Source organism: Eleginops maclovinus, chromosome 2 (genome assembly GCF_036324505.1).
Source record: "Eleginops maclovinus isolate JMC-PN-2008 ecotype Puerto Natales chromosome 2, JC_Emac_rtc_rv5, whole genome shotgun sequence".
In the NCBI taxonomy this organism is placed as follows: Eukaryota; Metazoa; Chordata; class Actinopteri; order Perciformes; family Eleginopidae; genus Eleginops; species Eleginops maclovinus.
In genome coordinates this window covers 25,147,638-25,291,816 of record NC_086350.1, presented here as the reverse complement: position 1 = coordinate 25,291,816, position 144,179 = coordinate 25,147,638, and the positions used below count along the sequence as shown (strand labels likewise).

The following is a 144,179-nucleotide window of genomic DNA, read 5'->3' as shown; positions in this document are numbered from 1 at the left end:
AGTATTTGAGTAATGTACCTGGTTACTTTGCACCACTGGTTATTCCATTATTCCACACATTTGGCAAACATTGAGATGTACTTTATTCCAACAAAATGTACATATTTAGCCTTGGTTTACAGCCATTACGGTTGCTAGCTAATTTAATGACCGCAGGCTGCTTGTGTATAACCAGTGTTGGGAGAATACTGGAGAGATCTTTTACTGTTGTAAAAGTACAAATACTATGGTCTTGAAAAACGTTAGAAAAAAAGTAAAAAATTAATAGCATCAAAATGTACAAAAAGTTCTCATTCTGCACAATGACTCATTTCACGATAATATAAAGTACAGAAATATTATCGGCTAAATGTACTTCAAGTGTCAAAGATACTGTCAGAATGGGTCTTTTAACCGTATTATATTATTCTGGTTATTATTTGATCCTGTTTTTAGATCTAAGAGAATTTCAATATTGTAGACCAATTTTAGATAGAAGAAATACTGTGTAGATTAGTAGTAAAGTACTGCATTATCAGCATAGCATGTGTTTATATAGTACAAAGTAACCGTGAGTGTTAAAATAAATGTATTGGAGTAAAAGTCCAATAGTTGCCTCTGAAATGTAGTGGAGTAGAATAGTAGAGTACCATTCAATGGAAATAATCAAGTAAAGTACAAATATGTCAAAAAAGTACAATACTTGAGTAAATGTACCCAGTTACTTTCCACCCATGTGTATAACTGGGTGTGTGCTGCATTGAATAATGAACGTGTTAAGTCTTGCTGTGCTGTGTAGACGAATGGTCTCAAATATGAAACACTTAGGGGCATAAAAAGAAGATATGTTGGAGCCCCAGGGCTGACATACTCACAGGGACAGACATCTTGCTGCTGCTGTCACTCTCTGGCTTTTAAAAGCACGGTGGTCCTTTTCCCAGATGCTACTTTTCCACAAGAACGAAGGTTTCTTCAAATGTCAGTCCTGCTTCAGCCAGTCCATAATGCACCCTGAAGACAAGCATCCAGCTGTAGGGCGGTGTGTGGTTCTTTGAGTTCAGAGAGCTAGCATATGTGTGAGCAGCAGCAGCAGCAGGTTTTGCGGCAGCGGCAGCAGCAGTGCGGCCGCCTGAACGTGCAGCAGAGCCGGCTGTCTCTCCTCCGTCTCCCGCCTTCCCTCTCCCTCCGCTGCTCTTCGCTTCGAACACGATTCCTTCACAAAACCCTTCAGAAATGCTTCAAGAAAAAGCTGGTAAACGACGAGTCTAGGGGTCACTCGACTTCCACCGTTGTGTTGACAGCCGGTCTGCACCGTGAGTGAGGTTGGAGAGAACCGCCTCTGTGCCGCGGTGTGCTGCCGCCCGTGCCCCCACAGGGATGATCCAATCCAGCCTTAAAGAGACCGCCTGCTTCACTCACAGCTACACGCATACACTCCACATCCTGCACTCTAAAACCCACTGCACGGTTCCCCTTTAAAGGAACATACCAATGGGTTGCATGCTCATCTATTACAATTGATTTATGTAAGCTTGCAGACAACTATTTTGCTGAATTTAGGAGATGTGTGTCAAAAGTACAATATTTATTATAGATATATGCACAGAACTACATTACTCTACACATAATAGAGGACACTGGGGACGGTTGAAACTTTTTCCTTTCTCTCAATTAATCTGAGACTATTCGGTCTGGTATAATGAAACTATGTCTGCTTATTTCCAATACCATTTATAGAGGATTACATATCATTGACAATATCCATTTGAAAGGAAGACGACAGTTGCTACATGTTTAAAAGGCATTACTACTTGATTCATTATTTCTCTATAACATTACATTTATTTAAACGATAATATTAAAGATGTTTTTATGTGTTGCTTACCATGCCAACAGGTCACAGAAGTCAACAAAACTATGATTCTTACTGAGTAAGTTAGGATAAATTCATACAACATTTCAGAACAGTATCACAAAAATCCAGTTCAGGGGGGAAAAATGGTTCTGTAGCGTAAAAACAACTTTATATCAGCAGTCATTACTCTGGCATGTTTCTGGTTGGAGGAATAAGACTATAATAAAGATGAACAAGTTCGCAAACAATCTAAAAATTGAAATATTAAATAATATACCATAGGCTAAAAAAGGGGTGAGATCGAAAACTTTAATAAAAGTAGATTTTTTACAACGACAGTTAGTGGTTTCATTGTAGCCTAATTTGAAAATCTATGTGCAAACTCTGGACAATTGACTCAAAGTTATTCCACCACAGTGTTTAAAATGGTTAGCTGTGATGTTAATTTGCGTTACTTACAGTGTCTGACATTTTTGCAGTATGATGAACTACGTGTAATTATTTTCTATCTATCACAACGTTTCTGCTTTTGACAATGTGTCATTGATTTACACTGACAAAAATCATAATGGGTTATTCATAAACCGGCCTCTGATAACATACAGGTGTGTGAAATCAGTAAGTCATTATAATGATTGGATTAGATGGAATGGGATGGTTGTCAGAATGCGGTATGAATAGTAGAGCCCTGACTGCTTTCTGACTGAGTGTGCGGGCGTGTGTGTCTGTGTGACACAAGGTTGCCTGATGAGGGAAAATAAAGGCAGCTATTTTCACTTCTATGTGCCCAGTAACACCAGTAGCTATGCACATTATTACTGGAGTCTATAGTGCACAAAAAACACATATCAATTTGTAGGAAATTAGCAGAGACAACACTTGTCCTCTATTAATATGAAAGTATCACCAATACTTTTCAAAGAAGTGCAGTGAAGACGTATTTTTGTTGACCAACCCAAAAGTTAGCATGGCACAGGGTCTTTCGACAAAAATCGATTGGATTTCGGAATATTGCAGAAAAACACACAGTTGTGATTTGTTAACTTCACTTCGTGTAAATGCAATCACCAGTAAAAAGCTAAAGTTAGACCATAGACAATTACATCCCGGTCGCATTGCTACGCGATACCACCGCTAAAATAAAGGTGGCTAACATCTGGTGTGAGTCAATTAGCAGTCTCATTAGCCACTTGAAGCAACCACCCTTTTTGGTGATACGAAGAAACTTAGGTATTCGTATACGAGTTAAGTATTTATTGGCCTATTTTATGTCGTAGAACAAAATTTGAAAATCTCAACTTGCTATCACCTCAGGCTTTATTTCAGGCACCACCAAGGAAACAAGAAGTCTTAAAATGCTAGGACTCATTCCTGCACCACTCTAGTGACTTGATAGAATTCAAGATTATCACCATGTTTGGGGTTCCTTGATTGAGCGGTGTATAGCCTACCTTTGGGTGATTTCATAAATGATCAATTGCAATTTTAGATTTCATACGTCAAGGAATTAGAACGGTCCAGTGTAAAAAAAAAAGCCCTCTTGGTCTGTATGAAACCCAAATCCACCACTACTGCACTGGAACACACAAAGAGATTTAGTGAAGCTATCCTGTCTCTATAAATAGTTACAGCTTCATGTTAAAATCATCATCCCTCTGGCTATCACGTAAATAAAATAAAACATGAGGCAGAGGTCGCAACATCAGTTTGCTGATGTAGTGCTCATGTCCTTTAGTAAATCCTAATCTGCACCTTGTTGATTGTTTCCATTATTATAAAAGATTATCTCCAGCAGTTGTTTATAGGAAGCCATTACAGTGAATGACCTCTGCTGAGATATTTTGATTGGAGTGGACTTTTAGTGTCCCAGGATGATGTAAATGCTGTTCAGAATAAAATGATGACACAATAGACGCCTACTACTACAGATGCGTGGGAACAAATGTGAGGATAATCTCCTGTCAGCCGTATAATCCTGTGTGTGTACGTGAGGAAGGAACAGTTAGGAATCAAAAGCCTTTTTTAATTTTACCACCCTCTTCAGGCACCAGAAGAAAAAAAAATGTAGTTACTTTGGTTATTCTAAATGAAAGTTAAGGACACCTTAAAACAAAAAGGCTGTGTAACATACTGATGTAATTATGGAATATTGAAGAGTTTTGGTTCCTTTATACATCTTACACAACTAATTTTTATAATGACTCATTTCCTTATGCCTTATAATTCATTATTGATCACTTTGGGGTTCCATATGTGAAGTCAGCAGTTTAAATACAACAGAGGCTCTTCACTTCCTGCAAGCAGTTTGGCAACTCAGGAAAAAAAAAAGTCAACTGGCAAACTTAAAACGTGTTTATTGAATATCTAATATTTACATGAAGAAACAACGAGACGTCCTCCTCTCAACACTCTCTGTCCTTGTGTGTTCCTAAAGGACAGATCAGCCCCTGAGGGACAGGAGTCATTGTGGCCCTCTCATCTGATGGAAAACAGGCAGTTTGATTGATCACACCTCCATGGTGCTATTGATCAGAAATACAGTGCTCTAGACAGTGTCCCCAGAAAGTCTTCACCTGTATGCATGAATCCATGTGGTCATACTGTCAGTGGAGCAGGCAGATTCAGTGTCCCATGATGGTTTGAAAGGTATGAAAATAACACCATAAATTAGACCAAACACATGATCTTCTATTGAGTCCATACATTCCAAATATACAGATCAAAAAAAAGAAAAGAAAAGCTACCATCATCAAAAGGTAATAATATGCACAATTCCACCAAACAGGTCAAATAAAACAGCTCTTTTATAATCTTCACGTGTGGCATTGACCTGTAGACTGCGTTTATTTGTGAAACTTTTGTGATGCTTTGATAGTTTGTGTATAACTAAATTGAAAGCTGATGGAATGAGAAAAACTACTTGTGTTTTCATCTTATCCTCCCAGCCTCCAGCAAGGCCTCAAATTTCAACAAGAGGAGAACGGTCGGCAGCTTCAGGAGTCGGACCTAAAGTGAGCGACTGCAACTCAAATGTACAACTCTGGGAGTCACGGCAGGCTGGTGGAGCGATGGGTCCAAACTGTGTATCGTCAGCTACAGACAGTTTGCTTATCCGGCAATCTGGGAGTAAAACCCTGCTAACTCAACGTCCATCTGCTAATTGCCTGCTTCCCTGCTGGGGTAATAGCTTCCTGCCAACATTGAGGACCAGATGAAGATGCAATGTCGTTTTGTTTGTTTTTTACCACTTTAGATATCTAAAAGCGCACAGTCCAAGGACGTATGTTTGGAAAACCCTTGGTCCAGCTGTACTTCTTCTCTGATGTTGGTCTGAGGTCCGACTGGCACAACTCATTATTATTATTATTCCTAAAGGAACAATAGCGATTACAGGCAGGATGGGCAGGAGCAAACTGTAGGTGACTACAAAGTGGTGCAGGAATCAGTCAAAAAATGTAAAATCTATTTAGTTTTTGTCAAAGGAAACTTTGCGATTATAACTTCCTGGTTCAATTAGAGAGCCTAGAACTCTGTGGCGAATGAGCTAATGGAGGGGTCAAGTTAGCAGCTGGGGTGTGGATCTGGAGTCTGGTTTATCAGTTCTAACTTGGAGTCTTTTGCAAAGTAAAAAACAATCCATCATTATGGTTCATCTTCTGTGTTAACAAACATGGAATTCATCCTTTCGACCCCGTTTCCACCTGGTGATAACATCTGATTTGCATCTGTATAGCACAATCTGGTCCCAGGTCTTTTCCTCCACACCTGGTATCAACACATTTTATGCCCTCATTGTGATTAGATCTCAGTTTGCTGCAACAACATGTACTCTTTGCTAGCCCGGCTAACTAGGATCATGGTACTTGTTGTTACAAGGTAGCCAGTTTAGAAGCACTAGTGCTAGTTTGGCTACCCCCGTCAGTCCCACGGCAGTTGTCATTTAAAAGTTTCCAGAAGCTGTACAGATCTACTTTTTCCTTTGCAGTGGAAGAAACAGCTTTTTGAAGAGAAACTTGAATTAGCTATAGGATGTGTCACACTACCCTAGTTGAGATCTGATACATTCTGACTGCAATGGTTGCACATGATTTTACACCGGTAATGTTTTCTCTGATCCAGGTAATCCAGATATAGCCCACAAGTTATTTCAAAGTGGAAAAGGGGCATAGAAGTAAAGTTTCAAATGAACATCTACAACAAAAAAAAAACGTAGCCACAAATCCAATCACTTTAGTCAGCCCTCAAGTTCAGTTCCTACTTAAGTCGTAGACTTATAGCATGTTTCTTGACCTCAGATTTCTTTTTAATGATGTCACTTTGACCCAAGACCTCAGCAGTTAATGTGGTGAGTAGAAACAGAAAAATAAATTCAACCGGAATTATTTTTTAACCCCAACAATAAGTCGTAGTTGTAAAACAGCACTGTGTGTATGTAGGACAGGAAAGAGTGACGACTTCCAGAGTGAAGATTTGAAGCTCTGATTGGTTCTCACAGAGATGCAAGTACAAGAACTCAGCACCCCATCATCCCACAAACTCAGCCTAATAATATCCGTCCTAAAATAGAGCGGAGTCACAGCACCGGTTTGAGCTCACTTTACCCGGGAAGAGCAAGTCTGTTATTAGAGAGAGAGAGAGAGGGGAACATCTGCTCTGCTCCGAGGGACTGTGTCATTGTTTCAAGTTGCTCTGTCGCACTGCTTTCTCTCTCTCGAACTGCCGGTGATCGACGCGCTCCAAGAAGCTCTTCCGTTCCACATACCTTCACACACACACACACACACACACACGCACACACACCCACACAGAACATTAGACCTACTTTTGTCAGAAAAAAGCACAAACTGGAAATACATTGTGTGTGTGTGTGTGTGTGTGTGTGTGTGTGTGTGTGTGTGTGTGTGTGTGTGTGTGTGTGTGTGTGTGTGTGTGTGTGTGTGTGTGTGTGTGTGATAGAGAGGCACGGAAAGGCAATGATCTTTTTTACTCTAAATTTCAAACTACTGTACAAAATGTTTTCATGGGCATAGTACACTATGTTTACATGTTCTGTAGATTGGTACATTAGAGTGTATTCTAATTTATTTTGTATAATTTATAATGTTTGGATACTTTTCACTGAGAATATATATACAATTGTTTTTTAACATTTGAATTGGAATGTTTATCTTTATTTTATTTGTATTTTATTTAAAAAAATAAGTAATGTTGTCATTTTTGTAGATATGGTAATCCTTGGAGATGGACTAGTGGTATATATATATATATATATATACAGCCCGGAAAGAGTTAAGAGACCACTTTATTATCAGCATTATCAGTTTTTCTGGTTTTTATTATTTGAGTTTAAAATGTTTTTATTGTATTATTGTATTCTAGAAACTACTGACAACATTTGTCAGTGTTGGAATTCAACAGACACTGGAATGGCTGCCATACATGTAGAGATAAAGATTCAAGAAACATTTGGAGTGGTCTCTGGGGCTGTATATGTATATCATGTTATTTATTGTATCCCTCCATCGAGACTGAAACATGCTTCCCGCTCATGTAGTACAATGTTTTCCTCTTCCTTCCACTTTGCACTGACTACTTCAAATAGAAAAAGCTTTCCAGCGTAAATGGAAAGCACAGTTTTTAATATCAAATCTGAAAGTTTTGAATTATTGAAAAGCTGCAAGGGAGGGTTGACATTTCAGTGTAAATAAGTAGGGCATATGAAAAAGTTCTTTGTAATGTGTAAGTAGCTACAATGTTAAAATAAAGAGGCTAAATAGGTGTTTACCAATCAGAGGGTCAGCTGTTCGACCCCGGCCCCCTGCAGTCAACATTTCAAGTGTCTTTGAACAAGATCCTTGACCACAAATGACCCACAGGCATGTTTACAGTGTGTATGCAAGTCTTTCATGCAAATAAAGCCCCTTTGAATTGAATTTGTAAGTTACTGTGGATAAAAGCGCCACCGAAATGACATTTTCTTGACTACTAATACATAAAATGATCAGATCAGCATTAGGCCATAATGACAATGACATTTTAAAACAAATGCCTTGATACCATGAATACGAATCCAATGTAGGGATCTCTATAGTACACACAAATTAGCCTCAAATACATTTGCATTTTGGTGCGTGTGTAGACTGAGCGGAAAGGATCCATAGACAGAATCTTAGATTGGTTTCCTACGTTTGTGTTTTTACACGATTTTAAATGAAGCTTTGATTGTGAAAGAGCAGCTTCATGATGTTATTTAGCCTTTCTGGGACTACTGCTTCATGTGTGTTTACCAGCCCCATGAGGTACTTCAATCTAAGATGATACCAGTAAATAGATACTCTACTGAGAAAAAAGGTTTTAATATAGGTCTACGTTTTATTTTCATTGTTTATAGTTATTCCTAAGCCTTCAATCATTAAAGGTTGCGTTGTTGATTTGTCATATCTGCCTGTTTTGACCAACAGGTTTTGTTTTGTGCAGTGACGGTCTCTTACCCCTCTTTGCCCCGGTTGTGGATGGCCAGCTCCTCGGTGATGCCTTCCTCCGATTTAAAAGCGTCCCAGTCCATCTTAGACTTCTCCAGCGTGCTCATCTTCAGTTTCTTTCCTCCGAGACGATTCATGATGCTGGACATGCCTGCTGGCCGCTTGGCACTGCACACACAAGGGGGGGGGGGGACTTTAGACATTCTGCTACACATGTTCAAAATCATGCAATGAGATAAACAGGGATCAGAGGAAATAAGAACCCTGTAACACTTGACAAGGTATTTTGTTTTGATCAGTTTTAATGCATGTTTTTCATATTGTCAACACAAATCCACACTGCCATTTGTAAATATACAGTATTACAATAATATACAGATGTTCTGTTAAACCATCATTATGAGGTTTTTATGACTGTAGACCAAAACGATGTCAAAAGTCAAAAATTGTGTTATGAAGAACTCGGTCAAATAAAAATGATTAAAGACATGCAGAGATACAAACCAAACTGGCCCAGCATCCAAACATCTACGGAAGTTTAATGATAGATTATGTTTTTTATTTGCAAATCTTGTTTAATTTACTTGTAAGAGGTGATTTTTATTTTTAAAGCACACTGTGTTTGTGAGTGACTCATAGGGCATTTGTAAAACATGTTTAGTTTGTTTGTGGAGTTATGAGCTCCATAGAAATGACTTAGTTAGCTCTTTTTTTTTAACATGCTTTTGGGTAGATGCCTTAAATACGGACTGTGGTTAACACATGCTGAAGAGATTCTTATTTTTGGGTTCCACAACATTAAATACTCCACTGGTGAATATCTGAAATGTCTTTTTGTCATAAAAACAAGTGACTACTCAATGGCATCAGAGTGAACATTAGCTACCTTTAGCTTATCGGTGGTGAAATGAAGTCATGCGACCTTGATGGAGTTCATTTATAGCCGTTAGCTTTTTACTTCTGGCTATTGCATGAACTTTAAAAAACATTAAATGGTTTAAATATGTGGAAATGGGGAATAGCGACTCCCTATCTTTTTTCTTAGTTTTTTCCTTTTCTTTTTTGTATTATTGTCTTTATAATTTGTATTCAGTGTATTCTGCGAGCACAAGAAAATAATACAAAATTGGTCACAAAAAAATATCTAATTTTCTGCAATATCCCAAAATCAAATAGTAAAATGCAATGTTTTTGTTGAAGGAGCCCTTTCGATGCCTACTTCCTGGTGGGCATTTTATGCCCTTAAACCTTACCATCACAACTTAACACCATCTCCACTCAACTGCCTCAAAAAACCCTTAACCTAACCCTTAACCTAACCCAACTATAAGCTGCATCTTAACCTTTTGCAGGGCTGTGAAGTAGTGAGAACCGGCCAAAAGGTCCTCAAAGGTCCCCCCCCCCCCTAATCAATCCATCCATCCATCCAGGACAAGAATGAATGCAATCAGTCAGGTGGGCTAATTGAAAGACTCACTGCCCTTTCATTTACTGGATTGATTTAATGAGATGGGCTTTAAATGTCACAACAAAATGGAACGGGTCTGTTAAGCACTTAAGCCAGCTTCTTTTAACAAAATGTTATTAGATTACAGAAGTTTACTTAATAAAAATCTATTCTGCTGCTCAGAAAATATTAGTCTTTAATTGCTTGAGGTTGCCTCTCTCACTGTGTCATTGCTGGTGGCTAACGCCACCAGTCTTATGATGGCACACACTCTGTCCTCCATTGATGCGATTTATACAGTATCAGAGGAGTCTCTAGCAAAAAAAGAAGAAGCTATTAATCATGTTATGAAAGCATAATGATGTTTCCCTGGAGACCACAGCAGACTGGGCTTTTCATTTACTGCTGCATGACTGGACACAGACGTCGTTAATTACTGTGAGCCGTTTAAACACCGCTCATTTCGGTATTCCACAATTACAGACAGCCGCTCAGAGTAACGTGCTGGAGCTGCAGTGTGAAGCTCCAGACTTGACTTGACTGATTTCCCCCGTAAAATGTTTGTGATAAAACAATATATCTGTTGGTCCCAAAAAATATAATGACTCCAGAAATATGAAGATGGTGTCAAATGTCTCGTCAGACGGCAGAGACAGCTGATTTTACGCAGGCTTACACTGAAACTGATTTCTGAATTAGTTTATTTTACTCTCCTTTTTTCAGTAGAGGAAGTAAAGAAACTCTGGATTTATTTGTTGTTTGGAGGTGCAATATATGACTCTGCAGCTTTAAGACATGAAGAAACTATTATTTTCAGCTTCGATCTAATGCAGGATTTTCACCGTAATTTTGTCCGGAAGTTACGTTAGCGCCCTGATACTATATTTTTCTAGAAAAAACCCCTGCTTTGTGCACTCTGAGATGGGTAATGACCATCTCTTCCCCTGGGCCCCTTTTCTGTCTTTTTCTCACGCCTACACTATTCTGAATGATGTGGAGATGTCTCGCTGGCCAAGTTTTGTGCATATAGTCTTTTCTCAGTTATCTTTCGTTTGAGTGATTGTTCAGACAGTTTGTCTACCTCCTCATCTCCCACAGGAAGGAGATTTCAAATCCCTTACAGTGTGATCCGAGCAGCACATGCACCTTTCCATACACAATATCTTTCCTGCGTGACATTCTTTTTGTTCAATAAAACATACAGACATCCCTCAGTGGCCAATAGCCGACGTGTTTGCTGTTTTCTACAGAACAACTGATCCAAAAAACTTGGCATCTGGTAAGAAGAGTCTCTCAGATCCTCAGCAGAACACACGGCAAAATTCAAGTGTAGGCGAGATAATTAAAAACTCAGATATGCAGGTAAGCAAAATGAACAAGTCCAATATTTGTAGTTAAATCTTGTGTAACATCCTGTCATAGATGTCATTCTAGAAAACAATTAATGTGTGTTTAGTGGTAGACCCTTCTGTATCTCAGTACTGGTCCATAATTCCAAAGAATCATTTTGTATTTATGCTCAAATTGTTTTTTTCAAAGAATGTTTTTATATAATGTTTAAAAAGGCCTTTATCCTGCTTTGGAGCAGCTGAGATGTGATGTGAATGTGTCAGAGCTAAACATTATACTAAAGGAGGAGTTCACTTTCCAGTTTGAGAATGAGATGAAATGTTGATGGATATCTTGTTCTTGTCCGTGTGTTGAGTTAGGAGGCGGAGCTAGGACGTGGTTAGCCTAGCTTACCATAAAGACTACAAGTAGGGGGAAACAGATGTATTTTTTTATTTTGAACAAAGCCATGCTAGCTATCCCTCTTTTCCAGTCTTTATGCTAGATAGGCTTTACTTCAGCTCTTTGCTTCAGCTCCATACTGACATGATATACATATCCCTTAAAAATAATGTTTGAAGTCACATATTTACAAAATTGCATTGATCATTTTAGAGTGTTGTATCATTAAAAGAAAATCCACTCAATACTTTCTGATTGAGTTTAAATACTGCAACGTTACACAACAGCATCATCTCAATCTGCAACAAACAAACACTCAGTTGACAAGATCTATCCGTGTGTGTGTGTGTGTGTGTGTGTGTGTGTGTGTGTGTGTGTGTGTGTGTGTGTGTGTGTGTGTGTGTGTGTGTGTGTGTGTGTGTGTGTGTGTGTGTGTGTGTGTGTGTGTGTGTGTGTGTGTGTGATGAGGGAGGGGTGCTGATGGCTCTATCCTATTTTACAGCTGAGATAAACAGGAAATAGCTTTTGGACACACTGTACTTCCTGTCTGTTGGAAGATGATTTCCTGTTTCCTGTCTAGGGTTTTGGAGGGAAGATGTGCCCTTTCCCAAATGATTTGAATTGCCATGGCAACGAAAGGTCATAACTGAGGCAGAGAAACTTCAATAACACAATACTAAGTCTTATTCAAGCAGAGCTGGAGCTCTTTTGGGCATCATTCCCAACGATAGCCGACGTTTGATTCACATCCTGACGTCAGTGTGTGGGGGGTTGCGATATGTAAAGATGTGTGCGTACCTGGGGCCAGGCAGAGAGGGCTGGTTGCAGCTTAAGGTCTCCTCCTCGTCTTCTTCATCCTTCTTCTGGCTCTGCAGATAAATCTGAGCTTCTTTGGAGTCCGCTGATACCACTTTATTCACCCTGACAGAGGGAGACACACACAACATGCTCAACTGTTTGCACATTAATAGAAGTAATACAGTATGTCTCTGGAGCAATTTGAAACAGCCAGTATATGATGGTGATACTAGCCTTACAGCCAGGAAACACACTGAAAACTCATTTCTAAACAAGTCAAATAGAGTGCTGCAGGGATGAAATATATTTGTAGGCCGACCCGGAAGTAAGCTGCATGGGTTCCCTCGACAAAAAAGCAATGTGATTTCTCCATAGGGTTTTGGAATATTGGAAAAAATAAGATCTGTGGAAAACAAACCTGTTTGATAAATGCACGATTTGTTCAGCCGGATAATCTCCACATTTCTACCCTACTTTTATCATTTTCACTGCTGATGTATTTAATGTCGTAGAACAAAACGTGATCCGTCTCTTAAATGTGTGTCAACCACAGACCTTATTTGGAGCTATTTTCCAAAATCCTATGGAGAAATCCCACTGAGACGAGGGAACCGGAAGTGGTAAAATGCTAACTCACTTCAGGGTTTTAGGACTCGTTCCTGCACCACTTTAGTGGGGACATTTTGAAGAAAGCCACAACTTAATTCAGCCAGCTATGCGAAACAACAGCTTATTATCTACGGACTTCATGTCGTTTTTACTTTAGTGTTGTTATTCGGGCTGTCAACGTTAACACTCTGGATTCATCTGGAAACCTTCATATGTAAAATGTTCAACCTCAACTTCCTCCCGTTATTGAAATGAGGAATTTAACCATTCATTGCAGGGCAGTGAAAAGGCAAAGAAAGCAGAAGATGAAGAATGGTGACTGCACTTGTTCGCTGGAAAACGGAGTAAAGTAACTTTTTATCAACCATGCCCGAGGTTCTTGAAGTGCACAGGAGTGTGAGACAGTGGCAGTACAGATAATATGATTGGTGTAGCTCACATTATACAGAGGGGGAAATGTCTCCATGCTTTAACTAAGTGTCTGATTTGTCTTAACATTTTGTCATGCATTTCCTTATTACACACCAAACTTTTTGATTTAGACACATGATTAATCACTAATACGATTATTTTTAATTGATTAACATCTGTAGTTATTTTTATGCTTGATATCTGACACCCATTTTTCTTCACACATGGCATACAGACCAATTCCACAGTCAGACACTAGGTATCATTTCTCTGGTTTTACTATGTTTATTTATTCGTATGCTTGCTCAAGGTTTTGGTAAGCCCTCACTTTTTGTACAGCACTTGGTTCCATTTTTAAAAAATAGACAAAACAGGAAAAGGTCCTCTTAATTTAAATTATAGTAACTGTTTGAATGTATGTATGTAAGGGCAACAATTCAGAATCTATTGAGCATTAGATTCCTCACAGTTGAGGGGAAAAGGTTGGCTTTAAAGTTTGTCATTGTGCTCCAAATTATGAGCAATGACAGGAAATCTGCTCAGGGATGCAGAAAACATTTTTAATTTAGCAAGTAAACTAGTTTATATATAACCTTTTTGATAGATTTGGTACATCTACATTCAAATGTGGATTAATGTAACCTTTTAAACAAATGAATACATAGAAATGGCATATTTTTGCTATCATAACTAATCTGCACAGCTGCGGAGCCCATTCTGCATCTAAATCCTACATGCTGTACCACACACACTCGCAAGCAGAGAAAAACATGTGTGTGTCTCACTGTGGGGTTAGATAGGGAGGCTATATGAGGAACAACCGCTGCATCCTCTGGGAACATCAGCGCTGCAAAGACTACACCACCACTTGCATCCATCATGGCGGCACTAAAAGGCTTTCCCTGTTATATATGCTAATTACATGCAGCCATAATTACACAGGGTACACAGTGAGTCTCGTCTCGGGGAGGGAACAGAAAGCCTACGGGAGTCCCAGAGAGAACTGAAAGGACAGGAGGACGACCACAGTCGGGATACTCTTTGAAATATTTCAGTTTTTGCAGACGATAGCCACATTTATTTGATAAAGAATCGATGTTCAGACAAAGTCTGTACAACGTTCGCTTCAGCAGCATTTATTGTGGCTCTGGGGAGGGTTTAAAGAGCAATCTGTTTCAGTAATTACAGAGCACGAAGCTTCATGCATAATCATCCTTATGAATTATTATACCCAGAGTTATATCTGGTTTCTGAATAAAGGCTGCTCGATGTAAACATTGAGGACGGGATATTACATGCTCCACATTCAGGCTGCAGGGGCGTGGCTGTCTGTGGGATGTACAGTTTGGTTATGTTACACAGAAATAATTAAACTGTTTTTAATGGGAAACACTGAAGACATATCATGAACTGTTATGTTTACTTGTGCTTGGTTCAAGATGATTGCAAACTGAGTCTGTTCCAGGACCTTATTTAACTGTTCACATTAGAAGCGACATATAATCAGAGATATTAGTGCTTGCATTGTAAAGTCTGTTAACAGCATGTGCTAATGTCTTAGAACAAAACGTGATCCGTCTCTTAAATTTGTGTCAACCACAGACCTTATTTCGAGCTATTTTCCAAAATCCTACGGAAAAATCCCACGGACTCTGAGACGAGGGTACCGGAAGTGGTAAAATGCTAACTCACTTCCGGGTTTTAGGACTCGTTCCCACACCACTCTTTATACATAGAACCAATTGAAACACACTGATTCAGTGTCACATCTACATTATAAAATGGACACTGAAGAAAAGGAGGCTGAAGATGGAGAAACATAAACGTGCCGAGGAGAGGAGCTGTGTCTGTCTTGTGTTACATTAAAACCTTACACATTTACACACAGATGCTCCAATAATGTGAAGACAATCCTCCATAACACACCCAGTGTTTTGTGTGGAATATCTAAAAATGAACAGACTGAAGAGAATGGTTTGTAAAGGTAATTGCGATGGAGCCCTGTCCAGTTTGTTTTTGTATATTATGATAGTATTAACTCTATTGGAAACAAAGCACTCTCTTATGTGATGATTTTATAATATGTGTAAATGATGGAGATTGGTTAGATGTTCTTTCTATGATAATACATTTCAACATAGTCATTCTTGGATGGTTATGATCCATTTTAATCATCATAAATTAGCTGAATGTTTTAAATGTCTAAATGACTGTTAAAAGAAAACCTTTGTAAGGAGACACATACTGTGGTACTGCTTTCAGAGTTTACTCATTCAGCTCTGTGTGTGTTTGGCACCGCCTACTGGTCAGTTAATGGTTAAGCCAGACAATTAATCTAATTCTTCTTTTCAAAATACACTACCCAAGCTTGCTTCATCTGTAAGCTTTAAAGCAATCATTTACTTTTTAAAAGGGTACAACAATAACTGAGAGCTCTTCGGTTTATTAGAAGAGATTTTTTGTCACTGTTAATGAGTGTTCAGAGGCATACCTTACTTCCTCTCCAGCGAAGTCAAACACTTTGGTGATGGTGACTTTAGCCGGCTCTGAAGCTTTGGTGTCTTTAATCGAGGGAGCAACCTTCAGTACCGACGGATCATCCTGAGGAGAAATACTAAACAATCAGTATATGGGAGGGAGAGGCTGACACACATAAGCAATGCTTTACATGATATATTGTTATGCAACTTAATATTTTTAAGACCTATCTAAAGTCAGCGGTCGGAGGAAAGTGGCTCCAACAAGGAAAACACTCCATTTATCCAGGTTTATAACCACTTTAAACATGTTATGTTACCTTATATGATGGATGTTGCTAACTTATAACTTAACTTATGAGGCAATATACCTCACCTCTAGTGAGGGGCCCAGCCCTTTGTATGTTTTTCTGTTTGTGGCCCTGGCTGAAAAGAGTTCGGACACCCCTGCTCTATAGTGGGTACTGTGTGTTTGACTGCGTTTAGAATAGCTAATGCTAATGGCAATTCTTATAAAGACAAGATAAGACAAAGCACCATGTGTAAGTTCGGATATGAATTTGGTTTTAGTTTTAGCGTTTTTACAAAGGTACTTTCTTGGTTGGGTATAGGATATATTTACCTTCTGTTTGGAACTTGACTGAGCCGCCGGTTCGGAGTCTTTGGGTCTGGATCCAACGTCAGACAGGAAGCTGGCCCACAGGTCGTCAGATTTTTTCTTCAGTTTTTCCTCAGCAATCGGCCGTACATCGGTGAGCTGTTCTTCCTTTTCCTGTGGAGGCTGCTCTGCTTCCTCGCCATCCCCCTCTTCATTATCTATTTTCAGGACTCCTTTTTTTCTCTTTCTTTAAAAACACAGAAGGTGAATAAAGGTTGTCATTATCATTGACATCATCTTTTTATGAGCAAATAGGGTATTTATTCAATGATTTAAGACAAAACACAAGTCTGCTGAGAAGGACTAAATGGTGTAAGTTGAATAAAAATGGCGGACATTACTGCTGAAGAATTGTAGTTGCTATTTACATGGCTGCTGATAAAATGCTCTCTCAAGACGTTGGGAGCTGTGATGTGGAAAATGCCGTGAAGAAAATAGATCCTAAAAACCAGTTGATCTGCTAATTGACCCTTTTTGGTTCTTTTTTAAAGATGGAGATGTAAAGTCAAGCCCTTTATCTGATATCATTCCATCTTCATTTCCAAATGTTTTTAATGTATTTTTAATTTTAGGTTTTCTCACCTCACACTGATGTCCTTTTTCTTCCTCTTCTTGCTATCGGTGCCAGCATGTGGCACAGTGTCACTCTCGTTCAGAGGGTCTTCCTTCTCACACTCATTAAGGTCATCCTCACTCAGGTTATCCTCTGAGGACAGAACAGGAAGCAGACATGTGAAGAAAAGAACACACAGATCAATAATGTAGTTTAGAAAAAATAGCAAAATCATATTGCTATGGTATGATTTAATCATGTTATCATGTACCCTTTATTAAAGCTTACACAAATAGATCATTGACACAGTTAATGTTTGACATATATTTTCATTTCCTCAGATTTTGCATTCATTAACCATGCTTCATATTAATATTTCGGTTTTAATTCAATTTTATATTTTTGCATTAAGGTCATTGTGTGTGATGTAATGGACTGTGTTTTATATTATGTTAAAATATTCAGCCATTTCATGTTTGTAAAGATGGAAAACAGAAAAGTAGAAACACCTCTCAATAATGCAGTCGAGCATATTAACTAGATGTAACTGTTATATGTGGCTGGCACAGAACTCTCTGTTCCATAGTTTCTCTTTATTAACTGGACTATAACATTCACACTGTACATTTATGTTTCATTTAATATTCCATTATGTGTTATGTATAAAATATCCTGCTTTACATTGTGTTAACTTCAATAGTGTGTATTTGTCAGATTCTTTATCTTCATTGTCAACTGTATATTTTCTCTAATTCCGGTTTATTTTTATTTCTATTTTGAGATGTTTATATTTTAGAATTGTTTATTTCTACTTTTTAATTTATAATTATGTGCAATGCTTTGTTTTGTTTGATGCTGCTGCAACAAAACATTTTCCCAGTTTGGGATTAATAAAGTAATTCTTATCTTGTATAATTTTTGGACCATAATACCAAAAGCAAATTCCTTGTATGTGGAAACCTACTTGGCAATAACCTGATTCTGATTCTAACTCAAATTCATCTGGTCAGTGATCAGCCTACACCCCAAACATTATATGAATGTGAAAAATCCACTTGCACGTTTACCACAAATGATAGATAAACAGACTAATGAAGGAAGTGTTCGTGTTAATGGGGTATGACAATTTGTTACAAAGATAAATCAATGTGAAAGTTAGTCTAATAACATGATAAGCAGTCATAGGACATGCTCACAAAAGGCTTTTATTTTTAGGATTCTGTACAATTACTAAAGTAATGTAATTAAGTTCAAATGAAAGATACTTCATTTGAGTATATTAAATATACTACATGATATTTCTTCTCAAATGTTGTCCTTTTACCTATACTTCATTTTATACAGCTTTAGTTACTTTGCATTTTGATGTTATTAATACAAAAGAATCTAAATCAACTAATAAATTAAGATGTTTGTTTGTTTATATACCCAGCAATACAAATAAATGCCACCTTAACCATGTGCTTCATTGAGGTGATGATCACATTGTGATACAATAGTATAATATATACAGTTCTTAAATGGGAGATACTACATAATAAGTACTTCTGACAACTAGTACTTAAAGGACATGTTGATGCTGATACTTGTGAATGTTTACCTACATATGATTTTGAATGCAGGGCTTTTGCTTGTATTAAGTATGTTTTGATTCAAATGTAGCTACTTTTATTGAAGTTAAATATCTGAGGACTTATGTTACCTCTGGCTTTTTTAATGTAATGTAATTTAGTGTAGTATAATGTTATGTCTTTATCATGTGGGGTTCTAGGTCATCAGGAAAGGCTGTACGTGGACCCCCCTGTGGCCCCCCTCCAAAAGAAGAATCTGTGAAAATAATGTTTTAAATTCTATAATTAAATTACATTTTAACTAAGTAACTACTGCAAATTCTGTACCTGAAACGAATACCAATCATGTTTGGTTTTTTTATGTGCGATATGAAAACAAACCCTGACATCTTGAACACTGTCTTCGCTGTAACTGGCCCCAGCATGGAAAATTGTTCTAGAACCGCCACTGTTCTTAAGACTAGGTGTACATCTTCTGAGATGCAATTCAGCAATAAATGTCCTTTTTCTTAATGTACTTTAGCTCACTGATCTACACTGCAATGTTATCGTTTTCAAAGCGTAACTTTAGCTCATTATAGTTAATAGAGCTAATGGTATCTTATATGAACAGTCAATTCATTAGCTACAGCAACTAAAACCACAACAGTCCTCCTCCATGCGGTGCGTCCTTCTATGTACTACGCTACTGTTAAAGCGCTGAATTCAACAACACAGTGTGTTTAACGCCCTTACCTGAAGGGACGTAGTCTGCATCTTCATTAGACGAGTATCCGTCAGAGTCGTAGTCAGAGTAGTTCATCATTTTGGAGAAGCTTCAGACTAACAGTCAAGTCAATAAAAAAGGGCTACTAGCGCCAGTGGGTTTGCTACTAGCTTGCTTCCAGGGGTACCACACGTAACCCGAACTGGGTTCAAATTCGTCCTTTTTAGCAGAATTACCGTTTTTAATGTTGCCCTTTCAGCTTTAATATATTTAAATACATTTAGTGCACGATATGTAGGAAACTGGCTACTCCAGTTTGCCTTTCTGGAGATGAGGAATTGAATGTGAAGACAACGGAAGCTCAAAGGCTCAAAGTGTTCCGCGGCTGCTTTCCTCTGTTGTAAGCGTCCAAGCCCGTGTGGATGCATTAGCGCCACCTATAGGAGTGGAGGGCAAATGAGGGTATCATTACACAGCGCCAATCCATCAGCCATGATAAGCATTTCAATAGGCCAACGATATACAGTGGTATGCAAAAGTTTGGGCACCCCTCTGAGATTTCATGACAATTTGCTTTTCCTTTATAATAGAAGATCACAGCAACAACATTTGTTTTCCTACAAAGATGTAGACGTTTTAGTGTTTTCCAGACCAAAATTCTTAGGGTAGCATTACATAGTTTTATTATAATAAAATAAAATGCAAAAAATGGGATGTGCAAAAGTTTGGGCACCCTTATAAATAGCATTCATTTCAACAGCTGTACGGATTTATAGCTGACAGGTTGCTGCACAAAATTGCTTTGATTAGCTCATTAGACCTTCAATTACAAAGACAGGTGGAACCAATCATGAAAAAGGCTATTTAACATAGGTAATAGCTGGCTGTGCCTGGCCTAGGTTCTTTCTTAGGGAGTGGCAAGATGGGGACCTCAAAACAACTCTCCACTGACCTGAAAGCTAAGATAATCCAACATTATAAATTAGGAGAAGGGTACAAAAAATTATCTGACAGGTTTAAACTGTCTGTCTCCACAGTCAGAAACGTAGTTGTGAAATGGAAGGCCACAGGAACAGTCCGTGTGAAGGAAAGATGTGGTAGGCCGACAAAAATAGGGGAAAGGCACAGGCGAAGGATGGTGAAAATGGTCACAGAGAAGCCACAGACCACCTCCAGAGAACTACAACAACATCTGGCTGCTGATGGTGTAGTTGTTCACCGTTCCACAATCCAGCGTACTTTGCACCAGGAAGAGCTCATTGGAAGGGTGATGTGCAAAAAGCCTTTCCTGAGTGTTAATCACAAGAAGAGTCGCATGAGGTATGCAAAAGCACATCTGGACAAGCCAGAAGCATTTTGGAACAAAATACTGTGGTCAGATGAGACCAAGATTGAGTTATTTGGTCATAACATGAACAGGTATGCATGGCGAAAAAAACACACTGCATTCAATGAAAAGAACTTGTTGCCCACTGTAAAATTTGGTGGAGGATCTATCATGTTATGGGGCTGTGTGGCTAGCACAGGTACTGGAAAACTTGTTAAAGTTGAGGGCCACATGAATTCCTTACAGTACCAGGAGATTCTTGACAAGAATGTTCTAGAGTCAGTCACAAAGTTGAAGCTACGCCGGGGTTGGATTTTTCAGCAGGACAATGATCCTAAGCACCGATCAAAATCCACCAAGGAATTCATGCAGAAGCACAGGTACAATGTTCTGGAATGGCCATCCCAGTCCCCAGACCTTAACATCATTGAAAATGTATGGATTTATTTGAAGAAGGCTGTCCATGCACGGAGGCCAAGAAACCTGACTGAACTGGAGACGTTTTGTGTGGAAGAATGGGCCAAAATACCACCTGCCAGGCTTAAGGGACTTGTCTGTGGCTACAGGAGGCGTCTACAGGCCGTTATTGCAGCAAAAGGAGGCAATACTAAATATTAATGGAATTATTTCTTAGGGGTGCCCAAATTTATGCACATGCCTATTTTTGTTTGAATGCACATAAACATGTTTCTGTTTGACCAATAAAAGTTATTTCACTACTGAGATGTTTCTGTTACCATAAGGTATAACATATGTTAAAATGAAGTTGCTGCTTCAAAAGCTCAGCAAGTGACAAACTGATGCAGTGGTTTTCCTAAGGGGTGCCCAAACTTTTGCATACCACTGTATATAATACATGACAATGATAATGGTAATGATCTTTTATTAAACTATCATTTTAAATACCTTCTTATTTCCTTCCTCTTTTCTTTATAGTATTTATAAAGCAAGAATGTCAAACCGTAAACAGGGAGAAATTGGATTAGATTTGATTTGATAAAATGATATTAGATTAAACGTACTTCCAATCTGAAAATGAGAAATTGTTTTGTTACAGCAGCATGTTAACATGGAATTGCACATAAGTAAAAAATAGAACATATAGATACTCTACAAATGCACAATACAAAATAAACAGAATAAGTCCGAATACACTATAAAAGACCTACCCACAACTAAAAACAATAAAAGCTTAGGATAGCATATACATTATGCAAGTGCGCAAAGTAATTGCAGTTATTTAAATTACAATGTTTTTGAGGAGTTTGAGTACAATATGTACAAACTGTTTAAGGTTATTGAAAATAAAAACATTTCTGGGTAAAATACAAAAAAAATTGAAAAACTAAGGATTGTTGTTTGTGTCCTCTGTTTTGCAGCGGTTGATGGAAAAAGCCTTCTTAATCAGTTGTGTCCCCATCTCCAATATGTGTTACAACCAGCAGAGGACGCTACCTGGTTAAATGATCTCTAATAAACTGGAGTGAGACAACACACAGACACATGTACAATCTACATATCCGTGTTCATGGATATTATCTCCTTTTATGGTGCAGAAAGCATTATTTTCATAATCCATTAATTTGCTGACTATTTTTCAATCGCGTGACATTAGAAAACAGTGAACAGTATACTACTGTAATGTTAAGACATCCAAAAGCAAAACATTTCCCTTTTGAAAAGCTTAAACAAGTAAATGGTTAGATTCCTTATTTGTTATTAACTTAACACACGCACACACACACACACACACACACACACACACACACACACACACACACACACACACACACACACACACACACACACACACACACACACACACACACACACACACTCACAGATAAGGATTTTAAAAAATTGATTTGATCTAGTAAAAGTTAACAATGTAAATATATCTTTGAAAGTGTATGAAGGCACCAGACTGGCAGAAAAAAAGTTGCTCTGGGGATAGATGCAAGCAACAGAAGCAAGACTTTTAAAAACAAAAGGATAGAAGGTTATTGGGATAAATGAGGGGATAATGTGACTGACCGTATACAGTAGACACCCTCATTTGACGGTGTTTCTGTGTGTCTGAGTGTGTATGTGAATATGAGTCACATAATACTGTTGTTGGTTGTAACACAGGAATAAATAGTTGGTCGTGACTGATGATCAGTCCAGGATGAAAAGTGGCCAACGATGACGAGACACAAGATAAACTTAAAACTCCAAATATCTCAAAATAATGGTTCAAGAGTAGATACTGTAAGTAGAAATGTAGTGGTGGGTGTGTAACTAAGTTTGTGTTATTCACAGTTGGCGATTATCATAAAGGTAGGACACAGAAAGTGAGTAAAGATCATAAAAAGCAAAGAGAGATGTTCCCGTAAAGAGCGACGGCCATTATACTTTCTGTACCTAAATAACACATAATTGCCGTGTCACAATGTAATGTGTTCAGATGGCTGGCGTGAGGCTCCATTTGAAGATGACCTAAATGAGGAGTGATTAAGTGTAATTTGCACATATTAATAATAGCTGGAGGTGACAGAGTGGTGTTCGTCATCTGCCACATGGGTTTAGTGAGAGCACAGCCAATTAGCTCTGTAATCAAAAACAAACCAACTGGCCTGATGTTTAGTTTAATTTCATTGAGATTATTAGATGCAAGAGAGCTCAATGATCAAACTATAGAGTGTTTCATCCTCTCTAAACAATGTAAGTTCTGTTATGCTAAAATGTGTTAACAAACAAAATAAATTATGAATAGGATTTATTAATATGGCAACCTTTTTTTAGACAAATGCAGCTCAATATGTTTGCATTCAGAATAACAAAAAATCACAAGAAACGGATAAGGTAAACATTAAAACAGTTCAAACTTCCCTTTAGGGAGTAAACAACATCAGCTATGCAGTAATTCATGTGCATGTTCAGTATCAAAAACAAAAGTATGACTACTACTGACTTCAGAACTACAGAAGGTAGCTTCAAAATGTATTTGTCTATCATAGTTTTGGAATTTTAAGAACAGCTTTATACGGACTTACTTCAAGGGGTTTGTGTGTCAAACAATAAACAAAAGAGGGAGATTTGTAAGAAGAAGCAATAGTGACATTTGACGAAAAGCACTGGAAGAACTTTGGTTAAATTCTCTTAATATAAACAATTTTTATGCATACTAAAAAATCAGGAGGGTTTGGATGATCGATCCTTTGAGCCATTTCAACATGGACATTTGAATTCTGCATTTATACACAGGCTTGACATAGCCAACAGTGCAGGCTCTGAAGGGACGTGAACTGCCTGTCAAACAATCACTTGAATAACAAGAATGTTGGAGTTGTAAACCTTTGCGAAGAAGTGTCACCTTTCCTAACAAGTGGCATAAGTCAGCAATAGCTTAAAAGTACATTTGAAAAATTTGACTCAGTGATAAACTACATTTAGACTGCTAGCTTGCTAGCTAACTACGAGCTCACTCGCTAAATGACTCGCTTGCTAACTAAACTTTTATCTAAATTAGAAAACTACTAACTCAATCTTTAAACATCTAAACTGCTAGCTTGTTGACTGCAATAGTCAGTACACTGTTTAGCAGCGCACTAATTTAGCATTCTAAACAACTACTAGCTAAAAACAAAACTTCTAGCTCAGTAGCTAAACTACGAGCACACTAGCTGAACCAATAGTTACGAACTACTAACTAAATATCTAGCTTACTAATAAAACTACGAAGTATCCAGCTACATTAGAAACTAACCAATCAACTAGGCATACTATGTTACTAACTAAAAGTCTAGCACACTAAGTCTACTGCAGCTCACCCTGCACTGCCTGTAGGAGAAGAAGTCATCTTGTTCAGGCTAAAACCCTGATTCAAGGTTTCAAGGTTTTATTTGTCATATACAGCAGATACAGCGTATATGTTGGCAATGAAAATCTTATGTCGCGTGCTCCTCCAACAACTCCACATACGTGGTGCAAATAAGATAAATAAAATAGTGCAAAAAGAGAGAAGAATATTTACAATAACAACAATAAAGATTTGAGGATGTGAAATATATACATATGTGGAATACATTGAAAGTATTTAAATACTTTACACTGTTGAATGAGGAGGTATGGACAGATGCATATATTATGTATAGCAGATGTACAGTGGGGCAAAAAAGTATTTAGTCAGCCACCAATTGTGCAAGTTCTCCCATTTAAAAAGATGAGAGAGGCCTGTCATTTTTATCACAGGTATACCTCAACTATGAGAGACAAAATGAGAAAAAAAAATCCAGGAAATCACATTGTAGGATTTTTAAAGAATTTATTTTCAAATTATTGTGGAAAATAAGTATTTGGTCAATAACAAAAGTTCATCTCAATACTTTGTTATATACCCTTTGTTGGCAATGACAGAGGTCAAACGTTTTCTGTAAGTCTTCACAAGGTTTTCACACACTGTTGCTGGTATTTTGGCCCATTCCTCCATGCAGATCTCCTCTAAAGCAGTGATGTTTTGGGGCTGTCGCTGGGCAACACGGACTTTCAACTCCCTCCAAAGATTTTCTATGGGGTTGAGATCTGGAGACTGGCTAGGCCACTCCAGGACCTTGAAATGCTTCTTACGAAGCCACTCCTTCGTTGCCCTGGCGGTGTGTTTGGGATCATTGTCATGCTGAAAGACCCAGCCACGCTTCATCTTCAGTGCCCTTGCTGATGGAAGGAGGTTTTCACTCAAAATCTCACGATACATGGCCCCATTCATTCTTTCCTTTACACGGATCAGTCGTCCTGGTCCCTTTGCAGAAAAACAGCCCCAAAGCATGATGTTTCCACCCCCATGCTTCACAGTAGGTATGGTGTTCTTTGGATGCAACTCTGCGTTCTTTCTCCTCCAAACACGAGGACTTGAGTTTTTACCAAAAAGTTCTATTTTGGTTTCATCTGACCATATGACATTCTCCCAATCCTCTTCTGGATCATCCAAATGCCCTCTAGCAAACTTCAGACGGGCCTGGACATGTACTGGCTTAAGCAGGGGGACACGTCTGGAACTGCAGGATTTAAGTCCCTGGCGGCGTAGTGTGTTACTGATGGTAGCCTCTGTTACTTTGGTCCCAGCTCTCTGCAGGTCATTCACTAGGTCCCCCCGTGTGGGTCTGGGATTTTTGCTCACCGTTCTTGTGATCATTTTGACCCCACGGGGTGAGATCTTGCGTGGAGCCCCAGATGGAGGGAGATTAGCAGTGGTCTTGTATGTCTTCCATTTTCTAATAATTGCTCCCACAGTTGATTTCTTCACACCAAGCTGCTTACCTATTGCAGATTCACTTTTCCCAGCCTAGTGCAGGTCTACAATTTTGTCTCTGGTCTCCTTTGACAGCTCTTTGGTCTTGGCCATAGTGGAGTTTGGAGTATGACTGTTTGAGGTTGTGAACAGGTGTCTTTTATACTGATAACGAGTTCAAAAAGGTGCCATTAATACAGGTAACGAGTGGAGGACAGAGGAGCCTCTTAAAGAAGAAGTTACAGGTCTGTGAGAGCCAGAAATCTTGCTTGTTTGTAGGTGACCAAATACTTATTTTACCGAGGAATTTACCAATTAATTCATTAAAAATCCTACAATGTGATTTCCTGGATTCTTTTTTCTCATTTTGTCTCTCATAGTTGAGGTATACCTATGATAAAAATGACAGGCCTCTCTCATCTTTTTAAATGGGAGAACTTGCACAATTGGTGGCTGACTAAATACTTTTTTGCCCCACTGTATATGGCAGATATGTATAATATATAGATATGTGTATTATAAACAGATATGTATAATATATAGATATGTGTACTATAAACAGATATGTATGGCAGATGTGTATAATATATATATATATATATATGTATGTGTGTACTATAAAAAGATGTAAGTAGACATTCACACAGCTCAGGAGTTCAGCAGTCTTATAGCCTGTGGTATAAAACTGTCTCTGAGTCTGGTAGTCTTGGTCCGGATGCTGCGGTACCGTCTGCCAGACGGCAGCAGACAGAACAGATTGTTGCTGGGGTGATTGGGGTCCTTTAATATCCTACCGGCCTTCTTCCTACACCGCTGGGTGTAGAGGTCCTCCATGGATGGCAGCTCCGTCCTGGTGATGTGCTGAGCAGTTTTCACCACCCTCTGTAGAGTCTTACGGTTGAGGGCGGTGCAACTGCCATACCAGGCGGTGATGCAGCCAGTCAGGATACTCTCGATGGTGCACCTGTAGAAGTTGCAGAGTATCCTGGAGTCCATTTTGAACTTCCGCAGCCTGCGGAGGAAGAAGAGCCGCTGTCGAGCCGTCTTGGATATGACCCTGGTGTGATGTGTCCATGTCAGGTCCTCACTGATGTTTACCCCGAGGAACCTGAAGCTGCTGACTCTCTCCACAGGAGTCCCGTCGATGGTGATGGGTGTGTGTGCCTCTCTCTGCCTCTTCCTGTAGTCCACAATCAGCTCCTTTGTTTTGCTGACGTTGAGATGGAGGTTGTTGTCCTGGCACCAAGATGTCAGGGCTCTGACCTCCTCTCTGTACGCCGTCTCGTCGCCGTCTGTGATCAGGCCGATGACGGTCGTGTCGTCAGCAAACTTGATGATGGTGTTGGAGCTGTGTGTGGCCACGCAGTCGTGCGTGAACAGGGAGTAGAGGAGAGGGCTGAGCACACAACCCTGAGGGGCTCCGGTGTTGAGGGTCAAGGTGGAGGATGTGAAGTTCCTCATCCGCACTGCCTGGGATCTGCCCGTTAGGAAGCTCATGATCCAGTCACAGAGGGCGCTGTTGAGCCCAAGGTCCCTGAGCTTAATGATGAGCTTGGAGGGCACAATGGTGTTGAATGCTGAACTGTAGTCAATGAACAGCATTCTCACATAAGTGTTCCTCTGGTCCAGGTGGGAGAGGGCAGTGTGGAGGGTGAGGGAGATGGCATCATCCGTGGACCTGTTTGCTCTGTAGGCAAACTGCAGGGGGTCCAGTGAGTCAGGGAGGGAGGAGGTGATAAAAGTTTTGACTAACCACTCAAAGCACTTCATGATGATGGAGGTGAGTGCAACTGGGCGGTAGTCATTGAGGCAGATGGGTTTTGTCTTTTTGGGGACAGGGACAATGATGGACTCTTTAAAACATGTGGGGACTACAGACTGGAGCAGTGACCTATTGAAAATGTCTGTGAACACATCTGCCAGCTGAACTGCACACACCTTGAGAGCACGTCCAGGGATGCCATCAGGTCCAGGAGCCCTGTGTGCGTTGATCCTTTTCAGAGATCTACACACATCTGCACTGGTTAAAACCAGTGAGCAGGGATCCTGGGCCTTTTGTGCCTCCACAGCCGGGGGCCTCTCAAAGCGTGCATAAAATGTGTTCAGTTCATCTGGGAGAGATGCAGACACATCCTCAGCACCCGTCGTTGTCCTTTTGTAGTCTGTTATTGTTTTTAGTCCAGACCACATATTTCTGGCGTTGGAGCCCTTGTAGTTCGACTCCACCTTGTCCCTGTATTGTCTTTTCGCACTGCTAATAGCTCTCCGGAGTGCATACCTGGAATTCCTGTACTCATCCAAATCACCGCTGCTGTGCGCGATGGCCCGTGCTCTGATCACAGCTTTGTGAATCAATGTGTCAAATTAACAAACTATTCACTAATGAGGGAAACATCTTGCTTTTCTTTTGTAGATAATATATCTGTTGATGACTTGTTACTGTAACAGAAATACTTTCTTTAAAAATAACAATTGCTTCTCTTGTTCCGGCTCTGCACTTCCATAATAAGGAAATGAACGAGAGAGAAGTTGGTTTCCAGGGCACAAAGAAGATGAATTTATAAGTCACACAATAAGCTGACCTGATCTGGCCCTATGTCACATTGAGGATAAAAGTGCTCAGTAATACATGCCCGTCATCAAAACAGAAATAGAATTTGAATTGGAAATTTCTGCTGTTTTTTCCATTCCTGCTTTTGTGTGTGACTGTGAGAGTCTTCATAACACCTCTGATGGATTTAAAGTATGTGTATTGGTGTGGATCCCAAGATGATCCCAGCCTCTCTAAATGCTAATGATGTGTGTAGGTGAGTGATCGAGAGAGCCCCTCTTCAGACCAGCAGGGAAGCACGAGGACTATAATTGATCCAGAGCTATTAGGGCTTTATCATTCACTGCAAAATAATCACAAGGAGCAAGCAAGAGGTTGAAGTTTAGTTTCCTATTTAGCAGATGTATAACCTGGGTAGACCTTCACTAAGCGCCTTACAGTATGCATCTTTTTTAAAAACATTTTATGGGCAATATCAACTTGATTTGAAGATGGAAGAAATTGGGTTTTATTTAGTAGTTTTCCATCAGCCCTAGCCGTAATTATGACATTGTACTTTATAAATTAGAAATGAGATCTAAGAACTTAGATCTCCAACAAGAGTGAGTTAGTAATTGTTAACTAACCTCCAGGATGAGGGCAAAAAGTTAGATTACATTAGCTTTCTGTATCTCTGTATTTTGTTTCTTCCGAAAGTTTGCGTCACTAATAATTCTGGGTAGTCTATTCTGGGCTATATGTAAACATAAATGTCCTTAAATGTAATGTATTTAAGTTAATTCAGATGCTGAATAAAAAAAGTGAATTAGTATCAAATCCTTTACAGGTACTTTTATATTGGATGGTGATAGCTTGAACAGAGACAAGAGCCTATCCTTGTAAGCTCTCACAGATACAATTCTTGCTTTTATGAATCTTATGTTAGTGATTACAATGATTAATCATTATGTTTTGAACCAGGCGAGATTCAAGAAATGTAGAATCCTACGAAAGAGAATTATAGCGTACCTGTCAGTCAGTGCCCTAGTGTAATTTCCCTTTAAATAAAATGTTAAATTGGAATGCAGTATGAAATGACACCTCTGACGTGCTGTTTGTCTCTGTGTCCTGCTGAGGCTGTCCTATTGTGGACGAAAAGATACCTTTTCCTGGATCCGTCAATGATGCTGAAAAAGCTCACTGGTGACATCCTTTTCTCTTCTTCTCAGCAAGACCTCTGTTCCTTCTCAAAGAACAGAGGTCTGTTCCGCTCCACTGCTGGCTCTGCTTTGAAGCTGAGGACAGCACACACATATGATCCCCAAAACTCTCACAAACTAGTTAAAGGGAATTTGTTGGAAAAAGCCTTTTCCTTTTTCCTGAACCTAAAGGTGAATTTATTTTCTACATGCCGATAAATACCCACAACTTAAAAGCCTAAGTTTGTAGTGTCACTGAAAAAACCTGGAATAAAATATAGTAATGTATCCGACTTCTTTCTTATCTTTGGTTTAGTAATATTAAAAGCCCATGGCCATGCAAGAGTTATGGAAGCATCAAATCAAAATACCAAACCTTATTTAAAACATGGATCCAGACAGGTCAATAGTTTACAGTGTACTAGATCTATTTATTACTGTCACTCTAACCCAATTCTGACCTATACAGTGGTCTTTATTGACAGCAAGAGAACAAGACTGAGACAAAGCAGAGCAGGATGATCAGGTTCAGAGCATGAACGCAACACTCGGACCGATTCTAACTGAATCCATGCAGCCCCACAACTATTTTCAGGCAGAAGGATATACAGCATCCTAAAATCACGTCAGCCCAAAGAGCAAAATCAGTGAATCATATAGAGTGGTGAAGGAATGAGTCCTGAAACCCTGAAATTAGTTAGCATTTAATCTACAGTACCTCCAGTTACCTTGCATCATAGTCAACTGATTTTGGAATGTACGTCAGTAATAAAAGACGTCAGTAAACACCCCACTTGTGAATGTTTGAAGCCTCCATGTGTCATAAAAACAGCAGATCCCAACAAATGGCTAATTGAGACGACTAAGCGTCATCTCGTTATCATTAGCCGCCTTTAGCATAGCAGTGTTGATGCGCAACAATGCGACCGTGATGTTGTCTGTTTAGCCAACATTAGCTTTTTACTTCTGCCGTTTGCCAAGGGAACCCTTTAGATTTCACAACCAATTTTAGCGCATTGTTAATCAGGAAATTATTTGACCTAAATATGTTAAAATGTTGCTCTCTGGGCTGCTTCCACTGCAATGATGAGGCACAGTAGACACAATCATCACCACCTAAAGATGCCTGAAAAGAGTTAATAAATTTAAACGTATGACAAATTCTGATTGCTCTTGTGGAAAGTCAATGAAGATGGGGGTCAGAATGTGATGGGCAAAGTCTAAGTTAGGGGTATCCACATTTTTTCCACCGAGGGCCACATACAGAAAAATATACGGAGAGCTGGGCCACTTATAGAGATGAGTATTGTCTCATAAGTTAAGTTATACGCGTTCAGAAAAAAACAGCCTACATCGTCTTTAGGGTTTCATTTATTTTGTAGGCAGCTCATTCCTTAAAACAGAAGCCTCAGATTGCTGATAATAAGAGTAAATATGAAGGATCAATTCAATATCAATATCAACTAAGATTTGTTAGAACATGTTTTACATTTTAAATGACAGAATATATTTGAAAATTTGGCTCATTAATATATTTGAACATATATATTTGAGAAGTTCAATATAAGACAAGCAAAAGTTTAATTTGCGGGCCATATTCCATTATACTTTTAGAATTTGCCGAGGGCCGATTCAAAATGGCCTGCGGGCCGCATTTGGCCCCCGGGCCGTAGTTTGGACACCCCTGTAGTGAAGGGGCTGGTGCCTATAGTGGTTTCGAGAAAAGCTTCTCGGGACACACTCACTTCTTACACATAGCATCAGCCAAATGGCAGTGAACCATGGGATTGTGTCTGAAATCAAATAATCATAACAGTGTAGTTGATATTATACCTGAATATACTTGATGTAGCTTGATCACTTAGAGATTCACCGGACCATAAACACTAGAGCTCAATGCATTCTTTTTATTCTCACCATAATTCATGAAAAGCATGATCATAATTACTCTAGCTAATAACATTACCTTTAACTCTGAGTTTTCTAATGCTTGATAAAGAACGGAGATGTCATATTTCTGAGGCAAAGCCAGAGAAATAACAACAGAAAGATAAATGGCAAGAGGCACAGATTAGATAAAAGCAGTGCTAATTGTTTTAAATCAATTTACAGAAGTCTAAAATTGGCATATTTCTTATATTTATATGACAAACATTTCCTTCCCTTAGCAACCTCTACCACAGCAACAGCTACGTGAATTTCCTCAGCACCAGAATAGCAAAAGAGCCAGCTAGCAGGAACACATTAGCTGATCCTGACTCTTATTGTCACCACCTGGACATCGTGGCAACTCTCATCCCACCAGAGACAGATAAGACTTCCCAGAGCTCATCAAGCTGCTCTCCATCAGCAGCAGTTTTCAGGAAGCAAGCCATGTCGTGTCTGTAAACACTTTGCAATGTGTGAATTTAGTTTGTTCTTGTTTTCAATCGCATCTGGTTGCTTTGCTCTCACCAGAAGTGAGGATTGCTGCTGTAAGCTAGCTGGCTAGCTGGAAACAACCGTTAGCAATACCAAATAATTAAAAACTGCTAAATTAAACCTATTAAATGAGCAAACTCTTCTCTTCAACATGGTACAGTGTCACAGTGGTACAGTGGTATGTTACCTAAATAAGGAGAAAAAAACACACGTATACTTTTCTTTGCATAGTGCTGTCTTGACTGGAGGACTACCTGCGGCTGGTTGGGTAACTTCCTTTACGTAGTCAAGATGTCATTTAAAGTAAAGTTTCAAGAGTTCCAGAGCTTTTGACTGTTATGACAGTACCACCTGGGTACTTATAGTGCATTTTGACATGCTTGGTATTGGGACATACTTATACAGTAAAAATTGAAAAGTACGCAAATTGAGACAAAGCATTAGAGACTAGCTGGTGAATATAGTGGAGCATTCAGCAGCTGGAGGACAGATTTCCCCCTCAGGAGGTGGAAAGGATTAAACAGTGCATTTTGTACTTGTATTTGCCAGGTGGACAATTTATGGAGGTAGATTTGTCTCAATATTATTTGTGTGAACAGATGAATAATCTGTGTGCAAATGTATAATCTGTACAAAAACAAAAACAAAACGTTTTTGGAAATGTACAAAAAAGATTATTTTGCAAACACGAAAACAAATTTGAATCTGTGAAAACTACAATTAATTTACATACAGCTCCGAAAAAAATGAAGAGACCACTGCAGCATTATCAGTTTCTCCGGTTTTACTATTAATAGATATCTGTTTGAGTTACATGATTTTTTTCTTTTGTATTTTATTGTATTCTATAAACTACTGAGAACATTTCCCTGTGTTGGAATTCAACAGAATCTGGAATGGCTGCCATACATGTAGAGATTGAGATTCAAGAAAAATGTGGAGTGGTCTCTTAATTTTTTCCAGAGTTGTATAAACAAAAAGCAGTACACTCGGAGTAGAACCACTGCTTCTTCACGTTGAGAGGATCAAGCTGAGTCGGTTTCGGCACCTGGTAAGGATGCCACTTGGGTGCCTCCCTAGGGAGGTGTTCCAGGCATGTCCAGCTGGGAGGAGACTAAGGGACAGACCCAGGACCAGGTGGAGGGATTATATCTCTATGCTGGCTTGGGTGCGCCTTGAATCCTTCAGTCAGAGCTGGTTGATGTGACAAGGGAAAGAGATGTTTGGGGCCCTCTACTGAAACTGCTTCCTCCACGACCCGATTCGGAGAAACGGGATGGATGGATAAACGAAAACCAATGTGCGAATTTGAATATCTTGCTAACATTTACAACTTTTCATCAGACATTTCTTGGATTTGTGGATCTTAATTCTCTGTTTGTGTACCGGCTTTTACACACATAGTTTAGAGACACACTTTCCACTTCGTGCCACTTGGCAATTTTTGGATGATAACAACGTCAGTATGCTTAAGAAAGGTCACACTTCATACGTCAATGTTAATTCATTTGACATAATTGTGGTCTCCGGTATTAAAGTCAGACACACACCCCATTTTCCAACCCTAGCTACAATGTCTAACTTTGGAGATCTCTTCATCAAAAAGAAAGTCCTTCCTGTATTGGCACAAGACGTTTATTGTGAGATGAAGAATTCTCCAGGATGGACATAATTGAGCATATGGGTGATATACTCATTCTCCTCTTCCGATTTCCTGTTCTTCGGCCACTCTGCTTTCTTTCATACACTCTGCCCTCTATTTGTTCTCTTTCATTCCTCTTGGTCTGTGTTCTTTCTCCTCTTTTGTTACTTTCCCTTCAATTTCTCTTCGTATCGTGTCTCACTTTGCCTCTGCTCCACCATCATCATCTGGTGCCCTGACTCTTCGGTAATGCCCCCCATCATGTCTGGTACCACTGGCCATCATTACAGTCAGTAACAGTAAATCCTCAGGTGGGGTGAGGTCAGTGTGCGTTATCACAGCGTGAACATCATGAAATGACTTGCTGCCTCCCTGCTGTATGTTTCACATGAATATTAAACCATAACCAAGTCTTTATTACCTCCACCGCGGGGAAGATGTAAAATAAATCCAATATATTTTAGATGTTTTCCACCTCACTAACATTTTGGATTAATTTAATTTGTGTGTATTTGTTCCTCTGGGCACCTGACTGGGTTCTAATAACATTCATATAACAATGATAATAATAAAACAAATCAATATTACTATGACTGAAGGCTGTTGTGACTCAGCATGATATCCCTTTGGTACAACTTGGAGAGCACTACGATACATAGCCGTGTCATTCAGCACAGTGATTTATAAAGGTCTGTGGGAGCTTATTTGTATTACAATAAATTTAGCTGATACTTACAATGAGTGCAATAAACCATGAAGACACAAACTAAGAACAGCGAGAAACTTGCAGGTACATTTGCTTCAAAACAGCCAAACCCTTGTAGTATGGTGCCTTAGTCTCAATTTAACTAAGGATGTTAAGTACTGTTAGGACATGATCCTCTTTTATTGTGAAAATCCAAAACCACTTTCTGTCTTAGCTAGAAGTGCTCATCACATTACCAGAGGGTTACCCTTTTTTTTGCTAAGTTTATTGGCCAAGGTTCAGTGGAAACAGGTAGGTTTTCAGTCTGAAAGAAAGAAGACTTTCTGCTGTCCTGGTATCAATAGGGAGCTTGTTCCACCGCGAAGGATGGTGAAAATGGTCACAGAGAAGCCACAGACCACCTCCAGAGAACTACAACAACATCTGGCTGCTGATGGTGTAGTTGTTCACCGTTCCACAATCCAGCGTACTTTGCACCAGGAAGAGCTCATTGGAAGGGTGATGTGCAAAAAGCCTTTCCTGAGTGTTAATCACAAGAAGAGTCGCATGAGGTATGCAAAAGCACATCTGGACAAGCCAGAAGCATTTTGGAACAAAATACTGTGGTCAGATGAGACCAAGATTGAGTTATTTGGTCATAACATGAACAGGTATGCATGGCGAAAAAAACACACTGCATTCAATGAAAAGAACTTGTTGCCCACTGTAAAATTTGGTGGAGGATCTATCATGTTATGGGGCTGTGTGGCTAGCACAGGTACTGGAAAACTTGTTAAAGTTGAGGGCCACATGAATTCCTTACAGTACCAGGAGATTCTTGACAAGAATGTTCTAGAGTCAGTCACAAAGTTGAAGCTACGCCGGGGTTGGATTTTTCAGCAGGACAATGATCCTAAGCACCGATCAAAATCCACCAAGGAATTCATGCAGAAGCACAGGTACAATGTTCTGGAATGGCCATCCCAGTCCCCAGACCTTAACATCATTGAAAATGTATGGATTTATTTGAAGAAGGCTGTCCATGCACGGAGGCCAAGAAACCTGACTGAACTGGAGACGTTTTGTGTGGAAGAATGGGCCAAAATACCACCTGCCAGGCTTAAGGGACTTGTCTGTGGCTACAGGAGGCGTCTACAGGCCGTTATTGCAGCAAAAGGAGGCAATACTAAATATTAATGGAATTATTTCTTAGGGGTGCCCAAATTTATGCACATGCCTATTTTTGTTTGAATGCACATAAACATGTTTCTGTTTGACCAATAAAAGTTATTTCACTACTGAGATGTTTCTGTTACCATAAGGTATAACATATGTTAAAATGAAGTTGCTGCTTCAAAAGCTCAGCAAGTGACAAACTGATGCAGTGGTTTTCCTAAGGGGTGCCCAAACTTTTGCATACCACTGTATATATATATATATATTACTGCAGTGGTTCAAAAAAACTTTGGGTCGTGATTTATTGACGAAAGAAGAAGTGGGTCCTGGGGCTTGACCAGTTGAGTACCATTGACCTAAAGGAGACAAGTTCAGATAGGAATGTACCAACTATTCCAGAGTTAACGTTAGGTTATTTGTATCTCATTCCAGCATTGTATAGTCTATTTTATAGGCAGACTGACTGGCTGTTGCAGACTGAAGATACAGAGGCGAACACTTTTTATCTTATTTGTTGTATGTGCTGCTGTACAAAAAGATGTATCAGTGACATCATTTTTTTGTCAGGGTCGGGAGTTCTATTTATCATCTTGTAAATGATCAGATTGAAGTAAGCTTTGATACGGATCTGGATGTTAAAAAGAACAGTTAGCATGGTGTAAATCTTTTACACACCAAAAACTATTTAAGCTGCTCAAATTAAAGATCACTGTACACACATTCCCCTTTCCACCAATACTAAACCATGAGATTCACCTCATCTCAAGAGCTTTTAATTGTGTGTTAGGATGTGTAATGTGTTGGATTTGCAGAGAAGTGCCTGAGGAGCCAAGTAACCGAGTGTTTTTCAGTATTGATTATTAGTATAATGGCCAGACTGGCTCCCAGCGGGGTGTCCAGGGAATTGTACAGCTTCATGACACATTGTTTCATTTTCATCTGCAGCATGTGCCACAATGTAATCATGATGATGATTATTTTCTGTCCTGTTATGGAAAGAGAAAGCTGTTGCAGGTTTCACTTACACTGCAAATATAAAGGGTGCATCAAATCATCCTAAATCAGAGGACAATCTGCACGGACAGCAGTGACAGGGGCTGTGTACCCATGTACAAGTATTTGGAATTGTGGTGTTTTAAAACATCACAGACACATTTATGGTTTCCCGTGTTACACTGTGTAGATGAACACTAATCATATTTTACATTTCCCCTACTGCAAATGAAACAAACATTTAAAACTCTTCATCAACCTCATCTCTCCCTCCATCAGGCTGTTTCCACCTTTTTTTTTTGAAGAAGAATTAAGTCTATACATTAGTCATGTTACCATAAACCAGTGGCAGAAGGTGTACTAAGAGGATCTTTTAAGGGAAACGTAGCAATTGTGCAGTTGCGAGTTGTGCAGGAATGATTTCCAAATCAAAATGAGTCACGATTTTAGCTCACTCCTCTCAAAGGCAACGCTTTTTTAAATGAGTTTGTGGTGAGAATCATGTAATGTCTGTCATTAATACAAGTTTACAAGATGTCTAAGTTTTGTTTTCTGACGCGAAATATGTCATCACAAACGTGTGTTTGCCACAGATCTTATTTTCTGCAATATTCTGAAATCTGCACTCGAAAACAAAATCAAGAAAGGATGGTAAAAAGGCATCCACATATGGTATCAAATCCCACTGTGCTTATTTTGTCACTGTAAGAGCAGTCTGTTATCTGCTGATCCATCTGTACAGCTCTTGCTGCAGGGCTGGCAAACATATTCATTCTTTTTCTTATTATGGTCTCCCCCTTGCTAGGGTGGACACTGAAACAGCTGTCACTATAACAAAAATAATACTTACCAGCACGACAAACTGCAACCTCTGAAATGATTCTACAATATATCTACACAAACTCAACATTAGAGCCTTCAGGAAGGGGGAGGCACTGCATCATTTTAACTAGGTGGACCTCAATATACATGCAGATTATTCACTGTTTATGTCTAGGGAAAAAAAAAATGCTATTGTCCTTATTAATGACTATGGTAAAAAAGAGTTTGTTATGTCAGACGCAGCTTTAGGCCCTTTAATGGCTTTGACTCTCTCTGTGTTGCTGAAGCATGGACCTGCAGAGTCAGTATTACTGTCTGAACCTTTAACCGGGCTCACAAGGTTTCAAGGTTTCAAGGTTTCAAGGACTCCTTCTGCTCCGTCAATGGCAAGAACCTTTGGGTTCCGGGACCAAATTCTGAAAACAGAAACACTGAATATGGGGAACAGATACGTGCCTGTTTTTTAATTTTTTTTATTTTAGTTCATTTGTATCTTGAGGCATGCAAAATAAACCCTCAAACTTGATTTTAGGGCTGTGGTCAGGAGCACTTTGGACAGGGTGTAACTTGGGTTAATTACAATCTGGTCTATTTACAAAATGGTCGACAAAATCAGCAAGCAAGCCATAAAGAAAGGCATATAAAAAAACAAAGACAACCCATAATATGTGAGATGATACTGACAGGAACATGCTGTATGAATCTGCTTGTTTAACTCGCATATCAGATTAGGATGGAACATTAGAACAGACATATTTTTTCGCTTTTTAAATGTAATCCCACGTCTCCAAGGGCGACATAGAAAGATGTGTTGATGGCAGGCATTATATGATATCATTGAATTCCATTATGCGTTGCGCGCGTGACCGGCCATCGTACGAGCGATAGGGAGGGGTGAGGTGGAGGGGGTGGGGGGGTTGGTTTGCTGACGCCAGCTCCCAGCAGCGGGGTCCGGGTGGAGGACATAAAAACTGGAGGGAGTCCTCAGATCCTCCGAACCACTGAGAGTTACACACAACTACTCAAGCAGCAGCCCCACAGTCCACAGGTCGGTCTAAAGGTGAGTGACTGCTCTGTTTCCTCTTTCTGTACTACGGGAAAGTTGACTTCTGTCCACTAAATGATGGAGAAAGTTTACGGATGATGGTTAGATTCAGTAGAATTTGTTCCTAATACTTTTCTGTTGGTGTTGATGTTGTTTTCTTCTCTTCAGATGCAGAGGTGCTTTGGGATTTTCTGTGTGTCGCTCATCTTCTGCGCAGCTCTGTCTGAGACCATCGGGTTGGTCATCGCGGTAAGATGTTCAGATTTTATTTTAGTGCAAGTGCCAAAATATTCAGAGATACACAAATAAAATGTGCAATTACAATTTAAACAAGACAAATACACACAACATTATAATTAAATATAAAAACAACTGTATATATCATGTCAAATAAGATGATTATTTCGAGTCAGAATACTTCATTTATCCCAAGTTTTGTGCAGTTGATCCTTTTGAGAAGGAAAAAAAACCCGACAAAATAACGGATACAATTAAGTAAGATTATGCATATAAAAAATGTGATTAAATAAAGATATAAAGAATAAAAGTTAGGATGTACATTAAATAGAATGCATGAAAGATATGTATATGAGCACAAGAAGTTAATGTGAACATAACATATAATTCATATGTTTGTACAAGCAAAAGAGTTTAAGTAAAAATGTGCAATGAAAATATAAAATACAATGTAATAAAAATAATTATATAAATATAAGAATTCAGGAAAAATAAGAATGTGCAATACAAATAAAATATATTTTATAAAATTAAGAAGTTAAAGTAAAAAGCATATTAAGATTTAGAATACACATATTTATAGGAATAAGTATAATATTCAGAATAACATTTGCATTTGCAATTTCTAATGACCAATTTGACAACAGGTAATGACAGGATATAAATACACTGCTGTCAATAATTTGACAGTAGAGCTGCAATGCTTATGTATTTCTGTCAATAGTGTTAAAATGTGTGTTTATTAGCACTTGAAAACATTACTGTGTGTGCTAGTTATATAGGTGTTGGACTGTTGTCCACAAAAGTCAAATATGCTTGATTTCCACACAATATTCGGACAATGAAAGCAGATTAAATATAAAAGTATATACCGGAGTTCCACCTGGAGTAAACTCAGCAGCTACCCTGCAGTATACAAAGCCATTCAAACTAGCTGCACCTTTACCAGCTCTGAGAACACTTTAATGATCAATAATTATAAAACATATCAGAGATATTATTCTGAAATGGACCAATCAAACAATGACTGCTTTTACTGTCGCTACTTTAAGTACATTTAGATGAGAGTACTTTCTACTTTTACTGGAGGAACATTTTGAATGCAGGACTTTTACTGTGACAGAGTATCCCTGCACTTTACTTCTACTTTTACTCAAGAACAAGATCTGATAACTTCTCCAATCTCTGGTTTTCATGCAACTTTCTACTTCACTACATTTTCAGAGAGTAATATTGTCGACAAATGGCAACTTTTTTCCTTTATTTGTAATTGATAAGTGGAGTCTGTTCGCAGCCCGTCAACACAAGGCAAAACCCCAAATAAAAAGAACTACAACTATTAAATTAGGAAATGTTGACCAACTATAAAAAATGTTATCCTGTCGCTAATTTAAGTAGATTTTGATGCCTATACTTTTTTACTTTTACTTGAGTAACATTTTGAATGCAGGACTTTTACTTGAAACACATTACTCCCATACTGTGGTACTTTGATATTTCGATGACACTCTGATCAAGTTTGTGGACCCTGCAGGCGAAGGAGAAGCGTGGCTGGACACTGAACAGTGCCGGCTACCTGTTAGGTCCCCGTAAGTACCAACAGCACACACACACACACACACACAGACACACACACACACACACAGACACACACACACACACACACACACACACACACACACACACACACACACACACACACACACACACACACACACACACACACACACACACACACACACACACACTTGTGTGCTCTCACAGCAATCCGCTCAGCTTCCAACATGTCCAAATTATTTCTCTGTCAATATTTCGTTCTTTATTGAATTATTAACTAAATGTAGCAATAGTTTTAGTTAATATTAGATCCAATTATTTTACATTTCCTCAATACATCCATACATTGTGATTAACACTTCTGTCCTGGCTTAGTACTAAATGATCTGTTAACATTTAAAATGTTTGTCACCCCCCATCCCTTACTCCATGCTCCATCTATCTGTGCATCATTCTGCCTCTGTGCGCTCGCACGGCATCTGGTTTGTCTTGATGAGTTTACATTTATTCAAAAACAAAGGGTCACATGAATTGAAATCCAATCCTTATTATACACACACAAGAAAATCAAGTAAGTTGAAGCAGGAGGGCAAAATGTAGGATGAATAACTTCTGAAATATATTAAAAAGTAAATGTTTATATTTCAAGTCTTAAAACATGTCATGTACAGGGGTTGAATCATAATACAATACCACAAATGAGAAGGGAGAGAAAAGAACAGCCAGAAGCAATGCTCTCTTTAAAGACAATTATAACAATAAAATAATGAGGCTTTAGAAGCTGTAAGCCAGCCACCAGATATTAAGGCAAGTTGTTATTTGGCAATATTGCCTTTTGCAGAGTCACGATCAAAGTAAGCAAGAACGCCCAGGAGGATTTAATGACACTCTCTATTAGTTTAAACCTACATTTCATGAGCAAGGACCACGCCAAGACACTGTGTCAGTTAAACATTTAATTACAGGAGATATCGAATGTAAGGAGAAGGGGTGAAGGATGGATGCCGTCTGTCAGGCTGGTCATGTTGGTGAACCTTAGAGGCAGAAGTCAAGACCGGGGGAGACTTAGGGTGGGGGTTCTGTCTTAAGATTGTATCTGCTTGATCTGAATAGTCCCCAGACCGTAACTAGAATCAGACGACAAATATGCACCAGATTAAATAGGAAGAGACAAGGGGAGACAGGAAGAGAGGATGAAGGGAGGTAGGGTAGAATTGGAACGGACACATGAATAGATGAAGGGAAAATTGGATGAAGTAAGGGAAGGATAAATGGTCAAAGGGAGAGATTTAATGATGTGGGTAAAAAGAATGGATCAATGAAAAAGGAAAGGGTCGTGAATTTGAAGACTATGAAGGCAGGATTTTTTAGCAGGTAATAAGAGGTCTGGTTGAGGTGTGGCCTTACTCCCGAACTTTAGTTTACTAACTAAGTTGATATTTAACCAAAGGTGGGTTCATAATGGCATTAAATAAACAGAGAGGATAATAATAATCTCTGTGAAACGCTTTCTGAGTTTTCTCCTGGCCCCTGAGCTCACCTGTATTGTTAGAAAATGTTGCTTTTGTAACGAGACTTAGAACAGGAAAGGTGAAGCTCATATTGTGTGAATAGCTGCTGTTCTGTTTCTTTGTCCACTGTCTCCACTATCCGCTCATTAAGCATCATTTAAAGACAGCCTCATTACCGTCAACAATGGGTATCCAGATGAGTCTGTGTGCGTGTGTGTGAAGCCCAGGTAAAGGTTGCTCCTGCCTCATCCTGTGTTTCAGGTCGTATTGATCACCTAATTCAGATAAAGGATTCTCCCAGTGCCAGAGGCAGAGAGGAGCTGGTCGCTCAATGTAAGATAGAAACGTACGGCCGCTGCAGGGCCTTGGTGTCAGGCTGCGAATTGCTCTGTGCAAACATCCCGCATCTCTTAGCTGCTTTTGTCCCACATCGGGGGGGGGGGGGGGGGGGGGGGCGGCATCTTTCATCCCGCTGCTTTTTTGTGCTTACGCATCCAAACATTGGCATTTCTCTCTGCTCTGTAAGCAAACACATACATGTTGATGTCCTGAGAGTGAATGTTATGTAAGGCAGAGAGCAGCCTAGTGGGACAAACTGTTGCCATGTCTCAAAAGGCTCTACAGTGAAATTCAAGAGCCCTTCTCTCCGAAAAAACAGCTCCTCGAGAAGTTGTCCCCACACTCCCTGAAGCAGGAATCGTTGTAAAAGTAAAGACCAAAACTTGAGGGTCCAGAAAGACAGGAGAAGCAGTTTATACTTGAAACACAAAACCATTAAAACCAATGATTTTCCCTCCTTGTGATCACTTCAATGTCATGTATTTTAATTGGACTTAAAGTTCAACAAACGCAGACGGCTGAGGGGGAGCCGCTCAAGCATTACTTTAACTAATGAGGAAGCCACCTAATGGCTCTCTTGAAACACACATCATGACCACTCGTCATATAAAGTAAAATGTGATGAATATAACATACTTAAAATGACTGGTGAGTAATGCTGCAGTCTAAGAACACAGATAAGGTTCTGCAGTTCCGGTGAATGAAAGAATCATCAGCAAACACTGTGTGAGCCCAAGCTTGTACCGCGGTTAGGTTTTTTAATTAGGTTGACTTAAGCATTTATTTTCCTGAAAAAGCAAAAAACAGAGCGTTTAACATCAGTTTTTTAATATAATACCAGCAGCCTTTTGCTGCATGTTGAAAAAGACATTTAACTACTGCAACCGAGTCCAAGATGCAACCTCATATTTTTGATTAAAAATGGGTTCGCTAACCCATTCATAATTTTAATTGATGCTAAGAGGCACAAACATGGGCTACTAAAAGCTGTTTGCCTTGTGCCCCCCCCACTCCTGAGGTGCAGTGGTAATCAAAACCCAAATTACTTTAGGGTGTATAGAGGGGTGCATGGACGGTGTATTTTTGTAGGCCAATCCGGCAGTTAGCATAGCCAGGGCTCCCTCGACAAAAAGCAATGTGATTTTTCATTGGATTTACAAATATTGCAAAAAATAATATATGTCACAAACACGTGTTTATAACACTATACTTTTCATTCAGCTGGATAATCTCAACATATTAACACCACTTTTATGGATTTTGACGATTAAATGCAATTTCAGAATGTAAACATCTAACATTGGTCTCTAAACAAAGTCGCATGGCTGAGTGTCACAACCGCTAAGCTAACGGCTGCTAATGTTCTGCGTGACGATGTTTAGCAGTGTCATTTAGTCATTTGTTAGCAACCGCAGTCTTTATGAAATATATAGCTTCAGACAGTCATCATTGGGTTATTTTGCAGGAAGCTCTTCAGTTTGTGTTAACCACAGACCTTATTCCAGTAAAACAGTTGACTTTGTAACGAGGGAACCGAGAGTTGTAAAATGCAGTTTTATGACTCAAACCTGCACCACTCTATTGTTGTGGTGGTAGCTAAGGTGATACATTCGGGTAATGGTCATTTCTTTGTAGCATATGTTTTGTTTTTCACAGGGCAAGGCTAGTGCTAAGCTAGGCTAAACATAGCCCAGTTGGGGACAGTCTCAATAAATGTGTGGTACTCAGTGTTGGGATAGAAAATACTTAAACGGTAACGACTAAGTGGTTGCTTTGGCAAATGTAAGTCTTGTTAGGCACATAGCTTTTCTATGAGTCGTTTTGGGGCTGTGTACTAAATTGGTGAGAGTCCTCCCTGAACCATGTCTTTGCTTTTGCAATATTTAGTTTTTATTTTAAGTTTTATTCGCCAAATGCGTTTCCTTGTGTGTTAAATGTTTTGTATTTCTTCTGTTTTACGGCAATTCCATGAGCCAAGCCCTGCAAGTGCCAATTACCATGCTGATAACCAAGTGTACAACAATGCCCTTGAGATCTTCTTATGAAATCTAGGCAGAGTGGTGCCATTTGTGTATGTGTGTCTAAAGTATGATGCTTTTCAAACTGTTGGATATTTAGGAAATGTATCCAAGTAGCTGTAATACTTTAATCAAGTTGAACTGCAGGTTACTCCTCTGACATGTTATGGTGTGTGACTGTGATCCCTCCTCCCTGTTCAGATGGGATCGATGGACACAGGACGCTTGGAGACAAGGCGGGGCTCGCTGGGAAGAGGGACATGGAGGAGGACTACAGAACAGGTGTTTGTGTGTGTGCGCGCATGTGTTTGTGTGTGTGTGTTTCTGTTTGAGAGTGTGTCTATCTGTGTGTGTCTGTCTTTCTATGTGTCTGTGTATATGTCTGTGCGTGTCTCTTTGTATCCGTCTGTCCGAAACAGACGGATACATGTGAATATGAATGAATGTGAATAGCAAAACTCAGATTTAGTTTAAACCTTATACTTTATACCTTAGACCATTTGAATAAGCCTTAATGTGTCATTCTGCTTAAAATGTAGTTCCCTCCCTAGCAGGCTAATTAATGTTGAATCATTTTCTGGGTCACTTTCTAATGTTGAATCATTTTAGCCCCTTCTTTGTATTTAGATGTCTTGGTTGACTATCTTAAGATATTGATTGTGAGAGGTTGTTGTTAGCAGAGCTCCTGTCAAACTGCTCTTTGTTGCTCTGCCTCCACAGGTGGCCTGAGAATAGCAGATGGAGACATCATCCACACTGTCTTCGACTTCCTGTCATACCTTAAACTTAAAGGTATGCTCATGCTTTCTGTTTTAACATTCCTCAAAGTGAGGTTTATGCTACGGAATGATGAATGGAAAATGTCTTCATTATTAACTTCACCACACTACCTCCACTACCACATCAGGTACACCAGGGGTGTCCAAACTGCGGCCCATTGTCCATTTTGAATTGTCCCTCAGTAAATTCAAAAACAATAATGGAATATGCCCCACACCTAAAACACCTGTGTGCTTTTCTTATATTGTACTTCTTGATTATAGATGTAAAAACATGACAAAGCATCATGTGTTAATAAGCCAAATTTCAAATAAATTCAGTCAAATTAAAATTGAAAATATTTTCTAACAAATCTAAGTTTACAAAAAGAAGCCCAATAACTTATATGCATAACAAACTTGAAATTCACCCTTCATATTGCCCCTTATTACAGTATAAGCAATCTGATGACGTGTTTTTGTTGGACGACCCAGAAGTAGGAATCCCAAGGGCTCCCTTGACAAACAGGCAATGGGACATTTCCATTGGATTTTGGAATATTGCAGAAAATAATCTTGGTGGCAAGCAAACAGTTATGCTACTTAAACATTTTTATCAATAGAATATTCTTGATATGCTCTTAATATCACTTTTAGGATTTTTTAAATGCAATGGCTAGAAGGTAAAAGCTTACTTTAGGCTATGAACAAACTACAAACGTCACCTGACTTCATGTCACCACCGCTAAGCTGAGTAGACGGAGAATGGGACAAAAGAATAATACCAAAATGAACCATAGTCACAGCAAGAACACACTTAGTTTGTCATCGTTCGGCATTACATCGTAGAAATGATGTAAACAAGTGGAAATGGAAAGAGGTGGTCATTTAAAAATCAGAGCAGTAACACTGACTGTCAAAAGCACACTTAAGTGTTTAAGTAACTGCACCATGGTCAGGTAGATATTTGGTAGCTATGGCCGGTTTGTGAGTACATGATGAGGATTGTGATTGGTGGACCCTCTTATGTCTCTTGTAATGTTCTTATGTTGTTGTGTGTTGCAGAGATGGGAGCTTTGGACAGCCTGCCTTCCTCTGTGACATCAGATGAACTGGCCAACCCCTAATGTCCCCCCCCCCCCTCTCCTCTCCTCACATCCATCAGCCCGAGTCATGTTTCTGCTGTGCGGGCCCCCCGCCACCCTACATGTCCCCATACTGTTTCTCCATCCACTCTCTGACGCTGGATTTGTCCCGGCTGTAAAGATCTGATTCTTTAACTCTTTGAATGATTGTCCCCCCCCCCCCCCCCCCCCCCCCCAGTACAAATATAAGACCTTTCTGCTCCTGTGTAAATAAAGAGGTCAGCGAGTGTCTGCTGGCTGTGGGAGGATCTGTTCACAAACTAACTGTATTATCATCTTAGTATTCTTTCATCTGATTTAAGAGAATGGAGTGAAATTAATAAACAAATGGCACTGGACTTGAGTTGGAGATTATTTCTTTACATCAGGATCAGAATATTAATCAGTAAGATTACAGTTCATCATGTCTGGGTGGAGTCCGTAGGGAATTGGCTTGGTAACCGGAAGGTCACCAGTTAAAGTCCCCGAAAGACCAACTGCTACCGAGGTACCTCTGAGCAAGGCATCGTTGCCTACACTGTATACAGTATATATACAGTATAATTTAACTGTGAATTAAAAGTAATGTACACATTTTGTACTTGTTTTCATCAGAGGTAGGAAGTTACATTTATTCAAGTACTTCAAAAAACATTTGAAATACGTGTACTTGATTTACTTTGCTACTTTGTTCTTTTACTCCACTACAATTCAGAGGTAAATGGTGTACTTTTACTCCACTACATTTATTTAATCTTTTAAATTACTTTACAGTTTTGGATTAATGATGGTAAATATAATCAGCCCTTAAATCAGACTGTAGTTCACCTGGAGTAAACTCAGCAGCTACCCTGCAGTATACAAAGCCATTCAAACTAGCTGCACCTTTACCAGCTCTGAGAACACTTTAATGATCAATACTTATAAAACATATCAGAGATATTATTCTGAAATGGACCAATCAAACAATGACTACTTTTACTGTCGCTAAATGCTGTTGTAACATTTTGAATGCAAAATGAATTCTACTTGTAACAGAGTATTATTACACTCTAGTACTTGTACTTTTACTCAAGTACAAGATCTGAGTACTTTTCTTGTCTCTGGTTTTCATGCAACTTTCTACTTCACTACATTTTCAGAGAGTAATATTGTTTTTTTTTACTACATTTTTCTGACAAATGGCAACTTTTTTCCTGTATTTGTAATAGTTATTGGAGTCTGTTTGCAGCCCTTCAACACAAGGCAAAACGCCCCCATAAAATGAGTTATTAAATTAGGAAATGTTGACCAATTAAAAAAAAAACCCCACATATGTAACCATATTTAAGGAATATTGAGGATGTTCGGCTTAATTTGGCCCTAAAATATAAATGTTACATTGGATTTAATCAACTCTAAGGTCACATTGTTCTGTTGTCTTACACAAAACACTTTACTAAAAGCCATCTTATTGATATCTATTTTCTCATTACATATTTGATAGTGAGTGTATAGATTCAAAGTAATGGAAAGTAATCAGCAGTACTTTAATGCTGTGATACTGCTAATTACATTTTTTAACAGATAAGGAATTTTAACTAAATAATAGTTTTTAGGTACGGTTCATTTGAACATTACACACAGGCCTTTTCTCAATCTGCATTCTTGTTTGTACTTGTGTTATTGTGTAACATCTGTTTTTTTTTCTCACAGGGTCCAATCCAGGGTGTCCGAACTACCGCCCGGGGGCCAAATGCGGCCCGTTGTCCATTTTAAATTGGCCCTCAGCAAATTCAAAAAGTAGAATGGAATATGGCCCCAACCTGAAACTTGTGCTTTTCTTAAATTGTACTTCTTAAATATATACTGTATGTAAACATATATTTGCACAGTAGTTTTCATGTTTTAATAAACCCACTTTTCAAATAAATTCAGTCAATTGAAGTTGAAAACTTCTTAGTTGATACATTTGCAATTTTCTTTTAATCTTAGTTGATAAAAAAAAAAACGTATTTGCATAACAAGCTTGAAATAAAACCTTCACATTTCCCCTTATTATAAGCAATCTGAAGCTACTGTTTTAAGGGATTAGCTGCCAACACTTTTTGTAATTAAATAAATGAAACCCTATGGAAAGCTGTGATGTAGGATGTTTTTTTTTTCTTCTTAAAGCATATTCAAGAATCAGGCAAATTTACCTATATTTGATTGATTTACTTGTGACTTAACTTATGAGGCAACATATCTCATCTCGATTGAGAGGCCCAGCCCTAGGTATATTTTTCTGAATGTGGCCCTCAGTGAAAAAAAGTTTGGACACCCCTGGTCTAATCAGCTGTAAATGGAATCACCGGAGTGGATGAACCATGAATGAGCATAAAGCATACACCCTTTTACAGAGGTGGGTCTGGTATGTACACACAAGAAAAGACATGTAGTGATTTTGCTCATTACTACTTGAATACAAACTCACATATGCTTGATTAAGAACTTGTTGACAATATCAAATAAATGCTGGTTGGGATTTCTGTCATGAAAATATAAAAACTCAAAACAAGCAGACTTTAAAAAATAAAACGTTTTATTGTTAATAGCTTTCCATCACAGAGCACAAGGCTTAACCTCTCAAGTAAACACTTTTCTTAAATAATTCCAAGAAAGGTAAATACAATTCCTAATTCTTTTATCTCTTTTCTTCTTATTTTGGAGATATTAACAATGCAAATAAAAAGCTTTATTTGACATACTTTAGCTGTGACAAAAAATCATACACTTTAAATAAACATTTTTCAAAATGGATTACTGTAGTATGGTTAGAACTACTTTTTCCAGTCAATCAAAAATAAGAAATTGGAAGAAAGGCAGCTTCATAACATTTCATAGCAAGAAATACACATAATTCACATATGAAAATACAGAATTTCAATATAAAGTAGCTTTATGTATTCAATGACAGCATTTCAAGGAATGGTAAATACATACACTGCCTGGCGAAAAAAAAAGGTCACACACTGTAATATTTGTTGGACCGCCTTTAGCTTTGATTACAGCACGCATTCTCTGTGGCATCGTTTCCACAAGCTTCTGTAATGCCACAACATTTATTTCTGTCTTGCATACATTTTTCGCCAAAATCTTGCATTGATGACGGGAGATTCTGACCACTGCGCAAAGTCTTCTCCAGCACATCCCAAAGATTCTCAATCGGGTTCAGGTCTGGACTCTGTGGGGGCCAACCCATGTGTGAAAATGATGTCTCATGCTCCCTGAACCACTCCTTCACAATTTGAGCCCGATGGATCCTGGCATTGTCATCCTGGAACATGCCCGTGCCATCAGGGAGGAACAAATCCATTGATGGAAAAACCTGGTCATTCAGTATATTCAGGGAGTCAGCTGACCTCATTCTTTGGGCACATAACGTTGCTGAACCTAGACCAGACCAACCGCAGCAACCCCAGATCATAGCACTGCCCCCACAGACTTGTGACCTTTTTTTTGGCTGGGCAGTGTAGCTTTCATGATAAAGAGCATAAGGAGCATTAGCAGCAATAAAATGCAGCTTGATTGGGGAAAAAAAAACCATGGTAATAATATGCATGCAGTTTATACATATAGTTGCATGCATTTAATACTGCATGCATGTACAGTATATATTTATTCAATTTGTATACCATCCGCATGCATCACATTTAAAAAAACTTTTGCTACTTGTAACACTTAACATCTCATTGATGGACAAGTCAGTGAACAAGAAAATGAACAGTTTGAATAAAAATAATAAAATATAAACATAGAAAAAGTAGTATAGATTTATGTAAGGTGCCATTCAAGGAAACATCCTCAGAATTAACATTTATTACCCAATGTATGCAACAAATGTAGAATTTCATCCTATAAAAAGAAATATATATATATACACACGTTTTCTTTTTTTAAAATATAAAAATAAGCGCTTGCAAATAAAATACATGTAGGTAAAATAGAAATAGTAAGATCAGAATAATACTGTAGAAATAGTTTTAAAATATGAAAGAAATACTATAATAATACAAGGATTTCATGCTTGATTTAAACTTTCCAATAAAGAAAGAAATGGACGGAATACATTTCATAGAAAAGAAAAAGAAAGTGCACATGCAGACACTAGTACTATTTTTGCCCTTTGCACAGCAGAGCCAGTCCGTGTATGCAGAGAGAGAGGATTAATGGGAGAACTCCTGCTTCACTTCCTGTCTCTGACCACAGCCTGTCGCTGTCTCTCTTCAGCGCCACGTTAGCTGAGCTGAGCAGCTGCTCTGCCTGCTGGAAGGCCTGGTTGTCCTGCAGGAAAACGGGGAGACACTGGATGGAGAGAGGCTCGCTGTTCTTCTTTAACCTGTTCATCTGGAGAGGCAGATATAGAGAAATGGATACAGAGTGATGCTCAGGATAGAAACCAACATAGTTCTTTTAAACACCATAGAAGATGCTGTTATGTTAAACACAGCAATTCTATGAACCTACTGACCAACAATTATAGTACAGGAGCTACAGGAGGCTGTCTAAAGGACGTACACATTCATTTTGATGCAACAAACAATAACAAATAGTTTATTAGGCTACAAAAAAAAAGATTCAACAACATTGGGCGAATATGCTAACGTTAAATGATTGAATTGCAGGTTAGCTTTTGTTTAGCTTTATACATAAACGCAAACAGAACAAAAACGTGAATTTAAATGAACAATTGAAATGCGTAAAATAGGTTTATGACATTATGGGAAATAAAAAACCACAGTATAAGTCACATTCATCAGAGTAAGTGTCTGTGGATTTAGTACAGTAGCCATGAGCTAAAACAATGCTAATGCAGAGCCCCCAACCGCTACTGGGGCAAGCCAACATAACTTATGCTAGCTATAGCCTGAGGCACACATACCATTACAGAAGTTCAGAAGTAGCATATATGAAATAGTTTTTGCTTTGTAACCAGCGCTGTCTGAATGTTAGCTTTGTGTGCCGCTCACGCAATTCTGCTCCAGCTGTTACTACAAGCTCCTTTTGCTCATTCTGTCAGTTTTCCCAAAATAGTTATCACCCTAATGTTTGTTGCATTAGAAACAGCTTAAAAGGCTTGAATCTTACTGTCCTTAAAGGATAAATGAATAAAAGATCAATACTTCCGTCATGATCTGTCTTTTAAATATGAGGCTTCAGCCAGCAGCCTCTTAGCATTTCAGTAACTTAGCATAAAGACTGTTGTCTTTATGCTAAGTTACTGACTTAATTAAGTGATATCGTGATACACTTAATTAAGTCAGCAAGTCATAAAAAATGTTTTTTGTTTTAGTTACAAACGAGAATTCGATTTTGTGAGGTTTAGAGTCAGTAGTAGGTGTATTTTGTTATCTTTGGATGGGAGAGCTAAGCTATCAGCTTTCCCTTTATGCTAAAATAAGCGACGGCTAGCTTTAGCTTCATATTTAGAGGTAAAAACATTTGAGTGGTATCAATGTTCTCATCTCCCTCTCCACAAATAATGACCCACGCATATTTCCCGAACAAGGTTGGCAAATATTATTATTTTAAAAACATTTCGGACAAAAAAATGGTTATACAAATACTATTTTGTGTAATGATGTGCAGTAAATGAGACAAGCTAACTAACCAATGTGTTGAAGGCCTCCAGAAAATCAGGTTGGCTCTCACTCAAGAGGCTCAGAGTTTCATCAGGCATCTCTACAGAGACAATACATATAAAACATGACAAGGTTAAACTGTAGAAAATCATTTCTTACACATTACATACTACATTGGTTTGCTCAAAGCACTGCATGGGGAAACTGTTTACAGCCCTCTACAATCTGAAGTTCACCCTCACCTTCCATGGCACTGACCAACAGGTGAGCTGCATTTAGGTGTACAGGGAGGCCACACTGGCTGTCGTCAGCGGCACTGTCTGTGCCAAGTAGGGCCAATATGGCTGACAATAATTTTCTCTGACACTCTGACAGCTCCTCATTCTTGGACATATCCAGTGTTTCACCACTACACAACTCGTCCAGCTAAGATAGACAGGTACATAGAGGAGAGGAAATGGAAAAAAACACAGGATGTAAAAGAGTTTTCCAGTAATGACTCCAAAAAACATGGAAGTGAGTCAGCATTTTAACACTTTTGGTTCCCTTCAAAGTATACTTTTTATTTAAAGTGTTTTTGCTTAGATGACTGAAATGATATTTGTGGTTATATAGGTGTAACAAGCTATGTTGAATAATTTCCGAGCATTAGCCTCCTTTAGCTTAGCGGTGGTGACACGCAGCCATGCAACCGTGAAGTAGTTTGTTTAAAGCCTAACGTAAGCATTTTACTTCTGGTGGTTCCATATATGCTTCAAAAATCATAAAAGTGCTGTTAATCCATGTCTGCCAAAGTGTCATCTCCTAATGTATTAATCCTATCAGACATTTGTATGAAGTTATCATTGAGTTATGGCCAAAAATGTGTTTTGTGAGGTCACGGTGACCTCGACCTTTGCCTACCAAAAGTCAGAGTGTCACTCACCAAACACTCAACATGTGACAGGGCAGCTCTGTCCCTCAGAGTCTCCTGGAGTCTCTTAACAAGGCGTATCGAGTGGAGTGGGGGAGCTCTGCCAGAGGAGAAAGATCCATCTCATGTGATCCTGTAAAAAAAGGGAGATACGGTGTCAGGTTTAAAACTGAAGCTACACCAATTAACTCCAAGTCTCATGATTATGTTTACCTTCATACATTATCCACTCATTTCAATCTCCAAATATATAGTACTACAACCTTTTTCTATTGTGATATTCTACTTTCTTACAAACAGTTACAGAGTTCTTGGTGTACCCCTTCTACCACAATTCTTTAATGCAGACCCAAACACATGCATGACTAACTCATGCTAAATATTTGTGGCATGGTTTTGCCCTCTTTAGCTTATTGCTAGTTGTACTTTTAGTTGTGAATAACTGATAAGTTGGTTAAAAGTTGAATAGTGTAAATTGTCATTTGAAATCTTAGAATAGAAGAAAACAATTGGTCAAACTGTAAAATAGTATGTATAAGTATTGAGGTGTACATTTCTGATAATGGCAGATGTATAAATGCATACTTCATACATCAGAGTTGGGGAAAATTGTATAACATGTCATCAGAATGACGTAATCAAATGCAAAAAAGCAGCCTCATGAGCCCAGATTGACTGTGGGAAAAATATTCAATTTGATTCTGGTTAGTTTGCTCAGGATTTCTATGTTATAGAACATACAGCTCCGAGACCATGTATGTGTCTTAAATCTTTATCTCTACATGTATGGCAGCCATTCCAGTGTCAATGTTGTTGTTGTCAGTAGTTTATAGAATACAATAATAAAATAAAAATAAAAATAATAATTTAACTCAACTTTAACCCTACAAATAATAAAACAAGAGAAAATTATAATGCTGAAGTGGTCTTATTTTTTCCCCGGCTCTATATTTCTGATTAGTCTTAAAAACAAAGCAAATTTCTGAAACTTTTTGAATTGAAACTAAAGACAGCACATTTGTGTCAGTACTGTTTTTTGTATGGGAAATGTGGTTTGCCCCAAGGGAAACACTCAATTTGCATCACTTTTTAGATGTTTAAAGAGAAAAAATGCAATATTTCAATGTTTAAAAAAAAAAAAAAAATCCATAAGAATTTCCAATTATCCCAATCCTGACTTATTACATGTACAAGTTTTATATTGTGAGTTTGGTCAGACAAACCACAATTCAACCCACCATTAAATCAACAAAGCCATCTGCAGTAGAAAAGGAAACTTATTTCCTTTCCAACACTTTCTTAATTTGTGTCCTTTCCTCCCACAATAGAAAGTGTTAATGAAAGCTGAATATCCATTAAGGTTTTTTCCAATGAACTGACCATTTAGCATTTCACTCAAAGGCACTTTCTCTGGAATCATGCCGTCCACCAAATCCAAGGAATCATGGGATGGCCAGGACTCCGGTGAGTCTGCTTCAATGCCTCCTATAGTTCCAGGCCGTAGGCATATATCTACACACAAGATCACATAGTAAAACACAAAATCAGATAATTCACTATTGAATATCAGTCTATGGGATGTTAACAAAATGATGAACTGATTGCTATTAAGTGATGTTCGACTGTGTCTCTATACAGTGTATTATATACTGTGTTTTTATTTGTTATTGTGGGTTTAAAAAACAAAGACCACGCATAAAAATACATTAAACTAAAAAACAGAAGAGATGATTGCAGATTTATTACACAGTTTAGTTACTCAATTCTGATTGGTCAATTTGGACATTTCAGAAATGTGTAATACCCACTTACAGACCGCTGTGAAGGATAACATGACTGTTACTAGGGATGATTAAGGGACTATGTGCTGTCATATCAATCCGCGGAAGGAAGTCTGGTCCATTTAACGTCAACTGTGGCCAACCAACATTAGTTTTCATCCATCTGAAAAAAACTACGGAATACTTTTTGAATATTCACTTTTATATTTGGAGAGCACAAAACTTTGGATTCCAGATGGCTGAACTGTCCCCAGAAATGAAAGGGGATTAAATACAACGCAATGGAATGGATTACATTTTTTCTTAGCAGAGGCAATACCATCATTTTTAAGTCAATAAAATAGTAATTAATCAATATTGTGAGACAAGTCGTTGGTTTATTTAGTATATGGCCACGTAATAAGTAGGACAATGTGCAACGAGGCAGTTATTAATGGGCTTCAAGGGGTCAAGATCCCTTCGCTTCGCGTCAGAGTCCATGATCACCCTCTCCGATGTCCCTTATTACAACTTTCAAGATGCAGTGTTTTAATGTCTTTTTAAACTAAAGAGAAGTGAAAATGTGATTCACACTTCCCATTTTCCTGAACATTTGTGTCACAATGACCCCTTTTTCTTTCTTTTTTATCTGTAACCACACACACAAACTCACCATAGTGTCCATCCTTTTTAATGTCCAGTTCCAGGACGCTGTACGCAATAACTGTTCCAGAGGGGATCTCCAAGGAAATGTCGCTGTCTGCCTCAATTTTGCTGCTGTTCGTCAAACACACCTGAGAATACACACATAGGCAAGCAATTTGAAATTAAAGGTGCTTAAGTTACAATTTTACTGAAAGATAAACAAATATTAAATTGGCAGCACCTTATTAAACCAACATTACTATATAGGTCAATCTATTTCTCAAAAGTGTACAAATCTTTTGTTAATTAAAAAACACTAAATATAGTAAATTAAAGGTTTTTCATCTATACATACTAACACATTTTAGCATTACTAATTATTAGTAAACATGATTTATTATTGTCTCATGGGACTGGTCACAGTAAAATAAACTATTAATACATTTGACTAAACTATCAATAGAGCATATGTTTATTACGGTTATAATGAAGTCTTCAAACTTTACCTCAGAAGTTAACATTATATTTTGATAACATATAATATAATAATTATAATAACAAATGTAATCAGTTACCTTAGAATTAATTTAGAAATGCCCACAGCAAACCAGTTTATGATGATTGACTTGATCATAAACTGTCATCATACTGAAACTGATGCCAACTATTTTTTATTTTTTAATGAATTCTGAAAATAGAAAAATTCACACTCCACACCCACCCTAGCAGGGCTCCCTAGCATGCGCACCAGCCCCTGAAAGATGCACTGCTCCCTTTTCTTCTGGGTGATGGAGCAGGGGGTGGTGGTGAGGATCCTCTCCTTCACCACTGCCAGCACCTCCGCTCGCTTCTCCATCTGCTTCACAAGATTATTCTGCATGTCCACTAGCCTGATACAAAAGAAAAAGCCTGTATAAATTACGATGGCAATGTAGTATGTGCGTGATATTTCGGTGTAATCTATCAGTAATTATTACAGAGGTGAAGGCATGACACATTTTTGTAGGCCGCCAAGGAAATTTGTTTCCAAACGCTCCTGCGACAAAAAACAAAGGCCTTTTTCCATCGGATGTTGTATTATTGCAGTAAAGAACATCTTTGGCAAAAACACGTTTATGATACTTACTTTTTCGTTCAGTAAGATAATCACCACATATTAAAACGTAAATGCAATTGCCAAAGAGAAATATAGCTAACGTTATAGCTAACCTACAGCTTCAGCTTGTTCCACAGACCTTTTTTGGGGAGTTTAACCCAGAACACATCTGAAACATTGACCTCAAGACGAACAACATCACAGTTGCATGGATTCAAGTAACTACCGCTGAGCTAAAGATTGCCGTGATGAGTTTTAGTGGTCTCATTTAGCCACTTGTTAGCAACCACTGTTTCTTTATGACACATACGGGCTTCAGACCTTCACCAGTGGGGTATTTACTGACATAATTTATGATGTAAAACTAATTTGAAAATATCTTAAGTGTGTTGTTTAACACATCTAACCAAAGAAACGTAAAAGAAAATAGTTAATTTATAGTCTAGGGTAATAAAATGCTAACTTATCCCTAGATCTTACAGCATGCTAATCACATTAGAAACCAAATCACTAGAACCAAGGACATATCAAGTGCAGTGTATTTAAGTAAGATGACACTATCGAACTCTGTGGTTTGCATGTTACTGGTTTGAGGTGTCAAATGTGTTGTCTAACTACATTGATTCCCCTCATGAATAATAAAGATGTCACCCTTTCACCTTCTGCTCACTATCAACAATGTGTGAATCATGAATAAAGGAATTATTAACAACCTGCTGCTGGAGTCCCGTAACAGCTTTTTCACATCCAGTTCCTCTTTCTTCATCTTGCCAAAACATGATTGGAGCTCAGAAGACCCCAGACCCTCCAGTGTTACACCGATGGGGCCAGCCTCAGGGTCCAGCTTCCCGGAGAGTGTGTCTCTAAACGTCCCCTCGTAGGTCAGAAAGTCTGTCTCGGACACTCCTGATAAAACATGTCATGTCAGATATGTGTGAGGGTAAATGCTCCTTACAATTGGGAAGCATGATAATAATTAAGCAATTTATATTCCCTTAGCATTCTTTTTTTCTGTATATGCAGACTTACCAGGACTAAGCACCTGATCGCCTTGCAACAAGTCACTGAGGGTGAAAACTGTGGGTTGGTATTTGGGGCTCTGCCAGAACCAGATGCGATTGCGTTTGACGACCAGTCCGATAGGAACCAGTTTTTTTGAGTCGTTCACTCGAGACACATGGATGAGGCTTCCGTCAGGGTCAATCTGATGGACGAAATTGGCAGTGGCTTTGGAAAACATGGCTTCTACAAACGAGGGCTGCAGACACATAAAAAAAGAAGAGAAAGAGACATTCAACACTTCAATTTCATTTCTTCATTTGAAGGTGTAAGAGTAAGAACAAGAAAAGTCAATTTTACTAGAGCTTTCCTCGTTAACGCAAATCACTTTCCGTGACTGGGACTTTGTCGATGCTTTAGCTAAGTGACGGAAAATTGGCGGAATTCATGCCAATTATTCAGAAATAATTGTATTATTAAGGAAAGAGCATTCTGATTTCCCTTACCAGTTTGTCATTTCATTTTTTTACAACAGAATGTACTAATCTCCCAGCAAAATACATTTAAACACTTGTATTTTAAACTTGTGATTTATCTAAATGAATTCCAGATTATTGGGCTATTTTTGAAGCTTCAATTGATGCTGCAAGGCACTGAAAACAAAGAGAAGAGTAGGTGTGTGGGTGTTTGTGAGGACTGTGTATCCCCACATCACCCTGCAACAAATAGTTGATAGTGAGTCACGAGGAATACAGGAAGTCCCCTGAAAGTTGTCAACAAATTAACATGACCACACACACACACACACACACACACACACACACACACACACACACACACACACACACACACACACACACACACACACACACACACACACACACACCTCGCTGATTCTCCTGGCTCCGATTTCAAAGCTTAAATATTTAAAGTAATAAGGCGTAAGCAGGATTTGTGCCGTTAGGGAAGAGAGAGAAACGAAAGAAGAAACTTGGAGCTGTGTCTCCTGTTCTGTTTTAACCAAAAGAATGCAATATTGGCTGGAGGATAGAGAAAGAGGCCAGTGAGGGAAATAACTATAAAACAGTTGGTAGCTCTTACCCTGAATGAAATCAAAATCCCATCCACATTCCCATACATGTGAACAACACAAAACTCCCCTTGACTTAACAAGTTTTCGGTGTTTGAGTCATTTGCTTTGAATTATTCAAGAGATGTTCTTACGTCAGTGAAGACCTGTCTCTAACCCCAAACTCAAAAGTTTAAAATGTTTTCAAATTCTTTACTTCCTAATTGTTTATTAGGACGTGGACCAGGGAAAAAATAGATACAAATAAAAATAAGATTTGATATGTGAGAATATTCCAGGCATGCAGTGACTATTCACCATGGTCTGGCTCTGTGTGAGCAGTAATGTAAAGATAGCCTAAAGGTTAAGGTTCTCAAAATATTCATTGTCACCATAAAAAAAAACAGCCAACCAAGTATCCACTCATTTTTCATTACCCATTTTTTTTTTTTTTTTGTTAACTATGTTTAACTATAAAAAGGTTCAAGGGTTTTTATTGTCATATATGCTACAGTGTAGTTATGGCAATGAAAATCTTAGGTCCTGAGCTCCTCCAACAATGCAACATGTATAGGGCATAAGACAAAAATATTAAAATAGTGCAAATTAGACTAGAATAAATTAGAATAAAATAGTGCAGGTGATGTTTCTAGATCAGTCTAAGTAGTGCAGACGAAAAATCACATACATTTAAGCTAATGTGAAGTCAAAACACTATTGTTAGGTTCTATCTCTTGAAGAAGGAATAGGTTATAGAATCAAAGAAGTTTCTCGTCAAAATGTAACAGCATTTATTAATACAATGATATGATCTCCCATTCAACTGGTCCATAGTCCACTTTCGAGTTGTTATCTGTCTACAGTTCATAGGAAGAAGTTCCGTTCTCTGTTTACGAACATATTTTCTTGGAGGTGTAGGGCATTGTTAATTTAAACAGACCTTCAAATGATTTATCAGGTCAGCACTTGATTTAATCAGATCGCAGTCGCCCTCAAAGATAGGCGTAACTAAATAACATCCTTTATAACATATTTCATGACACTTCTTTGGCTAGGCAAATTACATAATCAAGCACATAGTAACATTTGATATATATTGATTATTCTCACACTATCTCAATTCAGTTACTTTCTTTAGTATGCTTCCATGTGCAACCGTAACACAATTTTGCACATGAACTGATGTCTTAAATTGCACATGGGAACAGTGCCCTCACCAGAAGTGCCTATCACAGCTGTTAGCTAGAGCGCTAGCATCGGTCGTTGGCGGTACAAAATTATTACAGACTGGTCAAATAAACGGTGGGACCACTGTAATGGTATGTTACTTTAATAGTTTTTTAAAAAAAACCTCATGTACAACTTTTATTTGTATAGTTTGGTGTTTACCGTAGAAAGCACATTTGTTCATTCATAGTTTCCATTACGTAGCCAAGATCGCGATTGTTTGACTGTGAGAAGTGTCCAGCGTTCCTCAACTTTTTAAAAACACTAGGTTGGTGCACATTGTGCACCAACCTAGTGTTTTTTGCCATACGGACATGGGAGGCACTTAAAGCTAATCTCGGTTCAGAAGAGTGCGATTTGAGACACATCCACTATGTAATACGTTGTTGAACTTGAACTGTAGTCCATAAAAGAAAACGATTTTAAAAACGTTTCATTAAGTATATTAACTGATATAAACAGGTGGCACATACAGTTAAGTGGTTAATGCTCCTAAAACATTCCTGCCACAGTGTTTACCAGTTTTACACTCTCACGTGGGCAGGCTGTTTCCCAACAGCCCACTTTGTCTAATTCCCCCAGGCTACAAATGGTGCACGTGCGTGCTTTCACAGTGAGATCAGCTGCGCGCCAGCCTTAAGAACGCATGATACGGATTATGAGTGTGAAATCAATTAGTGGTTTTGACCAGGAAAAACTTAACAAATAGGCTTTTAGGTGAACAAAATAGCCTAGACTGAGAATAAAGTCCCTTTTTTTGTATTCTATATCTTAAAGTTGCAACACTTAATGACAACTTTTAAAAATGAAGTTGCTTCTTACCTCAAATTAACGACCAAGTTGTCCAAACCCAGACCAAACCTCTGGTATTAGCGGTCACTGGGAGCAGCAGTGTTCCGTTATAGCAGGGGCTGACTGCTGCGAGAGAGAGATTGACTGTACATATGCACTTCACAGACCACACCTCTTTCCAGTCTCACTGGATTTAAATTTAGCCTTATCATAAACTGTGTTTCAGGACATGAGCAGACTTGCCTCTTGACTTTTCAAAATAAAATCCCCTGTATTTCATACGTGAAAAGGAAATTACATGTAGTGAGATGACTGTTGATTCCCAGAAATACAATATGGGTGTTCAGATGATGGTAAAATGAGAATGTGTCGGTGCATTGCGTTGCAGTGTTGGTATCAGCGCGCTTACTAGGTCTTGAGTTTTGAATCAGAATGAGCAAGGGAGGCTTAGAAACGAAGAAACTTAGAAAAGAAAGTTTTACTTTACTCACTACAACCAGCTCTGGATAAGACACAACAACTTGTCTCATGAGCTGTATAACTATTGTTAGTTAGTGCCTTAAGCTTATGTGACTTCTGAAGTTCTGTCACATACTGTGTGCTTCGAGCTTTGTATTTTTCTAACAACTAGTGGCTCTGCATTTGGCCTACGATTGTTTTAACTAACAGCAACAGTATTTACAAGGCTAATTCCACAGATAGACTACTTTGTGACATTGATTTGGATTGTGTTTTGTTGTTAGTGCTTGATGTATGGTGTAACCTATGCGTTTAATTAGCTAGTTGTAATGTACTTTTTCTGTTGTTTATTTTGTGATGTATAACGCTAATTAGTAACCTGTATTTCAATTCTGTAATGGCAACATATTAGCTCTCGTGTTTCTGTAGCATAGTAAGCTGTTACGACTGGGCGACTGTGAGCTTGTTGTTCAGTAGGTGAATAGTATTGCATTTATAGACATAGTAACATTGCTATGGTCATCAAAACAAGAACGCTATGATAGTTTAACGGTCAATAGGTTAACTATTCATTTTCCTGAGCCACCCCCCATGTTTAGGACTGAAGCTAAATGAATCGCAGTGTATTACCAACTTCTACCAATTGCTGCATTATTGGAACTATATTCCATAGAGATCCAGATTCATTAAGGCCAATTTTTCAACAGCTAAACAAGTGTTTAATTGACACCGAATATATTTTTGAAATAAACTATTTTTAAATCATTCTGCTTGTATCTTACCGTCAGACATAAACACAATATTCAGTGGTATCCACATAGGCCATACGTGTCAAACAAGGCCCGCGGCCCAAATCCAGCCCGCAAACTCATTTTGTGTCCCGGGAGAGTTTTCAACGGATATAATGTTTATTACACGGCTACACGACGCTTTACAGAAGCTCGTTGCCCATAAACTACATGTCCCACAATTCATTTCGTTTTGTGACATGCGCACTTATGCGACTTCAGTTACTGTCGAGTGAGGCAGTGAGTGACATTGAGATAATTGGGTCTAGAAGAGGTTGCAGTTAAAGGCATTTTAAATTTGGGATCAAGTGGGAGGGGAAGGTGTTGTTTTTTAAAGTATTTATTAGACACTGGACTATTTAAAAGAATATGAAGAGATGACTTAAATTATCCTGAAGATGACAGCAATGCAACAATTTGGATGCCAGCTGCAATAAAAAACCCACAGAAGAAGAAGAAGAAGAAGAAGAAGAAGAAGACTTTTTTTTTACTTTTACAAAAACACTTTATTACAGGTTTACATCAAGTACAACAAAAATCTATTTACCTAGAATAGGTAAATAAAAAGCTAAGCCTTAAAAACTTGTGTAAAGTGCAAATCCTCGTTCACCACAGAACATACAATGTCTTTATAACACCACCGCTGTTTAAAAGCTTCCAAGTCCCCGATGTTTTTATAAAAACGATGCTCTAGCCAGAGTCTGGCTCTGATGTTGCACAGCCAGATCGCTTTTGCTTCTTGTCCCTTTTTGTTTTCCACTCTGTTCTTCCTACTTAGGTATATGGCCATTTTAGCTTCACCAGAGAGGTAGTTTAGGAGCTGCCACTTTTCTTTGCTTGTCTTTTTGTATGGAGCCCCCATGATAAACACGCTCTCGGTAAAAGTTATACTAAAAAGACTAAAAACCAATGTTAAAAGAGAGAAGAAACCCGTGAGTCTCTGGCACTCTGTAAAAACATGGAAAACAGTCTCTCTAAAACCACAAAATGGACAGTTGTTACTGACAGCAGGATTGATGACAGAGATAAAAGAGTTGGAGGCGATAGCGCCGTGTAAAATTCTCCACTGGAGGTCGGCAGTACGTTTCTTTAAGGGGGGTTTGTACAGAATCCTCCACTGTGGGCCTGGTCCGTTTCCGGCACCCAGTCTAGTGCTCCACACAGTGGAGGCCCTGTCCTTCAGTCCATTTTTGTTGATAGTTTTTACAATGTTCGTGTATATAGTCTTTTTGTCAGCTTTGTGTATGCTCATTTTCTCTGGGTTTGCAACCTTGAGCAGGGGGCCCGTCAGCTCTCCGAGCCCTGGGCTCAGGTATATCTCCGGGAAAGGGTCTGTTGGGTCTGGTTTGGCTCTGCCCTGTCCGTAGCTCCTTAACAGTCTCTGCTCCTCAGCGCAGAGGCTCCGGCTCCAGAGTTGCAGGATCCTCTGGGCCACCCGGACAGAGTGTAGACCCAGCAGAGAGCCCAAGGCCCGGGCGTCGCTCAGCTCCGGCCCCGCTGCTTCCACCACCTGCTGAAGGCTCAGGGTCCCAGATCTGCGCAGCACCACCGCCAGTCCTGGTGTCTCGCTGCAGCTAACGTCCAGCCTGGCTCCATGAATCAGAGGCTCTTTTAACAACCAGTGCAGAGAGTCAGTCTTTGGACACCTTCTATGGTTAAAAAGGGCCCAAGACTTAAAAACACCTTGATAAAAGGGAGGTAGCCCACTTAACTTTAAAATGGTTAAATCAGTTAAAAACAGAGCAGCATCCAGCCCCAGGTTACTCACGCGTCTTAGAATGCAGCTGCTCACATCTCTCCACACCAAATCAGCCGGGCCGGTAAGATACCTTTGCAGAAACTGCACTCTAAAGGTGGCTGTTCGGCTGGCCAGGTGGACAAGGCCCTGTCCCCCCTCCTCTCTAGGTAAAAACAGCACCCCCTGTGGCACCCAGTGTAGCCCATCCCAAAAGAAATCTACCAATCTCTTTTGAATTTGGGCCAGTAGGCCTGAGGGAGGGTCTACACAGGTGAGGCGGTGCCACAGTTGGGATGCCACAAGGTTGTTTAAAACCAACACTCTACCTTTAAAAGACATCTGCGGTAGCAGCCACTTCCATTTGGACAGTTTTTCTTCAATTTTCTCTGTGACGTTCTCCCAGTTCTTCTGGACTATATTTGTGTTCCCTACAAACACCCCCAGGTACTTTATGCCATCTCTTTTCCATGTCATTCCCTGGGGGAGAACTGGGAGACCGCCACGCCACTCACCGACAGCGAGGGCCTCGCTCTTCTTCCAATTGACCCTCGCTGCCGATGCTGAACCAAAATCTGTCACAATGTTGGTTAAAATGTCTGCATCCCTCTGGTCACTAATAAAAACAACAATGTCGTCCGCATACGCAGATAAAACCGTGCTTCCATTAAAACCAGGTAAAAACAGCCCTTGTAATTTAGAGCGTATTTTGCAGAGGAGGGGTTCTAGGGAGAGTGCATAGAGCATCCCAGACAGAGCACAGCCCTGCCGGACCCCTCTACACACTCTAAAAGGAGCACACAGCCCACCGTTGAACTTCAGCACACTCTCAATCTTATTGTACAACACTTTGATCTTAGCTATGAAACCAGCGCTGAACCCAAACTTCTCCATTACTTTCCAGAGGAAGCTGTGCTCAACGCGGTCAAAAGCCTTTTCCTGATCTAGAGAAATCAGACCAGTATCAATGCCCAATGAGCTGGAGACCTCCAAAACATCTCGAATCAGGTGAACATTGTCCACCATGGACCTGCCGGGCACACAGTAGGTCTGGTCCCGATGGATGACCTGCTCAATAGCTCTCCCCAACCTGGTGGCCAAAGCCTTGGACAGAAGCTTGTAATCCACACACAGCAAAGACACAGGGCGCCAGTTTTTGATGTCCTGCAAGTTCCCTTTTTTGGCAGCAGCGTGATCACCGCTCTGCTGCAGGACATTGGCATAGAGCCAGAGGCCAGACTCTCATTAAAAACGTCTAACAGGTCATGAGACAAGATGTCCCAATAGGCTTTAAAAAACTCAACCGAGAGGCCGTCGATACCAGGAGCCCGCCGTCCCTGCATGCCTTGCAGTGCGGCCTGCAACTCCTGCGTTGTCAACGGCCCTGCGAGCTGTGAGTTGACCTCCTCAGAGACCTGAGGTAGTTCTGCACAAAACTCCTCTGAGAGCGTTTCGTCCTCGTTATATTCACTCGTGTAGAGGGTGGAATAAAAACTCACAGCTCGCCTCCTGATCTGGCTTGGCTCTGTTAATTCCTGCCCTGTGTCTGACAGCAGTGAGTGGATTACCCGCCTCTGTCCATTCTTTTTCTCCAGGCCAAAGAAGAAACTAGTGGGAGCATCCATCTCGTTTATGTTTAAAAACCTGGACCTGACCAGTGCACCCTGAACTTTAACGTCCAGCAGGCTGGCTAGAGCCATCTTTTTCTCTTTGAGGATTTCAATATATCCTCGATCTCCTGTGGACTCGCTTATTGTTTCTAGTTCCACTATATCACTCTCCAGGTCTTTCATAGATCTGATGTTGTCCTGTGTGACATTGAGGGTGTGCTGTTGACAGAGCATTCTTATCTCAGTCTTACCATGGTCCCACCACTGCCTAAGACTGCTAAACTCTCCCTTCCTCTGTCTAAAAACACTCCAGAAATAAGTGAGGGCCTCTTTAAAATGTTTATCAAATGTTAAAACCGAATTAAAATGCCAATAAGCACTTCTCGGTAAAACATTTCTAATAAAAACATTACATAGAAGCAAAGAGTGATCTGTAAAACCAGCAGGGAGTATACTGCACATTTTAAAAGTGTTAAAATGATGCTTAAAGCAATAAATGCGATCTAGTCTGGCTGATGAAATCCTATTCTCTCGGATGTGGGACCAGGTGTACTGCCTATCGTCTGTGTGCATCCTTCTCCATACATCCACCAGGCCGTGGGAGTGGACCAGCTGCCTCAGAGCATGCTGGGATGCTGGATGCGGCTCTGCATGGTTGCGATCTAAAGATGCATTTTCCGTACAATTAAAATCCCCACCCAAGAATAAAAAGTCCTCCGTGGCACAGCCGTTTAAAACATCATTAACTTTTTGTAAAAACAGCTTCCTCTCTGCACCGTTTGTTGGAGCATACACATTTATAAAAACAGCCGTAAAAAGGTCAAACCTTGCTTTTATTAAAAGCAACCTCCCCTTGATAAACTGCTCGACCTCCAGTGAGACAGGATTAAAAGACTTGGAGAGAAGGAAGCCCACACCTTCACTGAGAGAGGTGCTGTGGCTTGAAATGACTTCCCCCTCCCACTCTTTTTTCCACTCATTCTCATTACCAACGTCGCTGTGCGTCTCCTGTAAAAAAAAGCACGTCGACATGTTTTATACTTGCTGTTTGATAAACTAACGCCCTCTTTCTTAGCTCTCTGGCTCCATTGACGTTCAGGCTTCCCACTCTAAAAGTGTCCATTGTGAGTGAGGTAGTGCATACAACAATAAAAACAAATAAGTTAAATAAAACACACATAAGGGGTTTTAACTTCATTGCTGCTTATTTGTTTTCGTACTTTATGCACCAGTTTCTTTAGTCTCCAAGCTTCCTGTTCTGTGAAGGCAGACTCCTCTTTTCGACTAAGATGGAACTTGGCCGAAGAACAAAAAACAACCAAATCAGGGAAATAGTCTTCCACAACTACCCCATGCTGGTTCTTTGTCTGCAGTAGATAGTTTTTTATCATTTCCGCTGTGTACATTTTTCCCTTTTGACTGTCACTGAACCCTATCACGTCACTGCCGTAGGGCTGAACGATCTATCGTTTTGGACCGAAAATCGCGATCTCAGACAACACGATTTTGGGATCGTCAAAGCTGCGGTTTTTGCTTGGTGTATATTAATAATAATAATTTCGTCAATAATTTCACATGAATGCCCAAGGCTCTGTGTCAGCTACCGATCAGAAAGCTGCAGGCTGCGCGTGACCAGATCACGTGTTCGCCACCCAAGTCAGTGTGTAGCTTGTCATTCAATTTCAAGCATACTTCCCCACTGACCATACCGGGGAGAATATTGCCATGGGGTTGAAGGAGTGCTTGGCCAACTGGGGTCTAAAAGAAGAGGCCCAGACGTGCATAATAACAGACAACGCTTCAAATATGGTCAAAGCAATGGGACTTAACCAATGGACCAGACTGCAGTGCTTCGGACACAGGCTGCATCTTGCAATTGGTAAGTACAAGAATGTGTGTTTGTGCGAGTGTGTATGTTTACAAGGTTACTACAAGTGTGAGAGTTCGTATTATCTGGGGACGAAGCGCCGAGAAGTTTGTTGTCAAGCTGTCGTTAGCTGACCAACTGTTAGCGCAATGCTACTTTAACATACTGTTTATCCTAGGGAGAAAAATGAACCCTTTCATCGGTAAACTTTGTATGTGTGTGCACGTTTTAAGGATTAGGGATTAGTGAGGCCATGTAATGTGTGTTTCGGTGCGAGGGGGAAACGTGTTTTTGGTACAATAAACAGCTAGCGTGTTTTTGGTACAATAAACAGCTAGCGTGTTTTTGGTACAATAAACAGCTAACGTGTTTTTGGTACAATAAACAGCTAGCGTGTTTTTGGTACAATAAACAGCTAACGTGTTTTTGGTACAATAAACAGCTAACGTGTTTTTGGTACAATAAACAGCTAGCGTGTTTTAGTAGTAGCACATGTCAGGCTGGTGCAACATCAGCTGATGCCACTATACAGATTAAATGATTTTTTGGTTTTTAGTGGAATATCTAAGAAGCATATTAATTGCTTGTGCATTAATTACCAATTACAAATTAATTTATGGGCAATAACTTACTGTGGTAGTACCACCTGAAGTCTGCTGCTAAAAAAACGTCATTGAACTAAATACATGACAACAGATGTAATCAATGGTATGTTATGAATATTGTGTTATGAGCTATCCTTATGGCTTTTCATACTGTAATACATGTAATGTTTTCCCCCAGAAAATGCTGTCAAAGATGAGCAAAGAATCAAACGGGCCACAGGACTTTGCAAGCAGCTGGTTGCGGTCTTCACTCACAGCTGGAAGAAGAAGGCGGCACTAAAACAGGCACAGCAAGACTTGAACCTACCTCAACAGTCACTGGTCACTGAATGTCCGACACGATGGGGCTCCCGGCAGAAAATGATTGGGAGGGTGTTGGAGCAGAGCAAGGCACTGTGCCAGGTTCTGTCTGAAGACAGGAAGACGCGGCACCTGGTCCTCACTTGGCAAGACACAGATGTCCTTGAATCTGTAAACAATGACCTCGGTCCTCTTCAGGAGTTCACAGACGCCCTCTCAGGTGAGGACTACGTAAGCGTGTCATACCTGAAGCCAGTGCTCCATCTCCTCAGAACAGCAACGCTTGCTGAAACTGACCAGGACACGAATCTCACCAAGGAGATCAAATCAAGAGCTCTCCACTACATTGAAGAGAAATACAGCGACCCAGTGACACAGGAGCTCTTGGACATCACATCCTTCCTTGATCCAAGATTCAAGAAGAGCTACATAAGTGAAGAGAATGTCCCATACATCAAAGACAGAGTGAAGATGGAAATGGAACAGGTGGCACAAAAGGTAAGCTTTCCTTTTTCTTTGTTGTTTCAAAATAAAACAAAGTTGTATTTGTGTTTTTTATTTTTGAACTATACTCTACTGACATTTAAACTTTTAGACAAAATGCCTCGTTGGTCTTAATCACAACTGATAGCAAAACATTGATGCCTCTTATTACTGTGTGTTGCAGGAGCAGAGGGCTTGTGTCACAACCCATCCCATGCCCCTGAGTGCAGAAGAAGAACCACCATCCACCTCTACAAAGCGAAAGCGGTCACTGGGCAGCTTTTTCAAGACCAAGGCGGTCCCTGCTTCCTCTACTGTGCAGTTGGAGGATACCATTAAAGCAGAACTGGACAACTACCTCATAACTCCTACCATTGATGGAGAGCAAGATCCACTGGCCTGGTGGAGAGTGCACAATGTCAACTTCCCATGGCTTAGCAAGTTGGCTCGTAAGTACCTTTGCATACCAGCAATGAGTGCACCATCAGAGAGACTGTTCAGTGCCAGTGGCAATATTGTCACATGTCAGCGTGCAAGTCTGAAGCCAGCAAAGGTTGACATGTTGGTTTTCTTGGCCAAAAATCTCTGAAGGGATGAAGGGGAAGATTTATTGATTTTTGTTGTTGTTCTTCTGCACCTTACCCTGACATGTCTTTGTTCCATTAAAAAAGGTGTTCACTCTTTTTTACTTATCTTTTGTTTACAGACTAGATGTTAAATAATGTAACCAGTTGGACATCTTTTGTTGATGAGGAAAATGTATTTTTTTAATTATTATTATTATTTAGTTTTACTACCTTTACATTTCACTTCCTCTTGCCACTTTATTTGAAGAAGAAGCACAGGTTTCTGGATACACGGGTTGAATATCTGTAACTGCTGCTGATGTTGAGGTTCATAAGCTAGCTCCTTTGAGCCATTTTGCACTACTTTTAAGGTAAGACTTCTTTTTTTGCTCCACTTTGTTGTTACACTGAAACTTGTTTAAATAAAAAAAATCGTGGAGAAATCGAAATCGCAATCTCTGCCAGAAAAATCGCAATTTCAATTTTTTCTTAAAATCGTTCAGCCCTACACTGCCGTCTGACACACTCATCCCCACTCTCATCTGTCTGCCCTTGCTCTCTTCCTTTCTTTCCCTCGCTCACCACTTTGCTACTCTTTCTAAGAGTAGGTGCGTTGTTCCTCGTGCTTCTGCGTTTATTGGCAGTCTTTTTTGTTGTTGCTATTGCTGTTGCCACCTCTTCATCCTCCATCTCAGCAATCTCCACCTGCTCACCCCATGTTTTCCTCTCCTCTCCTGTCTTCACCATATTTTCCTCCTGTGTTTGGCAGACTTCACCCGTCTCTACCATTTTTTCGATTACCTCAGTTTTTTCTTGTGTTTTTTTCACCATTTTTTTTTCTTTTTCTCCCACCACCTGATTTTCTTCACCTCTACACAAAACCACAACCTCCCTTTCGTGAACATCCTTACCATCACCCACACCCTGTGCAACACCCCCGCATGCCCCGCCAGACACAGCAACAGCCGGCTGCTCCGGCGCAGCTGCGCTGTCAGCAGCCGCGGCCGCCTCCGGAGGGGAGCCCCCCACCGCCACAGCGGCCACATCAACGGCCACCGTCGCTGGAGACACCCCTCCCTCAGCAGCCGCCGCCGCCTCCGGAGGGGAGCCCCCCACCACCACAGCAGCCGCGTTAACGGCCACCGTCGCTGGAGACACCCCTCCCTCAGCAGCAGCCGCCACCTCCGGAGGGGAGCCCTCAACCACCACGGCGGCCGCACCAGTGGACACCGCCGCTGGAGACACCCCACCTTCAGCAACCGCAGCCGCCCGCTGCTCCACTACAACCGGCCCGGCCGCAGCCGGCCCCGGCGCGGAGGCAGAAGTGACATCCGGACCAGGCGGAGCCGAGTCCCCGCGCCCCGGACAGGCACTCACGGTGTGCCCCTCTTCCCCGCAACCAAAACACTTCATAACCGATGAGGTTGCAAAAATCACGTAGTCATAATCATCTACTTTAACGTGAAAACGGAGGTTGAGCTCCGCGTTCCGATTGTTAAGTATCATATAGACTTGCCTGCGATGAGACACCACGTGCTTCAGTAACTGAGACTTACACCCAGACAGCATCTTCTTCACCGGAGAAACAAGTTTCCCGTGTCTGGATAGCTCTCTACTGAGGAACTCATCAGTTATGAAGGGAGGGACGTTGGATAAAACCACTTTGGTTGCAGGGAGCGTCAGCGGCTGCACCCGCACAAACATTTCACTCACCGTGATGCCTGTCTCGATAACGCGGTTCACTTTCTCCACCTGGTCCAGAAAGATCACGACCGCACTGTTCATCCGCGCCAGGGACTTAATGCTGCTGTGTCCGACCTTCTCCCCCACAGCCAGCCCGATATCCTCCACAGTGCATGGGAAGCCGGCCGATATTTTGATGCCGTGCTTCCGAGTGAGTCTGGCAAAGTCTCCATTCACCATGGCGTCAGACGCCGGCCGGCGAGACACCGGCAGGAGAAGCCCGCAAAACACCCCAAAAACAGCACCAAAAGACCCAAAAATTAAGCAAAGTAAACTATCACCGATAAACTATATTAAACTAACACCCATAAACAAGTAAAAACGGAAAAAAGTTAAGTATATAACGTCGCTCTTTTCTTTCGCTCACACTCCGAAATCTCCCAGCATGCACCGGAAGAAGAAGAAGAAGAAGAAGAAGAGGCAGTGAGTGACAGAGTTAAGTTACAGTGGCACAGCGACAACAAACACGGAGCAAAGTCTGCTTCAGCAACCGAGACAAGAAACACCGGAACCAGAACCAACAGACGGCTGCTTCCTCACAGAATGACCCGCTGTTAGAGTCAGTCCGGTGTCGCTAAGGCTCATTCAGAGACACACATGGATTTATGTTTTAAAATAAACTTGCATTACGGTTATTTCCACTTTCGTGATTTGAGAAAGATATGAGGTTTTGACTCGCTGCTTATGAATTTGTTTTCTGTATATACAGACGATGAATACTTGGTAATACGTTTGTGAAGGCAGGAGGAAAACTTCCGCCATCACCGTCTCCTCTCTCCCCCCCCCCCCCCCACTTCATCCGTGAAAATAATGAGTGACAGGTGATACACACCAGGGTCTTGAACAGGGGGGTTTCAAAGTATTGGCTTTCAGACTATTCAAATATTGCGAAATTCAAATTATAAATACTTAAATAGTGGAGAAAAAAAAAGGAAATGGCTACTTAATCTCATAAATTCATGGGATTTATTTAGGCAGATGCTATTTGCACCCGGGGTGCCCATAGCCAATGTGGCTATTTACACCCGGTGTCTGTAGTTAACAATGCTATTTACACCCGGTGTCTGTAGTTAACAATGCTATTTACACCCGGGCAGTGGTGTAGTCTAGTTTTTTGAAGTGGGTATACTGCCTATACTCGTACTCACCCGTCCCAGAACAACGCGTCTTAGAACAACCATCCTGGAGAAACACCCCATAAGCACCATCACTATCTTTTGTCTGATGATGCCTCCTAACATGTTGATAACATAACCAGATGTTTTTTAATCATGTACTAAAAAAAACATCTGAATCTGAATCACATTCACTAATGCATAGCCTACAGTATACATCTTGAGAGTATTTCGAAAGACTGGTTATGTTATCAACATGTTAGGAAGCAGCATCAGACACTAGGATGCAATGAGACTGACAAATCCGTTAGGAAAGCTGGCTCTGTGATTAGTTGGACACACTGGGAAGTGGTGGAGAGTTGCACACCGAAGATGTTACAGGCTATTGTAAACAACTCAGATCATCCACTTCATAACACTATGATGGTCCTCTCTCTTCACTGCAGGACAGAGAGATACAGAAGATCCTTCATACCTACAGCCATCAGGCTTTCTAATTCTTCTGCAAATGGTAGATGAGCTGCCAGACAAATGATGTCATTATTATTCTTATGTTAATTTATTGTAATGCAACACAATACTTTCAACAGTCAATGAATGAACAATAATGATAGTTTAGGCGTATCAGTAGTAGTCACAATGAACATATCACTTTGAATAAATTATTATTATTATTATTATTAAATGAACAAGAAAACACCTCAGATTGGCTTCAAACAACACAAAACCAATTAATTAACAAATAAATTTCACCTCAATAAATGGAAGTTCAAAAAGGCAAAAAGTATCCAAACTGGATTCACTGCGTTAGTCCAGCAAGCCCTGGAACAAAAGGGTGGAACTCTTAGAGACAGCCAAGCTCCTGTTTCACCTGGTTTGCAGGCAGTGTACTTGTATGGTGTGCTTCAGAAGCTGCTCTACTATCATGAGTGTGACTGAATGGGCCTGGAGTTGAAGCCACTCATCACTGAAGCCTCCAGTGTCCAAACACTTCAGTAGAGCGTTTTCTATATCCTCTGCCCTTTGACTCTCCAGCTCAACCAGCTCCAGGAACACAAATTCAGGAGTAGCTCCATCTACTGAGGCTTTCAAGTTGACAATCATGGCAGATTTGTGGCTAAGAGATGTAGCCTCATCAAAGAGGGCAGACAACTTGCTTGAAGATGTAACAATACTGTGAACTATTTTATTCTTCATCTCTTTTGCTATGTGTTCAAACATTTTTGTGGAACTGTACCTTGAGTGCAGACTGGTGCCCATGTTGACACCATTTTTCCCGTGAAGCTCAATAAGACTATCATTATCAGAGAAAGGTCGATTCATCTTAGCAAGATAGTATGCTGTTCTGAAAACAGTCTCAGTCAACACAGTCTCTGACCGGGCTCTCACTAAATTCCTAATAAATTCTGCCCACCCTTTTCAGTGAGCTCCTGGGATATTTTGTGTGCCCTTGACATCTGATGTCGCCAAATCTTGTTCTTCAATGAAGTAAGTGATGTTGATCTGTTTGGGGTTGAGGACTGGATCCTAAAGAATACCCACTCCTCAGAAACAGACACTCTTTGCTCTGTGAGGATGCCAGTTGATTTTGTGGAGCTGCAAACAGCACAACCTGGAAGTAAACAAAACCACGACAAATTAGAATCATCATAAAAGTTTTGTATTTACATTAGCAACAACATCTGCAGAAGCAGGCTAAAAATTACTCAAAAGTATTTAATTAACTGTTAACAATATTCACATTATGGCTAACGCATGCATGAAATATAGGCAAAAGGAGGAAAATCTTCTACTCTTGCAATAGCTAACTGACATCTGACAACTACTCATAACTAGCATTACCATATAGTAATTTAATGGTCCAAATATTAAGTGATGCACTTCAAACATGGCCATGAATTAACTCGTATTTATATAGTTATTGACATTATAAAAATCCGTTGTTCAGATCCTCTTTGCTTGTGTTGACGTTTACCTAACTTTCTGTCCCTCCACTCTAATCAGGGATGCCTGCTCTAAAATTCCTTTGCGTGACTTTCACTCCACAAGGCCGGCCAGGAACTCTCAACTGTCTCATCATCTGACACAAGGAGATATAAACATTGTGTTCTGTTTATGACCACACACACACACACACACACACACACACACACACACACACACACACACACACACACACACACACACACACACACACACACACACACACACACACACACACACACACACGTATGACTCAAAAGTTTTACATATTGTATAGCCGTTCATAGTTCTGTGATTTCACTGATGTTTATGAAGGTGACATACACTTAGGGGTTGAGAAGCCTGTCAGTCATTGTCGTTCCCATGACAATGGGTTTGGTGGGCGGGAACTGGGGATGTTCTGAGGGCAAGAGTTTGTAAGCAGGCGAGTGAGAGAGCCGAGCTACAAATTGGTCAGCTAATGAATATGAAAGAATTTTGTTTGCAGGTTTTGGTGTTGGCTACGGCCCACACTAAGTTGCCTGATTGTTCACGAATAAACCTTCGAGAAATCAGCTGATGGTAGTGGTTTATGTACCGAGGAACGCTACAATATATAGACACCAACAATATACTTAACGGTTGGCGTTATGGTAGCGTCGGGTTCCCTCTCCGGGGTATCTAGAGAAGCCTCAGCTTCATCCTCATCTGGCTGTTTGGTTTTTCCTCCAACCTCCTCTGCTGAAGCTGCAGTGTCACCTGAAGCAGCTGTGGGTTCAGTGGCACTCTTCGGAAAATACTGAAAAAGTGTTGTCTGGCGTTGTATACGCTTCATTTCTTTGTAATTCACTCGCTGATTTTCTCCTTTGTGCAATAGTGCCGAGAATACCCGCGAAAGAAATTAGTTGCTGTTATCGTCACGGGCGGAGGTCAGGGGTCCAAATGTCTTGTGAACACAGACTGGGTTCATTTAATGAATGAATCGACGTGTGAAAAATGTCACAAAAGGATGTTGTTTCGTAAGCTCGCGCATCAAGTGGATACTGTATGAAGAAAAAAAAAATGTTATGGCATGTTACTCACCCAGGTTAGTGAGATGGCTGTGACTGAATACTGTCTGTGAGTGCTTTGTAGTTTGGCTCATAGCTACTGACAGCTAGTCTGAGACAGTCTGTGAGGTGTTTGTCAGTGAGGCAGCTCCTGTACTTTGATTTAATTATTTTCATCTGTGAAAACGCCATTTCACAGAGGTAAGTGGATCCAAAGTGGGCACTCACTCTTAGTGCACATGAGGTGATGAGTGGAAACTTCTCCCTGATGACAATTCCCCAAAAGGTACTGTCCCGTGATCTTACTTTCAACTCAATGTCATTTTGCAAATCAACCATCTCCATGTCAACCCCACTAGCAGAGCAAATACCTGCTGAAATTTGACTGCTACCTGTTCCACATCAATGGTCAGGAATGGGTTTAAGACGAATGCAGCAATATCTTCCATGACGTCTAATTCACTAAAACGCCGACTGAACTCTGCTGCCACTTTGTCCAGGTGAACACAGTACTGCTCAGGGTGAAAAGCGTCCTTGTCACCGATGGCCTGTGACATTTTCTCCAGGTTGGGAAAGTGTGTCAACCTCCTGTTTTTCAGCTGTGTGTTCCAAACACCGAGCTTGGCCTTGAACGCATTCACTGCGCTTATCATGTGGGGCAGGTGTCGGTCTTTTCCCTGGAGCTCGTTGTTCAGTGCGTTCAGTTTTGCCGTCAGGTCTGTCAGAAACCCCAGATCCAGCAGCCACTGATCATCTGACAGCTCCTCATGCTCCTCGTTCCTTGTCTCCAGAAAAGTCTTTATCTCGGGCAGCAAATCAACAAATCGCTGCAGCACTTTGCCGCGACTCAACCACCGGACATCAGCGTGGAGGAGTAGGTCTCCGTACGCGGCATCGAGCTCATCCAATAACGCCTTGAATAAGCGGTGTTGAAGCGCTTTTGCTCTAATCGAGTTGATCAGTTTGACCACCAGAGTCATAACTTGAGAAACGTTCACGACCTTCCCCATCAAGGCCTGCTGGTGAATGACACAGTGGTAATTCACGAAGTCAGCAAAATCATGGTCATTACGGCCAGTGGCGATTCTAGAGTCTGTTGGGGCCCCAAGCAAAAATTCCCAGGGGGCCCTTCCGACCGGTGTCTTTTACAAATGCTGCTTACGGGCCTTGGCTTGTGCAAATGCTGACACTATGTCCTCCAGATCCACAGACCTTCGCACACTGTGCTCTATTGAAATAAGAGCCAGTCCTGAAAGTCTCTCTTGTGACATGGTTGACCTGAGATAGGTTTTGATTCATTTTAAAGCTGAGAAACTTCTCTCTCCAGAGGCAACAGTGACTGGAAGAGTTAATAGCAGACGGAAGGCAATGCTGAGATTTCCATAAAGATCCAGAAGCTGTTCCTTGTAAATGTAATCAAGCATCTCTCTTGGGGAGGCAGATACATGATCAGGAAAGGCATAGACAGCAGCCCTGATCTCCAGAACCAAATCCTCAGAATCAATGTCATGTAGTGTGTTTTCCAGTTTCTTGCAGCTGTCTTCAAGTTTGCCACCCTGAATATTTGTTGACATATTTTCTTTGGAGAAGATAAAACCATAAAGGGCATAAACATCCTCCATTCTTGAAAATCTTTCATCCAAACGAGTGAGGGCTGTGTCCACTAGGGGCAGAAAAAACTCTCTGTTAAAGTGCTCATCTGGAGTGGACTGCGTTTCTTCTCTGCCCTCATACAGGAACTGCCTGGTTGTTTTCCGCTTTCTTTTTTCAGGAAACTTCATATCAATCTCTAGGTTTTCTGCTATCTCTCTAGCATCAGTCTGAGAGGCAGCAAGTCCATTTCCCCTGAAATTCTGCAGATACACTCTCACTGTGCTTGTTTCTCTTTTAAGTGTTTCAAGAGAAACAGTGGGACTCTGGAGAATCTTGCTGACGTGGTTGATCTGATACAATATGTTGTACCAGATTACAGTGCACATTACAAAACTCCATGTCAGGAGTTCATCCTTAATGCTGGTTGCTGTGGACAATGTCTCTGAGTCCTTCTTCTGCACTGAAAGTTTTTGGAGAGCAGACAAAGCTTGTATGATCTCCGGCAGGTGGTAACGCACCACTTTCATACTGTCAATCCTGGCCTCCCATCTGGTCACTGACAAAGATTTTACTGTTAACTGTTTGACATGTTCCTGTTAAACTGCCCAGCGTTGCACAGAGGAGCTAAAAAGATTATACAGTCTCTGGAGAACACCAAAAAAGGAGATGGAGACTACTGAAGATTTTGCAGCATCTGCTACAACCAGATTAAGAGTGTGACTACTGCATGGGACACACAGTGCCTTCTCATTCATTTGCAATATTCTTGCTTGAACCCCTTGTTTATGTCCCATCATGTTGCTCCCATTATCGTAGGATTGTCCACGGCAATCTGCAATGCTCAAGCTGAACTGGTCCAGCTTCTCCAGGAATGTGTCACACAGACCTTTGCCAGTGGTGTCTTGAACATCAACAAATCCTACGAAATGTTCAGAGATAGATGCGCCAACTGATGGCTCGCAGTTCACCACTCTCAAGACAACAGAAAGCTGCTCGGTGTGGCTAATGTCAGGAGTACAGTCCATTATGACAGAAAAGTACTTTGCTTTTTTCATCTTTTTGACTATGTCATGAATTACTTTGTCTCCAATTAGTGCTATGATTTCATTTTGGATTTGACTGCTGAGGTAGTGCACCTTTGTTTACTTGTTTTGGATCCTCCTCAAATGTTCATTCATGATTGGGTCAAATTGTGCCATTAACTCCACCTGTGACAAGAAATTACCATTATGTGGGTCATATAGCACATTTGTATGCCCTCTCAAAGCGAGGTTCCTTTCAGCTAGGTGGCATATTATGGCAATCACTCTGTGTATGACACCTCTCCAGTGCTGCATCTCAAGATGCATCAAATCCTTGTTGATCTGATCAATGGCTGTTTTAGTTTTGAGCCTCATCTGGAGTTCATGCCAAGTTGTCATACAGGTAATGTGTGTTTTGGAATATTCATGTTCCTTTAGATGTCCAGCCAGATTCCTCCAATTTCTGAAACCTCCTTTTGTAAGTGCATTGTCCTGTTTACCAAAAACGTTGCACGCAAAACAGAAGACAGAGTCTGCTAACTGAATAAAGAAGCCATGTTCGCTGTATCTTTTCCCCATTTCTCATTACCATTTCGTAGTTTTCCTTTGTGAATCTACGTGGATTTTTCTCAGAATTCTGTGGGAAAACCACATCTTTGATCTGCTTAGGCCTATTTGTGACTAATGCACACACTTCAGTATGGCTTAGAACACTTGACCATTCTGCAGGGTCTTCTGATGTGGTCAAAGCTGTTGTAGAAGCAGGTGACGTGTCATGATGAGGAGTAGGAGTTGCAGTCCTGCTGGAGGTGGACGTTGCCGGAACTAAATGACAAAAAAAAAACAAGGTATACATTGTCATAAAGAATCTTTACAGGGCATGGTATATGTTATCAACTAAAGTAAAATGTATTGATTTATTAAACTCACAGTCATCTGTATCATAACCTGGGATGGGCGCTCGATGTGCCTGTGGTGTCTCTTCCTGCTCATGACAACCACCAGGTGGAGTGTCCACTATCCCACTGGAGGTAGATGTTGCTGGAACTGATGTGACAAAAAACTAAATTGTGTAGTTCTATATTGTCATAAATAATCTTTACAATTAACAATTAAACAGTTACAGTCAACAGTTAACAATTAAAGTGGAACACTGGACTTACGGTTTTCATCGTCAGCATTTGGTAGGGGCACTTTATCTGTTTTTTTTGTGGTCATAAATTTAAGTAAAGATCCTGAGGAGAGATATGAAAGAGATTTGTAATTGTTCTCCTTGGGCATAGCTTTCATTATTCATTGCTATCATAGCATTCATAGTAGCTAGCTTAACACTAGCTGCTAGTCTGTCTCCCTGTTAGTTCAACAATAACTAACACTAGTCAGTAGTTCAGTAACAGGAGTCATTTACTGTTGATGTTATGCTTAGATCATTATCTGCTCCACTTACCACTGTCTTTCTTTCTTTTTTCTTCATCGTCTTTTTTTCTTCTTCTTCTTCTCACAACCAGATGGATAACTCCTCTTCATTTTCCTCCAGCTTAGTTTCCAATTTAATGAACGATGGCATCACACGGGTTAACGTGAAGTGGGATAACTGACCTAGAGACGTCACCCATTCACTTCATTTTCGAAACCGGGCGGGAAGTTGGGTTTCTGACTCGGTAAAGCCAATGTCAATCAACATTCCATCCAATCGGAATATGTGTACGAAAAGACTCCCTTTATTTACGTGACGTTGCCTAGCAACGCTGCGCATGTGCAGTTGGAGAGTAGCACGTTTAAGTTTGCGGCCAAAAAGTAATTAACGTAGTTTGTTACTATACAAGTTAAGTGCCTGTAACATCAGTGTTAAATGCGTATGTGCCGGTTGGTGTGCGTAACTAGTAGTTGGCTTAACATGCCAGCTCTTGGGGGCCCCCTAGCGGCTCGGGGCCCCAAGCAGTTGCCTGCCTCGCCTGTCACAAGCTGCACGTCTGCACAAAGACATACTGTTTTGTGGAGAGCTACCAACACGTACCATGGCTCAGGAATGTTTCCGCTGCATGGATAACTACTTCACTGAGAATGGCCTGGACTGGCAGAACTGTGTCGGGGTGTGCAGTGACGGTGCAGCATCAATGACTGGCAGGCATCAGGGTGTCATCAGACAGATACTCGATCGTGCACCAGAAGCTAAATGGACACACTGTTTTCTCCACCGTCAAAGCCTTGCAGCAAAAAAGATGTCACCAGATTTCCACCAGGTGATGGATGTAAGTGTGAAAACCATAAACTTTATTCAAAACAATGCTGCGAACTCCAGATGTTTTGCTAAGCTTTGCGAGGACATAGAAGCAGATCACATCCAGCTGCTGTATCACAGTGAAGTGAGATGGCTTTCAAGAGGACTAGTCCTCAAGCGTTTGTTTGAACTGAGGAATGTGGTCTTCTCTTTTCTCACTGAGAAAAACAATCATCTTGCACAGTACTATGCCAACACAATGTTCACAGCCAAAGTTGCCCACCTCTGTGACATTCTTTCACTGCTGAACCAACTGAACATCTCACTTCAAGGAAGAAACAGCAACATATTTTTTGTTGCAGACAAAGTTCAAGCTTTCAAGAGGAAACTTGCTTTGTGGACCAAGAGGGCCCAGGAAAAGAGGATGGACATGTTTCCACTTTTGTCTGACATTTTGGAAAACTCCCCTCAGGTGAATATCAGTGACTCAGTCTCCCAGCACCTCTCACAACTGGCAGAGAAACTACTTTCCTGAGGATCCCAGAGAGGGAAACATGTGGAATTTGGACCCATTTTCAGTGGATCCCACTAAAAATGATGTTGCTTTGCCCTCACATCTGGAATCCCAGCTTCTGGAAGTTTCCACTGACAGCACTTTAAAGTTGCAGTGGGGCAAACTGGACCTGACACACAGTTTCATCCACAAGTTGTGCTGCCTCGAGTCTTCCGCCCTGATGTCATGGTACAAATGCATGACGGCCAAATAGGTGGACATTTTGGTTCGGAGCGCACAGTGGCCCGGCTGCAAACCCGATACTTCTGGTACAGAATGAGAGAAGATGTCGCCCTCTGGTGTAGCACCTGTACCAGCTGTGTATCCAAAGCCAGGCCCCGTAAGACACAACAAGCTCCAATGGGCACTGTCAGGGTAGGAGCCCCATGGAGCGCATCGCCTTGGACATCATGGGGCCCCTGAACGAGACAGATCGCAAAAACTGTTATGTGCTTGTGGTACAGGACTATTTTACAAAGTGGGTGGAAGCTTACCCCCTTCCCAACTGGCCTCAGAGTGGGTGTGTCATTATGGAGCACCACAGACGCTGCACAGTGATCAAGGCCGAAACTTTGAATCCGAAGTGTTTCAGGAAATGTGTAAGTTGTTTGGCATTGAGAAAACACGCACAACACCTTTCAGACCTCAGTCTGATGGCCAAGTCGAAAGATTTAATGCCACACTACAAAAGATACTGGCCACAACAGCTGAGCGCTGCCACTGGGACTGGGACCTCATGATTCCCTATGCTGTTATGGCTTACAGAGCCACCAAGCACAGGCCTGGTTTCAGCCCCAACTTCATGATGTTCGGCCGGGAAGTGAGCGAGCCGGTGGACCTGGTAGCTGGTCTACCCCAAGACTCTGGCACACTCCTTTCAGCCCCTGAATATGTCCAGCAGACCCGACAACGCCTAGAGCTGGCTCACCAAATCACCAGAGAGGCCCTTGGAGAGTCTGTAAGACATGCCAAGAGACAATACGACCAAAATTGCTGTCGCACACAGTACCAGATTGGTGATGCTGTGTGGAACCTGATTAAAGGGACACGGAGAGTCAAAAACAAAGTCAGGAAGTTTCTCCCGTCGTACGAAGCACCATACTTCGTTCTGGCGCACTTGGATGATCTGGTGTAACGCATCCAGAAAGGCCCGAAGACTAAAGTGAAAGTGGTTCACCATGATCAGCTGAAACCCTACCGCTGCCGTGATCCACTGGACAATGACTGGGTTATGGAGCATGCCCGCAGATGGACACCTACTGAGGTGTCGGCCCCTGCCTTGGACATTGATCCTGCATATCCTACCCTGGGTCTATCTCAACTGTTCGCTGACACTGACCCCGCAGCTGAGGAAGGCTCAGGCTGCATCTCATCAGATCCAGAAGTGGACACTTTCGCTGCTGCCCTTTCAGTCCCTTCCTCTCCTCCGGACTCTTCTGCCCCTGAGGACATTCAGGTTAGTGGGGGTAGTGTGGCAGAGCAGCATGGTCGGAGCCATCCTGTTCTGGGGCCACGGATGGGCCGCAAGAGGGGCCCACCTGTCTGGTATGGTGAATGGTTGAGGCACTAAGCCCCACAGTTAAAGGACTGTTATGTTGTTTACTAATGTCCAAGCTAAATGTTACTGTTTCATACGTTCATACATAAAAAGAAAAAACTTGAGGAGAGCAGGCTGATAACTATATGGGACTAAAGTTATATTTCTGTCTTTGATATTTCTATTTAAAGTTGTACATTTAATGGAGAATTTAAGTTTTGAATGCCTTCTGACTGCTATTTTAAAGCTCAGATATGCCTTTTGTTTAGGGTTTCCTTATGCTCCACAGTGATATGTGCACACAAAGACTGCTATGCAACTGCATTGCTCCACTGAAATGTTGTACCCTTTTTCTATCTCCCACTTGTAAATGGACTCAATGCAGATGTGGATGTTCATCAGTATGCATTTTAGGTAATGGTCATGTAATTTACTGTGCTGGATTAGAATTGTGTGAAATTGCCATCCAGAGTGGGGGTAGTGTTATGCTATAAGGGTCATGCAGTCAGATTGCTATCTCTTTAAGAGAGAGAGAGGGGTGTGCCTTGTGCATGTGTGGGTGGGCATGGTAGAGGAAGGGGTGAGCGAGCATCGGTTGGTTGTGTTGGAGAAGATAAAAAGGAATCAGCAGAAAAAGTATGTCCATGAAGTGTTTTTCCTGTAAGTTAAGAACCTGAATAAATGCCACGGCCTCCCAAGGAAAGCTAGCCTCCCTGCCTTATTTTGCAAAGTGGGTTATTGAACCTCGACCCTGGAAGACTACATAGAGTCTTCCCCTGTTCTCCTCGACTACGGTCTGGGACAGTGACAGGAAAGTTCAACACATCTATTTAAATTGTAACTGTAACGGAATACAGTTTATTATAATGTGTATTCTAAATACGTAACGCCGGTACATGTATTCCGTTACTCCCCAACAATGGCTACTTGTTATTATGCAAAATGGCACAATTCAGAATTATAGTATAGTATTATTATAGTATAATTATTGTATTATAATTATTTATGCTTTCGTGCTCACCCCTCTCATGTTGCAGCTGTCAAAGATGGAGTTGAGTTTAGTAACTTACTTTAAAATCAGGCTGGTCTCTCTCTCTTTCCCTCAGCTCTCGCTTTTCTAGCTTCATTAGTAAGTATCGTAATTTCGACACTTGTGATAGACCTTGAAAGCACCAGTTTGCGCTCATGAATGCCCTTTAAAGCGCGTCCACACAAGGACACGGTCAAACCAAACGTAAAAGTTGTATTAAATTATTAGTGACTTAGAATTCGTCACGGCCACGTCCTAAAACGTGAGCGGCATAACTTGTGGAAACACAAGAAGAGGCACAGACATAGATTTTTCTGAAAAATGGAATCCCCGGCAACAGTCAGCGAGACTACAGACAGCACTGATGGTAACGTTTTTCCGACTTTTTTGTGGCCGCCCTGGTGAAAGTTAAAGTTAAGTACATATGAATTGGTTAAGTAAATCAATAACAAGCAGCTGTGGCATTTGGCTCATAAGCATATTTGTTAAGTTAACGTAATTAACATAATTAACTAGCTAGATAGAGAAATGGCTATTAGCGAATGCTAAAGCTAACTAGCTAATGTTGCGGCTGCTCAGAAGGGCAACTTGTAATACACAAATGACAACGTTCAGAAAATAAGCGCTCTAACTGGATTTATAATAACTGTAGGTATAGTTTTTATTATGAAGAAAAAGTTATAGTAGGGTAAAGGTAAATAGCCTACTGTATGACAAACATTTGAAACCTTACTTTCTTCATAGACATTTTGAGGTGAGTTTGTATCAAAAACGCTGACTAACCCCAACCCACGTCCCCTATTGCACCGCGGTCAAGCCAGCCTCGTCTTCGGAAAACATAGTCAAACCAGATGAACATACTGTATGTTTGCCTATCTCTCAGTCTTTCATTCAGTCTGTATGTCCATCTGTCTGTCTATTATCCTTCCTCTCTGTGTAATATGTTTTATAAGTCAGTAATGGTTTGGAGGATGGGAAGAGGGGAGGTAGAGGGAAGTGGAGGATTTCAATTATGGAACATTATTGAATAAATATATATTTGTGTACACAAGGAAGCACAGTGATTACAAGTGAATAATACACCTACATGACATTTACAATGATTAAAAAAATTCACAACTTTCAATATTATCTGCTTATGTGTAAGAAAATAACCTCTCTGTAAATGAAAATGACACAACACATTTTAGAGAGCTTTATTTTGAAGTTCACATCAGAATGTCCTGATATGGTCTGAGTGACATTCTGGGGTGGTTTTCTATCACTCTGAAGTGAAATGAGTTCCTGGCAAGACACCCTTTCCTCTTAATCCTAATCTGAAAATGAGTAAAAATATTGCTTTAACAAGACATTTTGAAGGGCTTTTATTTTGAAATTCCGCATCAGAATGTCCTGAATGACACTTGGTCAGATTGGCCTTTGAAATGTATTCCTTATGATTAATTATACATACAATTAGAATTGAAATGTTCTCTGAAGGCCCCGGCAGTGGAGCTACTGGCTAGGGCACCTGCACCGTACGCCGGCGACCCGGGTTCGATTCCCGACCCGTGGTCCTTTCTGGATCCCACCCCGACTCTTTCTCCCACTTTCCTGTCACTCTCCACTGTCCTATCTGATTAAAGGCAAAAAGCCCCCCCCCCCCATAATTATTATTATTATTATTGCACTTTAATTTACTTTCACCAGCTTTACTTTGAAATCTGTTCCTCCACGCTGTTACCGTAATGTAAAGGATATACGCACACCGCAAAACAACGAGGGGGCTGGCTGGACTATGTTTTCCGAAGACGAGGCTGGCTTGACTGCAGTCCTATTGCAGTGTTGTTAAGCAACTAAGTACATTTATTAGTGTACTTATGTATAATTTTGAGGTTCTTGTACTTTGCTTGAGTAATAATAATTAATTATTTTTACTCCAATACATCTCAGGGGAACACATTGTACTTTTTATTCCACTACATTTATTTGACACTTGTAGAACTTGTTACTTTTTACATAAATACCACATAATTACAACACGATACAGCTCTTTTATGTATTTGTTATTATTTAGAAAACAGAATACTGTAATATTTGTCATATAACAACACATTAATGTGTGTGTTGCTCATTTTACTTTAGGATTTAGTGCTTTTCTCACCACTGTCCTAATATATGTGTTTACACCAGGTGCCTGCCATGCTGGCACGATGAATAATTCTCTGACCAATCTGGACTCAAGAGTAAACCCACATGTTTACACTGAGGCCCATTGTTCCACAGCGGCCCCTCCTCATGTCAGTGTTCCTGCAGGGGCTCCTTATCCTTACCAGCACACGATCCAGCCAGAAATGGTGGACCCTCTCACCTTAAGGTATGACGTTCATTCATTTTAAAATGCATTACCAAAGTGACTCAGGCCATACTGTTGCACAGTGGACCTCACCATGGGAAGTACAAAAAAGGCTGCCTCAACTCTTCATCAATATTTTAATGCAAGCTTACTACTAATTTCCACGTGTTGTTTTCTGAAATAAAATGCGTCCGTAAATATCCATTGATGAATGTCTGAAGCTGTCTCATAGATGGCGGTTGCTAACAATTGTCTAATCGAGACTACTAAACGTCATCACGCAGAACATTAATTGCCTTTAGCTTAGCCGTGGTGGTGTTAAGTCATGCAACCTCCATTTAGATCATTTATAGCCTTACGCGAGCTTTTTACTTTTACTAGGCGATTGCATTTAACCCAAAAAAAATAATAGAAATTGCTGTTATTTTGTGGAGTTTATCTTGCTTAACAAACCAGTAAGTATCAAAAACTTCAGTTTGCCTCAGATATTATTTTCTGCAATTTTCCAAAATCCAATGGAAAAATCCCTTTGCTTTTTCCGGGTCATCTTACAAATATGTTTCATCCCTGCAGCACTCTATACTCTACTGCATCATTGATTGACATGTTGTTTTACAATTGTAAACAGAGGATGTACAGTTGATCTGGTCTAAGATTAATACCTTTATTACAGGTTTCACTGTCCATGTCAGTCCGCTCAGTGCCAGCTGTCTTACCCAGACTACCTCCTGGATCCCCAGTCCAATCAGTATCAGCTCCTCCGTGGGTATGTCCTCTTTAATTTACAGTGGTGGTGCTTTACTGTGGCATGTTAGAGTCCCTTTGCTTAAAATGTCACTCAAAGTCTCAGGTATACTCCAGTATAATCTCTAACAAATGACAATAAACTTTTAAACCACAACTATCTTAACTCTGGCCCCATCTGGTGGAGATACTAAGAAAGACACAGGACTCTGCTGGATGGGCCTGGTATACAGGATGCAGGACTTTTAACTGGGATTGTTTAGCTGTGAAAAATGCTGTAATCACATAGACATTCTACACAGAGCCCAAATACTTAGGATTACTTCTGCAAACTTAGTCAAAATCAGTGAAATAAACAAACTAGTGTATTTTTTCCCTTTTAAAATCATACCAGTCATGCTTGAGGATGTACGCATCTATGTGATGTTTGTTAAAGTGACTAAAGTGTTGGTTTCTCAGCCCTGTGCCTGCAGCCAGCAGCTCTCACGGCTCACTTCCTGATCCATGGTTCACTAATGAACCCGTTCTCTGCAGCATGATGCCAGTTAGTATACACGATCAGTTAAGTTATACGGAGTATTCATAACCCTCATTTGTTCTAATGTGTGTGAGTGTGGTTTGTGTTTTTTTTAGGGAGACATACACAACATCTGTGTACCTCAGGCCATGGACCAGCAGCAGTTCCAGGAGGGACTGACTGAATATACACAGCCTGTAAGCACAAGTGAAAACAGATTCACTTTCCAATCCCATCAGCATAACAATGATGTAGTTTAATTTTGTTGTCCATAGGGAAACACAACTAGCCTGGGTATGTATGCATGTCTTAAATATAACATACATTAAATACATTATTTTAGCTTGTTACCGAGCCCAGTATCTAGAAACTATTCAGCATTAACTATTTCAGTATTGCAAATAGTAGTTTCAATATCAGCGAACTTGCACTTTATTTTATACAATCAATTGTTTAATCTATAAAACGTCAGAAATATTTTCAAATGTTTAGCTTAATCCAATCTACAGTCCAAAACCAGAAGAATTTGTATCATACATCAGGGTGTGTGCGCTTCATCAACAAAGCATGTTGGCCGTTTCTGTTGTTTAAAATCTGGAAGCAGTACATTTAATCCAAACTATCTAAACCCGATTAGCTGCTGATTGACTTCAGGTTAACTGATCCATAATCAATGAACTGTGTGTAGGTGGTGTGTAATGTGAGTGGGGATGGGCAGATGGCACTGGTGAACCCCATTGAGCCGGTGTATCTCACGCTGAATTCTGCACCAATACACAGTGAAGAAGGTGAGGACACACATCTTACATGTTTAGTTCTATGCATGGTATGAGAAGTTAGATCAATTAATGAGAAGGTAACAAAAGAGTAAAGACTCCGAGATCCTCCAGATTCCCAGAGGAGAAAATCCTGCCTGACATATGCCATACAGCTTATACCTGAAAGGAAGACAAAGACAGGTTGGGATGATAGTAGGACTAGTGTGTGTTCATTTATAATGTATAGAATGTTCATAAATATGTGAAGTGTTTAATACGTATCATACACAGATAGCTGAATTTTGTTTTTATAGAGCGGTGCAGTGACTCCCTCGACAATTAGCAATGGGGTTCTTTCATTCCATTTCAGGGTATTGTAGAAAATAATGAAACAATCCTTGGCAAACACACTTTTATGTTAGTTACACGTTTTGCATTGTCCCCACTGCTAAGCTAAATGTGGCTAATGTATGGTTAGTTTTTAATTTAGTCACTGTTTTCATGACGACTTCAGACATTTACCAGTGCGGTATTTCCTGATATATTTTACATGTTGTTGAACAAAACAGGAACATCTCTTCAGCTTGTGTTAACCACAGACAGTATTTCAGGTTCCAAACCAAAAACACTTAAAAAAAACATTGAATTTGAGACGTGGGTACCGGAAAAGAAGCTCCTATTTTAAAGACTCATTCCTTCTCCACTCCATTTATTAAAGAAAATGGCTAAAATGATAAGCCTCTGCAACGTTTGCATGTGTTCATGAATGGGTTTCTAGTGATCCTGTTTTGCTGTGTGTTTATCAGATGCGAGTGTGGACGGGACTTCCAACCAGGTAGGAACACTCCCAGAAGTCAACTTTCTCTGTGGGACATTTGCACACTTCAGTACATTGAACCAGGCTTCATCTCCATCCTCACCATTACTGAGAGATACATTCATTGATTGATCTTTCATTCATTGCCTCTCATGTGTTCAATCATTCATTCTGATACAGCTTCTCCACTACCATCAGGCAGCCTATCCCCTGTTTGATCAGACCTCCAGGATTCAGGACCCTCCAGCACAGTAAGAACACAAGCATCCACTACCAGCAGAAGCGTCTTGCATGTGGGCAGCCTTCATATGTCACAGTTTAAATAGATTGCATTGATGAAAGTCCCATAAAGTCCTTGTGAAGTTCTCAAACCACTATCAAGACCGTTAAAAGTAGACTTCTAGCTCTGCATTTCATTTTAGGATCGATTTGTGCACAGAAGAGTAATTCAGTCTAACTTTATTAAATCATGGGATCTTTATGTCCGATTTGAAGTTAAACATTCACATTCGCTGTACAGGACATGGTATAGGTCTGAGATGATGTTGTTGGACAGCCTCAATATGTTGTTACGTTAGGCTGATTCATAGACCTCTTCATTCACACGATCAATAAGGTCTGAATTTTAGTTTTCTCAAATACCCAGTTAATGTCTCGGAGACCAAGTAACATTACTTTCAAAAGAGATACTCGTAGTTACAGGTTAATATGTCAAAGAAGTCCCAGCAAACTGTTACTGCATACTATCACTGTGAAAAAAGCGTAAACCATCCCCAACTTTGGTTTGGCCACGTGACATTCCACGAAGGAGAACTTTTATTGCTTTCTCATAAGAGTACTGTAGGAAACACTGTACTGTCCACAAACAGTCAGTGCTGTGCCAACACACAACTGAACACAATTATTAAGGATATCCAGATACATGTTTATATTCAGCCCAATCTGTAATCAAGCTCCATGGTTTCTCTGTGTTGCTTCGCACCAATTTTGCTACCTAGTTGAGGGACTAGATTGCTTGGCCGAAGAACAATTATTTTGATAGAAATAAATCATTTAGTTTTTCGTTGCTATGTATTTATTTTAGGAAATCTTGCCAAATCACTAACGTGTGAAATCCCTTTACCCTTGTGCTTCTTCATAATAATTCAGATTCTGAATGAGTAATTATGGTAGTACATTTGACATTTAATTAAAATACATTTAAAACTGAAAAACTGAGAATGCACCAAAATCAATTTTGTTGCTAATCTTTGACATACCCAAGATTGTGATACAAAAAAAGATATGTATTATAGGAAACATAACTCATAGAAAACAACAGTGATTTCATCTTTTCAAAATGGCATTTAAAGGGTTAAAATACTGGAAATGATTACATATTTGGTATTTTTGAAAAGGATGGAAGTTGCTTGAAGATTGAACCCCAAAAAGTGGTGGAAAAAGTATTTTAATATGATGTTTTTATCAAAGTGTTTACACTTTTGTCCTGAATAGTTAATTGGGGTAGTGCATTTGAATGATAGCGGAGGGTTTAAAGCTTTGAAAAGGATCTGGCATTATGTATACATTGTTCTTAATGGTATAAAAATAAAGCACCTGCAGGCCAGCATATGGATATCCAGAGAGTGTTCAGTATGTGCGGTCTGGTGCGGAGTGGGGTTTATTGTGGACCTGAAACAGAGTTAGTTATATTCTCTCCCTTTGCTCTGCAGGACTACTGGAGCATTGTGCGAGTCACGGTCCAGGAAACCCTGCCACTGCACCAGGTCCCAGTGCCTCAAGCTGTGAGTACGCCAGTGTATCACTTCACATATTTTTTGTAGGCCAAACCGGAAGTTAGTTTTGGAAGAGCTCCTTTGACAAAGAGAAATTCGATTTTTCTGTTGGATTCTGGAATATATCAGAAACTACATCTGTGGAAAAACACCTTTATGATGCAAATACATTTTTGTTTATCAGGGAAATCTCCACACATTTGAACCACTTTCACAGCAGAAGTAAAAAACAAACTAATAACTAACTTCACATCACAACCACTAAGCTAAAGGCGGCTAATGCTCGGCACAATGCCCTTTAGTAACTTGTTTGCAAACAGCGCTTTTAATACACATAGAAGCTTCAGACATTCACCAGTGGGGTATTTACTGAAGTATTTATGCTGTAGAAAAAAACATGAAAATATTTAAGCAATATTAACCACATCTACTTCTGGCATCTGGCACAAACTTGAAGAACAATACGTTGACTTGCCATTTGTTCTTTTAAATGTCTTTTTGTATCTTATTTTACTCTCATTTTATGCCTTTATTGTTCTTTTTAAAAACTCATTCAAATGACCTTGTTACGCGTGTAGATGACTTTTTAATTATTGACTTTAATTACATTTTATGCCATTAAATATATTTAGTTCTTTTAAATGACATTCCTTGAAACATCTTTCTATCAGCTGTCTTTCAATTTCTTCCCTTAAGATAATTTTATTAGCCATCTTACATTTTCTTACCTATAAATGTCTTGCACAACAACATCACTACAACTTCTACGTGATTTGAATGAGATGAATATGTGTGTGTGTGTGTGTGTGTGTGTGTGTGTGTGTGTGTGTGTGTGTGTTTACCTCCTGCAGCTACTGTGAGTGTTTCGCTAATGGACTGATGTGCAGCAACTGTGACTGCTCTAACTGCCACAACAATGCAGAGCACGACACAAAGCGGCGGAGGGCCATTAAGGTTTGCAACGCTTTCGGTAAACATGTTTATGCCATAAACTTAAATGTATTTGCATGTCACTCAACGGAAGTGCTTTACAATCAGGGTTAGGGTAGAATACAATAAGTTAAGCCAGTAATGAATGGAAAGAGGAGATGGAAAACATTCACATATACAGCTGCGGAAAAAATTAAGAGACCACTTCAACATTATCAGCTTCTCTGGTTTCACTTTATATAGGTACAGTATGTCTTTGAATTCAACTACCACTGGAATGGCTTCCATACATTTAGAGAGAAAGATTTAAGAAACTTCTGGAGTGATCTCTTAATTTTTTCCAGAGCTGTATGTTCTATTACATAGAAATCCTGAGCAAAGTAACGAGAATCGTATTGCATAATTTTCTTAGATTACCTGTAATACATTTCTCCCCAACTCTGACTGAGGTATATTAATAAGTAGGTACAGTGGGGGAAATAAGTATTTGATCCCCTGCCAATTTAGTTAGTTTACCCACTTACAAAGAAATGAACAGTCTGTAGTTTTTATGGTAGGTTTATTTTAACAGTGAGAGATAGGATATCAAAAACAAAATCCAGAAATGTAGATGAAAAAAAGATACAAATTCATTTTAGTTTAATTGGGGGAAATAAGTATTTGATCCCCTTGCAGAACATGCCTCAGTTCTTGGTGGAGAAAGCCTTGTTGGACAGCACAGAGGTCAGATGCTTCTTGTAGTTGGTCACCAGGTTTGCTCACATCTCAGAGGATTTCGGTCCTCTCCTCTCTCAGATTCTCTCAAAATCCTTAAGGTTTGGAGGCTGATGCTTGGCCACTGGAAGCCTCAGCTCCCTCCACAGATTTTCTATGGGATGGAGGTCCGGACACTGGCTAGGCCCCTCCATCACCTTAATGGCCTTCTCCTTCAGCCACTCCTTAGCTGCCGCAGCCATATGGTTTGGGTCATTGTCGTGCTGGAAGACCTATCCATGTCCCATTTTCAGTGTGCTGGCTGAGGGAAGGAGGTTATCAGCCAATATTTTACCATACATGGCCCCCTCCATCATCCCCTCGATGCGGGGAATTGCCCTGTCCCCTTAGCAGAGAAACCCCCCCCCACAGCATAATGTTTCCACCTCCATGCTTGATGCTGGGGATGGTGTTCTTGGGGTAATAGGCAGCATTTCTCTTCCTCCAAACACGACATGTCGTGTTGATGCCAAAGATCTTGAATTTGGTCTCATCTGACCTCATCACCTTCTTATAACCCTTCTCTGAATCATTCAGAGGTTTATTGGCAGACTTCAGACGGCCTGTACATGTGCATTCTTGAGCAGGGGACCTTGCGGGCTCTGCAGGATTTTAATCCATCACAGTGCAGTGTGTTACCAATAGTTTTCTTGGTGAACTTGGCCCCAGCTGCCTTCAGATCATTAACAAGTCCCTCCTGTGCAGTTCTTGGCTGACCCCTCACCTTTCTCATGATCATTGATGCCCCAAGAGGCCAGATCTTACATGGTGGAGTCCCAGATTGAGGGCGATTGATGGTCATTTTGTGCTTCTTCCATCTTCTAATAATCAAACCAGTTGTCTCTCTCTCACCAAGCTGCTGGCTGCTGGTCTTGTCTTCTATTCCAGCCTTGTGCTGGTCTACAATCTGGTCCCTGATGTCCTTAGACATTAGTTCCACCATGATCACAAGACCTGTCTATGGTTTTGCCCTCGGTGGAGAGGTTGTAATCTGATTTATTGACTGTGGACAGGTGTCTTTTATCCAGGTAAAGAGTTGATATCAGGAGTAGTTTCTTAAAGTGAGAGGATTTATTTAACCGGTCCGTGGGAGCAAGAATCCTTGGTTGTTGCAAGGGGATCAAATACTTATTTCCCCCAATTAAACGCAAATAAATGTATATCTTTTTTAAATGTAAATTTCTGGATTTTTAAAAATATTCTGTTAAAATAAACCTACCATAAAAATTACAGACTGTTCATTTCTTTGTAATGCCGCTTTTCCACCAACCCGGAGCTGGAGCCGGAGTTGCAGTCTATAAAGATCTGGTTTTTCGTGTTTCCACTGCCGCAGCACTGGCTTTAAGTGCCGAAAAACCGGATCTTTCTGGACCCACTCGGCTGCCCGGCAAGATCCAAGATCCAAGATCCAAGATCCAAGATCCAAGATCCAAGATCCAAAACAAAACGTTACGCTTACTTCGGAGGGGGGAGATTAACCTGAGCAATAACAGTTCATTGCGAGTACAAGTTTCACTTATGGGGAGGGGGGGTATGCATCAGCTGCTGGTGTGACAGTCAGACAGTGAATATGAATCAGTCATAAGAGGGCATCTCAAACGGTCACGTCATGACGCAAACGGTGGCGCAATGACGCAGCTCCACTTGAGCTCCACTCGGCGTCTGAGTGGTGGAAACACAAGGTGTGCTACAGGCTAGAATCAGAGAAGCGCCAGAAAAGCAAAAGATCGGATCTTGAAACGGATCCGGTTTGGTGGAAAAGGGGCACAAGTGGGTAAACTAACTAAATTGGCTTGGGATCAAATAGTTGTATCCTCCTCTGTATTAATACATCTGCCATTATCAGAGATGTACACCACTATACTTATATATACATACTATTTTACAGTTTGACAATTAGTTTTTCTTCTTAAGTTATTGTTAATATGTCTACATAATTAATGGGAGGAATCAAACTGTTTTGTGGAATGTGACTGCAGCTGCAGGGCTGTTTGACGGAGAGAGGTGGGGGCCTCAGGTGTGGGATGCTATTTTCCAGTACATAGAGAACTGAGATGTGTTGAGAGCTAGGACATTAAGTGCTATTAAAACCAGGATGTTGTCTCAGATGTTGAGGTTATAGTGATAATGGGTGGATCGTAATGTTTTTTCCAGTATTTACTGTTAAATACTGTTCATTTGATATTTAATTGATGGGTCTGTGCAAGTGTTCGCAGTGTACTGAGGGAAGTGTCTGAATTGAGACACAGCAGGTCCTTGGTTTTTTATGTCATGTGAATGCCGTATTCTTCCTGGCATTTATCAATATTGTGATCAGGATTGCACACCTAAAATTTGACGAGCTGTATACATGTTTAGGAATATTTACGTACAGTTTTAATTCATCACTGGTTTTGTCTTCATGTAGTCTTGTTTAAGTCGGAACCCAGAGGCCTTCAGGTCTAAGATCGCTGCCGGGCCATCAGGAGAGGTCAAAGGTTGGCACAACAAAGGCTGCCACTGTAAGCGCTCCGGCTGCCTGAAGAACTACTGCGAGTGCTATGAGGTTCACACACACACACACACGCACACACGCACACACGCACACACACACACACACACAAACACACACACAAACACACACACTGCACAAATGAGTTAATCATTGCTTGAAAGTATGCGCCAGATTAAATAGAAAGAGACAAGAGACCAAGCTAACCCATGTTCTATTATTCAGTTTGCTTCAGTCTCCCCTGCCATTCTGTCATTTAAACAAAAAGGCTTTATAAAAAACATCTTTAGTCTGAATATGTGATGATGTTTTTGTCGTCACCTGTCCTTTAAAGACTTATTCACCCTAATTAAAACAAATAGATAAAAAGAGAAAAGGGGGGACAGGAAGGGTAGAAGAGATGTTGGAAGGAAGGAGGTGAAGGGGTCTTAGGAGGGAAGAAGGATCCAAGGGATTTATGGAGGGAGGGATGAAGGGATGCAGGGATGCAACGTTGAATGTATTTACTAACTTTCTAACTTATTTCTCTTACTAAGAACCACATGAGAATCTCTCCAAAAATACTGAATGCATCTACAAAGTGTAGTTTCTCCGATCTAAATACTTTAGAATTTACTGATTTCCAGTTGTTTGTACAGCATGAACCCCCTGCGTGTTTCACTGTGTGTGTGTGTGTGTTTGTGTTTGTGTGCAGGCCAACATCATGTGTACCTCCAGCTGTAAATGCGTCGACTGCAGGAACTATGACTTTGACGGCTCAGAGTCGGGCTGGAAGGAGAATACCGTCAGTGTGGAGAACAGGTGAGTCAGCGTGTTGCTCCACAGTGAGCTCTGCTGCTGTCACACTGAGGAAACAACAAGCCTCATCCTACGGCCAGAGGACTCATGGTTGTGTGTGTGTGTGTGTGTGTGTGTTCAGGGGGTCTTTATCTGTGGTAACATCTGATGTGGTGGAGGCTGTGTGTGGCTGTATGCTGGCCCAAGCGGAGGTGGCAGAGAGAGCGTCCTTGAGCCCCCCCCATGCTGAGTGCATAGTGCTGGAGGAGTTCGGAAACTGCCTCTCACAGATCGTCAGGGCTATGTTCAAGAACAATACAAACTGACTCTGGAGGCATCGCAGACAGTGCTAGTTAGGATCCAAGATATAACCCCTCACTGGAATATTGTGCCTATACGAGCACTTTAGAAGACTGTATCTGCATCAGTTCATTTACAGGGTGCATTTCATGTGTTGTTAGCAAGCAGTACTGGTTAATATCTTCATCCTTTCCTTTTTTTCATTTATTGTTATAATGTTTAGACAAACATGTAAAAAGTTCACATGTGCATGTTTGTGCTGGTAGTTTTGATGTCTGTATGAGTGGGAGCAATGGTGCTGTTTGAGTTCAGATTCAAAACTGTATTTATTTACCTTGAGAGGGGTACATGTGTAAATTGTTATTGTAACAATAGTATATTTTATAATAATTATATGTTTTATCTCACAAAATGAACGGACCAATCTAACGTTTCCTTATGTATTTCTATAAGTTGCAATTGTTGTCCCATTTGGGGGTTTTAAAGTATATTTATTTATTTATAGATAAGCCTTTAAAATAAACTCAAAAATGAAAGTCATGCAGTGTTTCAGAATATCAATCATTTATTTGGATGTTATTAATTCAGTTACAATAATAGTATGTCACAGATGAGAAAAACACTAATAAAGAGTGAGTCAGTGTTTAGACACCGTAACAGGCAGTGTTACCATGGATACTGAGGTGAATGACGGCAACATATGCATTCAGGCTGCACTGCTTCTATTTGGGACTCCTCAGATCGAAAATATTTAATCATGTAATCAAAATAATCTGAAAACATCTCAAATAACCACACAACAGCTTCTTATAGTGCAAACACACACACACACACACACACACACACACACACACACACACACACACACACACACACACACACACACACACACGGATCCATTAATGACATGTGTGCAAAACCTAGTTGATAAACTTACAACAGAGAGTGCTCTTAATCAGCTGAGAGGCCGCAGGAGAGAGAGTTGTGGATGAATGCAGCATACTGAGAGGCTTTCTGTTTGGACTACCTCTAGGCTTCGTATTAACCTTTAAAACTACATATTTGGAATACAAAACCTTTTTGAACCTCACCTCATACCTAAACACTTGCAGTGGATTGAGTTGAAATAAGGTTATATCAATTTTGTTATGTTAATGTATCTTAGAATATGATTTTAAATCATGCACCAAAGTCCTCCATATGTTTAGGTTTATATATACAGTACTAGTAAGTGTTAAGGTTTTCTTTAAAAGCTCATTTCTATATTTCATACAAACATTATTACATTTAAACATTAGATTTCATTTTGACTGTCCTTTATAAACTTAACACAAAAGGTAAGGAAATGTGTGTTTGGTAGCTTATTTCTTTATTGTAACAATGCTTCTTGGCAATAAATGTTATACTGTTGGAAAGCCTGTTTTCTTACCTTTCAAAGGGTCCCACATTTGTGAGGAACATGTATTTGTGGGAGGAGAGCTGAGCTGAGTGTGTGGGTTGCGCCTATGACAAATGTGACCAATCTCCTCTGCCAAACAGTTGTTTTTTGCTGTTGACTCTTTTGGTGTTGTTTGCTGGATTGGATGATTGAAGTCTGATGAAACAAGACATATTGGCAACAATTTATTTATTGACAAAGTATTCATTTATCAAGCAGCCTGAGTGGTGTGTGGAAAAACCATACACAACCCCAACAGCCTCTCCTCCTCATGCTGGTCTCCAGCCTGGTCACACACTGCTGTGGGATGGCATCCCATTCTTCAACCAGTGTGTCCCAAGTCAGCCAACGTGGTTGTGTTGGTCACTCTGGCACGGACAGTACACCCATGCTGATCCCACAAGTGTTCAATGGGGTTGAGGTCAGGACTGCAGGCCATTCCCTCCTCTCCATCCAGGCTTTGTTTTGTTTTGTGTAAAGATGTGTTGCCAACAAACTTACAACAAAGAATAATCCACCAAATACACATTTCCTTACTTTTTGTGTTAACTTTATGTTAGGAATCAGTTAAAGAGGCCCTAATGTGCCTTTGGGGTGGGGGGGTTCCCTTTCCTGTAGTGTGTTATGTAGGTTTTTGCGCATGTAAATGGTCTGCAAAGGTTACAATCCCTGTGTTCCCTCCAAAGGGAGTTTCTCTCCCACACAAACTGCCTGAAACATGTAAAAGTAGAAGAACAAAATACAAATATGACCCTGAAAATACGCAAAATAGGAACCCTTTAAAGCTCTTGCTGAAACCACTACAAACCGCGACAACATTTGCAGTTAAAACGTTTCAAATCTAACTTGACGAGCCCCTATTTTTTCACCACCTGGCTTAAGGAAGCCCAGACTGCAGAGACTGAGTGCTCTCCCCCACACATATTGACGAGTAGTCCCACTAATCCAAGTGTCAGCTAAATTTCCTGATTTGGGGAAGTGGCTCATAAGGAAATTGATCTGAGGCCCAGAGGCTTTCACAATTACAGTAAGTACTGAGCTGAGATGTTATAATGAAGTAAAAAACTCAGATTTCTCTGAACGAACTGTCGTGCATTTCTTTATTACACCAGCACACATGTATTTGTTTTATCTACTCCCAGAATATAAATAAATACCAGTATTTAAAACTATTATTATTGTGATAAATGTATTTATTAATCGATTGACACCGCTTGTTTAAAAATGAATTGTGGTCTCACTATACGGTTGTTTCTTTAATGAACACTTATTATTAAGTGTTGCTCAACTTTTTTGTCTCTTGATGATCCCTTTGTCAAAATGTGGTTTCACTGTACAATTTAAAGATATCATACTGATATAAATTAGGGCCACGTGATCCAATTTTTGGGATGAACAGAATTCTTCTATTAAACTCAGAACAAAATAAAAGAGATTTACATTTTCTTTTTTACTTGAGGTCCAAATCCTCTTCCGTAGATATCTGTTTGAGTGCCCAAATTGGAATCACAGCAGCCAATGTTAAGATATCAGGGCGAGGATAAGGCCCACATGACACTTCTTTTAAAGATCTGACAAAAGTGTTTTTTCTTTTATTAGTTCTGAGAAAAGTGTCAGTATTCTGAGAACATTTTTAACTCTGAGATAAATCTCTAACTAAATAATCAAATAAATCTCTTGTGTTCAGAGCTATAAAGAAATGTTCACATGCGGCCCTAATCTTCTTCCATAGCTCTCTGTTAATGTGCCCATATTGGGAACGGTCCCTGGATTGCCAGGAGCCAATGTTTCCCTGACCTTAAGGATATCTACGGGGAGGGTTAGGGCGACATCATTTTTTTCCTTCAGATCAGACCTAAGAAAAGTGTCAGAATGAGGAGAAAAAGGGAATTCTGAGAATTCTTAGTCAGAATTTTTAAGCCCAAATTCTGACTGTAATCTTGAAACTAAACAAAAATGAACTTTGGTCGGATCGCAAAAATAATAATCGTCTTCCATAAGTATCTGTTTATGTGCCCGAAATGGGGAGTTTCCTTGGATTCCCAGCAGCCAGTGTTTGCCCCGACCCTAAAGATACTGTATCTACAGAAGAGGATAAGGGCAACATGAAGATTTCTTTTAGATCGGATATAACAAGTGTCAGAATTCTGGAAAAAAATGAAATTCTGACTTTAGTTTCACAACTGAATAAAAAAAACACTTTTAGTCAAATCTTAATTTGATCCCATCCCTCCACCTGGTCCTAGCTCTACCCCTCAGTCTCTTCCCAGCTGGACGTGCCTGGAACACCTCCCTAGGGAGGCGCCCAGGTGGCATCCTCACTAGGTGCCCGAACCACCTAAACTGGCTCCTTTCAACGCGAAGGAGCAGCGGTTCTACTCTGAGTCCCTCCCGGATGACTGAACTTCTCACCTTATCCCGTAAGGGAGATGCCAGCCACCCTGCGGAGAAATCCCTTTTCGGCCGCTTGTATCCGCGATCTCGTTCTTTCGGTCATGACCCATCCTTCATGACCATAGGTAGGTAGGAACGAAGATGGCCCGGTAGACAGAGAGCTTTGCCTTCTGGCTCAGCTCTCTTTTCGTCACAACAGTGCGGTAAAGCGACTGCAGTACCGCTCCCGCTGCTCCGATTCTCCGGCCCATCTCACGCTCCATTGTTCCCTCACTCGAGAACAAGACCCCGAGATTCCTTAACTCCTTCACTTGGGGTAAGGCTTCATTCCCTACCTGGAGTGGGCAGTCCATCGGTTTCCTGCTGAGAACCATGGCCTCAGATTTGGAGGTGCTGATCCTCATCCCAGCCGCTTCACACTCAGGCCGCGAACCGATCCAGTGAGTGCTGAAGGTCACAGACCGATGAAGCCATTAGGACCACATTATCTGCAAAAAGCAGCGGTGCAATCCTTAGCCCTGCGAACTGCAGACCCCCTCCCCCACGACTACGCCTAGAAATCCTGTCCATGAATATCACAAACAGGATTGGTGACAAAGCGCAGCCCTGGCGGAGGCCAACCCTCACTGGAAATCGGTCCGACGTGCTACCGAGGACCCGGACACAGCTCTCGCTTTGAGAGTACAGAGATTGGATGGCCCTGAGTAGAGACCCCCTCACCCCATACTCCCGCAGCACCTCCCACAGTATCTCCCTGGGAACCCGGTCATACGCCTTCTCCAAATCCACAAAGCACATGTAGACAGGATGAGCGTACTCCCAGGCCCCCTCCAGGATCCTTGCGAGAGTGAAAAGCTGGTCCGTCGTTCCACGACCAGGACGAAAACCGCATTGTTCCTCTTCAATCTGAGGTTAGACAATCGGCCGGACCCTCCTTTCCAGCACCTTAGAGTAAACTTTCCGAGGAGGCTGAGTAATGTGATGCCTCTGTAATTGGCACACACCCTCTGATCCCCCTTTTTAAAAAGGGGAACCACCACCCCGGTCTGCCACTCTTTCGGTACTTTTTCCGACTTCCACGCAATGTTGATGAGACTTGTCAACCATGACAGTCCCTCAACACCCAGAGCCTTCAGCATTTCTGGGCGGATCTCATCCATCCCCGGGGCTTTGCCACTGTGGAGCTGTTTAACTACCTCAGTGACTTGCCCCCGTGAGATTGGAGTTGATCCCCCTTCATACTCCAGCTCCGCCTCTAACATAGAGGGCGGAGTTGTCGGATTCAGGAGTTCCTCAAAGTGTTCCTTCCACCGCCCTAACACACTATCAGTTGAGGTCAACAGCGTCCCATCCTTACTGCACACAGCTGGGATGTTTCCCTGCTTCCCCCTCCTGAGGTGTCGGACGGTTTTCCAGAACAACTTTGGTGCCGACCGAAAGTCCTTCTCCATGGCTTCTCCGAACTTCTCCCACACCCGCTGCTTTGCTCCGGCTCCTTCCCCCCCAGAGAGGTGACATTCCACGTCCCCAAAGCCAGCTTCTGTCGCCTGAGTCTGGTCTGTCGAGGCCCTCTGCTTTCACTGCCACCCTTCTGGCAGCGCACCCGACCCCATCGTTGTTTCCCGTAGGTGGTGGGCCCGCGGGATGGAGAAGCGGAGGTGTTGCCCGCGTTGCTTTTTCGGGCTGTGCCCGGCCGGGCTCCGTGGCAAGCCCAGCCACCAGACACTCGCTGACGAGTCCTCCTTCTGGGCCTGGCTCCAGAAGGGGACCCCGGGCTTCCTCCGGGCTGGGTATCCTCGCTTTCAAGTTTGTTTTTCATAAGGTCTTTTGAACCAATCTTAGTCTGGCCCCTTACCTGAGACCAATTTGCCATGGGAGACCCTACCAGGAACACAAAGTTCCAGACAACACTGCCCCCAGGTTCATCGGGGCACACAAACCTCTCCACCACGATGAGGTGCTGGTTGTCGGAAAGGAAAATCTTAATATTGTTTTAGCCTAAATCCTCTTCCGGAGATATCTGGTTATAGATGTGTGCCATCATTAGGGACGTTCCTTGAATTCCCAGCAGCCAATGTTTCCCGGCCTAAAGAATATCTAAGGAGAGGATAGTCGGACCAAAAGTGTTTTATATTTTTTCGTTGAGAGAAAAATGTCATAATTCTGAGAAAAATTACTTTTGGTCGAATCTCAATTTTGTTTTGGCCCTTTTCGTCAGCCAATGCTTTCCTACAGTAAGGATATCAACGGGGGAGGGTAAGGGCCACTCGAAAACATAACAAGTGTTAGAATTCTGAGAAAATAAAAAACTGAATTCTGACTTAATCTCACAACTAAATTCAAAGTTATCACTTTTAGTCAGATCTTAACTTTGTTTTGGCCCTAATCCTCTTCCGTAGATATCTGTTTATGTGCCCACATTGGGACATTCCTTGGATTCCCAGCAGGCAATGTTTACCTGAAGGCCCCTAACAGGTGACCCCGGATCTGAAAATCTGTTTATCTGTTTGCCTCCTTTGGCTTCATATCTATATATAGTCCATCCATTGTATTAGGATCTATGTGGAGGACTGTTGTGATGTTAATCAGTGCTGCTCAGCTGTAAGAGCTCTCAGAACTAAGGTCATTTCCTGCTTCCGGGAAAGCTCTAATGAAAATGAAACCAGCGGCCACATGAAGTACCTCGGAGTGTTCCGCTTTGGGACAACACCCCACGCAGCGGGTCCATACTATTGATGTTCCTCGCTGCTGATCACGGTCCTGACGTCAGCCTGTGTTTTTGTGCTGTTTTTGAGCCTCTAGTAAACAGGACTCCTGCCAGGCGCACAGGGGGAGGATCGAACCCGCGGCTACAGGATGGGGATAAAAGAAGTCGGGAACATCGGTGTGGAGAACACACACACACACATGCTGGACCACACACTCACTCTGCAGCAGATATGGTAAGTCATCTTTTCAACTTTTTACATGTCTGATTTATCTCATTTGAATCTGTAAAGGCTTATTTTATGGATCCATTTGCAATTTGTTTAGTTTGATCGTCATTGATCATAAATGCTGTAGAACAACATCAATATTTGTATTTATTGAATTCATCCATCAGTTAATTACAAATCCTGGTGCTTTAAGGTACTTACTTTTTGTAAATGTCTTACCAGTTTATTGCTATTTTTAAAAATATATTTTTTCACAATATAAACTCATCCTTTTACAAACTGTATAAAAAGAAACTGAAACATGCCTTACAGTATACCCTAAATCCAACTATTTGTTTCGCTATTACAAACAATATCTTACGTCATTTACTACTCAAAAGGTTTATTAATTCATCATTTATAACATATAATATAAATGGCCCCAGCAAAGAATTTTTTTCCCTGGGAAAAAAGTATTGCATGATTAGTGGGATCAATTAACTGATTAATAAACAGAAATGCACATTACTTTACAACACAGAATGCAACTGTAAACGTTTTAAACAGGAGACATGGCAGAACATTTAAACCACAGCTTAAATGGAACAGTTATAATAATAAACAGTTACAAACTCTACAGAGAGCAGTGAGGGACATTTCAATGCTTTTAGATCAGTGTTTTGCAGTTGTTTTAGCAATGATGATTCATCCATATGATCCCTCCAGAGTAGTACTGCATTATACACATTTAGTATCTACTTACAGTTCATTTACACATATAAACATAACATATTATGATGTAGGGTAACATCATTTCATATAATATGCACTAATCCAGAGTGTTATTGCATTATACTAATGTTGACATGCACACATACAGATTTACATATTATGATATTATGATCGTATGATATAAATACATATAGATACAGTATATATATATTAATATTTGTTTTCGGGAGACGTTTGGCTAACTGTCGCATTTACTGAAATGTTTATTTACGTGCACTGTCCCTGTTAAATAAATAAAATAAAATAATATTAAAAAATACATATAATACATATAATCTACTATAATATAATAGGCAATATATTGCAATCTACTAATCAAATATACTAACAGTATATTTACATAAATGGAATACGAAACAATATAATATAATACCATTTAACAGATTGTAGTATAATACAATGTCATTTAATTTAATACAATATTGTTTTATATAGTATAATATAATGAAGTATAACTTAATATGATACAGTTTTATATATAAGATAATTTATTATAAGATATGTTTATCAGGTTTATTTATGCTTTATAAATGCACACACTGAATTTTCGGGACATTTCTCTCTGCATCACAGGAGAAACAAGTTCCTGTGATTTTGCAAATTCCCTTTCCGTCTCTAGCCTTTTATCTTTTCTCGCCTGAAACTTCTTCACTAAAGATCTGTAAATGTCCCCAGAGCCCGAGCTGCTCTCTGTAGCTGCAGAGTATTTAACCTTAGAAGCACTCCCTCTTTAGTTACCTTTAAAGGGAATCATGTTGAGCCATGTTGAATGTGTTATTGAAGTCTCTTTCCTCCAGTGGATTCAGTGTCCTTACATGAGCAGTAGTTAGAAAGCTGCCGCATTCACCAGGACTCCCTGAAAGAAAATATATTGTGTTTCAATGGGATGTTCCTTGCAAAAAATGGTCTCTCTTTAGGAGCATGTGAGTGAGGGTTTCAGTGGGAGAGGGGTGTAGTGTGTAGCTGACCACAGGATGTGTGTGTGTGTGTGTGTTGTCCCAGGAGAGAAAATCTACCGTTGTCTGGACGTGCACTTTAGTCCTTTCTCTGTTCCTGGAGTCCTGTCACACACAGAAGGTAAGTCTCAGCAGCTGCTCACAGTCTGACACGTTCCTGCATCACCAAGTAACTGTCTCCCCCCCTCCCCCAGCTGAACGTCCACTGGGGGCCTCAGTCCATGATGTACCTGAAGGGCAAACGTGAGTGCTAAAGACACTTAGTTAACGTACATTGTATGAGCACATTTTCTAAACCATGCACATTCCTCTGTATATTCTGCACAATGCTGCCTCTTAACTCTGCACAGTTCCACTTTAATCTCTGATATACTGAACAGAATTTATTTCTCATACTCTGATAGTAGGCCTACTTAGTTATTGTATTTATAGTTCTTGTTTGTATCACAAATTTCAGATTAATTTTTAAGTAATACAAGAATTTTTTATTTGATAATAATTATAACGACATCATTACATTGAGCAGTGTGTGAGGGTAACCCTGGTGTGTGTGTTTGTCTGCAGATGGCAGGAGGTTTGTGTCGGAGGAGGACAACAGTGTTCTGAAGCACAGTCTGCAGGGCTGGTACGCAGCGCTCAGAGGTACACCGCACACTTTCTGTATGAACAACTCAGCAAATGACCGGTGAAAACCATGCTGTCAGCATGGAACTTTAGCCTCTCTTAGCTCCCTTTCTGATATTACACTCTCAGATCTGATACACTCAATGAGCACTGCCTGTCCAGCAGCTAAACACTTCCTGTCAAGCTGCTGAACACTTTTCCAAACTGCCCCCTACACACTTCCACTCCGTTCGTTCACAGGGTTTGCAACACTAAGTGCCGTTCCTAACCAATAAAGATTTTTCTAGTTTTTTTTATAAGTTATTATTTATTTTTTGTATAAGAGATGCTGATTTGAAGCAGTTATTAGGGGCTGTGAGAGCGGGAGGTGCTGGAGAGGACAGAGAGAAACAGAAACTAAGCAGCCTCTCAGTCTACAGCTGTACAGAAAGCATTCATTCATACAGGCTGTGGTCTCAAACTGCACGATTTGAATCTAGCTGACTTAATATTCATGCCGTCCTCAAATCTGTCTAATACAGAGCAATTATTTAGGAATTCTGGGTAAATTATAATGTCTTTTAAACTACAAACCTGGCTAACGAAAATAACTGCAGTAGAAAATGTTTGAAACACTGGGCAGCGGTTGGTTATTGACAGTTAGCATGGAAATGCTATTAGCCTGGCTTGTTGTTTCCATGGAAAAACTGGTCAGCTGAGTCACAGACTGTCACTATGGAAACACTGGTCAGTAGGTGTCACTGACTGTCACTATGGAAACACTGGTCAGTAGGTGTCACTGACTGTCACTATGGAAACACTGGTCAGCAGGTGTCACTGACTATCATCATGGAAACACTGGTCAGCAGGTGGTCACACACTATTAAGGCTATTATTTAGTCAGACTTTATTGAATGTTATTAAATCGGACACCTAATAAAGTTTTTTTGTATATAGAAAAATACCTGAAGAGGCTCACCAGAAGCAAAATCAGGAACAATTTATTAAGTTTAACTTTCCCATAGTGAGCAAGTGGGATAAAAGTGAAGGAGCTTTAATCTACAGTCTAACAGGAAACGAGACAAGCAGCATCAGGAGAGATGATGAGAAGGAGTTTTCCACAAACTCTGCTTATATTTTGTAGACAGCTGGGCTATTTAAAATAACATGATCTGTAGGTCTGTAAAACGATACCGGACAATACATTTACCACAACATAAGTCATTCAAACATTTAGCGAGGCCTTTTCACTGATCAGATGGTTTAACCAACTTCCTGTGTGTGTGTGTGTGTGTGTGTGTGTGTGTGTGTGTGTGTGTGTGTGTGTGTGTGTGTGTGTGTGTGTGTGTGTGTGTGTGTGTGTGTGTGTGTGTGTGTAGGCATCCAGAGGCTGCCGTCACCAGACTTCAGTAAAACCAGTCACATCACAAGTCTAGAGAAGGTCCTGGTCCATTACCTCTAGAGGAGATGAGACTCACTGACGGTCACACACAGGAACAACACACACTCACACACTGTGTGACAGGCAGACACACAACCAGCACCTGACAGTCATCATGAAAATTCTGGTTATGTTGATATAGTAAATGAATATTTATGTTTTTATTCTTCATGCATGAATGATATGTGAATACATTTCTACTTGCTGTAATAAAACAACAGAGGAAGACGAGATGCTGTGAATAAACGATGATTGTCTGTACGTCGGCTCTCCTGCAGTGTGTCCTTCTCAACACCAGAGGGCAGGAACTTACAGCATTGTTGTAGCCAAGTGAAGTTCAGAAAATGAAATAGGGACAATAATATAATGTATAATCAACTTCATGTGACTGCAATAAGGGGATTCTCATTAAATGTATTACATGTTATACAATCAGTATACTTAATCGTCAGATATCAATCAGAAAGTATTTCTGGAAGTTAGTCAGTGTGATAAAGTAATAAAATAAACACATTTTCCTAAATTAAATATAAGAAATATATTTGAACAAAATGTAGACATACATGCAAAATCCTTAAAACAAAAACTTGCATTAAAATAATACAATTCAAATGACAGATTCTGTAGTTTTTATTTTAATTTATACTTTTATTTTGCTTAAGTCATAATGAGGCTTGTTAGCACTACAGACAAACCAAAATAGCTCTTATAACATGAAGGTCACACTCACGATTAATTTATTTGCTAGTAAATAAGCTGAGAATATATTTATTTGATAGACTATTTCTGACTGAAAGTAGGTAGTATGAGCATAAGCTACATACTACATTTATACCATTTATTTTCACTGATGCATTAGGAGTCAGATCATGTCGAACCTTTCCTGTCTGGATTGCTATCTTTTTGCTATCCCAATGTTAAGAGAACGCATCATTAATCACAAACATACTGCTGCGGAGGGGGTGGTTGCAGTACCATTTTTTTTTTTTAAATCTAAAAAAGTGTCTCCTCCGTCTCAAACCAAGCTGATGCCCATGTGTCCAGTGGTCTCCAGTCAGTGGATACATGTGGCTTTTGTCGGTTCCTCTGCTTTTCTTGCCTCTTTACTGCCATGCAATCCATGGTAACCATTCAAGCTGGAACTACAGGTGGAAGTTGGGGTCAAATGTAATACTTGTGCCTAATAGCAAGCTAAACCGCTAAGGGAAGGCAAGTTTATTTATATAGCACCTTTCAACACAAGGCAATTCAAAGTGCTTTACAAACATGAAAGACATTAAGAGCGTTAAAAAAATAGTGCAACATAAACACATTATACAAAGGCATTTAAAAACAGTCATTTAAGAGCAAAGATAATGAAATGATCACAACAGGTATAAAATACATGAATAAAAGTTACAGTGCAGAGTAAAAGTCACAGTGCAATGTTCGATCAGAACAGTTCAATTAAAAGCTGCGGCAAAAAGAAAAGTCCTCAGCCTAGATTTAAAAGTACTAAGAGTAGCAGCGGACCTGCAGGGTTCTGGGAGTCTGTTCCAGATATTTGGAGCACAATAACTGAACGCTGCTTCTCCTTGTTTAGTTCTAACTCTGGGGACAGAAAGCTGACCCGTCCTAGAAGACCTGAGGGTTCTGGATGGTTCATAATGTAGCAGGAGATCACAAATGTATTTAGGGCTAAACCATTCAATGCTTTATAAAGCAGCAGCAGAACTTTGAAATCAGTTCTTTGACAGACAGGAAGCCAGTGTAAAGACTTCAGAACCTCAGAACTGTCAAAGACTACACAGACTAGCAGATTAGCAGCAGGACTAGTTAATTAGCTGCATGTACGGCTCAGGTGACCCTGGCTTCAAAGGCCGTACTGTAAGGGGGGGGGTGTTCATGTGCAGGTTGAGACCACAGCCTGTATGAATGAAGGCTTTCTGCACAGCTGCAGGTTGAGAGGCTGCTTAGTTTCTGTCTCTCTGTCCTCTCCAGCACCTCCCGCTCTCACAGCCCCATTTCCTCCCTCCACATAAACAGCCTCTATTAGCCCAGTTAAACAAACAGCTGCAGTGCTTGGTTTAGCTAATCCTGTAATGGATATCAGTTCTGTTTAAACTGATCACATTTCTGCACACGGGGCCTGCTGCTGGAATCATTTTAGACATTTCTTCCTTTTTCATGAGCAGGGGGGCTGAGAGTGCGAGGTGTTAAGTTAACCCCAGGATCACCCGATGGAGCTCTGAGACACACGTAACAAATGTGCTGCTCTCTGCTGGTAACAGGGACGCACAGCAATATCTTCTGAAAGGAAGAAAAGACATAAACATAGAAGACAAAAATTAACTATTGGAACAATCATTTAGGAAATGAAAGAGCAGAAAGAAAGAAAGGAAAACAATGGACTGTGAATGAAATGGAATATTAAAACACACATTATGCCATTTAATTAAACTGTAATTTTTGATAATCATCGTATTTGACCTTCATTTGATATTCACAGTTAAGTTAGCTAGCTGGTTAGCTAACAATGACATGCTCGCTAGCAATGAGCTAGTTCACAGTACCAAGTCACTACAGACTGCTCAAATAAGACACCAGAAGTTTGTTTCTGAGAAAAACACATGTTTCATTTATTTGAATAGTGATGTGTTCACCAGAGGAACCACAATCGCGGCTGGTCGTCCTAAATCTGGTAAAAAGCAAGGACAGCGGTCGTTGAGTGTGAGAAGTGTCCAGCCGTACCATCTGGGTACACATAGTTCCCTGCATTTTGCCATACTTCCAATTGTGACGCATTAGTGTACTCAAAATATAAAAATATAAAACAGAAGTCCTCAAATGTAAACACAGCACTTGATTCACAGTGTATTCAGGTGTGTAAGCTAGCTTGTGTTTTTGTACCATAAACCAGAAGAACCTGTGAGAAACAGTCAGAGTTAAGGAGAGCTTGTGAGTGGAGATCAGATCCTGTATGGCGTTGTCATTTTTCCACGAAACATTATGGACATAGTTAACTTGATATAAATAATTCATTTGCAATCAGAACATAATGCTTGACTAAAAGGCTAAATAAATCAAGTTGAAACTATGTCATAATAAATACACATCTTTGGTTTTGTTTGTGCACCTGCCCACAGATGACTGTGGTCGGCTCCAGAACAAATCATTTATTGTTGCTACAATCCTATTTTTATTCACCAAAACTATAATAATATTAATATAAGAGTTAAATAAGCTAGGCTAACAGTTTGCTTAAGGCTAAGATTTAGCTAACAGTTGCTAAGCTAGGGTAAACATGTCCTGTATCTGCATTATTCTCTTCCCCTGACTCTGGGCAAGAATATTGGACTGTTTCTTTAAACTCATGTCAAATAATGAGCCCCCCACCCTCTCACTAGCTTGTAATCATTTCACATACAGGTTTAATAACCTGTATTTAACCCATGTAAGGCGCACACTAACAACTGAAATATGACAGGACGATGGTTTCTGGTCATCTCATTTTAAATTGTATTTTGTTACACAAAGTTGGCACATTGCTAAACACATTTGTAGTTCATAATATTGCCCTGCACTGCCTCACTCCTGTTGAGTTTTGTAATGGTTGCTCAGTTTATCTTCACATGACTATCAATAGTTCACTGCGTCGCCATTATTCCTGATGCTTAGATATACATATGTCAATCACACAACAACAGGCTAAATGATCTATACAATTGTGAGTTAAGTTTTACGCCATGACAAGCAAATAACATATGAAGCTTGAAATGGTTCTTCCAAGAACAGGGGGATCTTCCAAGAATTCTGAGGAATATTCCAGGATTTCCATCATTAACATGAACATTGGAGGCATGCATCCATTTCAAATTCAGTTGAACCTACCCTTAGATATACCAGTCTGTGGTAAAGACATCCTTTCATTAACCTCAAAACAGAAACAGAACACTGTGTGCCCGTTAACATAGCGTACACACATTCAGCTTCTGTCATATATAATTTTAAAAGTACAAGAATAATAAAAATACTCTCCTTATTTTACACATATCAAAAAATGTAATCTTACATACAAACTTCTTAATCTCCCGTGTTTCTTTATCGTAAATGTACTTTTAACAGCACTTTTGTGTGTGTGTGTGTGTGTGTGTGTGTGTGTGTGTGTGTGTGTGTGTGTGTGTGTGTGTGTGTGTGTGTGTGTGTGTGTGTGTGTCCACACCCACACATTCCCATGTTTCATGTTAGGGCTTAGAGAGCTTATCATGATGCTTTGATTAGGTTGTGAGACTTGAAATGAACTCTTGTTTCCTGTGGGAGGAACACAATGACCTTTCTGTAATAACAGCGTGTCCGAAATGTCTCTGCCGTAACTGATCATAAAAGAAATATGTTGCTTGTCACCATTTCTGCTGCCATTTTCCTCTCACTTTGTTTCACATACGAAGCTAGAGAGTCTTACATTAGCCCAGAAGTTAGCTCCTTCCTCAAAAAGCAATGGGGTTTTCCTATTGGATATTAGAAAATAATCGGCAAATACCAATTATGATACTTACTCGTTTCGTATAGCAGGATAATCTCCACATATGAACAAAACATTATGATTTTTGAAGCGTAGACGCAATCACCAGAACTACAACGCTCACGCATCACTAACTAACTGTAAACACGCTCAAATAAAGAATTGACTTAGAGATGAGGAAACCAGAAGCAGTGACAGAATGCTAACTTTTTAATTGAAATGTATGGGTTTAAAGATTCATTCCTGCCCTACTCGATGTCGACTATGACGTACACTTGTGATCCCACCTACCAATCCTTGATTGGTCAATTGTTTCTAGAACTAGAGGGAACAACTATCAGTGAACAAGACAACAAACCTGTCATGTTAGAATTATAACTACTGACTATAAAGATTGCTTTAAAGTGAGTTTTAGTTCTCTCAATGTAAATAATGGCTTCAATGTCAAAGTTTTGCTTAAATTGCGCTCGAGATAGAACAAAAGCGGGGTTTTCCTGCAGCCTCCCCAGGGCACTGTCTGAGGTCACTAAACACAAGAACACTCTGTGTCGTATTTCAACCAGGCTATTGTGATTCTTATTCCTGATGGGTGATAAACTAAAGCATCAAACCGTAGCAGAGAGAATGAGCCTCTGTTCATCATATAGCAGATTTTATTTCAGTAAACAAAACCATGACAATGACTCAGTTAGACAGTCAGACAAAAACATGTTTCTGTCATTGGAGGCAGAATGTGAATCAGACAGAGCGGTTTGCCCACATTTCTGACTGTAAGGCAATATCCCCAGAGCTCCAGCTACAACGACAGGGCCTCACAAACACACACAGTTAACTGTGCGTGTGTGTGTGTGGTCCATAAAGAATATTCACTATGTATCTACACCCTCTATTTAACAATCTTTTCCATCTTATGCGCATCCTATCAGAACAACTGCTGACCAGATGATTTTGAAATCTGAATGATATGTGATTCACAGTGATTGCGTTTCCAGATTTGCAAAGAGAAACAATCTTAGCCTAACAATATCAAAGAACTGACCAACCTTATTAAAGAATGTTGTTTTATGTCATCTTTTTAAACACATTTATTTTTAAAGTATATACAAATGTAAGCCTTGAACCAATGAGATCAACACTGATCATCTTTCAATTAATTTAGTTTATAAAAATTCAAATTTGAAAAATATTGCAAATATCATCAAATCCCTTTGAAAAACGTTCAACCCATTGAATCTGTCTTCAATATATTTTGGAGTTTTAATGTTTTATAATACAACTTGGGCACTCTTTTAATATTACAATTGCAACAACCCGTGCAGAGTTGCAGATCAGTGTGTGTGTGTGTGTGTGTGTGTGTGTGTGTGTGTGTGTGTCTCCATCTCTGCTTCATGTATGCGCAGTCTGAAGTGGAATATAGATTTAACGGTGTGATACTCTCTTAATAAATATGCTCACAGCCAATCACATCATTGCCTCTCAAACAGCTGTAGTTCGAGCGCACTTCTCCTTTAGAGGCTGCAGATCTATCGTCCTGCTGCCTTCAGGTGTCTGCAGGAATTGAAAGACCCGAAGAAGAAACTCTGCACACAGTATAAAACAGCTGTGAACAGCACAAACTGAAGAAGACAGAGACTTACAGTGTATTCATTTCAGGATAACTGCTCCTGCTTTATCCACATTAAACTTCCATTTTACAATGTTGAAAAAGCAAGTGGTTGTTACATTTGTAATTATAACTCCATTATTGTTGTGCAATTGCTGCAAATATTTATTTTGCTCTTGTCAATGAAACCCCAGTTTGGCAGCCGTCAGGAAACACAAACTGCCCGAGCGCTGCTTGCACTGGTCGCTGTGCTGACGATAGAGCCCTTCATGTTTAACTTCATAATGTTCTCTTCATGGTGGACGAGTCAGACATCCTGCAGTTGATGGTGATGTTTCAGATCGAGTACTTCACAAGCAATTTTGGATGAGAGATGATTTCTTTAAGGTGTTGACATCAAACCGACTTATGGCTTTTACAGGAGCAGTTTAATGTTCCATCACGTTGCTCTCTATAAGTCTACAGTGATCAGTTCATACACGATAGCATTTAATCAATAAATGATGAACCTGACAGTAACCTCGGCCACATGTGGCAGAGCCGTCTGTCCTGCTCCTGCTGAGTCTGACTGGGGCACAGCCATCTGTAGTTGTCATGGTTACAGCCCCTCAGTCTGTTAATAGCGTTCAGTTTTGCCATGGTTACAGTGTTATTATGTTGCCGTCCTCTCGCATGCTCTCCTGACTGCTACTAGATGTGTGGGCGGGGTTTCCGTTGTGATTGGACATCAACACGGAGCTGTCGCTCAGGGAAGCCCCGACACTATTGGGCAACGAAACGCTCTGTGGGAGGGGCCTGTTGCTAGGTGAGTCTCTGTTGAGGTTAGTGTTGTTGCTGTTGGTTACCCGGCTGGAGTCATAAGGTGTCAGGCTGTCATTCTCTAGGATGAGGTCGCCTTCGTCATCGTCGTCATCGCTGTCGCCCTCGGCAATGCTGTTGCTGTGGTTGCAAAAAACGAGAGGGCAAATAAGGATTACATGTTCCTGTTGACATGTTAAATATTGTCTTTTAGCTCTGTTTTTGGTCTCCACCTCCTCATGAGAGAAATATCGGGGTTTTTTCTGCTTAATGTTTATATATAGTTGTCCCTTTAAATAAGTTTGGTTTTGTTTATCTTTAGGTTGCAAAGTTGTGTTACTGTGGTTGCAAAAAACAAGAAAGCAAATAATCACTAAAGTTAGTTTCTTATTCTCTTTTTGTTTAACTTGATGAATGCGAGTCCAATATTCTCTATAGTTTTAGTTTCCATCACCTCATCAGACAAACATCTGTTTTATTCATCTGTTAATGTATATATTTATTTTCAATCAATCCACTTTATGTATAAAGCCCTTTAAAAACAGCCGCAGCTGAAACAAAGTGCTGCACATGGATAAAAACACGTAGCACAAAACACAAAAATAATATCAAAACAACAATAAAAAATCAATAACAATATCAAAACAACAAGACCAATCAAACAAATACAGAAACATAGTCTCATGCTGGGTTAAAAGCCAAGGAATAGAAATGGGTTTTAAGACGAGTTTTAAAAATGGGCAGTGAAGGGGCTTGTCTAATGTGCAATGGGAGGTCATTCCACAGATTAGGACCGGCAGCGTATATATTTTTCCATGTATGTAAAAATGAAGTTTAGTTAAGTTGTCGTTGGCAAGAGAGTTGCACTAAGCTGACTTTACACTGGAGGAGACTGAGCCAATGAAACCAATCCATGATTAATATTGTTATAAACCAAACAGTTTTAGTTGAAGCACCTTACAGTAACTTATAAATATGTAAAGTCTAATGCTCCCACTCCTACCTACTCAACAGATGTTCATGTTTTTTGTAAAAGTTATGGTATCTTAGTCAACATCCAAGCAGAAAAATGTGCACAACGTGTGAAACGTTCAGGAACAAAATGTAGACATTCAACATGCAATATGTGTGAGGGGTCCTCTCGATGCTTTACCTCGCTGTGATGGGGTTGCTCTGGGAGGCGGGGCTTGGTGAGTCATGTGACAGGGCGGAGCCGGCAGATCCAGCTGAGCCCACGGAACCAGAGTTGCCCATTGAGGTTCTACTCCCACGATGCACCACGTTGTTTTTCTGGTTGGCCGGTTTGACGGTCACTATGAGGTTGTGACTGTTGGCCACCATCATGTCTGTAACCTGAAGTGAAAGAATTGTTCGTTTTTAGCTTGTAACAGCTAACCCTAACCCTAACCCTAACCGATATAAAAACCAAGACGCCGTTCCAAAGTGCCGCGGCAAATAGCCCTGTAGTCTCTCCGTAAAACAACACTGCACCTCCAATCCAACACGTTTTATGTCAATAAACACACACTGGCACATATTCCAGTTCAACTACATTTTGCATTTACCTGATCTAAAGATTTCCCAGCTACATCGATGCCGTTGACCTCGAGTATCTCGTCATTGACTCCCAGCAGCCCTGTGCATTCTGCGAGCCCCCCGCGTACCAGACGAGAGATGAACACCCCTGGGACCTGCAGGAGAACAGAGAAGGAAAACTCAATGTTGCAGATTTACAATTCTGGGATTTTCCCATTGGATTTTGACATATTGTGGAAAATAAGATCTGAAGCAAACACACGTTTATGATACTTACACGTTTTGTTTTACTGTTACAAAGTTGAAGCGTAAATGTGACTGCCAAAGGTACGTATAGCTAATGTTAGGCCATAGACAAAGTACATGACAATCACGTGACTCACGCGGTCTCATTTAGGCACTTGTTAGCAACATCCGTTTTTAAAAACATGTAAACATTTCAGACGCTCACCTGTGGGTTGTGTACTGAAATATTTCATTTTATTTTATGTCTTAGAACAAAACATGCACATCTTATAAGGTCATATGGACCACAGGCCTTTTATCATGAACATAACCAAGAACATATTTTAAAAAACCAGAGCTTGGATGTGCTAAAATGCTAAGGACATTTAGGACACATTTCTTAACAAATCTATAAGAAACGTGTAACACGTCTATTATAAATGTCGTCAGCATGGAGAGTTGAATGATTGAATGAGTGAAACATTTCCCTCACCTTCTCTACGCCCTGTTGTGTCACCCGCACGCTCACTCCGTCCCGGATGTAGAAGCCCAGGGGTTTGTGGGTGCCATGCTTGTGGAGTCGTACGCGTCGGTGTGTCTCAGGTAAGATGTCCACATCGATGATGGAAGAGATCTGTCTGAAGTTCTGAGGCATGCCGATCATGAGGCCCGGTTTGTTCTTGGATCGGGTGGAGTCAAAGCCGCTGGTGCGCAGGCCGGTTAAGCCCAGCCCCTTTTTACGCCTCTGGAGGGAGTTGGTGGCAATAATTATGGGTTCATCCTCTGCAAGGGAACAAATAAAAGGGTGGAGAGTGTTATTAATGGGCTTTAGAAACATTTAAACATTGCACTTTGGCATCCAATAGTAATTCATATTAGGAATAGAAACTGAAGACTTAGTTGTCAAATGATAGAAACGTTAGCTACGGACTAAAAACTCCATGCTAACACTTTAGCATCCAGGACCCTAACCCTAACAGCATATTGCTTGATTGCATATCCTGTGGTTGAACTTTAATTGACATGTACCAATACTGAAATCTGAGAAAAAACTGCATAAAGTACAGTAGCTGTTTTGTATTGTCTTTTTGTATATATGTCGATGAACATAGGTAGCCTACGCTTAGGTTATGATTGTGCTTCTCTTGCTATTTAGAACAGGTGATAGTGCCTTAACGTAGCGTTCAGGACGCATGACCAAAAATAGTTTTTTAACTACAGTTCAATACCGCTTGGATCGCAACACGGTTTTGATTGTGCAACCGTGTTTCAGTGATTTAATCCAGAGTTATAGAATATAGGCTACTATTCAACCATCAGGTCAATAGTGGAGGACGCGAGATGTCATTTGGATGGAATTCACCTGCTGTGACGCTATTATTTCAATAAACTCTTTCAGGTTTTACCTGCCTGCCGTGAGTACATTGGGTCTTGGGTCACAAACGTTTTGGGATTTTATTGAACATGAATCAGAACTAAAATCCCTTGGAACTTGGTGCATTGCATCAGAGAGCTTAGCCATATAACTATGTTGCCAAGGTTCCCTCTGCCTTCATTAATCTCTCAACATTAAATAAAGGACAACACATTCTCCTATTCAAACACTTCAAACACACTTCTGTTTTCAGAATTGTGGTTCATTCAAATTTGGTGACTTTGTAAAAATGAGATCCTAATTAGGGGCATTGTAGTTCAGTAAAACATTCCTAAGATTAATAAGTAAGAGTATATATGAACGCAGTTTAATTCATTTTTTACCCAGTAATATATACCAGAGGTATTGTCACCATTCGGTGGCTCTGGGACAGTCCCAGTCTCTAAAGAGTTATACATTCAGTACAGTGACAAAGCAAAATGTAGCATAGAGTATTTATAGTTGTATGGTGTGGTGTGCATATTTAACACTTCTGTCCGCTGAAGCCCAACGCTCCATCTAAGTACCAGAGGTGATCAGAATGAGTGTGTAGTGTGTGTAGATGGACGGTAAAGAAAGACTGCTGCAGGTTGTTCACACACATCAGAGCGCCTTCACAGGTTTATGTTCATAATCTAATCAAGTGGAACAGAACCTTTCAATATTTTTCCCTCATTTTTTGTGTGGAGGAAGATTAACACAATTTAGTCCAAAAATATTATGTTGGGTCAGATTTCATATCTGGACCGTACGTGCAAGGTGATATTTATATGTTCACATAGTGTCCTTATCTCACCATGTGCACATATCTATTTCCTCTTCCTTCCTTTTGTTTATTTTGACATATCTGGCACTTCGCAAGACCACCAAAAACATATAAGATTACAAGAAAGATGGAATGATAAATACATATTTCTGTCTTCTACAACCAATTCCACAACTTCAACTCCTTAAAGGGGCCATATTAGGCTCATTTTCAGGTTCATATTTGTATTTTGTGACTCTACTGGGACATGTCTCCATGCTTTAAAGTTCAAAAAGCTCTTTATTTTTCTCATACTGCCTGTTTTCACTCTCTGTCTGAAACCAGAGCCTCTGATTGGCTAGCTGGCCGGCTCTGTTGTGATTTGTCAACCCATTAGAGATGTCCCACCCCTCAGTCTATCACACAAAATGGGTTGGAGCGTTAGCCAATAGAAGCGCAAGTGTTACATAATGATGTCAGTATGTTACAGAAGTACACAAAGGAGTCCAGTGGACTAGTTTCAGGTGTTCCCTCTGGGATTTTAGTCTTTGTACACCATTCACATGCACAGAAACTGAAAGGGACTAAAGGAAAGGGACATATAGGGCCCCTTTGAAATCAGTTCCTGCCTGACCAGCTTAAGCAATACTGAAATCACCCACCCCCCACACATAACAGGAAATTAACCCCACCCCAAAAAAACACCTAACTGGATGCTGCTTAAATTCCAACTACAGTAGTTATAAGAAAAATGAACTTTAGGAAGTGAAAAGTTTTATTTCTAAGACTTAAAATACTATAACAACTACAATAAAACTACATGAGGACTAGTCATTCAAAAACTGCCATTATTATTAAAATAATCACACTATTGTTGAAGAACCATTTGTTGGTTTATAGAATGAGGATTCATTGTGTCTATTAATAGCCATATTCAAGGTAAAATCCCAACAACTAATAGTGATATACCATATAGTCTAAAATATGAGATGGTTTTTAAATAATGCCTGATAAAAATAAATACATTATTATTTATTCGTGTGGGAAACTGTACATTTTGTAAGATGAACATTTCCACAGCACCCCAGTTTCTGTTCACTAATTTCCTCCAGCTGCTCCTACTGCTCTGTTGCTCTAACTCCGTCAGTAATGCTTAGACTTCCTTCAGCAGAGTAATACTTTCCTCTCTGGTTCAGATTGAAAAGCACTGAGGGTTTTAATGTGGAACATCTGGACGTGTTGAGACTGATTGACAGTATTTGAGTAGAAGAAACAAAAGCCAAACTGAAAGTCATTGTACATCAAAAGATAAACTGAGAGCAGAATTGATGTATAGTAAGTTACCTTTGTAAAGGACTGATCTTTCAAAATACCCACTTTAAATGATGTTTCACTGCACATTGTATTTTTCATATATCTGTCCTATTGGTATATATTTAAGTGTATATTTTTTGTGTATCTACGTTTCTTCCAACATTTCTTTTTTGAATGCATTTTCCTTTATAATATTTTAAATGTTTTCCTTATTGATCTTTCTAATTCTTGTTACTGTGTTTATGTACGCACTTTTACAAACCAGAGCAAAGTCCTCGTATGTTTAAACCTACTTTGCAATTCACCATATAATGAATTATCTATCCAGACAGACAATGACAGGATAGGAGATTTGAGTTTGCATTAACAGCGAATTAAAACAGGAGCAGATCAGAAAACAGGTCCTACTGAAACATGAGTTTAGCCTTTTTCATGGCTGAATGTGTTTCCTTTATCTTTGTATATTTTGTATGTTCTAAAAAGTTTCTTAATGCGGATTATTTGGGTCAGAGGTGGAACTTTGTTAGCCTCATAGCGCCACCTACAGGTGGGGTAAATACCTTATGAAACAGGGGGTTTATTGATGAAGGTCTGTTTAGCTGAAGTAAGAAAGGGTTTGGCTGACTTACAGAAAACAATGCAAAGTATAATATCATGGGGGAGGAAAATCAAACCCTTCTACCGTAGTAATTGATGCTAAAAGGTTTAAACATCTTTCCACAACAATATAAGGAGTGTATTGTTCTCTGAAACGGCGTTCCCTCCTCATTTTACTGTAGTCGTAACAACTCGCCAGATTGATTAAAGATTAATAGCAAAGGATTGTTAAATATTTCTAGAAACCATTGTGAGCGAGCTGTGGAGGGTTCAGACTCAGATTAAACGTTTAATCTCATCTATAATCTCATCGCTGTTCAGCAGCAGATGATTCTTTTCTGGCCTCCTATCTATGAGGTATCAGCTGCCTCTGGGAGTGTGTGCATGCATACACACATTGGATTATTACCAGTGGGGAACCATATGAGTGGCAGCCTTTATTGTACTCTGAGCACCATGAAGCATCTCTGTGCTGAACTGACAGGGATGATAGGGGTCGGATTGAAGGGGTTAGGGGTTACTGGGACTCAGATGTGATCCTATCATCCAGTGATATATGGCTCTACACCAAAATGTATAAACATGGAGTTTAAAATCTGATTTTTATTAGGAGGCAGAAGACAATGACCCATCCCCATCACTTGACAGTGTGACAGGTTTTTAATTATACTCTTACACGTTTGCTGAAGCTCTCTGGCAGAGAGCTGATATTGTACTGATAACAAATCTCAGTTACATGTTGCTGTTGGGTAAACTGCAAACTGATCTCTGCACACGCTTTGCAACTGGTTTCTGCACATGTCTATCCTTCTAATCCTGCTCTAAATGTGGTGCTGGCCAGATCACAACCCCCCCATGATCCTAAATTAATCAAGAAAGATCCAGGAGGTCAAACACCATCTGACCACAGACAGGGGTTACTATCGGCCTCCATACACCACTGAAGCTTTGATCAAACCTACAACGACTCGACACTGATCCACATAACTGAAATGTGGGCTGGTTTTACTTTGAACTCCTGGCAACATCCCGTCCACGTGACACGTCCCAACCTATCGTCCCCCACATACATAATATGGGGTTGAAACCTCCTCTAAATATGAAGCAATATTTTCAGATAAAATACAACTGAAATCTAAAGTTATTTGCTCATGTGAATATGTTGAATATAAACTGAATGTAAGACAATTACTACAGTTTATTCTATTAGATCCCATAAAGGGAAGCCAGACTCTAACGGGAGGTAACGTGCATCCCAAAGGTAACATCATGACGTCACTGGCGTCGACTGCTCACCCTGGACGCAGACTTTGAGTTTTCTAGGTGCCAACCGACATTAAACCAAAAATAAGAAGAAAAAGACTTGGCGCTTCAACCCACCACCGCTGGACGGACTTTAGCTAAGTGTAATTGTTTAATATTCAAGCTGCTTAACAATACGTTACTGAAGATGAAAAGTTATTTTAACGTGTTTATGCTGCACATAGACGAATAGTATTGTCTGCATGTCTATGTTCTTACAGGTCGTGAAGTTAGTTTGCGCTTCACAATGCTGGCTAGTTAGATGGTTGCTTCTCAGTTACTTAATTATTTCATAAGTCAACGTAATGGAAAAACATAGCATTGAATGTGAGTATTGACATTAAACATACGTTATAAAATTGAATGGAAATGAATGTAATCAAAATACTTAAAGTATTCACTTTTAGCTTAAAAGTGTTTTGAGTGCATTTAGCCATTATAACACACACATGCTGAAACAACAACAGCAGTGTGTTTGTATCATTGTACTGATTAACTATTCAAAACTGACACTGTAGTTTTTGTTGCATTGCCCGATCAAAATAGGCACACAGAGTCTAACCAGGCAGAGAGGCAACAGTGTGTTGTTGTGTTGCTATGAATCAAGAGGCAAACAAACCAACCTGTCATTTATTAGCCTGCATACCAGCCTTTGCAAACTATTTGAATAAAATCTGCCTGTGCAAGCTGAGGGCGAGGAACTACTGTGATGTCATTGATCGGGATGTGACCTAAAGTGCAGGGTGCCTAGTTTCAGCTCCTGAAAAGCACTGATGGAGCTGTTAGTGAGTCAGTGTTCATTAAAAGGAAGCAGACTGCTGTGAGACAGGGAACATCCAGGATCGACTCAGCATCAGTTTATATCCTGGGCTTCTGCTACCCACGAGCACGTCTCTCAGTCACAAATAATCTCCACTAAATCATTTTGAAGTACAGAGAAAAACAAATTTAAAAACAGCCGGAAAACTTTCTAGAACACAGAGATAAACTACCAAGCATTTCTTCAAACAGGAATTAAAAGTATTCTTCTTTTCTTGGGGTGGTTTGACAAGCTAAAACTAAGATTTGCATCTAAAATTGTAACGGCCACATCTTATAAATTACATAATAATCATAGAGACAGACATTGGTATGTCAAGAATCAATATGTTCCTCTCTGGGACATCAACAACAACAGTTAAATAAGAATATCTGTCACTGGAGGAGTGTGTGGTATGTTTTATGTCCATGATGACACTTTATTACAGTACGTCAACAAACAAACCACATTCTTTCAGCAGGACTTGTACGACCACATTCTATATCATGACATGCCTCACCACTTTCTGTACTTACGTCATGGATCTACTAATGATCATGTTTTCCTGGCTAGACTATTATTAGACTATGCTAATAAAATGACATTATTGATATTTCAGTGGCTTATTACGTCAATATCTGGGACCTGCTTTGAAAGGCTTTGATATTTCTACTACAAAGTCATTAGAGATGACATTTATAACAAGACATATCACTGCCGCAAACAGGTGCATGATGAATTGTTAAAATGTTCTTTTAACTATCGGGGAAGTCTTCCGGTATGATGGATAGTTCAAATAAAGCCACAAAATTGAACTACTCAATAAAAGAAAGTAAGATATGAGAGGGGGAAACATTTGAAAAAAAAGCAAGACGAAGCGGAAGAACAGCCTGAAATAGAAAAGTATCCGATGCTAGCCAACACGAGAAAGAGCTAACAGCTATGCTACGTGTCAGGCTAGTGACCTTTAGCAGCGAGCTATGATACCAGGTTTCCACATTTACAGACAAACTGAAGAGACGGATAAAGGAAGAAGTCAGAATTCTCCGACATTAGAGGAGTGGCAGTCGTGGTGAATAATGCGATGTTGGGAATGATGGACAAGACACGCACTCTGTAGATACACAAAAAATGAACTGACCTAGAGGAGAGATCAAGGAGAAATCCTTTTTTTGTTTTTGGCGAGTTAAATCGCTGTTAAGACTTAAGGAGCAGACAGAATCCTTTATATGAAAACTATTTTATTAAGACCTATTTTCATGTTTAGCTAACAAAGGGAGCGGACATTAGGCTGCACACCAATATGCTATAAATCGGAGTAAAAGAGTGTGAGTCTGTTTTTCATATAAACAGAGTGCTTAAAGGTTTAGCGTACGTGCAGTCACAGCTAGATTACCTGTAGGTATAAGAAAGCTGTTAATGGTGTTAGTGGTTGTGGTAAATACACCCGCTACAATTACTTTTTAGTCACTCAAGGGGCAGAATGGCTTGCTCAAAGCACAATAGTGATACTGCTCTTTACGATGTGGCGGACTAAAACAACAGGAAAATAAGAAAGGGCAAGAAAAAGTATCTCACACACACAGACACCAAGTGAAGACAGCCTCTCTGCTGGAGACAAATACCTGACCTGCTGCATTCCTTATACAGCATTCTTTCTTTCTGTCACAGTTTCCCTCACTGCATGTGTGTGTGGGTGTGTGTGTTCATTAGGTCACTCTCAGAGTAGCAGTATCGACCAACGGATAGCAGTGTAAGACTAATGCACATATGCACACACATCTCTGATACACACTGTCTCCGTTTAGAGTGTGTGTATGTTTGTGTGTGTGTTTCCTGACGGACAGATCCTAGGTAGAAAGAGCCAGACTAAAGCCTGAAGGCACAGACACTGCTAAGCCCCTTCTCTCTCACACACACAAACACACACAAAAATAATGGATGCTTGTTTGCCTCTGTGTGTCCGCCTTGTGATTGAATAGTGACTTCCACTATAAACCTTACGCCATATAGAGTGCTGGAGGAATCATAAAACCCAGAAATAAGTCAGCTTTAAAGCACTTCCTGTTCCCAAATGAGATACACAAAATAAGATAAGAGATTTTTCACATTTTGTTTAAGATAACATAAAATGCATCAGTAAATATCCCACTGGTGAATGTCTGAATCTTCAATGTGCCATAATACAGCGGTTGCTAACAAGTGACTAAACATGGCTACTAAAAGTCATCAATCTGAACATTAGCTTCCTTTAGCTTAGCGGTGATGATGTGAAGTCATGCGACCGTGATGTAGTTCCATTATATACTAACGCTAGCTTTTAACTAACTAATTTCTTGCGTTTAAGCTTAACAAATCCTTAACGTGGCATTAATATGTGGAGGTTATCCTGCTGAACAAAAAGTGTAAGTATGATAAATGTGTGTTTGCCACAGAGCTAACTTTCTGCAATATCCCAAAATTCGAATGGTGAAATCATATTGGTCAGAAACTGAAGGGACCCCTTGTGATGCTAACTTTTGGGGCTGCCTTCAAGAATTGGAGAGATGTTTAGCCTTAGTTGTTAGATATTAGCGGTTAGCATCCCATGGACAGCACAGTCCGGCATTAACAGAGCCAGAATGAGGTTCTATGTTATCTTATGATGTATTAAACCTCTATTGAGTAAAAACACACCTTGGGTGAAGGTAAATTATAATTGTAATATTGTATTTTAGTTGTATTTTTTATTTGCAACAAGGACACAAATGACATAGTAGTGTCTTTTTGAACGAGTTAAGGTCAGCGGTTAACACAAGCTTTAGAGATAACCACGCTTTGATCTAAGACATATCAAACGTGTTTGTGTATGTATCATAAAAGCAGACATCACTGCACAACTCTATTGGATCAAAAAGGGTTAGGGTCTGCCAGCACAAGTCGCTCCATGTGGGCTAATGTGAAACTCCATATTGTATGTTTATAGATTGTATGTGTGTGTTGTTCCGTCTCTAAGTGAATCAATTAGTTTTAACCTGACTTTTTGAGAAAGAATAATAATATATATTCAAAATATAAATAAAGCTTGTCAAAGTCTCAGCGTGAAAAGGATATTAAAGAAAACATAATGAGATGTTTCTATGGTATAACTGTCGGTGCTTGGTTTATTGGTATGAAGGCCATTCTTCTCTGGCTGACGGTGAGAACAATAAATAAGTACTACCAATAATAACTACTGGCTGGATTATACACTGACAGACTGTCTGACCTATATCTGACATACACTGTGACTGCACTCACTTCTACCTTACTGGATTGTACGTTGAGACCATAAATTACATTGCAATTTATTTAAGAACAGGGTATGGGAATAACTGATATTAAACTCCTGGGTTTTATAGTGGTCAGCTGATCTGTATGAAAGTGAGAATGACTACTTCTTTAGTTAGGCTGGCTCCTGCTGCTTGGAGAGGGATTTAGGGAGTGACTGTAACAATGGGTGCAGACTAATAGATAATCATTCATAAAATATTCATTTGGATCATGTTTGTCTGTCCCAAATGCATCATATGTCTGAGATCTGCAGCTGTCATACTATGCATGAGTGTGTGTGTGTGTGTGTGTGTGTGTGTGTGTGTGTGTGTGTGTGTGTGTGTGTGTGTGTGTGTGTGTGTGTGTGTGTGTGTGTGTGTGTGTGTGTGTGTATGTGTGTGTGTAACAGTAACCTCACCCTGTAGTGCCCACCATCTGGAGCCAATAGGCTGCCATATGGGCTTGTGTAAAACAGAGAGAGACAGACAGGGCACGACATGACCCAAAGTGCACACCTCATGCTGTGAGGCTTTGAGGTATTAATCCTTACCGTCTATTCACCACGTCTATTCACCACAACAAGAACAAAAACAACAACAGTGTAATAGAATTTCTTATTTCCCTTTAAGAGATAATGTTGTACTTTTGTTCCTCCTGGTTAACATACTTTTATAAAGCCTGTTCAGTGTTGTTCATTGAGCTACAGTACATTTGGTTTGGCCCTTAAAATCTATAGAGAGAGATTTGAAAGGGGGGGTGACTCATGTGCCTGGTCCCAACGTTGAACCTGGGTCCACCGCAGTGGTGACGGAGCCCCAAAGTGGCTCAGTTGGAAGGTCAAAAAGTATCATTTGATAGAGGCTAAAGGATATATCTCATTTAATAATTTGCGCGTATACGTATACATTTTCTGCTAAGGCACTGACAGGATGACAAGTTGGATTGTAGCAGGGTACCTGACAAGTGTGTGTTATAGGCCTGAGTTGAATTAGCCCACTGAATTAGAATATACTTAACCAGTGTTACAGGTTCAGTTAAGGTTACAAATACTTTTGGGAAAAGGTCAATTGACACACACAAATAACAAACATCCTGTGTTCTCGATACCACAACAGGTCTAGTCAGAAATGTTTAAACTGTGAAGAACTGTTCAAATCTTTCTGTCCTGACCATAACATTACAACAGCAACCTCTGTTTGTGTGAATCACTGATGATGCTACAATATGATCATCACATCTGTGTTGAAATTGACACGAGGAGAGATGTTTAACTCAAATGTTGTACAATTACTTTGGCAGGGATTTGGAACATTTATATTTTCTATTTGCAACGAGGAAACAAAATGACATATGGTAAGGTAGTGTCTGTTGAAGTAAATCTGCTTTAACTTTGTCTTTTTTTACTATTACGACATCCCTAAAACCGACAGCATTATTGACAGTAGTATAACTTTACTTCTGATCTGATACAAAACTATCCGACTCAAAGCTGAAAGCTCATATGTTGTGTTTCGCTGTGTGCTGTCATGCTGGATGTAGATGTTGTTTTGACGTTGTTTTGTGCCCTCGCTGCCAAAAGCCTCTGCAAAAGACTGTTCATTGATACATGCTTCAGGGAAACAGAGGAATGAATGTATCTATCAGCAAACATTTAATCAGCAGCAGTTTTACTCAGTTCATCATTTTTTACATGTTTTGGGCAGAAAAGCCAAATAGATTCTTGTTTGATGTCTCCCTGTATTGTTTGTGACAGAGAAGAATTATATTTGAGTTTTAGACTGTTTGAGGGGAATTCTGCTTCTTCAAATTTCAATTATTAAATCCATCCTTCTTTTTTTATTCAAATGTGTGACCTTTTATAGCCGAAACGAATAATCTTTTAATCAAGAAAATAATTGTTCCTGCCGCCCATCATGAATTATTCCAATCTTTAAAAGTATTATTATTTTACATGCTTATTCATTAGCACAGATGTCACAAATAAAGTGTTGTTTTTGTTAGTTTTTGTACTTGTATTGTACCAAAACAAGCCTTAGCTGTTAGCTATTAGCTGTTAGCATCCCATGGACAGCACAGTCAGACAGAGTTAGGTTCTATGTTATCTTATGTTTTGTTAAAGCTCTATTGAGTAAAAATAGATCTTGGGTGAAGGTGAATTAGAAAGATATTACATCTGTAAAATGTATTTTGGCGGGAACTTTTTTTACTTGCAACAAGGAAAGAAAATGACATGATACTGTCATTAGCACTGTTGCTTTTGTTAGTTTCTGTACTTGGATCGTACCAAAACAAATTAAAGTTTCTTAGCATCAGATCCTCTACTTTCTCTCCTCCTCTTTATTTTTCCCAGTGAGAGCAGTGTGCACATTTGGTGTCAGCAGTTGCAGAGCCCCACCAACAACATTGACTTTCTTCCTTATGTTACAAGTCCTACTGGACTCATTTATTCCAAATGACTCATTTCAATTAGTGACGGTGACGGCGGGGTATCAGGACCGAAGGCTGACAGGAAGCCTCTTCCTCTGCAGCTCTCGGATTCTCACCATCTCTCTCTCGCCTTCTCTACATCCCTGCATCTCCCTGCCTGTGCATTAATATTTCATTTCCTCCTCCTCTCATCATGTTATACACAGATATTTTCAGACGTCTAAAGCCAGCTCCATCCGCGGCTCTGAGATTTCACAGGACTGGAGGAGCTTTGCCACTCACAGCGAGAACATTATAGAAATATATTTCTATCTATAGAAGCAAGCCTGTCTGCAACTGTGGCAGTATTGTGTGTTTATTTCTGGAAAGTCATTTCTGTGGCACCCTCTGGCAGGGAGAAGATAAGGCCAATTTCTTTCATCCCTTACTCTGTTTTCCCTTCCCTCCCTCCACCTGCTCATTTCCACACACACTCCACACGCTGAAAACTGTAGGCTACCCAGAGAAAGTCTACCAGGCATATCATATCATGGATGGATAGTTTTTAGGTCCTAACATTACAAATAGCCTATGGAGGTATCCAGGACAATGATTTTACTTTAATGAATAATAATGTCATTACCACAGCCCTAATCATTTTACACATTTTAAGTCATGTCATTTAAATCTCTCAGACAGTTTATAGTAAAGTACAATGTTTTGAAAGGGGTCCTATTCTGCTCATTTTCAGGTTCATATTAGTATTTCCTGTCTCTACTGGGACATGTCTCCATGCTTTAATGTTTAAAAAGCTCTTTATTTTTCTCATACTGCCTGTGCTGCAGCACCTCTTTTCACCCTCTGTCTGAAACCAGAGCCCAGTCCGCTCTGATTGGTTAGCTGGCCAGCTCTGTTGTGATTGGTCAACCGCTTAGAGAGGTCCCACCCTTTAACCTTTCATGTACCATTCGTTGGAGCGCTAGCCAATAGAAGCCCAAAAAGCATAATAGGGCATGTTTAATGAATATCTGTGGCTATTTTGTGAACTACTGTACTGATAAAACATAATTGTTCCCACAGCTCACAATGTAGTAGCTACTTCTAAAGTATAAGCCACGGTGATATTACTACAGTACAACAACAGTTGCAAAACCACCGTTGTATTCCTTCAAACTGTTACCATGGTAACCTGGATGAGAGGCTACTGCTGCATTACTGATGCAGATACGCGTAATTCATTTACTGTATCAGACCATCAAGCTCCTCTATGTAATGCTTTCAGACCTCATCACACACACACACACACACACACACACACACACACACACACACACACACACACACACACACACACACACACACACACACACACACACACACACACACACACACACACACACACACACACACACACACACACACACACACACACACACACACACACACACACACACACAGTGCTGTCAGTGTGTGGAGCTGATATGATTGATGAAGTCTTTTAAAGTAAGATGATCCCACTCAGCAGCTAATGGCTTACAGCACCATATGGGCTGCTTTCACTCACTCACACACGCACGCACGCAAACACACACACACACACACACACACACACACACACACACACACACACACTTTGCTGCAATCATGAGGACCATGATCCCAGAGCATGTTGTGAGGACATACATAAACTCACATACACACACAACGCTTTTAATGCCATTTATGATTGTTGATCTCAAACTTAGTTAAATACATGATTTATTATGATTTACGATATTAGAGTATAGAAATGTTAAGCTATTTATGTTAATATATTTTGATGATATACACCTTTTTCGTAAATCAGCGATGTCAAGCTCCACCTGTTTTGGGCGGGTCTGATAGTTTTTAAATAGACAGATGTCCTCGAGATGGTTGGCGAGAACACTACAGTTTTCCAAACATAAAATTGGTTGAATGTTTATACGTATTATTTGACACATCATTTGACAATAGATTGCATTTACTAATGAAGTTATATTTGGGTTTTGTTGTATTTTCTGTAAACCAGAGTTTATTGTTAAATAAATTGTTTTCTTGGCTATATTATACAACTCCTCCATCCGTGCTTTTTGGGAAATGTGTGTCGGAAGTGAAAACTACAATAAGCCACTTGGGGCAAAGACTAAAATAATTGATAGATCTAAATGTAGCACAACCTGTTCTCTCAATCATTCTCTTCCCAAACCAAGAGAGAACCACCTGAGCCTGAACTCTACCAGCTGTTTGAGTGTCTCCCTTCACGTGGACGTGTCATATAAACAGGATTACACTTCGGGGGTGAAAGATTACCTGATTAGGTGAGTAGATTTTTAGTTGGCTAAATCATGCCCTAATCCTCAGTAATGACGTACAGGCTAATGCACACTGGAGATTAAATTACCCCATTTTTCCTAATGCAACTTGTGTGTTTAAGATTAGGATTTGATGAACTCCTGAAACATCCCTCTTTGGTATTAGGGTTAGCAGAATAAATATATCACCCTGCTTTACACAATGTTAAAAAAACATATAAGTTGATGTCTTCTTGTCCTCTTTGTTAAATATCTCACTTTCCCCTAACTCTCCTCCTCTCCTTCCCTCTCCCTGACTGCTGAGTTAATCTTATTAAACTAGCAGCTGTGAGTCTGTGGCAACAATAGCGCCTCGCTAATCAGGAGATTAGCATCATTACATCATGAATTATGCAAGATACAGACACAGCGAGTCAGTACATCAAACAATTAGCACTCAGATAATACATAATGGCATGTGCACTTACAGAATTCAGCTAGATATGAACTCTTTATCTAATCCACAACACAGTATGTCCAAGTGGTAAATAACATGTTCAGCTGACATTATGATTTGCACAGACAGTTCAAATGTACTTTAACATCTCTTTCTCATTGTGCTTTAGGTTATATTTTGTTTAGAATACAATAGAATAACTGTACATATTACAGTAAAACACAACTTCACTCTTGCCTTGGTTGGATAAGTAGACTGATAAATAAGTGATCGATCAGATCAGAGTACAATTATTTTCAACTTTTTCAGTTCCACTGCGCTGAGCAAAAGTCATTAACACCAACACAGCTATAAAAACTCAAACAATAAAGACCCTTTCTGGACTGGACTTACACTGCACGTAAAAAAAGAAGGTCACTGTATCAGTATTTTTGTGGAAATGGTTAATAATCCAAGACAAATTTGTTTAATATGGAATTAAAGAGGACATATTCTGTTCATTTTCATGTTCATTACTGCATTGTGTGCCTCTGCTGTGACTGAACAGATCACATACTGTTACCCATGTTACAAGTGGAGTAGAAACAGGTAGATTTTATGACAAAAACAAAAAAGATAGAGCTCTCAAAGCTAGCTACTTTAGAAGTGAAAAGTACCTCAAAATCCTTTTAAACTAGAGTAGATGTACTCCAGTAAATGTACTTACTTTCCACCACTGGTGATGCTTAAGCAAAAAAGGATGTAATCAAATGATGTCCTGGTGCAACCAACTGAGAAAGCATTAGTACTACCAAGAGAAAATGAAGTCCCAGGAGAGTAGGAACTTCTACTCCTGACACGGTGAAACAATCTGAATGGATGTGTTTGCAATATCTAAGAGTCTCTATTCAATCGCTCTTTGCTTTCCTAGACAGCCGTGTCTAATGAAGTAGAAAAAACTTCACACAACATGGCCTACCCAGAGGAAGAATACATGAAATAGAAATGAGAAGCAGGCAGGCGGAGGATCTTCAGGTGGTGCTGTGTAAAGCGAATAAAAAATGTTTGATGTGGAGAACAAGGACCTTCCCTGCAGCTGTGCACAGCCTCTGGCTCTCACACATCTAAAACAATCCTCATTCATTCTCAGAGAGCTCCTGCGAGTGGTTACTACAAAGAAATGCCGGGGTTCCGATACATATCTTCTCCATGTCATCCCTCAGTCCCTCCCAAATGGTCTTACCTCTCTTGGTTATGATAATCCGGAGCAGGGGATTGGCTAACGACACAGCTTTGTAGAAGTTGTCATCATTGTTGATTGGAAGGAGGTCTCCTTGGACGTCGGCATATCCCAGCAGCACGTCCACACCAGGGATGCGGTGGATGGTTTGGAGGAGGCGGTAGAACTCCGTAAAGCCACCCGGGCCGTTCCTCTTCAGAGCGAAGCGACGGTACTCTGCTTCAAACTGAGGAAGAGAACAAACACAAACATCAGATGGTGTTTTCCCCTCAGCAGTTTAGTTGATGATCAATGTAATTTAAAACACAGACAGTTGAGACAAAAGAGATATTTGCTGTTTAAAGTAAACAAACTGGTCTAAATGTGTGTCTTGCAGCTATCAGGATGGAGGAACTGTCAGACACGTACTTTGAAATGACAATGTAATAATTAAGTGGGGCAGGAATGAGTCCAGAAAATGTGTTCCCATTTGACCACATTCTGTTCCCAGCTCTCAAAGGCAAACCTTTTTTAAAACATGTTGTTGGTTAGATGCCTGAAATAAATGTGCTTTACACAAGCTGGAGAGCATTTAACATTTGTTCTAAGACATAAAATAGGTCAGTAAATACACTAATAGTGAATGTCTGCTTCTACGTCAAGCGTATACGTGTCATAAAAGCGGCAGTTGCTGACAAGATGCTAAATAGCTGTTTTCTCTGCCTTACTATAAAGGAGGTGATTAGAATTCCATGTATCCTTCTCACAGTATTAACTATGCGTTTCTAAAAATTCAACAAAATCTCATTTTAGAGTCGGTGCCAAGTACAATGCAGGCACATTGATACGCACCATCTATTTTCAATGGGATTATTTTCTACTGAAAAATAATATTCTGGCAGTTTCTCTGTCAAAGTATCCTTGAGCAAGGCATTAGACCTCAATAACACACAATAACACTGAAGCTGCTTTAGATAGAAGTATTCACAATGTATCTGGAGTCCCCTCAGAGTCTTTGTATCTACTATCAATGTAAAGTCACTCTGCTTTACTCTAGCGAAAATTATACTAAGATTAAGGTAAATAAAACACAAATCTTTGGAAATAGGACCAAAGAGATTCCTCAAATCCTGGCTTTTGCTAAGCTTGAACCAGAGATCTTTAGCTATCATGGTAATGCTATTACATTAGTTTGAGAAATATAACATTAGTTCCTACAACCCTCTTTCTTATGATGAACTATTGGAAAAAAATGTTAAAAACCTTTCTGTACTAGACACTTTTCTAGGAATCTGTTTGTATTTTCCTCAAAAGAATAATAAAAGCATGCAGATGTAGGTGTCCTCACTCCAAACAAAGCTTTCACTCAGAGTATCCAGATATTTTAGGGTCAGCCTCATGTTTTCACCTGAAGCATTTTAACTGGTACCTTAGAAATCACCTTCTTCTTAGTGAGGTCAGTTTCCATCAGTAGAGAAGGCCACAGTGAGGTGTGTATGCGTCTCAATGCCTTAATCTTAAGATCCGTAATTACCATGCTTTGTTTGACTTGTTGTTTTCAGTGAGTCTTAAAGCATTCTTTTCATCATGTCTTCAAAGTGTACAGAGAGGAAACACGGTCTAGGTGAGCCTTGTCGCATACCTCACACAGATTTAATTACAGTGGAATACTTGTTGTGACATTCTGGAATGACATCATGGCCTTAAGCTTCAACAACCCACATCTTTTACATTCTGAACACATTTTCTCTTTGCATAGGATTACATGTTCAGCAGCTACAGCTACCATAATTAATACTGTAGCATACTCCAGTGAAAGCTTTAAATGGCATGGATCTGTTACCTGAAGCCAAGCCACTGAAGCTTTACCACCAAATGGTTACACAGTCATGTTTGATGGTAAACGTTCTGCTTGGGTAAACAAAAAATTCCAGGCACATAAACGACAATGTGTCTGCAAAGTCATCGTGAAACGTGTCAGGTTGTAATGCTATCCTCTACACCTTTATAATCGATAATCATTTGCACAGTATGCATAGCTTTCATTGCTGTGTGATATATAGATGAGAATTTCAGTGAGGGCCGGGCCCGACCTGATCTAGGATTATTTGGAGACCAACGTCCGTCATGTCCCTTGTTTTGACACAGCTATAATTGATGACTATAATAAAATCCTATATCTTACAGTCAGCTTAAAATGATGTAGTCTCAACCAGGCATAGAGGGGTGCAGTGATGACGTTTTTTGTATAGGCCGACCCGGAAGTTAGCATCGCAAAGGGTCCCATGACCAATAAAAATGGGAGTTTTCCATTGGATCTTGTAAGTTTGTAGATAACAAGATATTTAGTAACCAGTTTAGGACAATCACTTTTATAATAGTTGAGTTGTAAATGCAAGCAGCAGGAATAAAAAGCGAATGTTAGGTTAGTCACACTGTATCGCTAAGCTAAAGGCAGCTAATGTTCGGGGGGAAGATGTTTAGTAGTCTCATTTAGACACTTGTTAGCAAGGCTGTTTTTATGACACTTAGAAGCTTTAGACATTCCCCAGTGGGGTATTTACTGATATATTTTATATTTTACAACAAAAATGTGGAATAATCTTAAGCTTGGACGACCTTATTTCAGGCTTCCAACCAAAACACATACAAAAAAACGTTGACTTCCAGACTCCATAAGTGGTAAAACTCATTCCTATTAGGCTGACCTTTTGCACTGCGGTCTAGTTGGACCTGTTTTCAGCTCATCTTGGTGAATGTCAAAAACATCTTTGACAGCTGTTAACAAGACCAAGCTTTTTTTCATTCCAGGTAGGGAAATGTCTATTGTTTTGTGGAGCTGGAAGGACAGGTGCCACATGTATGACAGCCTACAAGTAACAGGACAGTGCGTGCACTCCCTGAGTGTTTCACAATTTAGCGTGCCTCATCACTGATTCATTCTTGTGCACAATTATTTCAGAAACGTACAAGGCCTTGTTTATGGTATTCTCCGAATATTTAAGTTGAACAGCTCCATTCTAAGCTTCTTTTCCAAATCACTAACCTCTCTCTAGAATATCCTCATCCAGAAATACCAAGATAGAGGGATACATCTGTTTTATAGCGTTTAGTGATTGAAGTAGAGAGAGGTCTTTGAGGATCAATCCAATGATGTGATTATAGAGCAAAGACATGCTCATCATTTTTTGGCAAGGTGTGATTGTACCACATAGGAAATATGTGGTTTTGGGTAGGGAGATTGAAACTGGCAATCAAAAACACTGGGAATACTTTTGTCTAGCTCATCACATAATGGCTGGTTAATTTATTTACATAACAAGAGTAAGAGGGATATTGCTGAACTAAACTGAATACACACTTGGTCAGTTCAAATTAAAAAAAAGACTTCATTAATCTACAATAAAAACCTATATCATTTAGATTGTGATGAAAATGAGTATTGTTTGAATCACCAGTGGAACAGGTTGATGATCAAATACTGATTAATCACTGAAAATGTAAGTAACATGGTAGCACCATTTTCTGCACAACTGTAAGAAAATCATACAGCGTTACCACTACTGTGTGCATGAGGAAGACCTTTTTAACCACGACAGGACACGTTCTGCCCTACATCCAATGATTTCATTCCAATTTCTGCATGACTTCAGCATATTACTTGACCTGAAGTGTTATCAATTCAATGTAAACCTGTGTTTGTTCCATCACTGTTGCAACACAAATGGGCTTGATTCCAAGTATTCACCAAAATAGTCACCACTTAACTCCACTTGAGAAAAACAATGACACTGTGTTCAGCCTTATAAAACTACATATTTACATGTTAATACAAAGGATTCACTGGCAAGCAATGACAATGATGAAGTAAGCTGCATTTGATCCTGTAACATTGTGTCATATCTTTAATTTAAGCTTAGAAATGTAATAGAGTAGCCTGCAAAAATGAATCTTAACGATTAAATCTGCTCCAGTTACTTGAATGTATCTTTCATTACAGGAACTCCTAGCTGGTTTAAGCACTGTTTCTATTGTAATGTACTGTATTCATTTCTCAACACTTCATCTGATAATGATGCAGGAAAATCAAGTGACAAGACAGAGAGACTAACACTGAGAAAAAGTTGAGTATTAAAGATGTCATTACAGACAGTGTGTGAAGGTTTGTGTGTGTCACATGCAGAGTGAATTGGTACTGATGAAGTAACTTGCCCTCAGATGGTGATAAAGCAAGTTCTGACAATCTGAATCAGATCATTTCAGTGAATTCTCTTGATGCAGCCGCATTCAAAAAGTAAACACACACCTTTATTACTTTGGGCTGAAACTCAACGGTAATCATTAGAAGAAATCGAGCACAGGTCAGGAGGAACTTTACTCCAATACCACTTCCTGTTTCAGCCATGGCACATGTCAAACAACACATTATTTAAATGTCAATGACAGAAAAAGGATCTACTCTGCCTACAGAGCAGCACTGCTCCACAAATCGTTGTTTAGTCACACAACTAGTCACACAGGTTGTCTCTTGACACTTTTCTGCAGCAAACATTGACATGCTCCTCACTGTAAGAAGTGGTTAACAATATAATTGCAGCACTCAATAAGGGACCTGAAGCAAGACAATACATGTTCTGAAAATCACTATTGTGTCATTAAATGAGGAAAATCTTTAATTTCTCACGCCAGAAATGACAAAGTTGTTATGAAGTTACAGTTAACATTCAGATTTGGAGCTTTCAAATGCCTGTTCAGGACTATTCTCCATACCTACAAATACAGTAACGCATTCTTTGTTGATCATATTTATTCTCGCTCCTAATAAGCTATTTGAATATTTGACTCAAAACCAGCTCGTTCTACAGAAGGCCTCCTTTCACGTAAGTGATGGGCATTTTGATGCTGTCATTGCTCTAAGTACTCTATATAAGTCTTTACAAGAGGAAAATACTGGACACAAAGTCTGTGCTGTCTTTGGCTGAGACTCTATGGAACTTCAGCACAGAAATCAAGCAAAGAAATAGAATAATATTGAAATAAACATCCTCAACACTGAGTGCATATATGTTTTTGCTCTGAGTGATTTTATTATCATGACATAGTATGAAAATCAAAACTATTTGACGCAGTACTATCAGCAAAGTGCTCTGTCTCTGTAATAATACAAATGTCCTCAATTTGTGGATATGACTCAATAGAAACAGAAATAAACCTAATCTAATAGACTACCACTAATTTATATTGTACACAATTTATTTTGTATATTTTGCACATTTCGTTTCTGGTACAGCACATATTGTATTCTTCATGTTGTATTTTTGTTTACTGCATACTTTTTGGTTATAGCTATATATGTCTTCTAAACATGTATTTCTATTTGTTGTCTTCTAAATAGTTTTTCTTAGAGCTATATTTGCACCTTTCTTGAAACTAATCCCTATCACTGTATTTTGGGCTATAAATTAATGCCTTGCCTTATGTATGCACCATCACACACAACCTTTGCAATAAACCTGATAAGGATTCTGATTTACCAAAAAGATGTACTACTAATTAAGGTAACTGCGTTTGTTTGAGTCTAGTTAGAAAGCAGTAATTGGATGGAAGTGCAGGGACGTATGGGGAAACAGCAGAGAGAGTAACAGATTGCGGAGGCTGAGTAGTAGAGTCAGTGTTTTGACCGGGGGGGGGGGGGGGTTGGGGGGGACAGGACAGAATAGATGCGGAATAAAGCAGCACCGGCCCGGCGTTGGGTAGCCTACAATGGGCCTGTCAGTGGTCCCCCATAGTGTCTCAATAACAAAATATTCGCCCTGAATTAGCAGTGTGAAACGCTCAAACGTTCGTGTGTTGGAGAGAGTGCGGAGGGGGGAGACATCACGTCGCCCTATGTATGTGAACGACAGCGGAAGGTTATCTGTGTTGTCAGTGCACCGTCAGCGCAGTATCCTCTCATTATCTCTGTAATGAGGAGTCCCCATTAGCCCACCACTCACTTTGCTTTTCACCTCCACCACGTTGTCGGTAAATCGTAACGTCGTCCGGTGCTGCTGTTGCTGCTGCTGCTGCTGCTGGTGTCTTGACATTCTGCTCCCTGGTTGGCTGCTCGGCTGGGGCACTGCGGATAAAAACATCCACCGGAATTACGGTCGACGTTTCCTCCTCTGTCCTCGGGAACAATTCAAAACATGAAGCAGGCAAAGGTGTCCTAAGCGGTCATTTCAACTGTCGGTTAATTTCCCCAGCTTTCCTTAAAAAAAATAAACAACAGCCAGGTCTCGCGCCTGTGTCTCGTGCCGTCATGTGTCACAGCCTCACAGCGCGCGCGGTTATGACTCGCTTACGATACGGACACGGAAAAAAACACAGCGCTCGCGACAGGTGGAGTCCGGTAAATCCGGTATGGGATGTGAGGTACCGGTGTAACCCGTCCCCCTCTCCTCCTCCTCTCCTCCCCCTCCAGCCTGACGACACGGAGGACACAGCGGAGTGGGCGGGACATGACGACATTACAGCTGGAGGCAGGAGGGGTTGTCTTTCAATGGGCGAGCGAGTAGCGAGTCTTTAAATAGTTATATTCAACTGCTATTAATGTACATCTTATTACAATATTACAAATACACACATTAAATATTTACAACACTTTTTCTAACTTGTGCCACTTTTATTTCACATATAGGCCTAAATAAATAAAATAAACACAGCACTGCTTTTACATCCATTTTGTGCTTCTATCCTGTGACTTTACACATTATGGCTGCAACATGTAACAAAACACATTGTAATATTACTTTTTACAGAAATGTGGTATACAGTAGTGTTTCAGAGGGCCAAATTTGACAACGTTACAAATAAATGAAAAAAAGTGTCATTCTTATTCTATGATAAAATAATGAACCATGTCAAGAGTTTCAAACCTCAAAGATAGAAGTTCATCATTTATGTAATGCTCCCTCCCGTGTTATAGGTGACGATGTATGCTTTCTGAGAGGGAATGTGCTTATTTTGAGACATTTATAAAGTGTTTTGGAAGTGTCAGTGTGTTTTGGAGGTCAGATAAACTGATCAACCAAGATGCAAGTTGGTAATTCAGAATTTATTTACAGCAATGTAACAGTATTGACTTGTTGGGACCTGAAAAAAACAACAGAACACCTTTAGGCTACAAAACAAAGAACATCAACACAGTCAAAAGTAGAGGTGGAAGAAGTACTGAGAGAGATCCTTCACTTAGGAATACTGTGGTCTGAAAATACTAAAAAGTAAAAGCACACATTACGCACAATGACTGAATGAAAAGTATATTATTATAAATAATTAAATTATTATGTAGTAATCGTTTACAAATACATGAATGAGCTTTTAAATGTTGCTGTTTGTCAGTTTAGCCAATTTTATCCTAAAATACTGGGTAAGGAGTACAGTAGTGCATCAAATATTTAAAAAAAGTATGAGTGTTAAATCAAGTTAGTGGAGTAAGCCACACTATTTTCCTCCAAAATGTAGTGTGCAAAGAAGTATAAAATGGAAATACTCAAGTAAAGTACATGTATGACAAAGTTGTACAGTATTCGAGTAAATAATAATAATAATAGTAAGATTAAGCCACCATGCCACAGATGCCACTTGAAATGAAGTAGCCTACAACATGCAAAACAAAACTTTGTTACAATACCGACTTCCTCCGTTTCCTCTTCATAATACTGAAGTACACAGAAGTATCGACAACTTCTTGAAAGCAGCTTCAACAAATATGCAACATATAACACACATTTTCATAATGTAGCATGATTTGGTAATAAGTGAAGATTGGCATATACTTTGAAAGTTAAAGATCCTGACGTACATTTTCATTCTTTCTTAAAGTCAGTGTTGAAGATATTCCTATCACCATCTGATCGTAACACAGCAATCATGGCAAAAGTCCGAACTCATATCAAGCAATTCTAACACTGATGATAATCTGAGCCTGACCCAAAAATAGAAACAGCTTGTTATTTGTTTGTTTATTCTAGCATTTTGCTGTAGTTTCACCATAAAATGTGTATTTTGTTGTATCACAAATGTACAATAAATAGCTCTGCCAAATGTGTAGGTGCATTTCTTGTGTTTTACATGAAAAAACTTATGTTTAACACATTAAACTTTTGTGTGTCTGTGTGTGTGTTTCTTAAATAAGCAGCAAACAGCACCTACATACAGCGGTCCTCCTTTGCACATTGTAATGTCTAATCCTGTAAAGTTCACATACAGTTCAGTAATGAAGAGCATGGAAACCAGTCTTTAACACATTGCCTGAGAATTTGCATCTTCAAGCATTTCAGGATTGGTTTCATGTGAACAGGATACCTGATCCATCTTGTCAGCAGTTTCAGCTGGGTTAAAAGATGTTAACGGTTCGGAAAAAAGATGCTGTATGTAATATTCCACTATGCAAATAAACTTGTCTTAACCTGAATGGCATTCTAGGAGAACAGCCATGTGCACCCATGTGTTTCAAGATCATTTTCTTGGGAAAGTTGGGAAAATACGTCTTGACCTCAGTGTCTTCCAACATGGCCGCACAGATACAATGGGACCTAAACTGCAGGCAACCACACTACAGGAAGCGCCAGGCTGTAGCAAGGGTAGGGTAAGTGTTAGAGTAAGGGTTAGAAACGGTTGCCACGTCACTTTACCTAAAACCACACATTTTACCAGAACTCTAACCCTAATACTCACAAATAAGTTAAAGATGGACACAACGGGGTCTTTAGCTTATATTAACCTGCTTCTATCTGCCTGTGTCTGTTCTTTAGGCTAAGCTAGGCTAACGATGTCCTTGACTCCATACTTAGGCCTAACTCACAGACATAAGAGTGATCAATCTAACAATCTCACTCTCAGACAGAAAGTAAATATGAATATTTCCCAATATGTTAAACTATTACTTTTAGGGCTAATCTAATTTGACTAGAATTAGCTGGGGCAAAGGAATTGAGCCCCATCTGTGAATTTGTCAATGTCCTTGACCAAATCCAGACTGGGAGTTAAAAAATAGAAACAATCACTGTTCCTCTGCCAGCATAACAGGTTACGGAAGAGTCCTTGCTGCTCTACACATGATTTTGACCTAAAGAAAAACCTCTATAATTTAGCAAACCACAGGAGAAAAGCTGCTAGAATAAGTCCACTGTGAATAGAGCTTAACTCGAGTAGCTTGTTATGCTAGCCCATGTTACATTAATGCTATTCCAAGTGATGGCTGCTGTCTTTGATGCATGCCTCTGGCTGTGCTTTGGCTCATGGTATGCCTTTTTGTTCTCAGATGTCAGTCAGTGTGATTACAGGCATGCATACACAATGTGAAATGATGAAGAATGCTCCACTGTTCCCTCTGAATCTTGGGTTTGTGAAATATTTATCTGATTTAATGATCGCACTAAATAAACTAACATGTTAAACTATGATCAAATCTCATCAGATATCAAATCACGTCATACTGCTATAACCTACATCCACACTGTTAGATGTGAACATGATTCACCGCGAGGTAAGAGCATAGTTTTAGTTATGTGTGTTTTGTCCGAGCTCAGTTTTTCCTCCTCCCCTCCTCCTCCTTTGAGATTTATACCCTGCACTCACCCGTTCTAATCATTTTCAGTACCAGCCAGTACTGGGGCCAATGTGTGTGTGTGTGCCATGGCAGGACCCCTACATGAATGCTTATGTAACACGCTGCAGTTACCAACAACATGTAAGCCTTCCAGATAAGGATGCATTCCAAAGAGAAGGAGGTAGCAAAACATGTTATTGTAAACGCTCAGGTCTTGTAGAATATTCTGTTGAATCACTCTTTCACAATCCTCCCTTCCTTTCCTCACCTCTTCTTCTTCCCCTCTTCTTTTCTCTCCCTTGTTACTACCTTTTCCCCTCTTCCTCAATCAACAATGGTGGAATGTAGGAATGTGAGTTGGAAAAGGGAGGATTGGACTGACAGGGTGATCTCATACAGCCATCCAAAACGTTTATGCTTACACACAGTTAGTGTGTGTGGGAGTGTATGTGCATCATTAAACCTGGCAGTGATTCAGACACATTTTTGAGTCACTTGATGATGTTTCAAGATTTCCCTGGCAGCTGAAATCTAAAGGGAACTCTGGAGAATGGTTGTACTTATTTTCACATTTACTCACACACAGTAAGCTTGCTTATGACAAGTTTGACAATTGATTGGTATGAAAATCTTGAATGAAATACGATGTGATGATACTAGTGAGTTTGAGATAGAGCCCTATCAATAGTGGTACAATTCTTCTCAACAAAGGTATGGGGAGCTCAGTAAAATATCACATCACAATTTCACAAAGTACAAGGTCGTTAATTAAAAGAGATCTAATAGACCAAGCTATGTTCATATCTTACAATAGATGACAATAGATGAAAGATGGAACAGGTTTATCCTCTGGTGAGCAAGGTTTTAACAACATGTATTGATTTCATGGCTATCTGCTTGATTCATATTATGTGCATTTCAACCTGATAGTAGTGCTTGAAGAGAGGTCAGGGGTCACCTGTAATATTGGCATCATCCCCCGGACAATTCCAATACTTTTCAGAGCAGTCTTTCCAGAAGTTGTCAAAATTTCTTGATCTGGAATAAAACGACTGTAATAACCATTTTAAACTTAGCTTGTAATGTATACAGTCCACTTGGACCAAATGTGGTTTTTTTACAGGCTACAGAAACCATTCCTCCTGGGGATATCAACACTTGTTGATTGCTCTGCATTTATTGGTCCAGGTTCACAGTTATCTGTCTCTAAATTCCATCCACCTCCATTGTATTGGTGTGGAGTCAGAAATCACAGTAAGTGGTGTCCACAGCACTTAACATGGCATTTAAAAAACGCATCTTTTCCAGCACCCCTGCACTCTTAAGGATACAAACAGTAGAAAATACATACTTTTAAAAAGACGAGTCGATATGTGCTAATATTTGGTTCTCTTTTTATTGTTTACTTTTGGTTTCTTGTAAACATTTCCTTTAACAATGGTTTTAAACTTACAACTTTGTTTATGAATGCACCATTACAAACCAAAGCAAATTCCTTGTATGTGTTAACCTACTTGGCACAGTGTTTTTAGCTTCAGGCTAAAGTATTTTTGGCCCCTTCTCAAGTTAATCCAGCCCCTACCACAATACTGCAGTCTCTCTCAACCCATTGAATTATGAATAGGTGCATGAGACCCTAAAAAAAAACATATTTTTAACCAGAAATAGAGTAACATCTGTTCTTACTAGCACACTTCATACAGAAATAAGTATGTTTACTATGTGAGCCGAGACAAAGAGGCAGTGTAACCTGCAGACACACCCAGGAAAGTAGCTAACTCAGACTTAATTAATTCAAACCCGACACACACCTCAACTCTCCCTGCCTCTTCCTCTGGGGAGGTGAGGGAGACAGAGAGAGACAGAGAGAGCAGGAATGTCAGCTATGTGAACCAGTCCAGTGACTGAGCCAACCTGTTACTGCTTTAATATAATGCTCTGCTCGTAATGTTATTACTTATTTCTTTTACTTTTTTACAACACTCCTTTTGTTATTTTTCTCCTCCCTTTCATCTCTTTATCGTTATTTCACTTCCTGTCTTTTAAGCTCTTTTCCTTTTTTTTCCCTCCCTTTTTATTAACTTGTTTTGTCCATATACAGCCGGGGGGAAAATTAAGAGACCACTTCAGCATTATCATTTTCTCTTGTTTTATTATCTATAGGTATGTCTTTCAGTTAAATGACTTTTTTCTTTTTATTATTGTATTCTATAAACCAGTGCCGGCGCTGAGTTCGAAGTTGCTAAAGAGTTTTTAATGTCACAAAAGCAAGCAAGTTGAGTGTGAAACACACTTCTTCTGGACACTTCTAATAATAAGCGATCATCATCATGGCTATGTTACGGAGGCTACAAGGCTAGCTACGATTGTGGTTGCTCCTGTAAACACAGCACTTTACAAATAAAAGCTAAAAGTGTGTTGTTTTTTTACTATTTAGGTATTGTACCACTAAACTGGTGTAAAAAAAATCAGCCACTGTTCATTTTACAGTATTAGTTGAGCAGTCTGTAGCGATTTGGCACCTCGATAGATCGTTGCTCAATTAGATAGTTATCTAGCTAGCTTACGGCTGCGGTTTTCCCATCACCCACAGCAGCCATGTGTGATTTGACTGGAAAAGTGTACTAAGGGAGGTATCTGAATTGAGACACAGCATTGGTGTACTGCTTCCAGAGTTTCTTTTTTACATTTTTGGCTTGTCACAGGTCACCGTTTCTCTAAAACAACCAATAAAGCAATCCGTCAGTCATCTCGTACAGGCAAACCCTCTGGTATGCAGCTCCTACTGTGTGTGTGTGTGTGTGTGTGTGTGTGTGTGTGTGTGTGTGTGTGTGTGTGTGTGTGTGTGTGTGTGTGTGTGTGTGTGTGTGTGTGTGTGTGTCAGATCCACCCTGTATTATTACCCTGGAAGCTAAACAGAAGTGAGTTAAGCAACCTGACAGAGATAAAAACCTGTCCTGTCCTTCAGCGTCACCACCTGTCACACCCAACACACATACAAGCTCCCCTAACTGGAGGCCGCGGCATACCGAACATTACAGACATACGTGAGCCCGTCATGATTCAACGCACCTTGCAGTGAGAGGCGTGTGACTCACAGGACTAAATAAAGTCTTCATTAAGTCTCGCCTTGCTCGAGTATGCCAAATATTGTCTTTGTAATGGAGTAGTGGTTTCCATTTAAAGCAGTGACTGTAGGCCTATATATCCTCTGCAGGAGGGTGAAGAAGTGAGGCATAGGAATAGTAATAAATCAGGACACATGATCACATCAAAAATATAAGAGAAGAGAAAGACAAAATAGAAGAAACACAACACAACTTGAAATGGGACATAATTAGCTCTAACGAAGAGTGGGATTAAATGGAAGAAAACCCTCGCCTCTATGTTGTGTGCTTTTTATTTGTCGGAGTATCGGAATGTTGATCAGTTATAGAAAGTTAGGGAAGCAGTGACACATTCTGTAGGGACTATTCCTCCAAAGAGTTGCCTCTTCACTTCCCCAGTTGGACTGGAGAGTTGCCAGTTCACCCACTGCCAAGGTGACCTTGAACTAGGCACGAACCCCCACCACAATAGCCCCCCGGGCGCTTTACAATAGCTGCCCATGCTCCTAGTTCTAGGATGGGTTAAATGCAGAGGTTATATTTGGTGTGTGTGCTATATGTGTACTGTACATACAGTGTATGATAATAATAATAAATACAGTTTAGTTAAAGGTATCCTATTAACTCTGTTATCTTTTGTTATTCATTTAAATGCATCAGTGAAATCAACCTCACTTTTCTAAATAGTCACTTAGATTAATTCAGGACCTGCTTTCATTCATAATGGTCGAAGTGTAGCCTCCAGGTGTGTTTTTAAAAGCTTTTCCATAGTTCACTCTGTATAGTAGTGTGGTACAGTATAGTATAGTATATGTGTGGATTCTTCTAAATGGGATCACCCCTTAACCACAGGCAGTGGTGGAACGTCATCTCCAAAGGAAAAATGCACAATACTTTGACATTGGCACTGGTCGGGCTGTTTTCTCACTATTGTAGTGTGCACAGAAGAACAGCTGCTTCAGTCAGATTAAAATGTGGATAAACAGTGTCATCACAATGATACAATCTCCTATTACAACATATTGGTTGTTCAAAAATACACTTATGAGGAGTGTTGAGTAATGACGACATAGGCCTTGCAGTGGATAAAGCCCTTCTGGTGCTGACACTCTGTTGCAGGTGGATGCACATTACACAACACCAGGTAATGTTCCAACTGTGAAACTGCCACTGCTGCTGCAACTCCACACTTTTTTATACACACCACACAATAAACGGCATTATAACAATCACCTTTATGATTATGATCAGTTACCATTATCAACAGTATTATGATCATGGTAATCTTCAACTCAGCACTCTGCTTCCACTCAGTGGCAGCAGCACACTGAGCTCCACAGTGACTGTTCATTGAAGCGGCACTGCTGCCACCATGAGGAGAGAGAAGGAACTGCAGTGTTTATAATGTACACACTTCTTTCGAGGAGATCTGTTGTAAAGGCAAGGACATTTTATTTATATCACAAGGCAATTTAAAGTGCTTTACAACAACATCAAACAGGCTGGAGACCAGCATGAGGAGGAGAGGCTGTTGGGGTTGTGTATGGTTTTTCCACACACCACTCAGGCTGCTTGATAAATGAATACTTTGTCAATAAATAAATTGTTGCCAATATGTTTTGTTTCATCAGACTTCAATCATCCAATCCAGCAAACAACACCAAAAGAGTCAACAGCAAAAAACAACTGTTTGGCAGAGGAGATTGGTCACATTTGTCATAGGTGCAACCCACACACTCAGCTCAGCTCTCCTCCCACAAATACATGTTCCTCACAAATGTGGGACCCTATGAAAGGTAAGAAAACAGGCTTTCCAACAGTATAACATTTATTGCCAAGAAGCATTGTTACAATAAAGAAATAAGCTACCAAACACACATGTTCTTACTTTTTGTGTTAATTCATATAAATATTCTAATATTGAAGAAATTTAAATTCAAAAAGAGAATCTGTCATTTTTATCTCACCCAA

The 144,179-nt window shown here is 40.0% G+C and overlaps 7 protein-coding genes across 9 annotated transcripts; 4 read left to right on the top strand and 3 right to left on the bottom strand.

Annotated features, from left to right (window-relative positions):
• Positions 1-4,168: 4,168 nt before the first annotated feature.
• cfdp1 (craniofacial development protein 1) lies at positions 4,169-19,632 on the bottom strand. The gene is made up of 7 exons (XM_063875273.1): positions 19,307-19,632; positions 17,030-17,153; positions 16,412-16,634; positions 15,804-15,913; positions 12,293-12,415; positions 8,326-8,484; positions 4,169-6,596 (listed from the first exon to the last, which is right to left on the bottom strand). The coding sequence occupies exons 1-7, from the start codon at positions 19,374-19,376 to the stop codon at positions 6,506-6,508; spliced, it is 900 nt and encodes a 299-aa protein (XP_063731343.1). The 5' UTR covers positions 19,377-19,632; the 3' UTR covers positions 4,169-6,505.
• Positions 19,633-38,323: 18,691 nt separating this feature from the next.
• Positions 38,324-46,107, top strand: gal (galanin/GMAP prepropeptide). 2 transcript variants are annotated; one of them, XM_063912110.1, is made up of 7 exons: positions 38,351-38,401; positions 38,555-38,635; positions 40,158-40,212; positions 41,953-42,024; positions 44,250-44,330; positions 44,769-44,840; positions 45,872-46,107. In XM_063912110.1, the coding sequence occupies exons 2-7, from the start codon at positions 38,555-38,557 to the stop codon at positions 45,931-45,933; spliced, it is 423 nt and encodes a 140-aa protein (XP_063768180.1). In that variant the 5' UTR covers positions 38,351-38,401; the 3' UTR covers positions 45,934-46,107. The 2 variants fall into 2 exon arrangements, with proteins under 2 accessions (XP_063768176.1, XP_063768180.1); XM_063912106.1 differs by lacking the exon at positions 41,953-42,024 and having other exon boundaries at positions 38,324-38,401.
• A 2,368-nt stretch (positions 46,108-48,475) lies between these two features.
• On the bottom strand, positions 48,476-60,198 carry LOC134873908 (gasdermin-E-like). The gene is given in 11 exon segments (XM_063897826.1): positions 48,476-50,298; positions 51,563-51,633; positions 51,776-51,959; positions 52,459-52,517; positions 52,520-52,579; positions 53,827-53,958; positions 54,880-55,000; positions 55,573-55,741; positions 56,661-56,853; positions 56,977-57,205; positions 60,065-60,198. Coding segments are annotated over 10 exon segments (1,434 nt in total). The 5' UTR covers positions 57,188-57,205; positions 60,065-60,198; the 3' UTR covers positions 48,476-50,064.
• A 5,890-nt stretch (positions 60,199-66,088) lies between these two features.
• On the top strand, positions 66,089-68,895 carry LOC134882818 (E3 SUMO-protein ligase ZBED1-like). 2 transcript variants are annotated; one of them, XM_063910786.1, is made up of 3 exons: positions 66,089-66,505; positions 67,277-67,896; positions 68,066-68,892. In XM_063910786.1, exons 1-3 carry the CDS (start codon positions 66,352-66,354, stop codon positions 68,468-68,470), a joined length of 1,179 nt encoding a protein of 392 aa, XP_063766856.1. In that variant the 5' UTR covers positions 66,089-66,351; the 3' UTR covers positions 68,471-68,892. The 2 variants fall into 2 exon arrangements, with proteins under 2 accessions (XP_063766856.1, XP_063766847.1); XM_063910777.1 differs by having other exon boundaries at positions 66,403-66,695; positions 68,066-68,895.
• A 17,089-nt stretch (positions 68,896-85,984) lies between these two features.
• On the top strand, positions 85,985-94,880 carry tesmin (testis expressed metallothionein like protein). Its single transcript, XM_063876044.1, has 10 exons — positions 85,985-86,065; positions 86,144-86,162; positions 86,557-86,656; positions 87,433-87,461; positions 87,624-87,694; positions 89,156-89,227; positions 90,070-90,172; positions 93,309-93,446; positions 94,087-94,154; positions 94,243-94,880. Exons 3-10 carry the CDS (start codon positions 86,587-86,589, stop codon positions 94,493-94,495), a joined length of 804 nt encoding a protein of 267 aa, XP_063732114.1. The 5' UTR covers positions 85,985-86,065; positions 86,144-86,162; positions 86,557-86,586; the 3' UTR covers positions 94,496-94,880.
• A 6,191-nt stretch (positions 94,881-101,071) lies between these two features.
• LOC134873955 (spexin prohormone 2-like) lies at positions 101,072-105,148 on the top strand. Its single transcript, XM_063897884.1, has 5 exons — positions 101,072-101,243; positions 103,011-103,085; positions 103,159-103,207; positions 103,529-103,606; positions 104,947-105,148. Exons 1-5 carry the CDS (start codon positions 101,241-101,243, stop codon positions 105,027-105,029), a joined length of 288 nt encoding a protein of 95 aa, XP_063753954.1. The 5' UTR covers positions 101,072-101,240; the 3' UTR covers positions 105,030-105,148.
• Positions 105,149-110,144: 4,996 nt separating this feature from the next.
• On the bottom strand, positions 110,145-135,899 carry pard6a (par-6 family cell polarity regulator alpha). Its single transcript, XM_063874453.1, has 6 exons — positions 135,503-135,899; positions 129,531-129,753; positions 114,165-114,454; positions 113,476-113,601; positions 113,064-113,263; positions 110,145-112,051 (listed from the first exon to the last, which is right to left on the bottom strand). The coding sequence occupies exons 1-6, from the start codon at positions 135,638-135,640 to the stop codon at positions 111,754-111,756; spliced, it is 1,275 nt and encodes a 424-aa protein (XP_063730523.1). The 5' UTR covers positions 135,641-135,899; the 3' UTR covers positions 110,145-111,753.
• Between the last annotated feature and the right edge of the window lie 8,280 nt (positions 135,900-144,179).

Excerpts from the sequence above, each read along its gene's own strand:
- pard6a (XM_063874453.1), bottom strand. The coding sequence starts at position 135,640 with ATGTTTTTATCCGCAGTGCCCCAGCCGAGCAGCCAACCAGGGAGCAGA. Across the intron at positions 113,602-114,164 it reads CACAACAGGGCGTAGAGAAG|GTCCCAGGGGTGTTCATCTC; the intron begins GTGAGGGAAATG and ends GTTCTCCTGCAG. Across the intron at positions 113,264-113,475 it reads CTGGGAAATCTTTAGATCAG|GTTACAGACATGATGGTGGC; the intron begins GTAAATGCAAAA and ends CTTTCACTTCAG.
- LOC134882818 (XM_063910777.1), top strand. The coding sequence starts at position 66,518 with ATGTGTGTTTGTGCGAGTGTGTATGTTTACAAGGTTACTACAAGTGTG. Across the intron at positions 66,696-67,276 it reads AAAAATGAACCCTTTCATCG|AAAATGCTGTCAAAGATGAG; the intron begins GTAAACTTTGTA and ends GTTTTCCCCCAG. Across the intron at positions 67,897-68,065 it reads TGGAACAGGTGGCACAAAAG|GAGCAGAGGGCTTGTGTCAC; the intron begins GTAAGCTTTCCT and ends TGTGTGTTGCAG.
- cfdp1 (XM_063875273.1), bottom strand. The coding sequence starts at position 19,376 with ATGATGAACTACTCTGACTACGACTCTGACGGATACTCGTCTAATGAA. Across the intron at positions 15,914-16,411 it reads AGTCAAGTTCCAAACAGAAG|GATGATCCGTCGGTACTGAA; the intron begins GTAAATATATCC and ends ATTTCTCCTCAG. Across the intron at positions 12,416-15,803 it reads TTCGCTGGAGAGGAAGTAAG|GGTGAATAAAGTGGTATCAG; the intron begins GTATGCCTCTGA and ends TCCCTCTGTCAG.
- gal (XM_063912110.1), top strand. The coding sequence starts at position 38,555 with ATGCAGAGGTGCTTTGGGATTTTCTGTGTGTCGCTCATCTTCTGCGCA. Across the intron at positions 38,636-40,157 it reads CCATCGGGTTGGTCATCGCG|GCGAAGGAGAAGCGTGGCTG; the intron begins GTAAGATGTTCA and ends TGGACCCTGCAG. Across the intron at positions 44,841-45,871 it reads GTCATACCTTAAACTTAAAG|AGATGGGAGCTTTGGACAGC; the intron begins GTATGCTCATGC and ends TGTGTGTTGCAG.
- tesmin (XM_063876044.1), top strand. The coding sequence starts at position 86,587 with ATGGCACTGGTGAACCCCATTGAGCCGGTGTATCTCACGCTGAATTCT. Across the intron at positions 90,173-93,308 it reads AGCGGCGGAGGGCCATTAAG|TCTTGTTTAAGTCGGAACCC; the intron begins GTTTGCAACGCT and ends GTCTTCATGTAG. Across the intron at positions 93,447-94,086 it reads ACTACTGCGAGTGCTATGAG|GCCAACATCATGTGTACCTC; the intron begins GTTCACACACAC and ends GTTTGTGTGCAG.
- LOC134873955 (XM_063897884.1), top strand. Across the intron at positions 103,208-103,528 it reads GATGTACCTGAAGGGCAAAC|ATGGCAGGAGGTTTGTGTCG; the intron begins GTGAGTGCTAAA and ends GTTTGTCTGCAG. Across the intron at positions 103,607-104,946 it reads CTGGTACGCAGCGCTCAGAG|GCATCCAGAGGCTGCCGTCA; the intron begins GTACACCGCACA and ends GTGTGTGTGTAG.